The sequence below is a fragment of the Rhinolophus ferrumequinum genome, chromosome 4 (genome assembly GCF_004115265.2).
Source record: "Rhinolophus ferrumequinum isolate MPI-CBG mRhiFer1 chromosome 4, mRhiFer1_v1.p, whole genome shotgun sequence".
In the NCBI taxonomy this organism is placed as follows: domain Eukaryota; kingdom Metazoa; phylum Chordata; class Mammalia; order Chiroptera; family Rhinolophidae; genus Rhinolophus; species Rhinolophus ferrumequinum.
In genome coordinates this window covers 58,180,903-58,294,598 of record NC_046287.1, presented here as the reverse complement: position 1 = coordinate 58,294,598, position 113,696 = coordinate 58,180,903, and the positions used below count along the sequence as shown (strand labels likewise).

The following is a 113,696-nucleotide window of genomic DNA, read 5'->3' as shown; positions in this document are numbered from 1 at the left end:
ATCATCCACTTACTAGCCTGTGATTTTGCGATAAAGACTTTTCCTCTCCGTGCGTGCTTCAGTTTTCTTATGTGTAAAATGGAGACAATAATGATAATGCAGTATTGTCCAATTGGTAGGGTTGCCTTGAGGACTGAATGAGGAAATTCAAGTACATAGTTTAGACAGTGCATGGCACTTAGTAAGCTCTATAAAAGTAGCTATTATCATTTCAGGTTCCCTATAATACTTTTTCCTGCTTGAGTAAATATACCAACATACACACACAACTCCTTTGTCTTTTAACATAATGCCACAGATCTGAGAAGCTATTTATTATAAAAGACCTTATTCCAACGCCGAGTAGGTAGGAGATGAACAATAAACCTCAGGGCTGAGAGCCTCTCTCAATTTTTCTGCATCACTGGGGCTGACACGGGCAGTTTAGTGTTGCACTACTAGGTTTCGCCCCCACCCCTTTTTCTTTATTTTCTTAGGGGGGGAGAGGGAGCTGTCACTTCTAAGGAGTAAAGTTGTGATTTATCATTCTTGATGCTGAGCCAAAGAACCTCCAGACCAGGGGAGCACAGCATGAGGCCAGGAGGCCAAAGCCAATTCTTGTAAACAGTCCTTAAATCAATCCTAGCGAGGGCGCGGGAAATTCCACCTAGTTAAAAATCTAGGAAGAGGGGTCAAGTTCACTACGGGAGGACTGGGGTGAGGAAATCCCCATCACCTCTGTCCTAGAAATCGCTTCAGGCCGGTTACTTAAAGAGAACTCTGGCGTATTAGGGTTTGTTTTCGGGCTGTTCTTTTATCTCCGGGGGCATAGCCTGCCTAATTTCGATTAGAATTGTCTAGAAGCCACATGCATCCATCCCGGAGTCACCTGAACGCGGGGTTCTCAGGGTACCGACCTGATTGCACCGCCACAGTCCGCGGGCACGGGGCGTGGCCTGGGCCAGCGGCCCTGTGGCCCCTTTAAGGGCCGGCCGCGGTCCACGTGGTCCGTGACGTCAGAGCAGGAAGTGTTTGAGGAAGTAGCGCTCGGCTGGCATGTTTAAGATTCCCGTATTTTAATGTCTGCGGGGTGTTACCAGAGCCCCCAGTTTTGTCGCCCCAGCCCCGGTTCCCCCGCCCCGTGTCCCCGCCGACAGGTGAGTCCTCGGGCGGGCGCGGGCCGCGGGGCGCCGGGGCCTCCGTGTCACCTGCCGACCCCTCGTCTCCTTCGCCCAGGCAGGCTCGTACCTCCCGCCTCCCTTGAGGCTCTTGAAAAAACTTCTGTCGAGTTTAAAAGTCGGGGGGTACTGGGCACGGAATTGTTTCTCTTGTGCCGTTGGAGTTGGGAGGCCCCACCAGCGGGGTGGTTCCAGGTGGATACTTGGAAGTGGGTGGCTTTGGGAGAGAGCTGTGATTCTTTCGGACTGTGTGAAGACACACGTGACCGTGGGACAACTCAGATAGATTCTCTCTCTGCCACCTTGGGCAGAATGGCAGGGCAGGTCTCCCCTTGCTGGAGTCCAGGCTGGAGAATCCCATTTCGAGGCAATGGGGCGTGGGGTATCATCTCCTTTGAGTGACTTCCCTCCCTGCTTGCTTACACAAGGTTGAGGTTGGGTTGGGAAAGATGAGAAAGCCAGAAGTTTGCTACCAAAACCAAAAAACAAACCAAACTGGTTTATGTACAAAATAAAAACCTCAGTTTCTCCTTTTTCTCTTCCACTGGAGCTCTATGGTATCGCTTACCTTCTCCATCTCATTGAATTCCATTTTTTCTTAACCATAACCTTTTGTCCCCCACCCCAAATTGCTTACAGAGTTAGCACAGCATCAGTATGAGCTGGTCACCTTCCTTGCCAACCCAGACATGTGGGGCCTGGGAAATGAAAGAACGGCTTGGAACAGGGGGATTTGGAAACGTCATCCGATGGCACAATCAGGTAGGGGCTCTGTGCTGATGGGAAGAGCCATGGGCCGCGCGGGTGGGGCGGGGAAGACAGGCTCTCCCCACCCCACCATTGCCTCTGCCTACCCCACAATGTGCAGTGTGCTGGCTGGGTGAATGGGTCTCACCTTTGGTCATGCGCTTCTTGGGAGAGAATGAGAAGGGGGAGCAGTGAAGGGGATTCAGGGCTGCTAAGCTGACTCTAGCTTAGTGGTCTCCGAGCTTTATTGATTATGCCACCTATTAAATAGTAAAAAAAATGTTCAGCTTCCAGCCTCAATTATATATATTTTAAGTTATGTATCTATGCTAACATTAGACTATCATGTACTAGTGTATTGTGTACTAATATATCACATGTTATAAAACATACAAAAATAGAAAAATTTAAAGGATGAGGGTAATGAAATATTTTTAAATGTTTAAAAAAATTTGTTTTACATTTTAAATATTTGCCAATTATGATGTCTTCCCAGTATTGTTTGCAATACTTCACAACACAAAATACACAGATACACGTGAAAGTGAGGATTATTCTTGAGGATATCGTATTTAATACAGATGAAAATCCGTATTTAAAATAATTTTTATAATTTTGAATTATTTGCACTGGTTTCTTTTTAGATCTGATTGGAGCCTCGTTGTTTTTACTCCTTACGTGTTAGACTTGAGTTTCTCACACTAGACGTGTTCTTCCATCTTCCTGTTTGCTTGTGCAGGTGTTACACATACTAAAATTCTCTGCAAGAATCTTTTTAAGCCACTTGTCCATTTTATGAGAGTTATTTTATTGGAATAATACAATCCATAATTTTACCTGAGTGGGGCACACATGACCTGCAATATGTCCCCATCGGCCCCTGTCCCCCTGCCTATGGAACGCCCATTTTCCTCAGGATACCTCGAGTACCAGAAGAGGCAAGTGACCTTCTGACAAATGACCTGAGGAGAGTGCCATACAGTTAATATCAGAAAAGCTTAGTTTCTTTTTAAGTCTTTGTGGATTGCAGTCTTGGATACCCTTGGGGTGCACATACCCAATTTGGAGACCACTGCTCTAGGGAACCCTCACTCACCAAAGAGCCAAAATTTGCTTCCTGACTCAAAACTCAGACCTACCGAAGTCCTTGAGGAAAGGCACCTGTTTGTTAGTTAAGAGCTGCTTAGCACCTTTTTGGACTGAAAGAATGGCAAATTGCACGCCATCCCGGGAATTTGACTGCGGTGAGCAGGGAGGGTCATCAAGGCTACTGGCCAGCCCGCACTGTACTCTGCCCTCCAGTAACATTCTCACACCCAACTGGTAGACTGGGGTTCCAGCAAACCTATACCTGGCGTACGGGGGCCTTAGAAACACCATTGGCTCAGAGTTATCCTGGTCAGAGTATAGCCAGGGGCCTAGCATTGCAACAGAAGAGGCAGATCATTCATTCCACAGCTCCACATATACCTGGGCTCGGCTGCTTCTAAGCAGGCAAGGGCTTCTAGAGTCCTGACCATGGCTAACTTCTTGCTGCAGCTGAACTAGAGCCATCCTGGTTTCCTTCCAAAAGAATTCTGTCCAAATGTGCCATCTCCTTGTCTGTCATCTTTAGTTCATAATGGCTGCCACCTGCCCTCTGGGTTTGGAAAACCATTGTCGGGTAGAATTCATTTCTGGCTGTATAGATTGGCCTAAGAATGTGTGTGTGTGTGTGTGTGTGTGTGTGTGTGTGTGTGTGTGTGGATTACTCTTCTAGAATTACTCATTTCAAGTTCCTTTCCTTGTTCAAAACTTTAAACTTATTTTTAAAAAGCCAAATGCCAAATTCCTCATCCTGCCGTTGGAGGCCCGTCAGAGTCTGGCCTCCTCCTATCTTTCTAGCATTGGCGCCCCGTGTTGGCTCCCAACAGGTGTGTCGGCTGAGCCCTCTCTTGGACAAGCCTCTCTTTCCTGGACAGCTTTATCTAAATTCTACCCATTCCTCTGGGATCAGCTCTCGACCATCTCATCCATAAACCTGTCATGACTCCTTCATTCCGTGGGAATTAGTTCCTCCATTGAATGCCTTGAGCTCCACTCATTTGGCGTGCCTCACATAATGCCTCTTTGTCTGTGTAGGAGTATGCCTTGTCAAGTCTCTGCGTTCCTGGTCAGCCAGGGCTCTGTCTGGCTTTGGATTTCTTTCGATTTCCCCATAACAACAGTCTTTATATTATACATGTGTGTGCACAAAATCATTCACTTAGTCAGTCCATAAATATTATCTATTATGGATGCAGTGGTGATTAAAACGCTTTTGGTTTTTGATAGAACCTTTTTGGAAAGGAGAGCCATTAATCAATAATTATAAATGTGAGCTCCCAGCTATGGTAAGCACAGCATGGGAGAGGGGCTCAGTGCAATGAGACCTCATACCAGGGTCAGGGAAGGCTTTCCCAGGGAAGTGGCACTCCTGAGGGATTGGTAGAACTTAGCTGGGCAGAGACGGTGGGAAGAGAGTTCCAGGCAGAGGGAGCGGCCTGTTTAGAGCACCCGTGGAGGGGTAGGTCATGACTAGTAGGGGGACTGAAGACAAGTGTGACAGGAAGGGAGGATAAAGGGGAGCCAGGTGCCAGGAAGGCTGAAGTGTAGAAGATGAGAGTCAGACCCTGCTGAGGAGGCTATTTTTTGGTACTAAGAGCAACGGGAAGCCGTTGAACGGGGTCCACTCTGCCTGCGGGGACAAATTGCAAGGGGCCCCAGCAGTGGTGTGGGAGCTGGGAAATCAGCTGTCTGAAAAAATGCTCTGATTGGTAGCAGTTACCAATTTCCACAGGGTAACTACTCTGACCATAGCTTATTGTAAACCGCTGATAGTTTAACAACCAGTTCTCCCTGAATTCCTCAATACTGAACAATCAACTCTGAGGAGCCGGTAGCAGGACACCACTGGCACTGCCCTGTCAGGGAGGGGTGCCAGTTACGAGGTTTTTGGAGTAGTTCAGGTGGGAGATTGGACTGGGCAGATGGTGGTGGAGATGGAGAGAAATGGGCAGATTTAAGAGCTCTTTTAGTGACAGGACTTAGGGGTGGACTAGAAAGTGGAAGGGCTGAGGGAGTTGGAGCCTTCGATTGTTGACAAGCACTCAGTAAACATTTGCTGATGAGCCTGGCTCAGTCCAGGAAGCTCTCACCATCCTCCTGGCTTCTCAGTTGGGTGCTTAGGGGAGGTTCTTGAATCGATGTTCAGGATCAGAGCATGAGCCAGGTGTTCTCTGGTGGATACCCCTCTCTTCAGAGCCTGTTGAAGAAAGCAGCTGAGATAGAGTGGTATCGATTATTTAACTCCAGTCAGTTATAATGATCAGACTTAACATAACCATGTATATTTCCCTAATACTCCACGTTTATCTTGTCTATAAAAGAGAGACTGTTTTTGCTTGATCATTGCATAAAGCAGAATTGCATGAAATTGCCTAAGCATTGGTATCCTCCGTCAGATAAGTGATGCCTAAGAATAGACCTGTCGTTTATTGAGAACCTACTACGTGTCAGCATTGGCTGAGGTATTTTATATGCTTTATCGCCAGTCTGCACAAGAACCCTAGGAGGCTTTCATTCCATTTTATAGTTGAGGAAACTGAAGCGCTGAGAAGTTAAGTCACTTACCCAAAGAGGCTTAGCTAGTAAGTGAAAGAGCTAGAATCTGAACCTCCATCTCTTTGAATCCCAGCCTCATGCTTTTTCCACTGTGGCTTGTTGCTTCTCCATGGTGGGGAATTTTAAAGTGGGGATATCCCAAGAACATTCTCAGTTCTTCACCATCAGTCTAAACCATTTCAAAGCACTAAGGGAAAAACCCTCCTTTGAAGGACAAAATACATGTCTTCCTTGTTTACCAGAGAACTCTAAAATGAATATTTCTCAGTGAGGAAGGACAGTGTAACAGTGACGTCACGATTGTTTCCCTGAGTTTTTTGGTTCTGTTACGAAGCATGGGCCTTGACAACCCTTGCTGCCTTGGTACTCCCTTAAATCTTTAGCTCAAGGTCACTACAGTCTAGATAGGCTGATATTTTCAGTAAGATCTTTGTTAAATACAAAGGAGGAAGAAAAGGAGATGACCTGAGTGACCTCAGTTTGCAGTACCTTTTGGGGGAAAAGGGGGGGAAAAATACATGACTTGCAATCACACAGCCCTGGATTCAAATCCTGGCTCTGCTATTGCCAGCTTCATGGGGCCACAACTTCCCCCATTGATTTTGAGGATGCTCAGATATTGATTCCCTCAGCTCTCAGCATGTCTGGGCCAGACATGGGGCAGCTGCCCTCTGGAAGCCTCTGGAAATGTCCTAGGGTACCTTGTAAATCTATTCTCTGAGTGCTTTGAAAGAGTCTGGGAAATACTGCCTTTGGTTCCAAAGGATACTTGTGAGGATAAGATGAAGTAATATGCTGGCTGTTATAAAGATAGCAAAGATGAGGTGTATTAATCATTCCCTCTATGAAGTAGTATTATCTTTTACTGGTCCCTACACTGGAGCAAACGAGGCTCACTTCAGCTTATCTGTGTGTTTTGAAGTCTTAAAGACTTTACTCAGTCAGTTCACTAGGAATTTATTGAGCACTGACCCAAGCTCCATCAGGGATCCATCAGGTCAAAAAAAGAGATGACCTTGTCCTTAATGTGCTTATGCTCTCTCTATTCAAGGATATTAAATGAATACTTAAGAATATATCAAGTAAATCTAAATATATGCATCAACTTGTATGGAAATAATAATGGCTTCTGTTTATCAAGAGTCATGTGCTAGGTGGTCTAGGTGCTTTATCCACATTATTTCTTGAATGTTCAGAGGAGAGGGAAGGCTTCTTGAGGAAATGGAACTTATGCAGGATCTTGAAAGGAGGTAGACTATACATTGTCTGATGGGAGAAGAGAAGGCACTTCAGATGGGTAGAGCAACATCTACATAAGGCTAGCGAAAGGAAATGATACTACTGTAATTTACTCATCTCAGTATGTGTCAGACACTCCAGCTCGTTTTAACTGACAACACCGGAAAGGGTAGAGGCATCTCTATCTTATGGATAAAGACCCAGAAGCTTAAGTAATGGGCTCAATGTCACACATTTACCAGGTGAAGGATGAGGGAGTTACACCATGACCTACTTTGCCCTTGAGCCCTGTGGGTGAGTTTGGAGGCCACTGTGTCCACTGAGTGTTTACACTGAAAGGAGTGGGTTGAAGTCAGAGCCCTCTCAGTGTAGACGGGTCAGTGCTGTTGAATCAGGGGTGAATATACAGCCAGACCCTGAACCTTTTGACTATCAGGCCTAGGTTCTGTCCCTAGGATCTCTCTGGGCCCAGCTTTGCACGTCCTTTCTGAAACATTCATCTTGGAGGGCAGGGCCTAAAAGGAAATGAGCAGGTTATTACTAATGGCTCCCTTATACCACAGTGGTCATGCCATGGTAACGAGAGTGGAATTTCTGTGCTAAGGATTTGAATGTACGTTTTGGCTACCTGTGTTTTCCCTAGTCATTAAAAGAAAGCTAACTTTGGGGAAGCTGGGCCAGCTCCTGTGTAGACTGGCCTTGCAGCTCACTTGTGCTCTAGCACCTCTCGGGAACTCTCAGAAGTCTGAGGATGTGTCTCACCGCCACCCCCCACCTCTCACCTCTCACCTTCTACACTTTCTAATACACTCACATTTATACATAAGTTTTCTATTTTCATGTACAAAAAGCAAAGAATAACGGAGAATGTAATTGATAATAATCAACTGCATGCAATATAGGTAACACTGTTGGCCCCTTTCTCCATTTTCTCAAAATACAAACCAATTTTAAATTTGGATCCATATGAAGAGTCCACTTAGTAGAAGTTGGATACTGAGATGGTTCGGGCCAAGTCTAGGTTTCCACAGAACTGAGCAGAGCCTCTAGGGTGTTCCAGGCCAAATACAGAAAGTCATCTACTGCTGTTTGAGTTTCACTACTGATGAAGAACAAACTCCCAGGGTTTCAAAACCAGTATTCATAGTCTATTTCTGTACTGAATTTTGCTTTCTAGAGCAGGTATGTTTTTAGCAACGGAAAATCATTGTTTGGGTTTGTATTTCAAATGAAAGATTATTCATGGCAAAGCTGGAATGTTTCAGAATATATCCTAGAGAGCCACTGTGTAAGAATAGTCTGTGTGTCTATTTTGTATGGGACATCCCCAGGCCGAGGAAGTTAGGATTTCCCCTTCAACTGTAGGACTAAGCTGAGTTGGCCACAAACAGATAGTCAGTTTTGGTCTCTATGCCCAGCTATTCCAGTGTTCTTATTGCTAAATTGACTCTTTAGTTTGAATATGGATATTGACGCCAATATGAAATCGTCAATCTTTAATGTCGGTCTTCAATATCAAAATCTATTCCTGGATTCTGGGTTGGGCCAGGTGACAGCTGTGTGTTAGGTCCAACGTTTGTACTGAGCAAAAGACTCCAATTATCTGTGGTTCTCCAATGTATAGGTAGACAGAGTGCCCAAAATACTTTCTCAGTCACTTAATAAATCTACCTTTGAGTTTGATTTATCTGTCAGTTTTAAGGAAGCATACTATTTGTAGTGGGCAGAATAATGGCCCCTCCCAAAGATGTCTACATCCTAATTCCCTGAACCTATGAATATATGAAGTTCCATGGCAAAGGGGAATTAAAGTTGTAGATGAAATTAAAGTTGCTGATCAGTTGACTTTAGATGGGAAATCATCCTGGATTATCTGGGTGGGCCCCATGTAATCACAAGGGTCCTCAAAAGTGGAAAATGGAAGGCAGAAGAGTCAACGTCAGAGTGATTCAATGTGACAAAGGCTCAGCTGGTCATTGCTGGCTTTGAGGATGGAGGGAGGGGCCCTGAACCAAGCAACAAAGCAGGCAGCCCCTAGAAGCTGGAAAGGGCAAAGAAATGGACTCCCCTAGAGCCTCCAGAAAGGAACATGGCCCTGCCGACATCTTGATTTTAGCCCAGTAAGACTCATGCTAGACTTCTGACCTCGAGAACTGTAAGGAAACACATTTGTTTTAAGCCACTAAGTTTGGCAATTTGTTACAGCAGCAGTAGAAAACTCACACACTATTCTGTGTATTAGAGTTAAAATACGTGCAGCTTTTAAAACATCTTGGTTTAAACTATCAGAGTCATTCTGAGGTAACAAACCATGAGTATCTTCTGGTAAACTGTTGTTTATAAGTCCATCAAAACATCACATGTTGAGTGGATGCTTTCAATACTGTTACCTCAGTTTACAGCTTGGCCTACCCGTCTTCTGTCATTTGTAGAACTCGGCATTCCACAGTCTGAGTTTCTATGGAGATTCCACCTGACTGGAAACAAGCATCTGTAACGGCCTGTCAGGGCCGCTATTTGACGAAGTTACCAGAGAACTGGGCAAAAGTGTTTGAATCTGACCACTAATGGGAAGTGAAACTTGAAACCAAATTCAAATCATTTGAGAACAGATAGAGGAATCCAGAAGTTCAGGATGTAGAGGGTATAACATTTTGTGAGATGTAGCACAGTCTGTACATTGATTGAAGAAATGGCATTCTTTTGACACGTTCCCTGACTCTTGAAAAGTATTAGATGGACTTCTGCCCAAATTCACTTGTACAGTTGTACTGATTGGTTCAGTATCAACAGGATTTGCAATTTTTGAGCACCTTCAGAGAGAGCATTGGAATCTAGACCAAAGATCAGGGTTCTAATAGCAAAGTAAGTGAATGATACTTAGGGCAGAACCTGATTGTCAGGCTGCACCAAGGAGTCTGCCGTCACAAAAGTAGGCGTGTGGCTACAGCATGGGTGAGCCTTGGAAACATGCGAAGTGAAAGATGCCATCCCAAAAGACCATATATTGTACGGTTCCATCGGTATGAAATGTATAGAACAGGCAAATCTATGGAGACAGAAAGTAGATTGGTGGTTGCCAAGGGCTAGAGGGGTTGGCAGGAAGATGGGGAGCTGCTGCTAGTGGGTGTGGAGTTTCTTGGGGGGATGATGGACATGTTCTAAAATTGTGTTTTGGTTGTGCTCCTCTGAATATACCCCAAACCATTAAATTGTATAGTTTAAAATTAATGAATTGTGTGGTATGTGAACTCCCTCTCAATAGAGCTGTTAAAAATAAAAAAAGCAGGCATGTGAGGTAACTGCGTGATGGAGAGCATAACCACAGCAATCTGGGGATTTGATGAAAGCAACTTTGGAGAGTATCTTACAGGTGTTGTAAGCATCTGTTTTCTGGCGTTGGAGCTGGAAGGGTCAGAAGATGCTTCCACCTTACTTCTGAAGCTGGTAGTTCTTGACCTTCAGTTTTAGGGATTGGGTTATCGAGCGGTGATTCAGTGGTCTTTATTAGACAGCACTGCTTGAGTTTGAAGATTCCCATCTTTCCTTTTCTTGCTGGGCGGGTCCTTGTTCCCGCAGGGATCATGGCTGGTTTGATACATGTGTGGCCGTGACGCAGTTCTGTTGCCTGAAGCACAGCCACGTGCACGCCGGGAAGCCCTGTCGCAGTCCTCCGTGTGTCTTTTTAAAGTCCCATTCAGTACCACATGAATTGCTACGCTTACAAGGCTTATGATGCTTTTCAGTATGTGTCATCATAAAATGAGAAAACGGCCTGACAGGGCCTCTGAGACATCCTTCAATTGGGCAACAGTAGGATTTTAGTCCCGTTTTGAAATCTTTTCTTACTGTTGGATCACTGGAGCCTCCTGCAGGCCGCGGCTCTTCCCCGGCTGCATGCTGAGTGTGGGGCTTTGGGGCGCGGTTCTTGGTGCAGCTGCATAGAATGCACAGCTTATTGGTGTAGGTCAGTTTGTTCCCTGATGGCAGGACCAGTTCCAGGCGGGGGCCACCAAAGCCACAGCCAGGGGCAGCTGCTGTCTCTCAGCCATCCTGGAGGCCCCCAGGGGCCTGAGGAGGTGGCAGCAGCGTAGCAGTGACCCTCTTGTGGCGGCCAGAGCATCCAAAGCTAGAGCTACTGTCCCTGCTGCTGCCAACGCTGTAGTCTCGGGGCCCTTTTACTCTGTCCCCCATGGCTCTCTGGTGCAGAGCACAGGCAAAAGGGAAGTGTTCATCGTCGGGACCCAGGCAGTCAGTTAATTATTCACAAAAGTTTTATTGATTGCCTTCTCTTCCATTCACGAAATCTCAATGGAGGGCATTGGGCTAGTTACTAGAATAGAGGTTAAAGTGCATGAGGATGAACAAACCTATAATTTAACAAAGAAAAGAGAAAATAACCCTAATGAACCTACAGAAAATGTCTTTAGTAGGTAAGGGCAATGGAAGAGTTACCTGTTTAGAGAGGAGGGCAAAAGCCCCTTGTGGTGGGAAGACTAGTGGCTGTGTACCTACGAGAGCATTAAAAGCACAGGACTGGGCCAGGTGGGCTAACCCCCTACAGTGTTAGAGGCTTGGGGTGGAGTTGTGGGGAATGGCTGGACAGGCAGGTTGGAGCCCAGCGTTGGAGGACTTTAAATGCCAGGAGTACCTGTGTAACATGGGTCTGCCTGCAGGAGTGTTATTGAACACCTGCTCGGGGCTGGACACTACTAGGGGCTCAGCTTCATGACAGTCCTGAAAGGTGGGTGTCTGGATTCCCATTTTACAGATGAAGAGACTGAGTCAGACCAAATGGTCTGCCCAAGGTCACAGCTAATAAATGGCTAAGTAGGAATTTAAATCAGCCTGTGCTCCCTCTACTATACGAGACTTGCATTCTCTCTGGAGAGACAAAACTCTCTCCGGAGACAGAAACATGAAGAAGAGAAACATGAAACATGAAGACAGTGTGGCATTAACTATTAGGTTGAACCATATGGAAGTGCCATTTGCGTAGGTCAGAATGGTCAAGATCGGCGATGTCATATGGTTCAACCTAGTGTGATAGTCGTCGGGGTTTAGAAGAATGAGCAATCTCTCGGGCAGGAATGGCCAGCAGACGTTTCGAGGAGGAGGTGGGACTGAGCAAGGCCTTGGTGGAGAGAGAAGGGCGTGCTGAGAGGAGGGGGTGGTGGCGCCCGACAGGCTGGCAGGTGACTTGGCATACCTATCAGTGGATACATATGCCAGCTCGGGAGCCCCGAGGTGATAGAGATCCACGTTTTGGACCCTGGGGAGACAATTTCAGATTTGACCTGTAGATTTCTCTGTGTGTTTGGCTGTTGGTTCTGCTAATCCTCCCTGTGTTGCTCTCGCTTCAGGACACAGGTGAGCAGATTGCTATCAAGCAGTGCCGGCAGGAGCTCAGCCCCCGGAATCGAGAGCGGTGGTGCTTGGAGATCCAGATCATGAGAAGGTGAGGCCCACTGAGTTGAGCCAATGTGACAGAGCTGCCATTGGGGTGGGGGGACCGAGGGGACTGCAGGAGCTGAGGGGCCATGGGGCACTGAAATGAAATCTGGGGAGAGCCAGCTAAACTTTGGGATCTGTAGCAATAGCCCTACCTGCTGCAAATCACAGTCCCCAGTCAGGATACCAGCCAGCCTGTCCAGGTAGAAGTTTCTACAGGAGTGGTGGTTAGTGTTCAACACTAGGCCTTCTCAAGGGCTTTTGGTCAATTTTATTTGTTATATTAAAGAGTTTAAAACAGCCACCCCAGTGAATTTTCCTTTGTTAGCAGAAATCCTTTCCCCCCTGTATCTCCAGTTCCAGGGGGGTATGTGACTCCACCGCTGTGAACTTGTTGCTGCCATTTATTCCCCCGGTGTGGTGACAGGGTCTGTCTCTCCCCAGGTGGATGCTGTCCACCCAGCTAGTAAGGTATTTAACAACGGTAATCGTGCAGGTAAACTAGAAAGCTGGTCAGCTTGGAAGACCTCACACAGGTGACCCCTCCACGAACCTCCTAAAAAGGGGAGGTGTCACCTTGTCTGCGAGCACCCACACACGTGCACACACACAGCACCCGTACTCGAGTGACATGAGATTGGAAGTCCCTCTACTTTCTCTGCTTTTAGAAGCAGTTTCGAAGTACAATGAGGACTTGCTATGGGGCACTCTAAGGAAAATTAAGTTACACAGGATGCACTCACAGAGTCCTTGAGTTCATGGTGCTGAAAGTAGAGCTGGGTGGATGCTAAGTGACCAGGCCCTGAGGTAAGTCACCAGTTCCTGACTCCCATCTTCCTATTTACTCCCCAGTGCCCTTGGCTCTTCCAGGCCTTTGTTGTCAGGAGAGCTTTGCTGAGACACAGACAGAGGGAGGAGTGGATTTGAGCCAAAGCTTGGGTTCCTCCCTCATTGGTTTCCCCCCTTTCTTAGGCTGAACCACCCCAATGTGGTGGCTGCCCGCGATGTCCCTGAGGGCATGCAGAACCTGGCTCCCAACGACTTGCCCCTGCTGGCCATGGAGTACTGCCAAGGAGGAGATCTCCGGAAGGTGAGGCTTCCCGGGGGCGGGGCCCGGCCTCCCTGGGTGAGAGCAGTGGGGCGACCTTTCACCGCTTCCATCATCAGGAAGTTCAGGGAGCCACAGTGACTTCAGCGCGATTACCTTTCCTTCTCAAATCCCCCCTTCCGTGTCCAGCGTGGGGTAATGGATATGGGGTGTGAACCACGACACTGAATCAGAAGGTCTTACGAGAAAATCAGGGAAGGGAACGCACAGCGATTACTAAAATGACAAGGAAGCGATCACTAGGTCTGAGTCCGGAGAAGGACTGGACGCATTCCAAAACAAACTTTTCCTCCCTCGGCATGTCCGGGCCACTTCAGTCTTTTATGTCAGCGTCACCGTTGTCCTTATTAGGGGGGATTTTCTCCCTCAGACGAGGCAGCAGTGCCCTCAGGGTCACAGAGTGGAGCAGGAACGGGGCTGGCTTAGTAATCAGGGCGCTGGGCTGGGGTTCCAGAGCTACCACTGACTCGCCTCTGGGCTCCACTTTCTTCCTTCTCACCATATTAACTTCCCTTTGCTAGAACATGCTCTTCAGAGTGGGTGATGGCAGCCCACCCTAGTTCAGGGACAGTGGTGTGTGTCCACCTCCCCGATGTTCTCTAAAACAGCGTCACACAACCTGTTTTGACACATTGCCTCATTCGATTTTCAACAACCCTGTGACGTTGGTAAAACAGGTGTGATTCCCATGTGAAGAGTAGATATCATGGCCCAGAGAGGTTAGGTGGATTACCCACCCTCACACAGCTGCAGTGGCAAAGCTTGGGTCACAGCCTGTAGGGACCCAACTGCAGGCCACCTCTCCGTCTGTGAAACTGAATATTGCCATACAGCACGAGGTAAACTAAGAGCTCTGACTTTGTGTTGAAAAAGAGGTTGCCCTGTTAGTGCACACCTCCCTCAGTTCTTCACCTTAGAAGTAGCTCCACGATACGGAGAGGGCGGACACTCAGGCATTTCTTCTGTCTTCACATGGCACATCATGTGCTGTTCTCAGTACTCTGGCCCCTTCCGTCTTCTCTTTCACAAGGAAACTTTCGATGAGGGTTGATTCGCCCCAGTGGCTTTTTCCCACCATGGGTGGTGGGTGTATCCTGGCAGTGTCACAGCAGGATGTGGACACAGTCGGTGGCATGACTCCAGGCAGGGCACTGATAACTGATGAGAAATGGGGAACTTGACAAGGTTCAGTTTTCCCCTTTATCTTCCTAACCTTTGACAATCATCCAGTTACTAACTGCAGTTATTTAAGGAGAGAAAGCCATGTTGTAGTAGAACAGATGGTTCTCAGAGGGCAGCGTGGGAGGTAGGTGGGATGTGACCAGATTACAGAGGGTTCAGGCTGGGCCGAGGACGTCAGACTTGATCGTGTAGGCAGCAAAGAGCCAGTCGGCCAGGGAAGAAGACACAAACTTCACATAATTGACCCGGTGTGGGTGCAGGATGACCTGGGGAGGCAGGAAGCAAGTGCACCCTAAGGGGCCCCTGCCCATGGTGTCACTGGGGCAGGGAGAGCCGGCCGGACGGTGCTGCCGCCCTCCTCTCTCAGGTCCTCTTTGTTATCCAACTGACACAGCCTGTCCTTCCCGCCTTAAAAAGTTCAAAATATATACCCTGAGCATGAGAGGCCAGCACATGAGTAAATGTAAAAGCCAGAACTGCTTGGAAGAGTGGTCTGTATGTGTGGCTCATTCGTGGATATAAATGTTCGTTATAAATGACGCTAAGCCTCAGTGGGGAAGCTTTTTTCTCCGTTGTCGTTACTCAAGGCCAACCTCCAGTAGCTGCTGAGCCCTCAGAGGGCGGGTTGAGAGGGGGCAGGAGAGCAAAGGGATTAAGTGTCTGGTCTTGAGCCTTAGATACACATGGCTTCATATTCCAGCTCGGCCCTGGAATGGCTGTGTGAGCAGACAAAGCGCTGACCGCCTCCAGTCTCAGGTTTCTCACGTACAAAATGGAAATGCCAGCAGTACTCCTCCGTGGCCGTGGGGAGGATGCAATGAGGCAGTGCAGGTAAAGCGGGTTTACTGAGCTAATCCGTGTGCTGGTTAGCCCGCTGCCCAGCATGTGCTCCTTACATACTCCCTCCTGTCACCATCAGCCCGCTGGTGCGGCCCTGGCGGCAAGTGGTCAGAAGGTGGTTTTCAGTGAGTGCTGTCCACCCTGCCCTCTGCGGGGCGCTCAGGAGTAGTGGGCCAGTTGTGGTCGAGCTTATTAGACTCTGGCCTGTGTCCCTCAGAACTTCAGCACAGGCAAGAATGCAAATCCTTTGTGTTAGAATGACTCAGACACCTCAGTGATACGTAAGGGAGCACTTCCCGGGCTTTTCCGTGCTGCCTCCTCCTCCTCTGCCTTGGGCCAGTTCCTGCCAGTCCTCCTGCCCGACTGCCTGTCAGCCCAGGTCCCCAAAGCCCCGGGCCGAGGTCAGCACTCGGATGACTTCAGCTGCTAAAAGACATTTGCACACTTACTGGTGGCTGATGACCAGTCAGTCTGATGCTTCTTTTCATCTTTTTGACAGTACCTGAACCAGTTTGAAAACTGCTGTGGCCTGCGCGAAGGAGCCATCCTCACCTTGCTGAGTGACATTGGTAAATCCCAGCCCTGGAAGTCAGGCCAAGCCCTCCAGGGAGAGTGTGTGGTGCCCCTGTGAGTCTGTGCATCACAGGGAGAGATATTTCGGTCCTCTGGGCTTTACAGAGGGTGGGGTTGAGGGGGCAGATGGAGTGGGGAGGTCAACAAGGGGCTAGTCAGGCAGGCGCTGAACTCAAATAGATTCCCCTTCCTTCCTGACTAAGCCCTGAAGTGAATTATGATGCATATAGAATAACAGATTTCCTTTCCCATTAAAAAGCTCCACTCCCTACTTTCCTGGAATGGCCAGCGATGGAGTAGGTTGTCACTGAATGGATTTCATCCCTTGGCAGCAAATTTTTCCACTTCCACATTGGCAGTTCTTTTGCCAACTGCAGGCGTAGGAAAAACTGCCCTTGTTTAATCCTTTGGTACTGTTGGTGTCCTCAGATGAAGGTATCTGTGGCACTCTCTGAGAAGGCCCGGCTGACTTCAGGGAGAAGACGAGTGACCTCAGACTGCAGAGGTCAGAAGCAATCCTCTAGACTCTGGTGCCTGCTCTGAGAGGGAACTTGGAGGGCAAACGCCACAGTCAGCACATGGCTCCAGCCTAGGGAAACAGACATTAGGAGTGAGAGAGGGGCTGCCCAGGCCTCCTTTTAAAAATAAAACAAACAAACAAAAAAAAACACAAAAAAAATCTCCAAGGTTTTTGGTACAAGTTGACAGTTTGAGATCTAAAGTTTAGAGTTATCCAGAATTTATCATTCAGTGTTGCCCTCAGATTTAGGGAATGATACCATTTTCATCCCTCTCTCACTGCAGCCTTTTTATAACTGTTTTTTTTTCTTTTTGTTTGCCAAAACTTTTTTTTTTTTTTTTTTTTTTTTTAGAAAAACATCACACAAATGTAATGAAAGAGTAGGACTGTGAAACCCACATACTCTTCACCTAGATTCGCCAGTTATTACCAATTTGCCACATTTGTAAAGCTGTGTTCTCTTAACGCTTGACCTGGAAGGATAGGTGGGCCTCAAGTCTCTTAAACACGTCGCCTTGCTGGTGTGGGTCTGCCTCTTCCTTACTCTGTGCCACTTTTGATAGTAGGTGGGCAAGAAGGAAATGAAGGGAGGAAAGTCAAGCAATGACATATTTAAGGTTAGGATCAAAGCAATGTGACAGAAAATTCCATCTCCCTCTATATCCTGTGTCTTTGTCCGTTGGATGGACTTCACAGTGAGGACAGGTTGACGTTGCACCAATTTTATATGACTTGAGTGGGCTGCCATTTCTGGCCAGACTGATTCCTTCATGCATTGGTCCATGTGGGTCTACTGAAAGGGTCCTGTGTGTCTACCTAGAGGGTCTAATCCATACGTCAGTAATCCCACCTGTTTCCTCCAGGTGGCTGGATGACTCGGTTAGGCGCAAGCTCTGAACAACAGGGTTGCTCATTCAGTTCCCACGTGGGCCAGTGGGCTACACCCTCCACAACTAGATTGAAGGACAATGACTTGGAGCTGATGGGCCCTGGGAGACACACTGTTCCCCAATATTCCCCAATTAAAAAAAAAAAAAAACACCTGTTTTCTCGATACCTTGCCACATTGCTTGTCCATTCACATTTTGCTGAGACAGTCACTTGATTGTGTCCTTTTCCCAGTGGCCATATCATTAATTTAATCTCTGTCAAGTTAGATTGAAGGTGGGTTAATAGATCTGGAAATATTCTTTTGCCCTTCATGGGCAACTTTTATTTTGTTTCTCCCTGGTTAGAGCTTCAAGTCATTTTTTAAAATGTTATTCTCTCAAATATTTTTTTTCATTATTTGTACATTGAGCAAATAGTTAAGAAAGTCTTTAAATTACTGGCTCAGGTACACATAACTGTTTACTTTTTCATATCACTTTTTACTTCCTCAAGTTGTTCTCGAGTGATATTAATAGAGCCGCTACTGGTTGCGTATTCTCTGGTCTGGGCACATTGTGTCTCTACTTACCATCGACTTGTGCGGTAGCTGTCATATTATCTATTATCTACTTAAGTTGTATATGTGTGTTTGAGTTATATGTAAATCAGAATAATGAAAACAAGGAAACTCCCAAGGGCTTATGTCTTTCAGTTCTCCTAGAGGTGGATAAATACTAAAATTCTTTAGGTCACTGATTCCCCATCTTTCTTCTCTGTGACCCCAAATTGAAATAATAAGGCCTTAAAGTACTAGTGCACTAGAAGTAAATTCTTGAAGGTGGGGACTTTAGTCATCGCTATATATCTTCAGCATCTGGAACAGTAGTACTTTATATAGCAGCTTCTCTATAAATATTTGTCAAATAAATGAAATACATCCCCAAGGAAATCAAAGTAAGTAAGGACCTATTTAAAAAAACAACAAAAACAGGTGTCCACATGTAGTTAACATTCTCAGGCCAAATACCAGCTCTTCCATTTATTGGCAGTGTGACCTTAGGCATGTTACTTAATTTTTAAGAACATAGGTTTTATTAGCTCTAAAGTGGGACCATTAGTCACCTTATTAGAATTGTTATGAGGATAAAATGAGATGTTGTGCCCAAAGCTCCTGGTACAATGCTCTGCTATTGGCAGAATGTACCATCAGCAAACATTAGTTCCTTTCTCATTTCCTTCCCTTTCTGGATTTGGATTTATATAGCATCCCTTTTGTAAAACCTCCGTCACCGTTATTTGCGTGTTGATCTGAGGTTGGGATCCACTGAGCCAGGCAGGTGGTTGTCTTATGAGACTTTCCCTTCCTGGAAATGGGTACCCCTCCTCAGACCCATTCTTATCTCAGCCACCTTTTGGATGCAGTCACATCCCCTCACTTTGTGGTCGCCGTAGAGGTGGCTGATAAGCTTGTATTATATTTTCATTCCCATTTCTGATTTGTGTATAAGACTCATCAGATTTATTTCTTGTGCAAGGATTTTGTCACCAAGCCAGATTTCAAAAGCTTTTCTTGGAGCTCATCTCACATAACTCTTTTGTATTCTGAAACATTTCCTGAGCATATTTTGTTCCAGTTTGTTTCAAGTGCTGGCCCCACGTTCCCTTTGGTTGCCACGGCCATTCTCTGCCAGGTTGACTTCAGATAAGCGGCAGAACCACACCCTTGGCCGCTGGATCCAGATTCATTGCCTTCTCTTCTGGCTTATACCTGTTTACCCCTAATCTCTTCTGTGCCACTAGCCTCCCAGAGATGCCTACTCAGAGCGGTACCAAGATAATAGACACAGGTAGGATTTTTCCAGTGAACCTTAAGTTGTCTAAGAAGATATCGCAGTGTACATATGAGGAAATAAGCAGATGCCTGGTGAGCACACGGGTGAGCCCTATTTCCTATGCCAGTACAGGCCTGTTAGATCATTGCTCTTATGCTGGTAAGAGATCCTGGGATACGTGCAGAGGCAGCTGAAAATTATTTGTCTTCCACCTAATGCGATCCTAAAATAGCTCCAGGAAGTTGTACCTAAGTGGACTCTATTGAAATAGTCTTGCTCATTATTCATTGGAAAACACTGGCGTGTGTTTCCTCCTGTTAGCTGAGGAGCAGACTCCTGGGCACTCAGATTAAGGTACAGATTGTTGCACTCTGGAGTCCCACGTCTCTGCTGTCCCAGGGGTGGGGACCTGCCCAGATCAAGGCCAGCTGGGTGGACCAGTGGGGCATTTGCCATGGTCTTATCAGATCATGTGTCTGAGTCGATCATTCTTGATTGTCCAGGTGGCCAGTTTACTGTGGTGACTGCCCATGCTGTCCCCGGATAGAGCAGAGAGGGTTTCAAAGAGAACACAGGGCTTTCGGGAAGAGAGCTCCTTTCTAGGAATCCGAAAATTGGGCTCTCTATTTAGTGTTTATCTAATTGTGGGTTTATAACAAAAGAGGATTGCCTGATCTCAGAAATTCAGATCATTGGTATATAAATTATGTTGGAAAGCATAAATCTGATTAATGAATATAATAATAACAAAAGAGACAACAACTGGCTTTCAGTCCTGGCTCCTCTTTTCCCAGCTCTGTCACCCTGGGCAAGGACCTTTTTGGTCCATGTATCTTTTCATCTCTTCTTTACGGAAAACTGGTAATTTTCTGAGCCTATGTGTCCTCAACTTTAAAACGAGGGATTTGGGCTAAGTGACCTTAGAGAAGGTCCCTTCTGACTCTGAATATTGCGTTGTCATTATCAGATAGCCGACTTTCAGAATGGTTGCCCTGGGATGTCTCTGACGTCCACGCCACTGTCCCGTCCTGACTGCTTTCCACAGTTTCTCTCACCTCTCCTTTAATGCATCATCTTTTTGCCCAGAACTCTGCTTGATGCATTCTTTTTATTCCTGTTCCATCCTAGTCATCCCTCTCTGCACCTGGACTGACCTCCCACTGCTTTCCAATCTTCTGTCTGCCAGGCCATTCTCATGACGTCTCTATCAGCTGTATCTCTAAAACCTGTGTAGTCAGCCCTCATCTCCATCCTCAACTCCATATCCACATCCATATAATATTTCTCCCAAAGTCACTTCCAAATTGAAATCCTAGACTTCTTCTTTAAGTCTTCCTGATACCCTCTTTCTTATGTCACAAGCCCCATCTTTCTGCCAGTTACCTGGACATGACCCCAGTTTGGAATCTCATTTCTTAAAAATCTGCCCCTCTTCCTGCTCCACACCCTCCCATTTAAAACGTCTTCAGATTCTTCCAGCTTTCCTTCGTGTTGTATATCCCATTTTCCCTTTCTGTTCCCACTGTCTCCACTAATTCAGTGTCACAGCAAATTACTGTAATGGCGTCATACCTCACCTTCTTATCCCCATTTTACTAATTTGTCTTTCATTGGAAAGGACGCTTTCCTCATAATCCATCATGAGATCCAGGCTGAACCTCTTCAGAACCTTGCATTTCCCCTGATCCACTGTAGCCAACTTCACATGTACACTTTTATACCCTCCTGCTAGCCTTTGCATATGCTCCTCCTTTTGGATGCTGCTCCTGCACCTCCCCCAAAACCCTAAGCCTTCTTATTTTGGGGGCTTACGTAGCTTTAGACTTGTCCCCTCCGTGAGGTCTGCCCTGACCCGTCACTAGCTGAGGTTCTCCCTCTCATGGGATTCTTTACCCCTTGTTGCCTCCTCCCCTCACTGGGTACTTGGCATCTCTGCTCTTGTTACGTGATCTCTCTGCCTGTGCCTGAAAATGAGGACTGATTTCTGGGCTTGGGGCCCATTGACCAGATTTTGTGTGGTACGTGAAGAAAACGCTTCAATTCCCTGGCACATTTTCCACAATACCTAGCAAATAGAAGACACTTTATAAGTGCTAATGAAATGAATGAGAGATTGATTTTGCACTTTATTCTTAGCACGTGGTGTGACTGCCTTACTACCTTGCTGGTTAGTCATAGGGACTGTTTTAGCCGAGAAACCTTAAGCTGGACTAAATCTCTCTCCACATGTCCACACTTGACCTTTCAATCTGTTTTGTTCGGAAAGCCCAGTGACACCAAAATGACTGGCACATAGTAGGCACACAATCAATTTTTATTGAGTGAACAAACATCCTGTTGCCCTTCTTACTCATTGGTGACTTAAATCACCAGTTGGTAACTGTCGTTTCTTTCTCTTCTAATCTCTGTGTCAGCTTTTTGGTCCATTTATCTTTCCATTTCTTCTTTATGGAATGTATCTCAAATAAAAATGTTGTTATGGGAGCTTAGCAATCTCTTTGAATTTGGAGTATAATAAGTAGCAATTCATGGATATAACCCTTATTAAACTGCTTTTCTACAAGGAAGTCTAGCTGGTCCTATCTGTTCCTTAATTTGTAGTTTTTGATATGAAAAAATATACAGGAGCTATGATTTGGGATTCCCGTTCATCGGTAAGAACTACAGGAGTGTCGCATTCTTCAGTTATGTATTTGTGTCTGCCTCATAAGCCCCGGGAAAGCTGGGCTTAGTGCCTGGCTGCTGCTCCTGACGAGGGTAACAGGAGGCTGTCTTTTTCCTGGGGCAGGTCCTTAACATGGGCCTCTCTGTGAGGTATCTGCCCTAGGGAGTGCTGCTGTGTCGTTTAAAGGCTCACACAGAGTAGGTGCTTCTTAAAATACTTTTCTGTAATTGGAATGTGAGAAATTAACTTTTAGGCTTTATGCTTTGTGGTGTGTTTTTTTTTTTTTGTATATACATGTGTATTATCACTATTGCTAGGGCTTTAGATTTTTTATAAATGTTCAGATGCAAAAGTTTTTCTTAATCTCAAATTCTCATTTTCCATCCAATTTAAATCAAATTAGGTTCTCTTGGCTTGAGATAATTTTGATTCATTTCATGATGCTTTTCAGGTACTATTTTGTAAAATGTAGCAGAGTCAGACCGAAGTAAGCTTTTAAAATTCTAATTCTATAAGGAGAGCTATTTAAGAAGTCTTACCTATCAGAGAGTTTTGACTGTTCCACTCAGTCCAAGAAACGGTGCATAACAATACACGTAAGATTCTTTAATTTCAGACTTTATTAAGTTGACAAGAGTATTTGAGAATAAATGACTGCCCCAAAATGAGGATTAAAAGTTTGTTGTATATAGTTGCTTAAGCATAAAAATAGACAACTATTAGTAGTAATTAGTGGATTAGTTATCAAATTGCTCTCCCATCTCACTAAAGAGTTGGTGACAACTCTTACTCAGCGTGACGAAGGGAATAGTGCTTCAGTCTAATCTGAGCACTCTTCTTCCTCACTGAGGGGCTGCTTGGGGCATCTCGCCTGCTCGTGCTCCAGGGGATTTGCATGGAGATGTTCACATCTAGCTTCAGAGGCCTTGTCTCAGGCTGGACGTGTAGGCTCGCTCAAAATGCAGTGAGCCTCAACTTTCATACATTCTGCTTCTGAACAGACTAACCCATACTTTTACGTATTATACCCTGACATTCTTGTCATAGACCCAAACAGGCTCTTTGTGAGTCAGTCAATAAACCTTCCGAGTTACTGCACGGTTGTGCGCCTTCCCTGGCAGCCACTAGTTCAAGTTCAACAGCAGTACCATCGCTATGTCCAAGGTTGTGTTTGGGCAGTTATTTCAGTGTTTTGCTATACTTTGATTCTTTGGTAAAAATGAGTAAAACAAAAATTGAAAGTGCCGGTAAGAAGGATTGGTCTTTAAAAGTTAGTACAGTGGAGAACAAGATGGAGTGGAATTTTTTAGGCATTGAAAGCAGCAAGTCTTCCACTCCATTTGGACAGTCAATGGACCTAAGCCAGTCTACTGTATTCAGTTATGAAAGAAATGAAAAATAAGGAACAAGTATAAAATGTTGTACCCATATGGTCAAAGGCTGGGTTTCAAAGGGCAGATGTAATTAGAGGCTTTGTCATATAATGTAATGTTCTGAGCCGGAACTGCCCTCATCAGATGTTAGTTGTTTAGCTGTCTCAGTTTGACTTTCAAATGTGTTTTCAGGAAACGTTCAGCATGAAAGTCTTCGTGTAGCGTGTGTGATCACTTGATTCCTGTGGAAGGCCTTTGTCCTCCTGCTCTGCAGAGCAGGCAGGAACGGCCGCCCTGGTCAGGGGGCTGCACACCTTCCTGGCTTGCCCACATTCTAAGTCTGGCTTGATGAGTTTATTTACCATTATTAAACTTCTCTTAGTGTTGTTATTGCATTTGCTTTCAACCATTTTTTTAATAACAAAAACCAGATCACGCCATTAACTTGGCAGTGCGTCATTGATGTCTCTCTGAGGCATATTATCTATATCTGGGTGATATTATCTATAAAGCTAAATGATTTTAAAACAGTTGCCTGTTACAATGTGAATCTACCGTAATTTGTTCAACCATTCCCTGCTTGATGACTCTCAGTTTGTTTCTGGCTGTTTCACTCAAAGCTATGCCATAAGCATCCTTATTTGTATGTTATGATGCTTTTGATTTTACAAACTAGACTACCAGAGGTGGAAATAATGGGTCAAGCAATATGTATGTTTTAAAACTTAATAGATTATTGCCGTACTTCTTTTCCAAAAAGGCACAGCAATTTTTACTCCTTCCAGTCATGTAGGGAAGGGCATTTTATTTCCCATCTAAAATTCTTGCTGGTTGAAGAGGTGAAGAAAGGTATTTCACTGTGCTTTGATTTGCACTTTTATGACTACTTGTGACCTTGAGCAGCTTTCTGCAGAATTGTTTGCCATTTGTGTTTCTTCTGTAAATTGCCCTTTTTCTCCCAGGTTGCTTTCTTATTGATTTATAAGAGCTTTTTTGTCTATTGGGTATATTTACTCTTTGGCATATGTGTTGCAGATATTTTTTCTCAGCCCTTTTGTCTTTTGACTTTGTGAATAGTATCTTTTGCCAAAAACTTTGAGAACCTTCTGTGTTATTTTTATCGCTTTTCTTTATGCCATATACTTTTCTTCACCTACCACTAATTTTTTTTTTTTTGCTAAATTTATCCCTTCGTATTCTAGAGTTTTTGTTGCTAATGTGAATGGGATCTTTATAGCTGACATAGAGAAAAGCTATTGGTTTGTATATACTTGTTTTAGTTCTAAATAACTTACTAAGTTCTTTCCATGTTTTAGTCTGTTGAGTTTTCTGGGCATATAGTCATCTCCAAATAAAGATAGTTTTATCTTCAAATAAAGATAATTTTATTCCTTTTTTTTTTTTTGTAGTACAGTTAGCTAGGACTTCTGTTAAAGTCATCAAACCTCTCTTACAAGCAAAAATCACATCCTGCTTAGAGTCAGCTGTAGATGGATCCCCACCCCTACCGCCACCCCCTCTCTCACCCCTGTGGCTCTGTGGCATGACCCTCTGTGTAACGTCATCATATTTCCTCTTCACAGCAAAAGTTGTGGGTATCAAATGACTTCAAAACCAGTCTTGTGCAGGCTCCTGCCTTCCCATCGAGATTCTGAGCTCTTTATAGTTAGGGATCACGTTCCTTATTTTATGCCTCTCACAGAACCGAGCAGAGAATTGGCACATGATAAATATATGCTGAACTGTCAGGTGTGTTCAGTGGGCTCCAATTCTCTTCTTTAGTTCTCCCCACTTTTGTTTTATTGGGGAATATTGGGGAACAGTGTGTTTCTCCAGGGCCCATCAGCTCTGAGTTGTTGTCCTTTAATCTAGTTGTGGAGGGCGCAGCTCAGCTCCAAGTCCAGTTGACCGTTTTCAATATTTAGTTGCAGGGGGCGCAGCCCACCATCCCATGTGGGAATCGAACTGGCAACCCCATTTTCAGAACTTGCACTCTAACCAACTGAGCCATCCGGCCCCCCCTTCCCACTTCTTCCCTGAGGCGAGTTCTTATGTAATTGGACTCTAGACCAGATAACCAAAGTGTTCTTTGCACAGAGGGCCCTTCTCTCTTACCCATCTGTAGAATTCAGATTTTTAAACCTCTACCCTGGAGAAGTTTCCCTCCTCAAACTTGATCAGCATCAGCATGATCTGGAGAGCTTGTTAAAATACAAACTGCAGGGTCACCTCTAACGTTTCTGATTCAGCAGGTCTGGGCTGGGACCCGAGAACATGGCATTTCTCACAAGTTTGGATGCTGCTGGTCCAGACAATGCCACTTAAGGACAACTGCTCTAGACTGTGGTTGGTGACCTCATAGATTCGAGGCTACAAGTTCTTTGCATGAAAAAGCCTGATTTTTGTGGTGATCCAAGTTCTCGCATAGTCAGATCCCCTTCCCTTCATCTGCTCAGGCCTTGTCCCTCCACCGTAAGGCTGTGCTGAAAGTCAGAATATGTCTCGGGGGCACACAACATTCATCATTCACAGCATAGGCGATTTTGAAATGAAAAGCATTTTTTGGGCATAATGAAAACTCGCTCCCCTTTCCACCCTCTCAGCCTCTGCACTTAGATACCTTCATGAAAACAGAATCATCCATCGGGATCTAAAGCCAGAAAACATCGTTCTGCAGCAAGGAGAGCAAAGAGTGAGTGACCCCCCTGGGACTTGGAAAGTCCTGGGATTGCCTTAGGGAAGCTGTTCTGGTGGATAAGGATCTAGCTCTGCATGTTTGTTTATATTTGGAGCTCTGCATGATTGTTTATATTTGCATTTGCTTGCGTTTGTATTTGCTTTGATTCTCTGGGAATGCTTTTTGATTTGAAACAAAATCCAACAGAAAGTTCTTGCTTGCAGATTGAGGCAAGTTTGAATGAATCACATTGTTAATTGCCCAAGATGCAGGAATCTGATAAGGAAAATAATGTTTGTCTTCCCACCTTCCCCCCACCCCCACCAACCTTTGGGACTAGCACTTCTTGGAAATAGACTTTTTGTTTTCCTTTGTTTGAGAGCATCCACTTTTGATGCTAACAGAGAAACCAGTGCTAAGTTTGTTCTAGATATGGCTGCGAAGAGGCGTTTGGCTCTGGCACCTGTGCGTGGAGCCTGGCCCAGCCTGCAGTTTCCCCAGAGCTCTCAGTGACCCTTTTCAGTGGCCCTCCTACACAGGTGTGGCGGTAACCTCCCCATGGGGCTTGGCACTGTGTTCTTTCATGGCCTTGTGTTTTCATCTGGGGTGATAAGCCACGGCTCAGCTGAGCGGAAGTAGTAACTCAACTCATAGGTCACTGAGTCTGTCCGAGACTGCTTCTGTCAGCATTCTCGGCTGGCCCAGGACCACCACAGAGCTCACCTTTGTTCCCGTTCACACGTTCTCATCATTGCTTCTAAGAGTTAAGAACGAAAGGTACTTACTGACAAGGGACTGACCTGGTCTCTCACATCATAAAGTCCAGGGTTAACGATCTTGAGGGCTGGTGCTTTAATGTTAGTCTCCCTCAGGTGATTGGTCCCAGAGCAAGGGAGAACATACGCCTTTTTCCAGCATTTTCACGGTGTATGTTTCCTTTTGTCCTCTGTCTACCACGTTCAGGGCATTCTGTGTATTTGGTGGTTCTGAGGAACTTAGGATTTCAGAAATATTCTCTGCTCTGTCAGCAAACAATCAGAATTTTTATAGGAGGATAGTGTATTCTCATAACTCTCAGGTTTCTCTTTTTTTTTTCCCAGTTAATACACAAAATTATTGACCTAGGATATGCCAAGGAACTGGATCAGGGCAGTCTCTGTACTTCCTTTGTGGGGACCCTGCAGTACCTGGTAAGAAACGGGGTTTACAAGATTGCTGGTGAGTCTCTCTCTGGTGGCCACATTCGTGGGCCCTTCTCTATACTGTATTTGCCTTCTCGCATCTAAGTCTTGCCAGCTCTTTGGACGGTTCCTAGATGCGTAAGAATTGTCGCATGAGGTCAGAGCCATAATTATCAGTTCAAGTCAACACAGAGTCCCTGTGGAAAGATACGGCCATCTTCTCTGATGTCAAAAGAGCTCTGCTAGTGTGCCCTTGTCCAGATCCCATTAACCTCTGCGCTTCAGTGTTTCATCTAAAAAAAACCTTTAGACTCATGCTGGTCTGTAGAGGCCACAGTTTCCATAAGGTGTCTCGGGGGCCATTGAGTACGAGATGAGAGGTCTGAGCTCCCACCCTTTCTTTATGTTACTTGGTCTGAATATTGGGGTTCTATGTGAGTCACTCATTCATTCGAGAAATACTGACTGAGTGTAGTCTGTGTGCCAGGCACTGTGCTAGGAGCTGGCGATGCAATGGGAAAGAAGACAAGCATGTCCCTAGCCTTTAGGAGCTTAGAGTTTAGCACGAAAGCAGGTATTACACAGGTACTTACACAAATAACTAAGACTTTATAGTTAGTTTCTATAAGTGCTGCCAAGTAGAAGTGCAGGGTGTTATAAAAATATATATTAGGAGGACCTGAAGGAAGAATAGGTGAAAAGGGGCTGGAGGTGTGGGGAGCGAGAGGAAATTCCAGGCAAAGAGAAGATAGTACATTAGGAGACCAGACAGTGTGGCTGGAACCTACAGAAGAAGGAAGAGAGTATCTTGAGTTGAAGCTGGAGAGACAGGTAGGGGAGAGATAATTCAGGGCTTTTTCAGCTGGGATAAAGATTTTGGACTTTATCCTAAAACCTCTGGAGAGACATTGAAGGATTTGAAGTTGGGGAGGTATCAGGTTTACCTTCTAAAAAGACCACTTTTGAAACAATGGGGAAAATGAATTTCACTGAACAAAAGTAAATGTGGGCAAATAGTAAGGAGGCTGTTGTGATGGGCAGTCCAGAGCTGGCGACAGACGTCGAGATTGGTGCAAGAAATGCTTAGCAAGAGACTCAGCAAGACCGGGTAATACAGTGGTACCTCGGTTTTTGAACGTAATCTGTTCCGGAAGACTGTTCGAGTTCTGAAACGTTCGAAAATAGCCAACAGCTAGGCCTCAGGATCTTGCACTCAGCAGAAGCCACGTCACATGTTCGACTTCCGAGGCGTGTTCGAAAACCGAAGCATTTACTTCCGGGTTTATGGCGTTCGTAAACCGAAATGTTCGTCAATGGAGACATTCGAAAACCAAGGTACTACTGTAGATTGCTTGTGGATGATAACAGCTAGGAAAATGTTGATTGAGTAAAGGAGTCTGCAGTTTAAAAAAGAAAAACAGTTGAAAGCCACTAAGCTAGATGAGCTCAAATATCCTATCTAGTTCTTAAATAAAAAGGAAAAGAAATTCTTTGAAGTTTTTCTGAGTGCATTTATACTTACTACTTATCCCACCGACTAAGGTAATGGGCTCCACCGATTTATCACCTGCTGTGTGGATTGGAGGTTTCAGAGTTGTGACTCATGGGGGGCTGTGATTCCGGTGCCTGTGTCTGTGTAACGTGAGCATGTAGGCCCAGGAGTATCTCCTGGGATCCTCATCAACTCAGCAGCAGTTAAATGGGAGACTCCATGCTCTGACCAGGATGCTCCGTCACATCGTTCACGTACAGAAGCTAAACCTTCTGTCCATAGCCAGACACCAAGAGGGACCTGACCATCCCCAGTTTTTCCTCTTAGTTTGGACTCCTTGGCCCTTCCATAGGCGTCACACTTCCAGCCAGGTAGCACACAGCCTTTGCTTGTGATGGTCCTTTCTGGAATGTCTCCTCGCAGACACTCATGTGAGGAGCCTTCTTCGGAGCTTGGCTCTTGTCCTACCTGTTCTTCGAAGCTTTCCTTGGTCACCCAGCTCTCTCTACTTGGGCAGCAGTCACGCATCTGGCTTTTTCCTTCCTGATTGTATATATTCCATCCCATTGTATGCCCACATGTCATAAACCACATCAGTTCAGGAGACTTGGTCAGCATTTAGTGTCTGTATGATGCATTTGGTGCGTACAGCCCAATGTCATTGTCCTTTGTTGTATGTAGCCTATCTTTCCATCTCTACACAGAGCTCAAGAGAAGGGTATGTGATGTACTCCGGTCTACCTAAAAGTACCACTCGTGGCCCTTGTGTCAGCATCATGAGTGAACAGGGTACAGAAAAATCCTAGATACCACCACCTAAACGTGGTCACCTCCTCACCCTTGAGTGGACGTGCCAGTGCCCCCTGGATGGAGCCAGGAGAGTGTGGGGCATGATTAGAAGGGCTGGTTGCCCTTCCTGTGGTGACTCCTCAGAAGAGGGAGAAGCTCAGGCGTGTCCCCACCATGCATCTTTTCAGGCCCCGGAACTGCTGGAGCAGCAGAAGTACACAGTGACCGTCGACTACTGGAGCTTTGGCACCTTGGCTTTCGAGTGCATCACGGGCTTCCGTCCTTTCCTCCCCAACTGGCAGCCTGTGCAATGGTGAGTGAGAGACCATGGCCCTGGGGCAGGGCCAGGAGGGTCTCCTGAAGGAAGAAGTGTGTCTTTCTGTCTTTGTCATGTCAGTTTACCTGTTCGCATCTCACTGAGCACTCCCAGGCTGGGTCTGGCACATCTGAGGTCTGTGTTACAAAAAGAAAGTCCTGTTGGGACCCTGTGTGTGGGCAGTCCAAGCTCCAAAAACCTAGAAAAGTGGAGCAGTTGTCAGGTATTAACATCTTTGAATATAATACTATATAAATGACACAAATAGCCCTATGTTCAGTAGCAATAAGTCAGTCCATTCACACAGGCTTTTGTGTAAATTTGTGCACTTACACTGAAAATACTTGTGTTTTAGTAAATAAATAAAAGATATGTACACATGACAAATGAGAAATATTTACATGAAAATCTATTGTTGTCTATACCTGAACATAAATTTGTTTTAAAAGCATAAGAAGATGGCTTAAAATGTGAACCAAATAAGTTACAAAAAAAGATTTTCTAATAAAAAACCAAAATATACAATTAAGTTTTAAAAAATTATGTTCTTTAACTTTTTTAATTATAAAAATAATGTGTTGTTCATTTTATATGTATAAAAGTTAATCACTGAATTACTGAAATTACTAAAAAGTTAATTATTGAAATGTATAATTAAAAAATTAACATTCCCCTAAATTAGTTAGATTTCATTCAGAGTTGTTTCTTGAGAGGCCACCCAGTAATTTAAACGATGCTACTTTTCAAATTTTTTTTTCAGTTTTTATTTTTTTGGGGCAGTAATTAGTTCATATGGTTCAAACTTCAAAAAGTATAACAGAGTATACAGCGTGACAAACCCCCCTAGTTTTCTTTCCCACAGGCATTCGATTGCATTGGTTTTTGGTGTGCTTCTACGGATGTTTTGCACATATCCAAGCACATTGGCATGTATTTGTTTGTTTGTTCATTTATGTATCTTTCCCCTTTTTTACATCAATGGTAGTATAATATGAACTCTGTTCTGTATGTGCTCTTAAAGCATTTTTACACTGTGAGAATTTCCTTCACATACCCCTGGAAACAATCACCATGACCATTTTTGTGTATCTCCAGGCTCTTCAATGTGTATGTTATACTTAAAAACACACACACAGACACATGCGCACACACACACAAATTGCATACTCTTATATAACCCGCCTTTTATACTTACTATTGAAAATGATTTATTTTATACCCTATTATTTGTTTGGTATTCCACTGAGTGGCCGTACTATAATTTATGTAACTCATCTCCCTTTGTTGGAAGTATGGGTAGTTTATAATTTTTACTTATTAAAATAACACCAAGAATAACATTCTTGTAGGAAAATCCTTGTATATCCACAATTATTTTTCCCTAGGATGAATTCCTAGAAGTGGAATGAACAGATCAAAGATTATGCATATTTTAAAGGTTGTTGATGTGTGTGAACAAAATGCTCAACAGAAAGGTTGTATAAATAATATTTCCACCAGGAACATACAAAGCTGTGCCTTTCACCACACCATTGCCAACACTGGCTGCTGTCACTTTTCTAAGTATCTTTCTAGAAGCAGTGAAAACAATGAACTTTTTCGAAAATAGGTATTTAAATCATGAGACTATTTATTGATAAGAATAAGATGTAGCTTTTGAAATCTGGTAGAAGAGTAGTTTTATGTGATGTGTTCAGTTCAGTCAACATTTATATACCAGATGTTAGAAAAGCAAAGATGAAATGAGGCAGGTCCCTGCCTTTGAGGAGTCAGGTAGAATGGCAAAGTATGCCCTCCTGTGGTGACTGATTTTAAACCTTTACAGATTCTAAATTTGGGGAAATTCACTCATTAATTTATAGTCACACCTCATAATGTAACCATCATAAAAATAATTTTACATATCTGTGCAGCTATAGTGTTTTTAACTAACCAAGGAATTAACTGCATTTCTTCAGTTCAGATGTTGAGTTTTTCCATTATTTGTAACAAGATGAGTTAAAATCCATTATAACTGGAAGAACAAGTGCCATTTGAAAATATATTCCTAATGGTTTGGCGTCTTCATAGAAATCTGTTGTCTCCAGAACCAGCATCCTAGAACTGCCCTCATTGGTGCTGGAAGGCCAGGTGACCACTCTCAAACGGACTTCTCTGATGCCCAGTAAGGAGCTGTTGAGTGGACTCATGTGTGAGAAGTGCCTGTTTCATCTGCTTTGTAAGGCTTAGACAGCTTTTAAAATTTTCACTCTCATCTCAGACAGCAGGTAGATAGTAATTTCAGGACAAATGCAATTTCAGCTTTAGAATTCTATTTTGCAATCTAGGACGTAAGCAATAAGCATTTTACTTACTGTGACCTTTTATTTTTATAATTTCACATTGACAGGCTAAGTTTTCTGTTAGAGGACCATCCCATTTGTATGTAATGACAGAGTGTTGGTGATGGTGACCTACAGGCACAGGTCCAGACAGAGCTGTGACCCACCAGCCTCTCCCACATGCCAGCTCTTCTGGGTTTCCCATGTGCTTCCCTTACCAATCAGAGTTGCACAGGTGAACACTTTTTATTTGAATTTCTTAGGTGTTTTTTGCAAAGGAAGGATTTGGACATTCAGACAGAGTCGAAAGAGCACCAGACTTTGGATGTGCGTCCCCGGTTCTATCACTCTCTAGTTGTGTAACCTTGGGCATATTACCTGATCTTCATTTCCTTACCATTGAATGGGGGACTAAAAACAGTGTCTGCCACATATGGGGTTATCATGGCAAAGGGGTACATGTTCAGTGTCAGAGTACTTGATTATCTAGAAAGCATTATTCAAATGATTACCCTTGTCACTGAGATTTGAAACCAGTCGGATTTAAAAATCTTTTTTCCTTTAAAAACTACTTCAGATGCATCAACAAGTTCTCTAAGTTGGGAAATGTAAAAGTTCACTTACCCTTAGAAATAATATTTAGCCATATACATTTAGAGGAAAGTGTATGTGTGTGTGCATGTGCTGTGCACATTTCCTGTACATGTGACAGGTGCGCCGTAATCATGGTTTGGAAGTCCTACTTTTATCCTCCATCAACACATGAGAGTTTTGAATTAGATAAAATGAAAGGTAGAGAAAATAATAAGGATAAGACAAGGAGGAGATAAAGTTTCAGCAAGCCATTCTGTCTGCAGGACTTGGCACAGAATGGTTGGTGACTACTCACTCATTCAGCCATGACTGTCCTTTCTTAAACTCTCAAAGATGCCATCTAGCAGGGTGGAAATGCACTGACTGTTATCCCAAAAGATTAAATAGTGACCTGGGGGGTATCCTGTACAGCTGTAAAGTGATATGTTGCAGCGTTAAGGGCTGTAATCAACAAGAATACCTGACTGCAGGCATTCCAAAGTCCGGCAGAAGAGTGAAATGGATATCGTCGTTTTTGAAGACTTGAATGGAGCAGTGAAGTTTTCAAGCTCTTTACCCTACCCCAATAATCTTAACAGGTAAGACACAGTGGCATTTCTCTTCTACATATGTTTCTTTTTTCGAAATAGATGTCTGAGGTGACATCCATAGGCTTCTTTTTTTTAATAACAAAAATTTATTTTCTCATATTTCTGGAGATCAGAAGTCCAAGATCAAGGTATTGGCAGCTTTGGTTTCTCCTGAATTCTCTTGCCTTGGCTTGCAGATGGCCACCTTCTCAATGTATCCCTCACATGGCCTTTCCTTTGTGTCATCCATAGGCTTTTAAATAGATTATCAGGTTATCATCCTATGACAAAGAACTTGACATACATAATCCACCTTTATCTTAAACTTAGAACAGATGCCCACCACTTACTCCCATCTGGAAATCATTTCTCTTCTAAATTCAAATAACAATTTATCGGTACCTCGTATTACCCTTAGTAGCTTCTACCTTGTATTACATTCGGTTTTCCATAGAGATGATCTCCTACTCAACTGTAAGCCTTTTAAGGGTAGGGAATTATATTTTATTTCTCTTTGCACTCCTCATGTAGCCCAATACTGTGTCAAAGCCAACAAATAAACCTTTGTAGTTTTAACAGCATTGCAATCTACTCTTAGAGCCAGAGTATGAACAGTTAAATAATAATAGAATTGGGTAATAGTACAGAAGAAAGTTACAAGGCAGCTTTTGTGTGTGCTGCAAGGCACACACAGTTGAGTAGCATGGATAATAATTACCATGAGTATTTGGAGGATGGGTAGAGATATTGTATGGACTAGAGCTATGTGGAATGACTTTGGATGAGCTAGAACTTTGTGGAAGGATCTGGAAAGATGTGCAGGAAATGGATAGATGAAGAGGAAGGAAGTTAAAAGGGAAAGGCTGAGGGGAGCAAAGGCACATTTTGGGAAGCGGTGAGTAGCCTCTGTTGGCCTCTGTGAGTGGCTATAGTGGAGGATGTAAAGAGGTCAGCTGACCCTGCTTACAGGAGGCCAGCTGTGGCGCGCGTGCAGTGCCAAGGGAAGGAGCGTGACTTTTGTCATGTGAACCCACCTGTTGCCTTTGAGGGGGGTGATTAACAAAATAAATCCAGCAGCATGGGGTCTAGATTGTGTGTGTGGATCACCTGGAGGTCGGCATGCCTGTAAAGTGCATTTAAAAAGCTTCACAGATCATTCTCCAACAGCCAGTTGGAGATCAGTCTGCTGATCCATCTGCTGAGAAATCCCTGATTGGTGGGCATGTTTTAGCAGATCAGGAGAGGTGATTAGCACCTGGATAATTTAGTTGGAAATGTTACTTTTTCTCTGAGTTTAATTCATTTTCCATCATCATTTATTGGCTGCCACCTGTGTGTATAATGGAGCAATGCATGTGAGGTGTGCACTTTGCACGTGGAGGCAGCCTGAGGTTGGCAGTGGAGGTGTCTTCTCCTGCACTGTGCTCCTCTCTTCTCAGCGTCCTGGCACAGCGGCTGGAGAAGTGGCTGCAGCTGATGCTAATGTGGCACCCCCGACAACGGGGCACCGATCCTGTGTACGGGCCGAATGGCTGCTTCAAGGCCCTGGATGACATCTTAAACTTAAAGGTGAGCATGGAGCCTTGAGACAGCAGGTCAGGTCCCCGTGGGACGCGGCAGTTCTTAGGGGAAAGAAATGCTCATTACGAATTAGGTCGTGGGCTGCCTGACCAGTGGGGAAACTGAGGTTGCTGTGAGAGCATACCTCGACCTAAGTGAGAGGATAGGACCCTGCGCTGATGATCGTTGGTTGTAAGGTCGTAGCTATGGACAAACAGGAATATTACAGACTGAAATGTATAAACCACAGCACTTGGACCCCCTTCCTCAAGCTAGGCCCTTGCTTTGTGTGGCTGGGAAATTTGAGGGTAGCAGAGGATCCAGGCAAAGAGATGGACATCTGTTTAGGGATGGGTTTTTCTCCAGTAACATCTGGGTTGTGTTGCAGCTGGTTCATATCTTGAACATGGTCACGGGCACCATTCACACCTACCCGGTGACAGAGGACGAGAGCCTGCAGAGCTTAAAGGACAGAATCCGGCAAGACACAGGAATCCCCGAGGAGGATCAGGAGCTGCTGCAAGAGGCAGGTCTGGCCTTGATCCCCGACAAGCCTGCCACTCAGTGTATTTCAGACGGCAAGGTGAGCCCTGGGCTTCTTACAGAATGCCGTTTTCCTCTGACTTTGCCTGCAAGGAAACTAATCATGCATTCAGATGTTAGCTCTCCTTTATCAATTCTGTCAGGAACACAGTGCGCACACTTACCTGTTTGTTTGGTGTTTTTCTCTAAGTTGAACTATAAGATCCCTTGCATGGCCTAATGTGACACACGAATCCAGACCTTGTTACTTCCAGACCACTTAGAGTGCCTTTTGTTTTGCCTTTTTTGCCAAAGCAATGCTTCATTCTTCTGAGTCAACCAAAACGTGTATGATGTACCTTTCACGTACAGAACTGTGCTGACAGCCGAAGCAAAGCGAGGCATGGTTCCTGCCCCCAAATAGCTAATAAAGTTAACACATGAGAGACAGTCATTGGAGAGGAAAGGAAATAGCAAACGTCTAAATTGTACGGTAAAGACAATCAGAGAACAAAATAGAATGTGATAAGTTGTAAGTAAGGTGTCCATTCAGATAATAAGTGCTAAAGGAACAGGAAAAGGAAGTAGAGGCCAGAGTCATTAAGAAAGACTCATGGCGGGGGCTGGGGGGGGTGGCTGTTTGTTAGAGTGTCGTGCTAATAACACCAAGGTTGCCGGTTTGATTCCCACATGGGCCACTGTGAGCTGCGCCCTCCTGAAAAAAAAAAGAAAGAAAGAAAGACTCATGGGTGCTCAGTACTCGCAGGGTAAAGATGATGCTATTCATGAAACGTGGGAAATGCTCTGAAATCTCTTCGTTATTAATTGGAAAGAGGAGGGGTTGGACCCACGAGAGCTCATTTTGTTCTTGTCCCTTTGCAGTTAAATGAGGGCCGCACATTGGACATGGATCTCGTTTTTCTCTTTGACAACAGTAAAATCGCCTATGAGACTCAGATCTCCCCACGGCCCCAACCTGAAAGTGTCAGCTGTATTCGTAAGAACATCATTGCTTTTTTTCTTCTTTTTTTAAATCACTTACGAAGCATGGGACGAGGCAGGAGCAAGAGATGTGGACCAGGGGCTGGTCCAAACCAAGGAGATCAGCTTACTCGGTGCTCGGGGCAGCCTCCTTTACTAGGGACCCGTGAGGAACAGCCCTGCTGAAAAAGAGCAAAGGAAGTTTTCAGTTAACTTCAGCCTCATAGATAGAACTTTAAACACAGGACAGAGAACACTGCCTGTGAGCTACTGAACTTGAATCAGATGACTATTTTATTTATTTTTGAAGTTTTATTTATAGTTTAATAATTAATACATGCACATGGTACCAAAAAAATCAAAAGGTACAAAAGGATATACAGTAGCTTCCAGAGAAATTGCTGCTATCAAATTCTTGGCTATACCTTCCATGGGTATTCTATGCATTTATAAATTATATGTGTATATAATTCTTTTTTCCCCTCAAACAAATGGTAGCATACAATACATACTGTTCTCTACCTGCCTTTTTCATTTAACAATGTATTACTATTTTGGAGCTTTTTCCCCTGTTGGTGCATGTAGAGCTGCCTAGTTTGTAAATGCCCGCATAGCATTCCATTGAGTGAGCGTTAGATAGACATGTTACTGCATCTCCCACTCCTGTTCCCACACACTCACACAGAATAAACTCACACAGATCAAGGGTCCAAGGGCTTAGAGATCTCCAGGCTTGTTGCTTATTTAATCTGCTTCCAGTACTGCTGGTTGAAGCTGCATTTTTAGAAAACTTCATACGACCTTAAATATTGTGAAATTTAGAGTTTCTATTGAAAATATGTGAGCCCGTACATGGACTGTCGCCACTTGGTTCACAGAGTTTTCTTCAAATTAACGGCCATTTGTTGACTGGTACATGCTTGTGCTGAAATGGGGTACAAAAAAATGGATGAGATAGTAACCAGGCATAGCACCCAAAAACCTTTTGTAATAGCATAGCAGTTATATAACTTGCACGAAGGTAAAGTGCAGTGTTGTTGCCAGGCAGGACGCGGTTCATCATCAGGGAGTTATTCTCTGACAATTGTGTGTGTCTCTGTTCCAGTCCAAGAGCCCAAGAGGAACCTGTCTTTCTTCCAGCTTCGGAAAGTGTGGGGCCAAGTCTGGCACAGCATCCAAACCCTGAAGGAGGACTGTAACCGGCTGCAGCAGGGACAGCGAGCTGCCATGTATTGTGCCAGGCGGTTTGGGGCTTAACTTATTTAAAATGGCTTGGTGGCTTTTGCCACAGAGAGGTGGCAGAGGCAGGGGCCCACAAGCAACTATTAGGAGAGGCAAGAGGGAGACACTGGTTTGGATGGGCAGGAAGTGGTCCGCTGAGCTGGATGGAGAAAGGCCCTTTTAGACCTGACAGGGTGAGTGAGGTCAGCCCATGGAGCAGGAGTGTAAATGGAGGGTTGGGCTGGTTGAACCAGGGGCAGAATTTGGAACGTGGAGGAGCTCATTGCAATTTGGGTCAGCAACACTCCCCTGATTGTCATGCCAGGGACTGACTGACTCTTTCCCCAGGTTATGACTAGTTTGGGTTACTGGCCCTTTGTGTAGTACTCAGCCTAGTTCCAATTTTGGTGCAGAACCACATGCATTGCTGAGGGCCAGAAAATTGTCTATGGTTATAAGTGGCTGCTCTTATAATAATAATTAGAACTGGGACCTGCCTTGGCATTTGAGGTGGTTTTGTTATTGTACAGGAAATGGTATTTGGATCCCAGAGATGCCCCAAGGCTCTATTTCTTGTGGTCCCTGCAGGATGAATCTTCTCCGGAATAACAGCTGCCTCTCCAAGATGAAGAATTCCATGGCTTCCATGTCTCAGCAGCTCAAGGCCAAGTTGGATTTCTTTAAGACCAGCATCCAGATTGACCTGGAGAAGTATAGTGAACAAACTGAGTTTGGGATCAGTGAGTGTACTCTTTGCAATGCGTTTTGAGAGCTCGTTCCATTCTTGTTTTCTCTTCCTGAGGTTTCTTTTGTTTTTTTTTATAATTGAGTTGCTTATTTCTGTTTTGGTTTTGTGGTGTTTTTCAATTTTTTTTCCCTACATTTTTTTTCCAGCATCAGATAAACTGCTGCTGGCCTGGAGGGAAATGGAACAGGCTGTGGAGCTCTGTGGGCGGGTAGGAGACTCATTTTAGGTTTATATCCTTACCAAGGGGGATGAGGCTTTTTCTTCCATTTTCCACTTTCCCTTCAAAGAGTAGGTCAGTCTTGCATGTCAGAATTCAAGTTTTTCTCACCATACTCTTTGACTTTACCTGGGACTTTCTGGAAAGAGGTTGGGAGAATAGCCAGTAAAGGGGGCCCCACTGTGGCAGGTTCAAGAGCCACACAGACAGACAGAGCTGGTCCAGATTTGAATAAGGAGCACAATGTGAAGTGTCCTTCAGGGGAAGCCTAGACCTCTTCCTGTTAGAAGGGGCCTTGGAAGAATGATTAGCACTTCATCTAGTCAAAGGTTTTTGCCGAATTTTGTTGGGACGTTAAATCCGTAGGGAAGAAGAGGTCTAGGCAGAGTCTTAGGACCATGTTTATCGAATGCCACTGAAAAATGTTAACTGTTAAGGCAAGGGAAGTGAACCTCACACAGACTGAACCTTGGGCTCTGAGGCTTTTCCTGGGCTTTTTCAACATTTTCCCCTGTGAACTTGGGCAAGGACCTTCACCTCTGTGTTTTAATGTCTGTTTCTACAAATCGGTACTGAATGGATGCTTAAAGGCAGCTATTATCTAGACAATACCTTATTTAACCAGAGATGGTGAGGGTTCCACCCATCTTGGTGCTCATGTACATAATCTATGAAATAAAGGAGTCCAGGCCTTCCCACATAGGTGGCAGTGGATGGGCAAAGTAAGACAAGGGAAAGAATATGCGGAGGGCATCTTCTGTATGCCCTGCACCATGCCAGATACTTACACAGGTTATCTTATTTAACCCCTAAAGTGGCACTATTAGAAGCCTGTTTTGTGGTGGAGGAAACTGCAGACAAGGGTTAAGTAACTTGCCCAAGGGTCACACGTCTAGAAAGTGGCAGCCTCAAGATGCAAAGCCAGGTCATTCTGACTTCAAAGTCCATATTCCTTGTAGCTAGTCAATCAGGAGTCTTTAGTGAGTTTGGAGGATTTTCCCTGAAAATCTTACATCTCAGAGTGCTGGTATTATGTCAGTTGACATTAGCACAGATTTTTCATCAGGAGAATGAAGTGAAACATCTGGTGGAACGGATGATGGCACTGCAGACGGACATCGTGGATTTGCAGAGGAGCCCGATGGGTCGGAAGCAGGGGGGTACTCTGGACGACTTGTGAGTACCAGCTGGCAGGGAACCACACGCTGTCCCCAACCTACACACAGCCCCAACCAGAGTTTCCATATGTGTGTGGGGTCCCATGTGGTTATTATGGAAGCTCTGTGAGGCCATTCTCTAGAGCATGCCCCCCAGTCAATCATCTCGGCATGGTCCAGAGATGAGCAAGGGCAAATCACTGTCACTCTGAGCTTGAGTTTCCATATGTATTGAGGGGCCAGCAAGACTGACCTCCCAGAGTTGTGAGGATCAGTTCAGATAATGCACAGAGCAGTAGTTCGTAAACTATAAAGGCTGTAATGCCAGGAGCTTTTCCCATGGTATCAAACGTCTCTGTTCGTCCAGCCCACCCTGACCCAGGGGTGGCTCAGAGAGCAGAAAGTAGAGCAGAGAAGAAGCCTGGCAACTCCTAGAAGCTTGGACCTGGAGACTTCATTTGAATCTTTATCAGGACTTTGGCCTAGGCTCCGGGAGGGGACGAAGCGCTCAGGCAGAGCTCCCTACCTGAAGGAAATCACACAGTCGCATGCAGCCCCTAAGTGCAGACAGGAGGCAGGCAGGCAAGCACATCAGCCTCTCAGGAGCTGTCTCATTTGGGCTCAGCAGTGTCTTCTGATGCTTTTACTAGGATTCTCAGGACGAGGAGCCCAAACGTCAGAAACCTGATTATTTGTACATTTTCTCGAGTCATTTAACCCTTTATTCCCCTCTAGTTTTCAAATGAAAGTCAGTTGTCTCACTCTGAACATGTCAGCCAGTCTCACTGTGTTAAGGAGAGAAAGGGATAGCAGTTTGTGTGCTTGCGGGCCTGAGTTTTCAAGGGGAAGCCATGTTCTCCAGGTTTGGGTCCAGTGATGGCTCCTGGAATCACTATTGTGGAAGCCAAATGGACAGGAATTCCAGGGACAGAGTGGAGACTCCTTTCCTTAAGATTCTCTCTCCTTACACCTTAGAGATGTTTGACTTTTGATAATGAGGGTGATCGTTCCCTTGCTGTAGGTTATCACCTATAATATCTCCAGGAATAATCATTTTCTCCAGTTAAGACATTGCCAGTCATGATTCTAGAAATCAGTAATTCTACTGGCAGGAAGTAGCTTATCAGTGCTTTAAATGTGCTTATTTGGCCTCAAATCTAGACATAGCTGCTTCTTTGTATATTTCAGAGAAGAGCAAGCGAGGGAGCTTTACAGGAGACTAAGGGAAAAACCAAGAGGTAAGTGGGGTTTTATGCCTGCCTTGGGTTCCTCGTTGTCTCAGGTGTGAGGCATTGGTACTCTCTGTCAGCCACCTGGAGGAACTGTGCAACTCCTTCCCTCTTTCCAGACCAACGAACTGAGGGTGACAGTCAGGAAATGGTACGGCTGCTACTTCAGGCAATCCAAGCCTTTGAGAAGAAAGTGCGAGTGATTTATACACAGCTCAGGTATAAGCCCCTACTTTCCTCCTTGAGATGCAGTGTGGAGAATCAGCGAGGCTGTGTGAGGCCGTTTCCTCACTCTGCTCTGATACACTTAAACCACCTGAAGAAAATGTATCTCCAGCCGTGGAATGGATTCATAATTGCCAGGGATTATGTTCGCCCACTTTCTCCAACCCAAAAGCCACTGGAGTTTGTCTTGTTTATCTTTCACAGTAAAACTGTGGTCTGCAAGCAGAAGGCTCTGGAATTGTTGCCCAAGGTGGAAGAGGTAGTAAGTTTAATGAATGAGGACGAGAAGACTGTTGTTCGTCTTCAGGAGAAGCGACAGAAGGAACTCTGGAATCTCCTGAAGATCGCTTGTGTGAGTGAGCCCCTGTACCAGGCCCACAGCCCTCAGTCGACCAGCCTCCCTGGGCCTTTTCACCTCTGTGCTGCTGTCACTGCCCTCCCAGAGAGACCACAAGCCCATTGATAGAGCACTCAGCTGCTGCTGTTCCGTCTTCACTTCTCTTCTCCATGAGTTAGAGTGAACAGGCAGGGGCAGAGCTAGGGCCTAGGCCTGCTGTTTTCATTTATGTATGTATTCATTTCCTGTGGCTACTGTAGTCAATTACCACAAAGTATTCTCTCACAGTTCTGGAGACCAGAGCCTGAGATCAAGGTGTGGACAGGGCCAGGCTCCCTCTGAAGGCTCGAGGGAAGAACCCCCTCCTTGCGTCTTCCAGCTTCCGGCGGCCCCAGGCGCTGCTTGGCTTATGGCAGCCTCACTCCAGTCTCAGACTCTGTCTTCACATGGCCTTCTTCTCTGTGTCTCTCTTCTGGGTGTCTCTTATAAGAACTCTTGTCCTTGCATTTTGGTCCCACCAGAATAGTCCAGGATGGTCTCATCTTGGGATCCTTAACTACGTTTGCAAAGACCGGTTTTCCAATAAGCTCGCATTCCCAGGTTCCTGGAGTTAGGAATGGACAGACGTGTTGGGGTCCTCCATTTAGTCCGGTACAGCGCATGTCAGCATGATGTGATGAATCCTCATCTGTGTCTGCTGCTTGGTATCAGAACTCACGCTTTCTGTGCCCACCGTCCTAATGGAGCTGTGATTTCATTGAATGTTGCTCACAAAGAAAACATAACACAGAAAAGAGAGCCCAGGACAGCGAAAGGAAAAGAGCCAGGCAAAAGCCATGGAAGCCAGAGCTGATGGAGAGTGGCCTCCACTGTGAAGACTGCAGAAAAGTTAAAGAAGTTGAAAAGAGAGCTACGTAGTCATCGATAGCCTTGAAGAGCAGAGAGGAGAATGGGAAGGAAGATAGTTGCTTAAGGTGGAAGCAGGATATATGGCTGGTGTTTATGATCATGGAGACTGGAGCATATTTGTAGGCCAAGTAGAGAAAGTGTAGGAGAAAGTGTACCAGGGAATTCACAATATCAGAGCCAAGAGGCAGTTGAGTCTCCACTCCTGAGAACAGTAGAAAGGTCAGCATCATGAGCATGAAAGGAAGGCTTGGCCTTGGGAAGGGTTGGGTGACATTTCCTCCTGGAAGTAAAGAGGAAAAGAGAAGGGGAGAGGTGACGAGGCAGAGAGGATTTAAGAGGGAGAGGAAAGTCGAAGTATTCATAGGATTTGTGAGCACTGACTATATGGCCAGCAGTGTGGTGAAAACTGGAGCTACGGGAAGGAAGAAAAGCCTGGCGCCTGACCCAAGGACCTCATAATCTGGTGAGGGGCACAGGCAGGAAATGAATGAGGACAGTTTAGGGCAGGAAGTAGGGTACAGCAGCTAGAGTAGCATGCGCTGTAGCATGAATGCAGAGGAAGAACCCCAGCTTCCACCGTAGAGGCGAGGGAACCACAGGCAGTGTTCACAGGGAGGTGCTGTTTCACCTGAAGAATGAGTAGGAGGCGGGTAGGTGGAGATGAGGACATTCCAGGACAAAGACGTTGCTCTGTCAAAAGGCTGGAATGGGGTATAATCAGGTTGGCGTGGTGTGGGGCTGGGGTGTCACTGGGATGGAACTGGAGAGAGAAACAAGGGCTAGCTAGCTTACGCAGGCCACACTGTGTTTTGAAGGCATAGAGGAAACATTGCAGGATTTGTTTTTGCCTTTCACCGTGAAGGAAGTTAAGCATGGCAATGGTGCGATCACATGAGGGGTTTAGAAAAATCACTCTGATGGCAGCTGAAGAACAGATGTGAGATTTTGGCAGACCTCACCACTGAGCGGGAGGGGCCACTCCGTGGGGGCTGGAGCTGAGTAGCCTCATCCGCCATCCTCACAGGACAGGTTGGTGGGAGGGAAAGGGAGCCGATCGTACAGGAGTGGTCTCCTGCCTCACGTGCAGACCCAGGCAGAAGGGGAGGAGGTGGATGACTGGGTCTCTCCATGGGCGACGATCTGCAGGGAAGCAGAAGGACAAAGAACAGGGCAACACTGAGTGCTTGAATGGCTGGATGAAGTTGCACCGTGACGTTCAGTGGGAGGGAGGATGTGGAGCCAGGATGGGCCCCACAGCTTCAGAGGCAAGAAGGATGCAGAGCTGCAGGCTGCAGTGAGGGTCAGGGCAGGGGTCAGTGAGCAGTAGGAGAGCTCAACAGAGGAGAGTGTGGTGGGGCTCAGCGAGGAGACGTGGCTTGAGGTGCTGAGAAGCTTGATTGTAGGTCATGTCTGTGGGCTGCAGGTGTGAGGAGGTGCAAGTAGCTGGAGCAAGAGCCATTGGCTTAGCATCTTGGCTTTAACGTGGAGTGGCTACTGCAGCCCGGGAGTCAGGATATCTTGGTTTTCTTCTCAACTGTCCCACAGATGGGTGATTCACAGTCACTGATAACCTTTTTGTGTGTTTCAGTCTCCTACTTGGAAAAGAGTAAAAACATCTCTCTTCCAATTTCCTTGTATGAGTTCATTAAACAATCAAACTAATGAAATACAGCCTACAAATACGGGCAATTCAAATCTCTTACATTTAGACTCTTTTATCAAAAAATACATCTATAAGTAAACATTTTTTAAACTAAAATGCAAACTCTCAGCTGTTGTCACGGATAGAGATGTTGACTGATATTCTCTAGGAATAACATCTGTCTTGTGGCCAATTGGCTCATAAGAAAATACCATAGTATGTGAAGGCAAAATTTGAATTATCCCTTTGCTCCAAAATTTTGTTGACTTTTTTTTTTTTTTTTTTTTTTTTTTTTTGGTTATGTTCTTTAGAGCAAGGTCCGTGGTCCTGTCAGTGGAAGCCCAGATAGCATGAATGCTTCTCGCCTTACTCACTCCGGTCAGCTGATGTCTCAGCCTCCCAATGCCCCCAACAGCTTACCTGAGTCAGGCAACAAAAGGTATGTCATTCGTTAACAGTGCCAAGTGGAATATTCAAGGGCACATCCGTAGGTCATGGGGTGGAAATGCGTGTTTATCTTTGATAGACCGTTTCATCTGTCTAATGGTTTTGTGCATGTTTTCCTTGGTGTTTGTTACATATGCTAGGCACTGCAGGGACGAATGTCTCATACCGTGCTTCCCAGAAAATAAGACCTAGCAGGACCATCAGCTCCAATGCATCTTTTGGAGCAAAAATTAATATAAGACCCAGTATTATATTACATTATATTATATTATATTATATTATATTATATTATATTATATTATATTATATTGTGTTATATTATAGCCAGTCTTATACTATACTATATTATATAAGACACAGTCTTATATTAAGATAAGACCGCGTCTTATATTAATTTTTGCTCCAAAGGATGCATTGGAGCTGATGGTCTGGCTAGGTCTTATTTTCGGGGAAACACGGTCGTCCCTTGTAACTTGCTAACTAGTTTCCTTGTCTGAGGGTTGGATTACTAATTGCTCAATGAGAATATTGAAAGTGCTAGTCAGTCACATGCTGCCATGTAGTCCAGCCATCATTATCTGTTCTTCAAAAGCAGACTCCCCGCAGGGAGAGCCCTGTTCATCCTTCCTGAGCTCTTGCCTCCTCCCTCTCACCCCACCACTCCTTTGAGTTACCAAGTTACTGTTTTCCTCCTGTTGCCTCTCATCACCTCCCACTCATCCCTTCCTTTCCCCTCCTGTCAGCTGGACGACTGCCATAGAGGTAGTGAACAGAACACTTCAGCCCTTTCTGGCAAGGCGTTTTGCCTCCCTGCTTCCTATCTATATTGCCTCCAACCCCTTACTGGTACAATTAGTCTTCACGTAATGCCGTTGGAAGGCATATCTTGGTCAGAAACTAGCAAGGGCTTCCCATTGCCTGGAGGATCCAGCCTGAGCCTTTGCAGGCATCACGGCCGCCTCACAGCGGCTCTCCGGGTGGATCCACTGTCCCCAGACAAAGTCCTTGCTCTGGCTCAGTTTATCTTCAAGTAGAGTCCAACCAGCAACATCAGCAGCATCTTGTTAGAAATGCAGATTCTGAATCAGAAGGTTCGGGGTGGGGCACAGTGGTCCATGTTTGATAAGTCCCAGCTGATTCTGATGCACACTTAAGTTCGAGAACCAGGCGTCTGGCCGACGCCCTTCCCCCCACCCCCAGCGGTCCTCCCATCTGGAGGGCACATCTGCTTCTCACCTCTTCCAAAGCCTTGAGTGCACGTGCACACGGGGACTGCTGTCTTCTTGACCACATGTGGGTTTTTTTTTTTTTTTTTTTTTTTTTGCTTCTAATTCAGTCCCATTCCCATTTAGTCAGCACCATCTATGTGTCAGGCCCTAGGCACTGAAGGTGGTTAAAATCAGTTCCTGTAGGCATATCTATAAACATAGAAAATAGATTAATGATTGCCTAGGACAGGTGGGGAACGGAAATGGAAAGTGGCTGACAATGGATGGAAGATTTCTTTTTGGGTGATGAAAATGTCCTAAGACTAGATTATTGTGATAGTTGCACAACTCTAAGTATACTGAAACAATCAAATTGTACACTTTAAATGGGTGAAATTTATGGTATATAAATTTAACTCAATAAAGCTGTTTTTAAAAGTACTGTTCCTGTGCTTGGGGAGTTCATAGGTTCTGCTGTTTTGGTACTTAATCATATGTGGCCTTAGGTTCTTAATTCTCTCCCCAACCTACAGTGAGTTCCTTGAGGATAGAAAACAGGTCTTGTGCCTCTTACATTGCCCTCTGGAGCTGGCATTGAGCCTTTAACCTAGTTAGTAGCCCTATAGATAATGCTAAGCAAAAAAGTGCCCCTGTGTTCCTTCTATCAGAGTATTGCCCTTTGCAAGGTGAGAGGAGTTCCAGGGCACTGTCTTCCTGGATTTGTCATACTCCTTCCAAGAATATTCTCAAAGCTCTAGAAAAATCATCCTGGGAGCACAGGTTGCAGATTGTCTCTCCACATCAGAGAGCTGAAGTTAGAAAACGACAGATGGCTTATTGTACTCTCCTCTATCTCACCAGGGCCTGTTCTTGATAAGGCACTGCATTTCTTATCAAAGAAAAGAGAGAGTGCGCAGACTAATGAAAACAGTTTCCAGAACTTGCTTTTCTGCAGATCTCAGAGAACTGTGGAAATCTGGTGAAATTGCTTGGTTTATATATATTTTTCCATTTCAAAAATTAAGAAATGGGTGACTTGGGAGATATCTTTAGATTTTGGTAGTTTGGAAAGAATTAATAAATTCAGCTATCTAGTTAAGTCTGAAAGAGCTCTTTCACTTTTAACTTTTTATTAAGCAGGGATCTATTTGCGTTTTCACATTGTGACCAGTAATATTTACGGATGGATTTGGGCTTCTGAAAAGTGCTTAACTAGATGAATGACGTCACTAGTCAATGACATGGTGTTTTAAGACAAGAACCAAAATAATTATTATTCAATTTTTAAAATCTTGCAAAAGCTTGTTAGCATGTTTTTAAACAGTAGTATTAATCTCTTAATAAATAACACCAGTTTCTAATAATTCGATCATTTTCTTTAGTGAAGAACTGATGGCTGAAGCACATACTCTCTGGAGCCAGCTAGAAAGTGCAATGCAAGACACCATGAAAGAACAGTACCAGAGTTTACAGGTAATAGCCTGTGTGAACCCCAGCTATCCCATGTCCTTTCTACAGCAGACGAGAAAAAGAAAATGGAAAGGCAATCTAGTGTTTCCTCGTTCTCAGTATACACAAGATTTTCTAGTACAGCTAGAAACAACGTGGGGGTTAGGGGCACCAACCCCCTGCAGAGTCAAAAATCCATGTCTAACTTTTGACTCCCCCCAGATTTAACAAGTAATAGCCTACTGTTGACCAGAAGCCTTACTGATAACATAAACAGTCGATTAACACATATTTTATATGTTATAGGTATTATATGCTGTATTCTTACAATAAAGTAAGCCAGAGAAAAGAAAATGTTATTAAGAAAATCATAAGGAAGAGAAAATACATTTACTATGTTTATTGAAAACACATCTAAGTGGACCTGCGCGTTTTTCACGGGTCACCTGTACATATTTATTATTATGCACTATAATAAGAACGCTAACGATTACTGAATGGGTACAAGTACTTTATGTGTATTATCTCATTTAAGCCTTACAACACTTGGTCCTTATGAAGAAGGTAACGTTATTCCCAGGCCTTCCCCTGCACCCCTGCAACCTTTTTACCATTGCTGAGCGTCTGTGTGTGGGTGGAGGGGGTGCTGAGCTGGACTTCAGGGATAAAGCAAGAACGTGTCATGGCCCCTCTTCTTAGGGACTCAGAGCTTAGTAGTAGGTAGAAGAAGTTTTAGGGAAGCTAACATGAAGAAGAACTAGTCAAGATAGTACATTAACACAAAGCTAACATTGCTGCGAGGATCCTAAGTCATTCCCTCAGATCTTTAACCTTTTCTTGCCAATGCAATCAATCACCTGCTAGCCTCCCCCTAACTTCTCAGTTTTCGGAAGAATCAGAAGGGATACCACTAATTGTAATGACCTTTTATTTATTCAAGTGGTATTCTCCAACACTTGGGCCTTTCTGTATCTTTTATTGCTGCCCTTCTTCCTCCTGGCACTGTATATTTTATCCTTTCACTGCTAATTTGCACTTCTGCCAGTGGAAAAGGAAGTCTTATCAGGCCATTTCATTTGGTGAGGTTAGAATTCGATAGCTGAGATTTGCTCTTGGTACCCCCTACCCACAGTGAGCATAAATAAATAAATGCTGTGAGCACAGGTAATACTAAAATTGCCTTTCCAGTTTCCACAGTCACAGAATCTCAGGGATTCCAAGCCAGTCCAAAGAAAAAATCCTGTACAGCGACAGAATATGTCACTTTAGCTCAAGGGTACCCTGCAATAACAAGACTTACTAATGAGAGGATTTAAATTTCCTTCTAAATTGTGCTGGTTGCCTCTGGAAAATATTTAAAAACAACCTGAGGTGTATTAGTGGCCACTGTATTTTTAACCTGCCTGTTGACTTTCAGTCTCTAGACTGGAGCTGGTTACAGACGGAGGAAGAAGAGCAGAATAGCCTGGAGCAGGCCTCGTGACTGTGTGTGTGGCCTGGACCTGTTGGGGCTCCTGGCCTGATGCTCTCGCACTGTGGCCCCTGCTGTAATGATGTCCCAGCGATCTTTGGCACCCAGATGCAGATCTTCTCACTTCCCCAGCCGTTGTGACATTCACTGTGGACCAAGGGTGTGGCCCTCCGTTGGCACTGCCAACAACTTGTCTGCACACTGGAAGCCTCCATCACAGAGGCTCAGCAAATGCTGATGCCAGGCACATGCGCGTACGGAGACCACGCCATGGCAGCTACTTTTCTCTGCTCTGAAAAAAATGCATAAAGTACAGTTGTCTCACAGACCACTGGGCAAATGTCTACCATGGATCTTCCAGGACAAAGTACAACCTGCACTTACTGCCAGCCTGTCCTCTCCCGACCCCTCCTCTTTTCCAGAGGCCCTGATCCACCTGCCCTCACAGCTGGTGTTTCACCGGATTTGGCTTTTCTCAAACAGACTTTTAAATCTGGACTTGGCACGGCCCCATCCTCTCTCTTCCTCTTTTTATTTTACTGCTGCTAAAAATTTCCTTTTACCTACACTTTGGTGGTTGTCCTCCCTTCGGCAAGGTTGTAGGTAAATGTTAAGTTCTGCCTGTGTGTAGTCCTTTCAGCCACAGAATGACTCATTAGAGCCAGGATGAAAGAGCAACTCCCTTCCTTTGGATCCCAAAGGTTACCAGGGAGTGAGTTGCCAAGAAGACGAAAAGGTTATCTGTCTACCACTAGCCTGCTGACCACAATGCCAACCTCCTGTCCTTGCTCATACCTGTGTGTGGTTGTCATGAGACAGGGAGTCCCTGCCTCTCATGTCATCTAGCAGTATTATTAAATTGACCTATTTTAAAAATAGTTTCTATATCTCGTAACATGACTCAAACACTTATACAAGATTCCATAATCCATTTTTATAATTCCTATGGTTAGGACTGACGAACTCAAAATCCAACCTAATGGGGAATTTTATAAACTGGAATAGTGCCTGGATAAAACAGTGCCATAGCACTAGCACTGCTTTGACTTACAGAATTTCACCTTTATATAATATACAGCAGGAAAGCAAAACAAGGTCAGATGATCACAAATAGGTATGTTTGGTTGGAGAAAAAAGTTGGAATACAGGAGTTTCACAAAGTGGCTTCCATGGAAATAGTGCAGAGGGTTTCATGGTTAAGTAAGTTTCGGAAATGCTTCATGGTCTAATTAGAGATCTCTTGGAGATCTACCTTGTACACTGGTACATAAAAGTATAGCAGGTCCTCAAGTAACATTATTTCGTTCAACCTCATTTCGCTACAGTGTTGATGAGATGCCCTAGGAACTTAACTTTTGTTTATATCAATGAGCCTGTGGTAAAATTAGTGTTGTTATTGTTGTTTTGCTTTAAATCACAGAACCTGTTGACCACATCTTGTTAGTATCATAATTTGTTAAAATGGTGACCAATCTTTGGTGACCAACTTCCCAGAACTTTCCTGGATTTAGCCCTTAAAGTTTTGTATCCCAGTAAAACTCTCAGTCACTCACTGCCAATCCAGGATGATTAGCCATCTTACATTACGATGTGTCCATATTCTGTGTAATTTGAAATATTTGACACTTCAGCAAAGTTGCAGTTGAGGATACTCATTCAACAAGTACTTTTTGAGCAACTCTAGGTGACAAAAATTAACTCCCTACTGTCGTGAGCTTACAGTTCACACAGGTGGGAGAAGAGTAGAGCAGGGAGTAGATAATAGGCAGGTTATTTCAAATTGTAAGTTTCAAATAGTTTCAATGCTATGAAAAAAATAAAACACAGTAATGGATAGAGAGTGCCTTAGTGCTGTTCGGGAATGTGACAAGGATGTGACTACTGGGCTAAGATTTGAGTGATGAGAGGAAGGCAGGCAAGCAAAGGCCTGAACAGTAAGAGACCTAAGGCAGGTACATGTGTGTACTAAATAATGATGTGTGTATACTAAACAAAGGGAAAAGTGGCAAGAAATGAAGGCGAATTCGTAGGGGATGGATCACATTAGGTCTTGTAGGCCATGGAAAAGAGTGTGGATTTTATTCTAAGTGCAACGAGAAGGTAGTTAAGCAAATGAATGACGTATTCTGAAACACATTTTTTTGTTTTTTAAATCACTCTTGTCCCATTTGGAGAATAGCCTGTAGGGGACAAGAGCAGAAGCAGGAAGCTCACTGAGGAGGCTGTGGCAGTAAGTGGGGAGCGAGATCATGGCAGATTGGACTAGGATAGAGATGGTGAGAGGCAATCCAGTTCAAATATGTATTCTGGAGACAGATCAGACGAGACTTGCTAACAGATTGGATGAGACTCCTAGGGTTTTGGCCTGATGGCAAGGTAGATTAAAGCGTCATTAACTGGGATGGAGAAAAGTTAAGGAGAAGCTAGTGGAGCAAGAATCAAGAGTTCTGTAGGACATTTTATCTTTGAGATGCTTATTATGGACAACTAGAGATATCCCTTAGGCAGTTTCATACATGGGACTAGAGCTTAAGGGATATCAGGACTAGAAATACAAATTTAGGAGCTTTTAAGCATTTACAAAGGTGAAACTGGACAAGATGGAAAAGTTGGCTAGAAGATCAAGGCCTGAGGGACTTTCCCATAGAGGTTGGAGGTTGGAGAGTGGAGGAGGAGCTGGAAACGAACACACAAAACAAAACAAAAAATAGAACAAAACAACACAACATACTTGAGAAGTTTGTGGCTAGTAAGGAAGAAGGGAAATGCAGAGCATGTGCTATCTTAGAAGCCAATTGAAAACAAATTATTTCAGTAAGAGAGTGATTAAAGGGATAAGGTGTTACCTGTTGGTCCAAGAAGGTGAGGAAAGAGAATTGATCATTTTCCTTGGATTTTCTGGCACTGATTTTTTTTTTTAATTTATTGGGGTGACAATTGTTAGTAAAATTACATAGATTTCAGGTGTACAATTCTGCATTATATCATCTATAAATCCCATTGTGTGTTCACCACCCGGAGTCAGTTCTCCTTCCATCACCATATATTTGATCCCCCTTACCCTCATCTCCCACCCACTGATTTTTTTTTAAGTTGACATATAATCATGTAAAAAATGATCCCACAATTCCCTAAAGTAACTTTCATTATTTAGAGGTGAATAATAACTTTTTTATTTAATGAGAGATGCTCATTCTTCAGAACAAAATAATATGAATACAGCCAGGACTAGAGATTGGATAGGAAAAAGGGAGAACAGAAAAAATCTAAGATGACTCATATATGTAAATAAAGGTGGAAATCAAGGAGTTAAGAAGCTGCAGGATAAAATTAAAAGGCAAGGGATAAGGGGAAAATACAAATATTTACAAAAATATACAATGTACAAAAAGGGTTAGTAGTAACATTTAAAAATTGAATAACAATTACTCCATTAGAAAAATGAACAAAGTATATAAATAGGAAATTCGCAAAAGAAATACAAATGTCCAGTAAACATAAGATGTACACTGATATTGTAAAAAAAAAACACCAAGTGCAGCCTAATCAAAGATACTAATTACAACTACAGCATTCCATAATTGAAAAATAATGGGAATTTAAAAAGAACTGCATTAGATCCCAAAATATTAACAGTGGTTAAGCTGGATGGTTAGATGATCACTGATTTTAATTTTCTCCTTTTCTCCTTTTATACATTTTTCAGATTTTTCTATAGCAACCATGTATCATTATGTAATAAGACCATGTAATAAGCTTTTAATTTTATTTACACACAAAGCAATTGCCTGGAATTGGCAGCTTAGTATGAACCCCAGGAGTTACTCTCGCAAAATAAAATATTTCTGATGTCACATTTTCATTTCTCAAGCAGAACTGTAAATTTCTTAGATATAGGTCATCACGTTGTAATGACAATTTCATTGCTCATTATCTAGGTTAAGCACTTCTCCCTCCCTAGTGGGTTTTTTCACTTTGGCTCATACCACAAAAGGCAAGGGAATAAAAAATAAAATATATTTTGACATTGGATGGCAGGCATATCTGCTAAAAAGTTTTGTATGGGAGGCTTTCCTATTGGCATATTTCATCCAAGACTCTTGCTGCACCCAGTACAGGAGAACGCCATTGTAGCGGCGTTCTATATTCATTATAGTGGACTGAACTATATATATACACATTTTAAGAAAGGAAATAAACTATTAAAATTATAATACTCAATATACACCGACAACAAAAGTTGAATACAAGTCACGTGTATACATTTTTTTGCACCGCAGTATTCTTACAGAAAGTTTTGACAGTAAGTATGACAGGCAGGTAATGCCTGATATCACATAGAAAATACGTCAAGCATTAATAACTATTATTCTGCATATATAATATGTACACAGAGTAGTCCTCATTATTCTATCTCCCACCCTACCACCTCATATAACCCACCATCTGAAGTTTTGATTTTAGAGTCAAATCGGACTCCTGTTTGTCCCGTGATAGGGGGAGGATTTCAGAAAAACGTACTGGGAAAATATATGTCTTAGGGTAAGAATCCAGATCTTCCCAAAGGAACCCCATTGGGATGTAATTCTGAGGTGTCCACCTTCCTCCAGCCAAATCCAAGTTTCAGGTCCCCTCCAGCGTTTCGGTTCCCTTTGCTCACAAGCCGAAGTAGCGCCGCCCTAGCCCCGCCCCTTGCACCGGCCCTAGTGACGTCACCACGCGCGCCGCGCGCCGCGCCTCCTGTCAGAGGCAGCCATTGTTCAGCGGGTTGCACTGGCTGTGCCGGGGCTGGGCTGGTCCTAACCCCGCTCTCCAAGTCTCTGCCCTCCTTTAAAGCTGGAAGAGGGGACCAGTTCCTGGCTCTGAGCACTCTGAGGTTCTCGGGTGCAGGCCACCATGAGCAAACGGAAGGCGCCACAGGAGACTCTCAACGGGGGAATCACCGACATGCTCACAGGTTAGCACCCAGCCGGGGCCGCTGGCTTTCTTTTTTCCTCCCACCCCATTGCCTTCCCTACCTTTTCTCCCGTCCCGACAGCCCAGTGAATGAGATCGGCCCCTCGCAGCATGTAGTCTGCCTTGCGGATTTTCTTTCCGCCCCGGTTGCCGGTGGCTGATTGTTAGTACTGCTAGGGACTCTTGTGTCACTGCTTGGGCTGCCTTTGGCCTGGCCCGTGTGGTGGTGGGGGTGGTGGTGGTGGTGGTGTCTGTCACTGTCCTTTAAGAGACTGTTACGTCCCCTTCTGGGAAACTCCGCTCTCGTTTGTTTACTCGTGGTTCTTGTTCACCCGAGCCTCTTACTGCCTTTCAGAACTCGCAAACTTTGAGAAGAACGTGAACCAGGCGATCCACAAGTACAATGCTTACAGGTGGGATGGTGCCGCCTTCTCTGGTAACATGCGTTCTGGGGTGTGTGGCAGTTAAAAGGGCTGAGGGGTCCAGTGGATATTTGTACCATCTACAAGAGGAGAAAAAAGCAAGAACTGAGGGTATTGACTCTGGTGGTATCTTACTGCAATATTTCCGGGAGAACTTGAGCAGAGCTCTGTAGGAACAATTCTGATCAATTTCCAGTTCTGACTGAAAATGGGCTGATACATATTTTTCCCATCATCAAATGTAAATTGAAAATACAGTTTAATTTTAAGCTATAATGAAAAACCGTGGATGAGGTTTGTGCTGTGAAATAGATGTGGTTCAACGAATCAGCTTTTTCCATCTGGTTGGTCTGTGGCTAATCATGTCACCTTTTGGGTCCCATCCAACCAGCTCATCTAACCAGTGGCCTTATCCTAGACATTATTATCACATCTACCTGCCTCTGATCCTTAGCCTATTAAACATGTCCAAATCCTTCAGCTCTTAAAAGCAAAAACAAAACAATCTTCTTAACTTCCCTCTAGCTAGCACCTCATTTCTTTCTTCCATTTTACAGTTAACTCTCTTAAATAATCTGTTCCTTTCCTGGACTTCCTCATCCCTAGTCATGCCTTATCTCATTGCAGTATAATGTATATCTTACTATTCCTCTGAAAATGCTCTCACCTACATCTCATCTTATTGGACTCTCATGACATTCACCATGAGCTCATTCCATTCAAGTCTTACCCTTGACTTCTGTGATGGCACAACCTTCTGTTCTTTCTCCTCTTTTATCTTACCTTTTAATGTTGATATTTCCCAGAGGTCCAACCTTAGCCCTCTTCTTTCACTTTCATACTTTCCCTGGCAATCTTACCATTCATGGTGGCTTTGTGTATTGGTATGTTAATGACTCTAAATCTGTATCTCACTGGGCTTTTCTCCAGATTTTTTAGGCCTATATTCCCTTTACCTCTACCTTTTCAAAACTAAACTCCCCCTGTCCCTTTCCACTCAGCATAATTCAAACATGATTACAGGCCCTCCTTTTTTTTTTTTTTTTTTTTTACCTCCTGTGACTTCTTATGTAAACTAATTATACTATGATCCACACATTTTAGTATCTAGAAATCAGAGAACTATTCAACCCTATAATTTGAGTCATAGCAGGCTTCAGACAGGTTTGTCTTGAAGGAGCACACCAGGGATAAGTGAGGGGAAGAACAATTTAGAGAAAGGAAACAAAATATTCCAAGACATTGAGACCTGAAGGGGTATAACATTTTCTAGGAAGGCATTAGTTCAGTTTGCTTAAGGGATATGGTCTGAGTGGGAAATAAGTTTGGAAAAGCAGGTAACACCCTGCATGCTCCTTCCTTCCTCTATATACATTTCTCTTGATTGTGGCCAAACTATTCTTTTCAAAATAGTTATGTGATCTTGTTATTCTTCCATATCAAATAATTAAATATTTCCTCTTTACCTTGATAAAGCCCAAATGCATTGTGACATACAAAAGGCTTTTCATGATCTAAGTCTTCCCTTTCAGGCTTTGCCCTATTGTGCCAATTATCTAGAACGACTTGCCTTTACTGAAACAATTCCCTCCACAAACTGACCTCAACCTGCCTTTCCAGACTCATCATCAGTGTTGTGCTAAAAGAGGAGGTGAAATCCAAGTCTAAAGGTTTATATGTGCTAGAATAAAATGAAAAACCAAGACTCCAAAGATTATCCAATATTTATGCTTTTGACTTAGATGTAGTATGGCTTTTTATCAGCATTAATGCTAAACTGCATTTAGTATTGAAATTAGACAGGATACCATCAGTCAGCTCTCAGGGTGTACCTAATTTGTCACCAGATTACTGAGCCAAATATATATGGAGATGGGCAAGAATTTTAGGTCACTGCCTGATGTGAAACTGAAATGGGAACAATGGGAAAAAAAAGAACTGGGAATAAGGACATAGAGGAATGCAGTTTTAAACAATGAATTTAAAAATAGCCTTCCATACTGTTCCTTAGTTGTAATAGCTGTAAAGCACTTGAATAAACTGCTAAATAAAGATAAATTCTGAAAAAAAAAAAAAGCCATCCGTAAGCCAATTGGGTGTCTACTGTGTTTCCCTGAAAATAAGACCTAGCCGGACAATCAGCTCTAATGCGTATTTTGGAGCAAGTATTAATATTCAGTATTCACTTATATAATATAAGACCAGGTATTATGTTATATTATGTTATACCCGGTCTTATAGTAAAATAGGACTGGGTCTTATATTATTTTTGCTCCAAAAGATGCATTAGAATTGATTGTCTGGCTAGGTCTTATTTTTGGGGAAACACAGTAGTAGTCTGAATACTACTAAGTAGCACATTTTTATGAAAGAGAGTTATGGATAATTTCTAAAAACTAGCTATTAAAAAGAAGGCCCAATGATACTTTTCCACTTAATCCCAGAAAGGAAAAGTTACTGGTTTCCTATCTTCCTGGTTTTACAAATACAGTTAAAATCATATTATCCTGAAATGTGAGGATTTTCAAGATGTACTTCTAAAAATTAGAGAGGTAGGTGATCTGTCAGCTCATCTGAGTTTTTTTTATGTTTTACATGAATATGGAAAATTAATTATCTTGGTGAAAGTTTAAGTGGCATATTTGCTTTTTTATGTGTACAGTTTAAGAAAAATTAATACTTCGCTGGATTTCTAATTGGTTTTCCTTTTTTTTTTTCTTGTAGAAAAGCAGCATCTGTGATAGCAAAGTACCCACATAAAATAAAGAGTGGAGCAGAAGCTAAGAAATTGGTAAGTTTAATGAGGAGGTTTATCAAAGAGTTCACACATGTACAAATTTGGTGGACTCCCACAAAATTAAATTTACCTCCTTGAATCTGCCTTGTCCCTCACAAGCAGATTTCTTGGAATAATATTTATTTCAAGCTCAAAGTGTTTTGATTGTGGGAGGAGGTGGATTAAAAAAACTTAAATATATATAATTACAATTTTGGTTCTCTACTTTCTCCGTATATACATGTACTCACTCCCATTTTCAGCTTGAGTATAGTTCTGAAGAGAGTATGGTGACAGAGTGGTACTAGCATGTCTGGACCCCAGCGACCTTTTTCTGATCCCCAGGTATAGGAATTTATGTGAGTTAGTGTTCCCAAAGAGATCTTACCTACTAATAAGCACATGATTAAACCCATTTGTATATTATGGCATTTAGCCCTATCCTCTGTAGTTTCCATAAAGCCCTGTATACTAGTTGTGTCACAATTTCTAGAGAGTCACATCTCTTGGTAATTTGTAATAATATTGCTAAGAATATCCTGGGAAAGTTTACCTATTCATAATCAGATTATTCTCTCTCATCTGAATCTCACTAATGTCTCTAAGTTCCTTAAACTTAAAGACCCCATCTTATTCATTTTTTCTTAAAGATGTCAAGCTGACATGGCTTTTGATTAGTCTGATCCATCTAGTTATCACCTTCTTCTGTTGTTCTTAACCCATTTGTGTTTCATAAAAGTCCTCTAGAATTTAGGTATTAATATTTGATTGTTCTTAATTTTCTCATGAGTGCCTTCAGAGAGTAAACTGTAACTGTTTTTATATCTTCATCTTTCAGAGTCTGAACATTACCATAAATCTTGTACTTAAGATTGAGTGACAGATTATCCACATTAGTCATGTACCACATCTTCGTCTTGAATTTATTACTCAATATGAATCATTCTATGGTGTATAGGTTTTAAATCCTTTATACCATAAATAGTTCTCAGCATCAGTATATCCTCCCCAAATAGGCTAGCCAAGCAAGTGATAAATACATTAGACTTTAATTCTGAATATCTCTATTGGTGAACTGACCTATTGTTTACCTCAGGAGCCACTTCTGCTTTCATTCTGTTCCCCTTTTTTCACCATTGAATTTCCTTTTTTATGTTGATTGCAAATATCCTACTCATTTATTAGAGGCAAACTTCTGTCAAGCTCTGATGCACTTCATCCCAAATCTGAGTTTATGGTATATCCCAGAAAGAACACAAAAGTACCCAAATTCCTTTTGCATAAGACTGGACTTAATATGAAAATCTCATTATTCCTTTTCACTATTGTTTTAAAACACACCTATTTTCTGGTGTATATGAGTTCTTGTCAATAATTCTAGAAATCTGAAATTCCTACAATGTATATTTTGCTTTTTATTCCTTAATATTAGGTATAGAAAATAGCCTGGCCTAAATTGCTTTAGGTCAGTATGAATCTTCTGACATAGGAAATGAGAAACCTAAGCAGTTTCCCTTTTCAAATCTATTCTACTTCCTAAATCTTACTCATTTCTATCTGGTGTTTGCTATTTTCAAAACTTGAATATGCATTCATTAGTCTTGAATCACTTATTAAATATTAAATAAATCAAGAATATAGAAGAGTGTAAAAAGAAAAAACAAACAAACAAACAAACCAAAAAGAATATAGAAGGGTGAACTTAGGGCTAAGAGAGAGTAGGAAATAATTGGCACATGTGTTATGCATGTTGAACATTTTAAGTATGAAAAAGTTCAACTTCGCTAAAAATCAGAATTGCAAATTAAAACAAGATGCCATATAGTGCCTATTAAACTATCAAGTATAATATGCCATGTGGATAAAGATGTGGAAAAACAAGACACTCATTTACTGCTGATCAAAGTGTTATCTACAGCCTCTCTGAAGGATATGTGGCAGAATGCTGGAAAATGTATATATCCTTTGTCTCCGCAATTCCACTTTGAGGAATTCATCCTAAGAAAACCAGTAGAGCTCTATGTATACAAAGATTCATTAGTTCATAACTTTTGAGCACCTATATGCCAGGTAGTCATCCAGGTGCTAGGACTAAAATTGAAAAGACAGTATCACTGCTCTCTCAGAGCTTATATTCTAGAGCAGTGCTGTCCAGTATAGTAACCACGAGCCACATTTGGCTAGTAAGCTCTTGAAGGTAGCTAATATGACTGAGCAAATGAATTTTTTATTTTAATTAATGTAAACTTAAATTGTCACATGGCTGGTGGCTGCCATTTTGGACAGTGCAGTTCTAGAGCAGTGGTTCTTTAGGTATGGTACCCAGACCAGCAGCATCAGCATCACCTGGGAGCTTGTTAGAAGTGCAGCCTTTTGGGTCAGAAATTCTAAGATAGCATTTGGCATTCCGAGTTTTTACATATTCCCCAGCTGATGCTGATGTATGCAAAAGCTTGAGAACCTCTGTTCTAGAGGAAGTTCATGACAGCATTGTTATCAAAAATTGGAAACCATCTAAATGTTCACCTGAAGGGTATTTATTAAGTAAATTACGGTATTTATACAATGATATACTATGCACCCATTAAAGATACTGTAATTGTATTTATTTGTAGACATGGAAATTTGTTCATGATGTATTTTTAAGTTGAAAAAAGCACTTTATAAAACAGTGTGATTCTGTTTTTGTAAGAAAATGTATGTATCTACATATATAGTAACTCTGCTTTTATAGATAAGCAGAAAATAAGTCAATATATAGAAGCTATAAGTGATAGGTTAGAGTTTAATTTTCGGAGTGATGAAATTAACAAGTGATTTAAAAAATATTTTTCTTTATACAACTCTATATTTTCTGATTTTTCTACAACCAAAGTTAATTTTAAAAATGCAAGAATCATTTAGAATTGTTTTATTAGTAAGGCTTCTCCTTTGTCAATCATTTAGGTATTTTATCTTTGGGAGAATATATTTTTACTGGGTCTCAATTTTCTGTGTCCTGTGTTTCAAAACTGGTTATGTAACAATCATTTGTTTTTCATTTCTCATTTTGTACTTTTTAGTGATTCAGTAAGAATTATATTTATGTGACTTTTATATTTTTAATTTTCTGTATAGCCTGGAGTAGGAACAAAAATTGCTGAAAAGATTGATGAGTTTTTAGCAACTGGAAAATTGCGTAAACTGGAAAAGGTAAAATTGTAACTTGTTTGCTTATTTGATAATAGTATCTACCTTTATGGCGACTATCGTAGAGCACCATTGAAAGGTGACTGGTGTCACTCTAATGAGACTCAGAAGGAAAAGAGAGGAAGGGAGTTTACAGCTTTAAGTATTGCATTTTAAAAAATGGAATATTAATTAAATGTGAATATTATTTCTATAAAATGTTCACTTATTTTATGTGGCATTTAAGAGACTGTTAGCATAAATGAAAGAATTAGCTCTTTATTTTCAGTACCATTCAGAAGGGAGATTATAAACTTTGACTTAAAGATGTTATCTTTTAGAATTTCTAAGCTTAAACTCTCCGAAGCATTTTTATGTTTCTGTTGCACTCTGATGATAGTAACTATATTACTTCTGGTCTTTTATGAATAAGTCTTTTTAAAGTTTTGGATAAATTAGAGATGAGATATCTTCAGTTGCTCTGTTATATACCTATAATATAACCCCTTAGGTTATATATGAATACTTCTGTATGGGTTATCCAGGCAAATGTAAATGGCTCTTGCAGTCTCTTGGCAGACTAGTGTATTTCCAATAAGATCATTTGAGTCCTCAAAGCATTCCTAAATTATTGTTATGCTTTTTTTTTCATTCAAGATTCGGCAGGATGATACGAGTTCGTCCATCAATTTCCTAACTCGAGTTACTGGCATTGGGTAAGAACTATTTTTTAAGCAGACACAATAGTAGTGTTGATTTCACTATTTACGTCAGCCAAATGAAAGTGTATGCTATTTCCCTTCAAAACCCTTTCCTTTCCACGTCTGTGCCTTTGCCCATGCAGCTTGCATGTCTGAGGCTGGTTCTCCATATGCTGCCTCTGCTGTAAAAGCCCCTTCCAAGGCAAATGTTACCTCCTTCATGAAACCATTTTGATTTCCCCAGTCAGAAATAATCTCTCCTTCCTCTAAACTCCACTAACACTTGCTCTGTGTACGTTTTATCACTCTCTCCAGATTATGCCTTTTTTGCTTCTCTGAGCGTGATATTTATCTTAAGTTGTTAAGCCTTTTTCCATAGCACCTAGCATAGTACCTTATGAATTTGAAACTAGCACTCAAGCGTTTTTTTAATGAAGGAATCTTTATCTTAAAATTTGGACTAGCATGAAAGAGGACTTCTTTGAAATGAAATATTAAGGCTGTAATGCTTTACCTACTCTAATCTTCATGGAATGAGGCTTCTTATTTTTTTTTTAGGTATATGACAGTCTTTCAAATTTAGGCAACAGTTTGATGAAAGTTTCTCTAAAATAGTTTAAATTTTTAAATCTAGTACAGTGAAAATGAGCTTGACTACTTGGGGACCCAAGACCATTATAAGATGTCAGTTAGAAGTTGTTTTAAAGAGCATGTGTTATATTATCCTCTTTTTCCGGGCCAGAAAGCTAAATACAGAAAATGAGATAACTATGGCAGAGTCAGAATTAGAACCCATGTTTTTTAATTCCCATTTTAGTTCTATTTCTTCTATGCCACATTGCTTCTTGACATGAATATCAGTTTTTGTACCACAAAGTTTCTGTACAAAGACTCTGTCATGCCAATCTCAGTTTAAATATCATCTCAGAGATCTTCCCTCACCATCCAGTCTAAAGTAGAACCCAGCCACTCTGTCGTATTACCCTATTTTAATTCATCTACCTGATAAATTAAAATTTTCTTGTTCGTTTATATATATATATATATCTATTATCTCTCTCTAGCCACTAGAATGTAAGTAAGACCAGGGTCCTTATTTGTCTTATTCCTGCTGTATTTTCAGCACCTACAAGAGTATCTGGCATATAATCGGCCTTCAGTAAATTTCACTGAATGAATGAACAATTTTCAAGTGCCTGTATGTTTGTTTTATGAATAAAATACGTGGGCACTATTGACACCTAGCTGTTTAGACATCTTTTTCATGCCCAAGTTCATGGTAGTCTTTCTAGATTGAAGCTTCAAGAATTCTTCTCTTTGAATGAAATGGAACATTACCAAAGTAACCATGCAACATTTTAGCAGGTCTTGTTTAGCTCAATAGTAGCTCTGTGTTTGACAAGAGAAGGCATAATTGGTTATTTGTTACAAGGATCCCAAGTTTCATTTGATATTGAGATAATGCTTTTCTTTCTTTGTAGTCCATCTGCTGCAAGGAAGTTTGTAGATGAAGGAATTAAAACATTAGAAGGTGAGTATATATAACTGGTCAATATTATTCCAGATTAAATATGGGCCTGAAGAACCATTTATGCTCTCACAAACTAGAACTTGAAAAACCCTGTCTCAATTAGTACATACAAATGATAAGATTTCTTTTTACCTCTACAGTAAAGAATAGATATAAAGAGTAGTTTATATTCCCATCTTAAACATATTTATGTTTGTAACTCAGAAGAAAATGAAGAGTAAGAAGTGGCTCTTCGGCTTTAAGGCAATGATTTCATTTGTGGATTTTTAGATGATTTAAATTGCCTTTGTTTCTTTAATAAAATTTTAAACAACAAAGCCCTACACATTCATCTTAAAAGCCAAGTCATATATATTGAGAAAGATGCTTAAGAGGTTTGTAATGCTTATTATATGAATTTTTGCTTTCAAAGAAGTGATAAAAATAGACCCTAAGTAATTATGAAACACTTTTCTTAAACTTAACATAACAATCCTTTAAATATAATTTATTTCTTCATATATTTCAAGGGTATATTATATTTTTATATATATATATATGTGTGTATATATATATATATATATAGAGAGAGAGAGAGAGAGAGAGAGAGAGAGAGAGAGAGATGGATTCCTTATAGTAGTACATCTGTGGCATTTGGGGTTTAATATTTGTGGTTTCAGCTACTTGCAAGCAACCCAAATGGTTAGGTGGACAGGTTTTAGAGACTGACTTGGATTTAAATCCAGTCTCCACCACTTTATTAGAATGAATGACTATGGCGCTTCACTTCTCATCTATAAAATGGTATCATAATTTCTGCTTCATACGATTTAATGAAGTAATGTATGTAATGCATTTAGCAGAGTGCTTGGTTCCTAGAAGTACTGAAAAATAATAAGTGACGCTTAAGAGGCATGATTAATTAGTAATTACTAAGAATATGTGTGAGCCACGTGGCTAGAGAATGAACTCTACCACGTCTCAGAGTTTGTGCTTTTCTGCTTGTGGCATATATAGTTTATCTGAGTGAAATATTGAATAAAGAGGTCAAAAATTTGTTTCTCAAAAGTATTTTTTGCATCCTTGGGAGTGTCAAGGATCACATTATTTCACGGTTCACAGACATACAATAACTTGATATATCTACAAGTATATATAACAAATTCAATATTCCTGTTTCATTTTTACTCATGTACTTTAGTGTTTTCTATGTACACACAACTATGAGAAATATTAAGTGCTCCATGTATAATAAAGTTGCTTATTTTTCTCCATTTTATATTTCCAGAGAGAATTTATAAGGATGATTATAGGAATTGCTTTTGAAGCACACTTACCTTGCTGTTTCTTTAACAAGGCTTACTCCTGTACTCATGCCCAATAAAAGAGCAACTTCCAAATGGAACTAAGTCACTTTTAGGTTTAAGATACGGTGTTATGATATGACATCTTTTTAAATTAAAAAATGAGGAGAGTACCTCTCCTTTCAATAGTATTTTTAGCACAGTGCCTGTGCAAATCGGTACTCAATAAATACTAACTGAAGGATTGAATGAACAAATGAACAATATGAATGAATTTACTTATAATACATTCAGAAGCTGTGGTTACTGTTGCTATTAACCATAAATTAAGCAATATAGATTTTTATAAGGCTGCATTTTGCTATAGTCAGTGAAATTTGTTATGATATTGGTATGTTTACTATTCCATATAACTATAATTGAAATTTTGATTCCGTAAACAAAATGATCATGAAATAACTGCTAGGTTTTATTACATTGATTTGAAGAGTCACTTTTATCTAATTCTTAATATCTGAAATTTTTTTTCATTGTCTTTTCAAAGTCATTTCAGTATATTTTCCAGGTAGTTCTTTGTAAAAAGGATTACTGAATTTAGCATTTTTTCCAGAAATGTTTAAATTAGCACTTTAATTTTTTTAATCTTCTATACAGATCTCAGAAAAAATGAAGATAAATTGAACCATCATCAGCGAATTGGGCTGAAGTAAGATAGCAAATTTTCTTTTGAACCTTGAGATGTAAAAGTAAAAGTTTTATAGCCATTTTTTCCATACATCATAATAAAAGTTAGCTGAACACAACCATTTTGTTTTCTATTCAGAAATGCTAAGATTTGTTGTAAACTCCTATAAAGAATCTGCTTATATTTATAGGTTTTGTTATTGCCTTCCAGTTGGTTTGCCTGTCTTCAGTATTTCCCTCATTCTCTTGACTTTAGGAGGAAACTTCCTCTGAAAACACAGCCTGAGTGCATCAGTCAGTCAGCGGGTGTTGATTTTATGTTTACATTGTACAAAGTGCTGTCCTGGGTATGGGGTAAGGATGGAAACAGGCTCAGTGTAGCCCTTAAGAAGTTTAGAGTCTACCTAAGAAGGTAGGACATGAACATGAAACACTAAATTTAAATAAAAAGAAAACAAAGAAGAAAACTTCAAACACCTAAATAACAGTAAAGGAATAGCTCGTAGGTCTGTTGTATATCAGCATCGGCTATTATTGTGTATGCCAAAATAATCTGGAACCCCCTTTCTAATCGATTATTTAAAATATGTAGTGCATAAGCTATGTACCTGCATAAGCATGTATCTCCTCTAGTCTTACATAGTCTTGTTGGTGATTCAGTCCTGTTGATACCTTACCATAATATTTTTAAACTTATACTGCCTTTCCAAAACTTTGAGCCAGTAAGAGACCAGGGAGTATAGTTCTCTCTTTCTTTGCTTTTATATAGTAAATAGAAATCTTCTGAAGATCTTGGTTGTTGTGAGAATTGGTTTTGACAGGTGCTTTATTCTCAGATATTATTTCATACTGAGATAATATTTTTATAACAGTGTTATTGAAGTAGAAGTCATATACCACCATAAAATTCACCCGTTTAAAGTATACAATTCAGTTGGCTTTAGTATACTCACAGAGTTGTACAACCATCCCTACAGTCAATTTTAGAACATTTCTGTTATCCCAAAAAGAGCCCATACCCATTGGCAATCACTCCTCATTTCACTCCACCCCTACCCCCCAGCTCCTGGCAACCACTAATCTACTTTCTGTCTTTACAGATTTGTGTATTCTGGACATTTCATATAAATGAAATTATACAATACGCGGTCTTTTGTGACTGGCTTCTTTCACTTAGCATAATGTTGTCTGTATTCATCCATGTAGGATGCTACTAGGATAATATTTTAAAATACGATAATTTTGCTAGATTTAAGAACAATAAACTATAACCCCTTGACTTGCCAATAGGGAGCAGTCTAATTTGGAAAGGTACTAGCTTAAATATATTTATTTACTCTTGGTATATGAATGTGAAGTTTATAAATAAGTTTAATGGATATCTGGAATATCACAAAGGATGACACTTTAGGATTTTGATCCAAGTTAAAAATAAACCTCCCACCCCCACCCCATTTTACTGTTGTCTTCTTAATAAATTTTAATCTTGATTTTTGAATGATCTAGTGTAAGGACACTTGATATGGTAGGCAATTTAATTTTTAAGAAGATTTAAATGTCACAAAAATCTTTTGTCTATTTATTCTGTCTTTATAGATATTTTGAGGACTTTGAGAAAAGAATTCCTCGTGAAGAGATGTTACAAATGCAAGTAAGAGTGTGCTAAATTGTATTCTTTGATTAGAATTGAGACTTTCACTTGGTGAAGAGCCATTTTTAGAATAATGACTTAATTTTTCTTCTATTAGGATATTGTACTAAATGAAGTTAAAAAAGTGGATTCTGAGTACATTGCTACAGTCTGTGGCAGTTTCAGACGAGGTAACATACTTACTAATCTTAGGTTTTTCATATCTTGATGTTAAAATTGCCTAATATATATGAAAAACATGGATTAAAAAGATATAATTTGTATTACTTTATAGATTTATTAAGATCCGGTAGTTTTAGCTAGATTTATTTGTATGTAGATGGAGACATGTATGGAAAATTAGGAAATTCATACTGAATTTATTACAGAATGATAATTTAATGGCTAATTTTAATAAAAATTTATAAAATAATTCTAGGTATGTTAAAATACTAATAGTGGTTAGATGCTAGTGAAGCTATGGGTAGTTTTTTTTGTTTGTTTTAGTTTTTGTATTTTCTCAGTTTAATATAATGGATCTAAGAATAATATCTCAGAAGCACCAGTTCAAAATCAATTCTCACAACAACAAGGTTCTGTGGCTCTCCATTTACTATGTGAATATGAGCAAAGCGAGAATCACATAATCATGGTCCCTCACTGGCTCAAAATTTTGGAAGGGTAATATAACTTTAAAAATATTAGTTTTAAAAATTGGAGTAGAAAAGAAGCAAACAAAAAAAATTGGAATAGAAAAACTTTATTTAAAAATTTTAGAATAGATATCTGACTGCATCTCTGGCCACCTCTGGAGTTTTGCTTAGGAAGTAGGTGATGGGCTACAGAAGTTATCTGGGTAGCTGCTGTAAGAATCTAGAGTTGAGGAGAGGAACGAACTAAATCCATAACTGCTGATAAGTAGAAAGAACATTGGATAGGGCCAAAAGACCTGGGTTCTCAGACCAATCTATCACTATGTGATTTTTTTTAATCTTTACTAAATTTATTGGGATGACTTTGAATAGTAAAATTATATAGGTTTCATTATTTCCATAATACATCATCTATTGCACGGTGTGTTCAGCACCAACAGTCAGTTCTTCCATCACCATATATTTGACCCCCATTACCGTCTTCTACCAGCCCCCTCCTCACCTTTACCTTCTGGTAAACACTGAACTATTGTCTGTATCTATGAGTTTTTGTTTCTTTGTTTGTCTTGTTTGTTGCTTTCAGTTTTATATACCACATATGAGTGAAGGCATATGGGTTTTCGACTTTTTCTGTCTGATTTATTTTGCTTAGCATGATAATCTCAAGATCCATCTGTTGTTTTAAATGGCACTATTTCATCTTTTCTTGTAGCTGAGTAATATTCCATTGTATATATGTACCAGATCTTCTTTATCGAAGGACACTTTTGTTGTTTCCCATTAGCCACTGTGAATGATGCTACAATGAACATAGGTGTACATTTATCTTTATGGATAAATGTTTTCAGATTTTTGGGGGTAGATACCCGGGGTCATATGGTAATTCTATTCTAATTTTTTGAGGAACTTCCATACTGTTTTCCATAGGTATCATACCATTTTACATTCCCATCAGCAGTGTGTGAAGGTTCTTTTTCTCCACAGCCTCTCCAACACTTATTATTACTTGGCTTGTTGATAATAGCCATTCTAACAGATGTAAGGTGGTATCTCATTGTGGTTTTGATTTGTATTTCCTTAATAGCTAGTATCACTATATGATTTTAAGTTAAGTTTGTCTCTTCACATCCTATTTTCCATTTGCAAAATGAGAGGACTAAAATTAACTGGTTGTTCAAGTCTGTCTGTGCACCAGATATACCTAGGAAGTTTTAAAAAAAAATATACACATTGCTGTACCCTGCTACAAACCTACTAAATAAGACTCTCCTTGGGTGGGGCCTCGGAATCTATATTTTCAAAACATAGACCGTCATGCACAGCAAGCCACATGCATGAATATGACAGCCTTTCTGGATATGACAACCTTTCTGGATTTCTATATTTTTATTTTATTTTTACTTTTATTATTGAGTAGGTTATATGGTTACGTGCTTTCATATAAAAATGATATACAGGGAGAAGGCTCTCTTCTATCCGGTACTTGTTGACTCTCTTCCCTCCCTCCTTACTGTTCCATTAATAACCACTTTCTTATGTTTTCTTTCCATGTTTCTGCATGTAAATGTGAATGTACATTCTTGGTTTCCTTCTTTCTTCTCTTTCACAAAGGTAATAGTAGGTTGGTGCAAAAGTAATTGCAGTTTAAAAAGTTAAAAATAATTGCAAAAACCGCAATTACTTTTGCACCAACCTAATATAATACACAGTACTGTGTACCTTACTCTTTTCATGAAAAATACATCCTGGAGATCTTTCCACATCAGTATATAGAAAGCTTCTTATTTTTTATAGCTGCATAACATTCGATCACGTGGATGTGCCATAGTTTATCTAGTCCTCGATTAATGGCCCCTCGGATTGTTTCTTGTTTACTTTTTGCTCAAATAATTTGTTTTTGTTTTTTAAATAGATAGAGTAATACATTTCTGGTGGTAGGTAGATGGTGGAAGACATTCAGCTTTTAGAAGAAAGAAATGAGAAGAAAAGAAGACAATAAATTTTTTTGTTAAAATAATTTCCATGAATGTGCTGGGATCAGCACAGATTCAATCTAGTCTTCTTTATGTTTAAGTATCTGGTTAAAGATTATTGATGTATTGATCACAATCCAGAGACACTGCAAGATCTTCAGTGACCAACAGTATATTTTTTATATATTATACTTATAAAAATGAAAAGAGAGGCAATAAACAATTATTTTATTGTGTGCCTGCTGTGTGCCAGGTTCTATTCCAGATGCTTTTACATAAGTTCTTAGTTGAACAGTGGCCTGCATAGTAGTTTTTAGTAGTTTGCACACAAGGAAATTGAGGTCTAGAGGAATATAGTCTTCATGTACAATACTGAAAAAAGAAGACATTTAACATAGAAAAAAATCATTCTAAATGAAGACAAAATTTCATGGTGTTATAGTAAAAGAAAGGTTTAATTAGCTATATATAATCTGCCTGAAGTTAGATGGTTTTAGAGTGGAGATCAAAATGAAAGCCTAAGTCATTATAAGGTGCTGTGTTCTTATCCGTGATACCATAATAGTAGTTTTTACCAGTTTTCATTAAATAAGTTCAATCACAAGAATTGAAATATTTTCTGATTAAACTTTACACACAGCATGTTGTTTGAGATTTTTAGATATATAATATTTATAGATGTATTTTAAAGCTATTTTTAAATGTTTTTACTCATTATAAAATACTTAGCTGCATTTTTAATACGTTAAATTAACCAATTGTGTGCAATTTCTAATTCCAATTACTGTTCTTATACTGGATTCTGCTGTTTTCATCAATTTACCTGAATAGTTGGACTGAAAATTGAAATCTTTTAACTAATTATAAATATGAAGCACAGTGAAATAGAAAGATAGACTGTGAGAAGTAAGGCTCTTCTATGTGTGTCATCACCTTGGTTCTGTGTTTGCCCAATAGACAAATTTACCTGAAGAATTCCATACATCTTCTCTGTTGTCATAGGGGCAGAGTCCAGCGGTGACATGGACGTTCTCCTGACGCATCCAAGCTTTACCTCTGAGTCAACCAAACAGGTACCTCAGAATTTATAATCAATGGGATCAGTCTTACATAGCAGTGAGTATCATTTTCTAAATGATAGTTTGGTATTTTCAGGATTTTTTTTTAATCTTTATAAAAAGTCAATTGAAATGTTTCATACTGATTGAATTCTGTGAAAGGCACAATAATTTTTTGAAAGGGATACGTGTTTTCCCACAAGGAATTGGGAGGACGGTCTAACATTTGAAAGAAATGAAATTTAGTAAAACATTTCCAGAATTACTGTCTATCATAGATATTTTAGTTATTTAATATGATGTTTAGGTTTTCATTGAAGGAATATTTTCTATTAAAAATATTATATTGTGAAACTACCTCACAAAGGTAAACGTTTTTGATTTTGGAATATATACCTTTTAAAGATGAAACAGTTAACTTTTTGATTTAATGAAACAGATAAACTCAAATGATGGTTTTTTTGGGTGTGTCATGATATTGGTGAAAGACGGTGGTATCTAAAAATAAGTTTCATTTAATAAGTTGAATTTTCTGTTAGAAGAAATATGTACCTACTCAGAACATAGGACAAGTAGGCATTTCTCTACAGATAATCGGAAAACTCATTTTAAAAATGTTTTCTTGCCATAACAGAGTAATTGTTCTTTTTCTTATTCCCTAATTATGATTCTACAGCCAAAGCTGTTACATCGTGTTGTGGAGCAGTTACAAAAGGTCCATTTTATTACAGATACTCTGTCAAAAGGTGAAACAAAATTCATGGTAAGTACTCGCTTGAGTTAACACATCTGAAAAAAAAACCTTAAAAATTATTCAGTACTGACTCTAGGTGGTGAGCACACAATGTGATATATAGATGATGTATTACAGAATTGTACACTTGAAACCTGTGTAACTTTACTAACCATTGTCATCCCAATAAATTTTAATTAAAAAAAAAAGATTGTTCAGTAACTATTCTGGGTGTGTGACCTCACTGTAGCTTAATATTACAGTCTAAATATCCATGAGTCCTTAGAGAAAAAGAATTAGCAGGATGCTAATCTCAGAATATTTTAGTAAAGAATTTTTTTTTAAATTCCCCACTGGTAAATAATCTCTGCCATCGGAATAGATCACTAGACGTACTCTGCTATTTTTAAAATATCCATAATGACTTTGACATATAACTTTTTCCCTAAACTAGCAAGTGTTTTCATATTCTCTGACTCAGAATTCTTCAATGAGATTAGAATTATTTGAAGAGTATTAATCTATTATAACACCAAAGAAAGAAAAGGAATCAAAGTATGTGATAGAATGCACAGAGGAAGAAACATGTTATGTGGAATGATAAATAGGGGAGTTAATAGTGGGGGACACTTGCAGATATTTTCAAAGTGAAACCCATTGTGATGAACTGTCAAAACTGTCTTCCTAGGGAATTAAGATTCAAGACAAATGCCAAATGGATTATAAGCATATTAATAAATAGCCCTATGTAAAATCCAACAGGAAGGCAAATAGAAATCTAGGACTAAGGTAATAAAGGCTTTCCTTTATTCTACTGCTCACTTAAATACATCATTTGGATCTCTTTTCTCTGTGCCCCCTCCTTTTCACAAGTTAGATGACTGAAAGGAAAGAGACTGTGCTTTTGAAGAGTGGACATGCTAGAATTAGCAAATCTCAATAAATAAATTTGACAGTTTTAACTCAAAGTAGAAGATGTTTGAGATAATTGACATATCATCTTATTCAGCAAGTAGAATGGTGGTTGCCAGGGCCTGGGGGAAGGGGAGAGGGGGAAGTTGGTGTTTATGGGTACAGAATTTCATTTGAGGAAGATGAAAAAAGATCTGGAGTTGGATGGTGGTGATAGTTGCACAACAATGTGAGTATGCATAATACCACAGAACTGCACACTTAAAAATTGTTAAAATGGAAATTTTTTTGTTACATATATATAATCATGCAAAAAAATCACGTTCTTAAATCCAGCCTGGTGATTTTAATGAGCTGTGGAAGTGTATGGCCTAAGTTGGTCACACTTTATCAATGTTTTACTTTGGGGAAGGTAAAAATAAAAATTCTAGTCAGTCTTTGGGAACTAAATCTATGACCTGTTCTCCTGAACCTGTCAGATTTTGAGCTCTTTCTCTATGCCTATAGTATATACACACATGAGATCTTATTTAAAATAGGGTTTATATATGCTCCATGAGCACCCTTTTTAAATTTAGATTGATTTTTTAATTCACTCAAAATGAATGTGCATAAATTTTACATTTAAGAACATTGAATCAGATAAAATCCTAAAAATAATATGACCTAGACAAGTTGGATATTTGTTTCATAGTAAGAGGGTGTCATTGTATGCCTGGGCAAATTCTGGCCACCCCTTCTGGCTTAACGCTCCTCCAGTAGTCATCTCTGTGAGAGGCACTGGGGCTCCCTACTGGGGAAGTGCACCAACTGCTTTCAGAATTAGCAACCAGGAAGTTGTTTACACAATGCAATAGCAGAAGCATTTTTTTACAGTCTGAACAGTCTTTTGCTGATGCTCAAAGAGAGATCCAGAGGAAAAACCAACAGAGGCCGTAGTAACCAGCTAGCAAAAATACAAGGAAAAATTACAAGCTGATGGGCGGGGTGTAACCCGAAAAGGAAAGGTGGGTAGCCAAGTATGTGTGAACATAGAGTTACTGACACTGGTGTAATTGTGTTACCCTAGTAGCTACTCAATCAAGAAAAAGAGAAGACTTTTACCTAGGAAGTGCATGGGCAGCCAAATCCCAGTGACTGCTAAGAGTAGGCGGGTTTAGACATTATTGTATGTGATGTGAAAGAACAAAATGGTGAGAATGAGTGTCAATAGGACAAGAAGGTGTATTTAGTCAATTCACCAAATATGTATTAAGCACCTACTACATTCCAGGCATTGTTCTAGGAGGTTGGGATATATCAGTGAATTTAAGTAGAACTTATATTTGCGGAGTGAGAAGGGACTGATAGTTAACAATGAACAGAATAAACAGGTCAATTATATAGTATGTTATGTGAAGATAATAAGTACTATTTTTTAAAAAGAAAGGGGGAGCAGAGTATGGGGAGATGGGTGTGCAGGAGATAGTATTAAATAGTATTGTGTGGTCAGAGGCAGCCTCATTGAGAAGATGAGACTTGAGGAAAGACTTGAGGCAAGGGGTTTAGCCTAAGCACATACCTGGAGGTACAGTAGCCAGGCACGAGTTGGAGCAATGACCCTAAGTGCACGGACATTAGCGGAAATAGCCAAAGAAGATCTCTCAGTTTCTGAAAGGAAATTGGTTGCAAAGTGAATTCAGTTTATAAGGTAGAATAAACCATTCTCATTCCATATCCACTTTATTTCAAAACCTCTTGTTGCTATAACCACTGACTAAATAGTTTTATGAGACTGAGCGCTACCTACTGCGCTAATGAGTCACCTTAAATAGTTTTAAAGATATGACCATTTGTGTGTTTTTCAAGTTACCTTCAAAACATGAATTCCTTTAATAGTAATCAAACCTTAGGAAAGCCAGGGTTATTCCAAATCTTCTTGTAAAATTATGGTCTTTAGATAATTGAGCTATTCTTTCTGTGAATATAATAACATTTGGAAGGAAAAAACCAATTTCCTTTGCATTTAGATGCCTGTTTGCTTTATGTATGAAGAGTACCCTTCAAATTTTAGCATTTTGTGCAAGTTTGGCCTTGGATGATTTTCTGTGAAATATCTGCAGTAAGGATTCAAGGGACAATAGAAGATACCTTGACCACCCTGAGGAAATGAGAGAGGCTTTATTTCAGACACTTAGCATGAAGCTACCTGATTGAAATGCCAAACAAAACTAATCCACTAATCTAATAAAGAATTTACAATAATACAGAGAAATTCTTTGACATTAACACTTCAGAAAAGTCCAGGAAATAAAATTTGCCTTGAGGAAAGGAACAAAGCCATTAAATAAAATCCTATTACTGATGTGACAAATGGCGAGATCATTGCCTGTGGCATCCAAACACCCATATCCGCAAGGTAATACCTCATAGTAATTCCAGATGGAAGTCATCTCTGATCCATCTGAAGGTTGAGTTGGAACTTGTTAATGCCTAAGAAGGTAGGTTTCATATTTTGAAAATAAACGGGTTTCATTAATCTTTCAGTCATAGGACAGCTAAAGAAAATACCCATTGTGGATTTCAGATTTCTATGTTGTTGAGCAAAAAGTATGGCTTTTAGTGACATGTGTACCAATGAGACTACTTTTTAGGACCAGAAGCCTATCACTTGTGTATTTTTGTTAGAATGTGGCATTTGAAACTTTTATTTTGAAATTTGGTGATGTTTATAGCTCTTTTTACATATTTAGGGGTTGCTGACTAATCCAGAATTTTTGCCCATTTTTCTGGAAAAGGAAAAGTTAAAACAAAAAACAGACCTTGATAATATCTGTTTGAAAACTGTGTGGAAGTGTAATGAAAACTCACCTATAGAGAAGGAAGCAAATGATCCTCTAATTTTCTTTTAAAATTTTCTTATCTTTCATCTCTGTCTTCTAATTTCTGGGAGATTTCCTCAATTTCAAACTCTTGTACTTCTGCTGTCAGATTTTTTATTTTGATTTAAACCTTTTCCCTGAGTGTTCTTTTTCTGCCCATATTTCATGGACAGAACATCTACTCTTATCTGAGAGTATTACTGATAGCTGTTTTGTTATTTGTTTTCTGCTTCCTGACTTCCAAGTTGCTTTTTCCTGTTTACCTTGGTCTCCATCTTTCATGTTTGATAGTTTGCTTATTAGCTTGGTGTTTAGAATCACACAAACTCCAAATCCTCATAACTATAATCCCTGCCTGCTGTTACACACATAGTTCTTTAATTATCGTGAAGTGTAATAGGAAGGTAGTGATAACATATAGGCATAGAAAAGCCACTAAGTTAAAAGTACTCTGAATTCAAAAACTGCCTCCATGAAAGCAAAAATAACTTCACATTAATAACATTTGATTAAAATTAAGCCTGAAGTTTAAAACATCTTTAAGCACTCTTTTAAATATCCATTTTAGGGTGTTTGCCAGCTTCCCAGTAAAAATGATGAAAAGGAATATCCACACAGGAGAATTGATATCAGGTATTACTCAAAACTCGTTGCTGACCTATTAACTTTTCCCTTCTTTTCTCCTCCCCCCCCCCCCCCCCCCGGTATATCGTGGAATTCACATCAATGTCTAAAACCCCTTTTCATTCTGAAATGCCGTATGTTCTGGCTATAGACAATGTTTAGCCTTAAAATATGTAAATAATGACTGTCTACAGGAACTAATTTATTTTCTCTATATTTGCATCTCATCATGATGCCTTCCACAGCTCAAAAGTAGTTTCCTGCCTGGGGAAAGTTAGTTGTAAATAAGTGATACTGCTTTTCATTTCTCCACACCTCTTGTAGAGCAGAGTTTACGAAAACTAAGTTGCAAGGTTGGAGTAATTTGAATAGTCTACCTAATGATAATTTCTTGTCCAGGTTATTAGGCCACATAGATTTATTATAGGCATTTTGTTCTGTATTGATTTTAAGTCTTAGTTTTGCTAAATTTGAAATGTGTAGTAAAATATCTATCTTTTTTTTTTAGGTTGATACCCAAGGATCAATATTATTGTGGTGTTCTCTATTTCACGGGGAGTGATATTTTCAATAAGAATATGAGAGCTCATGCCCTAGAAAAGGGCTTCACAATCAATGAATATACAATCCGTCCCCTGGGAGTCACTGGTGAGTATTTGTGTCCATTAGAGAGAATCCCAGTCATCTGGAGAGAAAGTTATTTTCAAAGGTATTTTGATTTAGCAACTTTAGTTTCTCTAAAAAGCCTTTAAGTACCTATGCTAATTAATTGTAGTTTTCTCTGTATTGTTAGTCCCTCAGGCAACAAAAGGGGCTTTAATTTGTACATGCTCCCAGGCCCTCAGTTGAAAGCCCAGTGATGGCAAGAATTATTTCTAATCCTATCAGAATGGATTAGATCCTTTCTACTATGATGGTCAGTAAAACAAAATCTTATTGATCTATAGAGTTTTTATTTTTTTAAATGTATCTCCAAGACTTAGGAAGAACCCGGGTATCAGTGCTTTTAGTGCCAGGCCCAACCTGGTAGCTTTGGCCCCATGCTTTGAAAGTTTAAAGAATAAGAATTGCTGAATCTCTGTCTTATGGATCTTGTTAACATTTCACAATATAGTCTGTTGTTTACTGTTGTCTGCTAGGAAAATGAAGATTTTTGTCATTTTGTCCTAATGTCCTAATGAAATAAAATAGGGCTTTTGTCGTTGATAGACTAGGGCAGTGCTTCTCATAGGTCAATGTGCATACAAACCACGTGGAGACTCATTAAATGCAGGTTCTAATTCAGTGGGCTTTGGAATACTCCCCAAGAGTCTGCATTTCTAGGAAGTTTCCAGGTGATGCCACTACTGCTAGTCCAAGGACCGCGGTTTGAGTTATAACTAACTACTAACTAGGGTATGTATTTCATATAATATATAGTGGCTACAATGGATATCTGGATAGATACAATGGATAGCACTGGTACATATGTGACAAACACAAGCTCATGTGGGAGGATAGGGGCAGTCAGTATCTTTTTTTTTAGTGGCTTGTTACCATTTTTTTTTCTTCTGAAAGTGAGTCCCATATATCTCTTGAATCCCAAAACTGGTTCGTAAGTCTCTTTTCTCTGTTTACTTTCAGGAGTTGCTGGAGAACCCCTGCCAGTGGATAGCGAGAAAGACATCTTTGACTACATCCAGTGGAAATACCGAGAACCCAAGGATCGAAGTGAATGAGGCCTATCCTTCTCCCAGGCACAGCCCAACAGGAGTCTTAATTTATTTCTTAACCTTTGCTATGTAAGGGTCTTTGGTGTTTTTAAATGGTTGTTTCTTCTTCATGCTTTAGCTTGCACTGTAGTCAATAAAATCTCTTGGACTGTTGTTAGGTGATCTTGTTCTTATTTTACTAGCAAATATGTCTAAATTTAGATTTATGTTCATGAGCACACTTTATTAAGAGTTTAGTAGAGAGAATTAAGAGGTGAGGTGATAGCAACTCTTTAATGGGAATTTTTATTTTCTCATTTTCTTCCCTTATATTATGAACCACATTACCCAGTACCTTTACTCCTATTTACTGATTACAAATTACTCAGTTAAGGTATACCCAGAGGCTAGCCTCTGGAAGATGGTTCAATATTTTTTAGAAACTAGAGAATTTCATAAATTTAGTTTTTTTCTTTGGTTGGCCCATATTCAATTTTGTAATCTATGCTTAAAACTTAAATAGATGAACAAGTATGTGGTTTACCACTTAAATGAAATCTGTAGCAACTGGTTGTAATCCATCAGAAGAGCTTCCCTAAGAAAAATCACTTCTAATTGTACCCATATGTACAAAATATGGCCTCTTAAACTTCAAACAAACAAAAATTTCACTTTTTTGCCCTACTTTTCCTGTAAGGTAAATTTTAAATTCAAATGGTAAAAATATATAACTAAAAACACTCATTGAAGCTCTAGCTTTGAAATATTAAAACTGTATAAATACAAAATATAAAAAGTTAACAAATTTTAAGTAAAGTTATTAAAAACAAAATATGTGAAAATATTTTGGACTATACAAAAAAGGACTGTACAGATGATATTACCTTTTGAATGTTATTTATTAACCAAATTATTTTGTAGTGAAATGCCATTTCCCTTCCAAGAAATGAAAGAAAACAAACAATAGGGTTTTTAAGAAAAAATAGTATTTGCTGTGATACTTTTCACTGGTAGGATATAAAAATTCATCAAACTGCAGATACCATCACTTTTTTTCCCCCAAGCTACTGTCAGTCACCAGAACTTCACCAGAAATTACTTAAAGATTTATTTAAATTAATTTAATCACTAGGTAAAAATTAATTTTTCTTGTTATAGAATCACATCACTTTTCTGCAGGAACAAAGCTGATTTCCATTCATCACAAGTTCTCTAGCCCAGTCTATTTCAGTTGCTATAAGATACATGTGTCTGGAAATATTTAAAAATTAATGTCTGCAATTTCTACTTGAATACAATAACGAGTCATCTTTATTTTGAAATATGTACAGCTTTTTAGATTTTTTGGCATACTCTTAACCGGGCATGTTGTCGATTGCCAGTCACTTGACTTCGACATACTAGTCCAGGACCACAGTCACACCGCTGGAAGATTTCTGGAGCTTGAGCAGTATCTTTATGCCCTCTCCTAGAACACACCTGTCCCTCCAGTAGGACTGGTTTACAAATTTTAGTCCAAAAATGACGAGCGCAGCAAAGTCCAGGTCCACAGTCAAAAGTTCTAAGGCAGCTTTCTCCCTCTTGTCCTGTAACAAGATGAACATGAGCTTTAGCAGTGAATGGGGAACGTGGCATGTGGAGGGAGTGCTATGGGGATGAATGCATGGGGTGTAGGACTGAGGGCCGCAAAGTGAAAACAGAAACAACAGGCAGGTCTCCTGGAGCTCGACTTTTATGCCAAAAGCAATAATGAAATGGAAATTTCAGCCCTACGTAACAGAACAAATTTTTGTATAAAGTTAAAACATTTATCAAAGAAAGATGGGATTTCCAGTCTTGAGAAATGAAATAAGTATCACTCATCAATGTTTTCTTAAATGGCATTTATACTGACAAAGCGAGACCATTACTTACGAAGGGCCCAGTGAACCTGAAGACAGAAACAAGAATGGCCAGTTCACCACCTTCAAACTTTCTAGCTATTTTATGACGATTGGAATTTGAGACTGCAATTTGTTAAAAAGCATCTTAGTGAAGTTTGTATTTTTCCCAAGAATGAAAAGTGAATGTGCTTACGTTCGTCTCTATTTTGTATTCTGAGGATCTAAAAAGGGAAACTGCCACTTGTTAAATTACAGACTGTAAAAAGATGTGTATGTAAAATACAATTAAACAATGAAAGGTTTTCTTGCTAACCAGTCCATAATTATAGCTATTCCCCTGTCCTCTTGGCCTGCTGACTACCTTACGCTACTCCCTGCCCAATCTCATAGTTGCTTAGGGGGAGAGATTAGAAACAGGACACGCTCCCTATGTGGTTTTGGTGGAGAGGAGCCAAGTCAGTTTCAGCCTATCCTTAAGAGCCTTAGAGGAGGAAAAAAAAATTTTAAAGTATTCAGAAGCTGCTCTTACCTTTACTGCCTTGTGATTTCTTAACATTTGGCTTCCTTTTGTGTTTTTTCCCCTGAATTGGATGCTCAGTTGTTCCTTTTATGTCGATGTCATCGTGGTCATCAATCTGACTTTCCAATATTGGGGTTGCATCTTCCATTGTAGTACAAACATCTGAGAGAAAACCAGGTGTAGTTATTAACTTCAAGGATTAGAACCAAAGACATGCTAATTATCATACTATTATATCGCTTGGCGGTACTGCTGCCTCCAGTTTATATATAATTTTCTAGATTTCTGGGACACGTGCACTAAATATTTACATGCTCATATGGCAAAGAAGGTAGTTAAGTAATTAATGGAATCCAAGTGAAAACAGAAGAATTTGAAAGATTCCAACTTGTACCCTCCCTTTAAAATCATCTCCAAATTGCTGTCAAGAGTTGTTGCCAGGAAATAACACTATTTTGTTGCATCAAGAAAAGTGAGTTGTATGAATTTACTTCAAGCATGGATCCAGGAAACCTTCAGAAATGCTTATCTTGGAATATTCTAGTCTCTGAGATTCAGATGCTGGCTTCAGTTTTGGAGCAAAGCGGTCCTGCAGGGATGGATGATAGTTTACCATTCATGCAGAGCGTTCCTGGACAGCACATGGCATTACGCTGGCACCTCCTCCGTAATCCACGACATGTAGCACAGAACGGCTTCTCATTTTGGGGTTTGAGGCAGAATTTTCTGGTATTGCAGTCATTGTCAGACAAGCACTGTGAGCCCTGTGAAGAGAAAGTGTTGTCACAGGGCTAGGGACTTCAACACCACGTAAGATGACTTTTGATTCAAGGCAGGAAGTAAAGGAAGCAAAGTCAGAGCTGAACTGTGAATGCTGTGGCAAACCTTGGGCAGCATCCTAACTTTTCAATATGATTGGGTTTCTCACAAAGGGGAGAATCACCAATGAAGAGAGAGACCCATGTGCAGCCAAGATAACTGGTGTCTGAAAAATTGTCCTACTTTTAAAACTCAAAATTTAATTCTGATGCTTTGTGGAAATGGAAGAAAATGTTTTCTCATGTGTGCCTTACAGATGATTGAGATTTTTGATATATAGCTATGAACTCTACAAGCTATGCTACAGTTTAAATATAAATATCAGGTTGGTGTTTGTGGCATTCCTATTCAATTCTATATTCTAATGATTCACATCAACTGCACCCATTTGCCAAAAAGCACTGTGGTGAGCCTTACCCAAGTGAACTGTCCTTTTTGATTTTTTAATGATGCCGCATTTGCACCGAGAAACAGACATCAAAGACGAATTTGTCTCATCTACAGTTGATATTTTTTCATGTATATGTAAAAGGATCCCTAGAAACAATTCTCTGAAGTGAGATGGTGACAAAACAATGCACCTTGGCACAAAACAACGCCCCAATGTCCTGGCTGTGTGGCCGTGGTTAAATTCTTCAACCTCCGAGTTTCATTTTCATCGTCGTAATTAGGAGGTGTGATGCCTATCTCAAGTTGTGAGGAAGGTTAAATGAACTATTACGCATAAAAGATCTGGCACGCGGCAGAGCTTTCTAAATGTTACTTTCCTTCCAAATTTATAGGCAAATTTATAGCTGAGTGCCCTGAAAAGCCACTTTGCTTATTTAACATGTTAATACCTAAGGCCATTGGATTCTACCTGGGTGTCTTCCCAACTCCTAAATTAATCCAATTTACCTTCCAGGTAAGGTATTTCAGCCGGGAATCTGAAGGACTCACTTAAACCCAAATCCAGCACCGCCAACCAGGAGCGCACAGCGTCCCCTCCTCCCTAGCTGCGTTTTACCTTCTGAGCCCCTTGCACGTCGGCAGAGCTCTTGATGTTGTTGAAGTCCAGAACCAGGGCTCCCAGAGGAGCGCAGAACCAGCTGAGCCCCAGCAAGACCACCACCGCCATCCTTCAATCGCCCGGTGTCCTAGACCGTCTCAGTCCTCTCCTCCGGGGCTGGGCTGCTCGAAACCCACCACCCACCACAGAGCTTTTGCCACAAAGAAACCTTAGCAAGTTGCCTGCGACTCCTTCCTCTGAGAGAAGCAAATCTACGTCTGAGTAAGGTGTGCGAAGTAGGAGGAGCGAGGTCTGACCAGTGGTTCTTTCTGAAACTATTTATAACCAGATATGCCCCCTCATTTCTCTCTTCCTCCCTCCTGCTTCATTTCCTTCCTTCTTACCCCACACAGGCTTCAACAAATCCCTTCAAATCTGTTTGATCAATAGTTCAAAACAAGGACTCAATAGAAGGAGAGAAGAGGCAGGGCCACAGCGGCTTCTCCTCCAGGGGTTGGATCCCTCTTAATTATTGCATATCAAAGTTAGTTCAAAGGGCTAGCGGAGAGCAGGATGTCTGTATCAAAGGCAAACTCTGATAATCACCTGCATTTCCTACCTTCAATAATCCTTTGGGGGTGGAGGGAGTCTGTTCTAAGATCTGTTTTCACAGCTAATTGTGCTCAAAGAAAGGATGAATCATATTGGCCAATGTGCTATGGAGGATGCCAAAAACTAATGAGTTACAAAATATACTCAAAAGCTTTAAACTGTGTTTCAGATAGTGAAGACAGATAGAAACGAGAGAAAATGCCTTCTGATTTGGTCTGGCATCCAGATGTAAAAAAAAGTAGCTTAAAAGCTGTGAACATAATAGCACCTGTTCCGACTAAATGTCAATTGGAAAATAATTCTCCTTAAATGAAAATTGTACTGTTTGAAGTTAGGGTTACTTATTAGGAAAATGATGAGATTTATTAAAAACCCTTTTTTTGATGACGGGGACACCGAAAGTCCATTTTATACAGATTTATATAATTCAATAGGAAGCTTTGGATCCATTTTATGAGCAAAGCATATCATTTGTGTTACATTATACGTTAAATTGACTCGTGCAGAACAGGTCTCCAAGTCTAGCTGATTTCAAATGGGATTTCATGTGTTTTCAACTTTCCTAATTTGAATTTTTAAAAACTTCTGCTTCATCCCTTTTTGTCTTATTTTTCCCCCCGACCCAGACTGCTAGAGAAGTCAAGTAATTTAGATGAGGGCTTATCATTGAATTAAGTACTTTAAGGGTAAAACAACCTAGATCTGGGTCAAAAAATTTCTGTTTTTCCTCCTTTCTTTGTTTTCATTGTTCTCAGTGTAGACTCGTCCTAGCACCTCGGCTGTGAGGTGCTGTGTAAAATCTAACAACGCCTCTTTTCTATGGCATAAATGGCAATCTTAGCCTTCCTGGGTCTTCCTCCAGGAGAGCCTAACCGCAGTTTATTGAAATGTGTGTATCTCGACAGTCTGTAAAATGGGAACGTTCTCTCTCTTGAGCACTGCCCAGTGCCATTCAGCAGCTGATGCTGGTGTCGTGGGGCCTCCGTTACTGGGCTCTTTTCCTCGTGGAGGTGCTGCCCATCTAGTAGGTGCAATGCAAGCTACTTCTTCTGCAAGTACCACTTTTTTTCTCTTAAACCTACAACATCAAACACCCTTTGATAGATAGCATGACACACCTGGTGACTAGGTGTGTTACAGAACTGATTTTGAAGTTGGACAATTATGACCAAGGATAAAGGAGAGAGCCCCAGGGTTCACTCTCTGCTTCCTGTTACCTAACAGAAGAGAGACTATCAGGGCACAATGGGCTCTGTAATATACACAGACCAAAGGACTGGTGGGAAATCCTGTAACACAGCACAAACATTCACTGAGCATTTTGTATGTCGCAGGACCTATGGTTAGATGTTGGGAATAAAGGACAAAACACAGTCCTTGCCCCTGAGGAGCTAGTGTCCAGTCAGAAGACATGTAGTTAGGGATGATTTCATTATATTATGACAGCACTAAGATAAAGGGATAATTGCAGGGCTGGAGGATTACAGAGGAGGGTGATAGACCTTCTGGAGAAATAAAGGAATGCATCTATCGAGGAGGTAATGTTTGGGCTGGGTTTTGTGGGATGAGTAGGAGTTTCCTAGGTTGAGAGGCAGGGGGTGGTTTCACCCCAGGCTCAGCATGTGAAGCGTGTGCAGGGGCAGAGAGGTGCTTTTCGGTTCTAGGGAGAGAGTCAGTGTGGCTGGGGCAGATGATGGAGAAGGAGATGAGGCTAGACTGCGAAGAACCTGACATACCACAAAAAGAAAATTGGATTTTATTTTATATGCAGTAGAAAGTCATTCGAGGTATTTGAGCTTGAAAATGACCTAATTTGCTTTTTAGGAAAGTCAGTGCTGGTGGCAGAGTGGAGCTCGGGTTGTACTGGATGAAAGGGGGCGCTGGGCGATCACTTATTCTCAGTTGCGCTTATTCCCGATGAGGAGGAGGTTGAATGTAAAGGAGTGACACAGTAACACCAAGAACCACGCAAAGGATGCAGTTCTGAAGTTGATCCCTTTCATTTGGGGTTGGGAGTGAGTGAGAGGCTGAGCTAACTCTAACATTTCTAATTTCGCAGGCTGAGTGCATGCTGATGGCACTGGAGATGGGGAAATCAGGATGAAAACACGGTAGGGGAGGCAGGATGACCACTGGCGGTGAGAAAAGCATCAAGTCCTTGCTGGATATCTAACATCCAGATAGAAGATTAACCGCCATGTCTTCCAGGACCAATGGTCTCCTTTTTGCCTTCTGCAGACAGAGGCAGATACAGACAGCAGACGCTGGAGGGTTACAACAAGGCATCATATGAGACCAAATGGCAGACTTCTCTGTCTCCATCTCTGTCTGTCTGTCTGTCTGTCTCAGCATGGAAAGAGTACAGGCTGTGGAGTCAGGCTGACTCGTCTGAGCACCAGGCTGGCTTCTCCTATATACTCTGACGCCCGCACTCCTCTGTGCATCTATCATATAAAACTCTATTGCAGTTGTCTATGTTTTTGTCTCTACAACTAGATGATAAGCTCTCTGAGGGCAGAGCTTACTCTTCTTCGAATCCTCATGCTTTGAGTGTCTAGCACATAATAGAAGCTCCATAAATTTTTCTACATGAGGGATCAATGCACAAATAAATGGATTTATAGTAACTCGGTGACTTTGGTTAAGTTACCCCCCCTGTCTAGGCTACAATCTGCAATCTCATCTATAAAGCTGGCAGTACCACCCTTATAATAACTGTATTTTAAGGGTTCAGTGTGTAAATACGTGTACAGAACCTATTATGGTAACTGGCACTCTTAAAACTCTAAATAAATGTCTCTAATCCATTTTCCAGGCCACAACCTTCCATCATCACATAAAACTTTACTGCCTAGCATAACGCACGGCCCTTCCATGGCAGGCTCTCAATGGTAGATGTTTGTTTAATCCAATTTATCAACCGGAAGCCTCATTTTGCAATAAGGCTATTTGTGTCTTCTAAAAAGCCAGAGCAATTTTGAGAAAAGTAAGTATGGGGAAAATGACTTTTGGTATATTTTCAAATCTGCCAGGGCTGCTTGCTGATGCGAATCACAGTACTCCTTAGCTGGGTGCCAACAACTGAAATGCGATGCCCAATGGCCTCATTCATCGTCCACCAGAAGGCGGCATCGCAATTATTTGGGGATTAGGGACGATGGGGCAGTGGCAAGAGGATGGCAGGGACAAGGAAAGGGGAGAGGAAGGCTTTGAAATGTTTCTGCTTCAAAGGCATTTTTCTCTGCTTTTCGGTCAGGGCGCCAGAGTTCACAATGCAGATTGCAGCCACAGAGCACTTGCAGAGCCCAGCCTGTCCGCACGCCCCCTGGAGCAGCGCGCTGGGCTGTGGCTGTCCTCCGTCAGCCACAGAACAAAGGGAACCCTCACGTGCAGTTTTGGCCCAGATGCTGCCATTTTGATGGCCCCTGGCAAGGATTACAGGTTCACTGAAAATCTCAAGATGATCCTCTTAGTTCCACGTGAGCACCTGGGCCAAAGGAACACAAAAATCCAGCACTACTGACTGAACTTAGAGGAAATGAAAAATCCACCCTCCCCACCCCACCCCGCCCAAAATCCCAAGGGCCCCAGTTTCGGCACTGTAGGTCTGAAGCCACTCTCTGGGTGATTCATGACCTGGGGAAGAAATGCAGGTTGCTGTGTGAGAGCTGACACCTGTATCCTCCCGAAGGACAGCTGTGATTGTTCAAGTCAAAGAAGAGTGTCAGAACCCATGATTGATATTCGCTTAGGAAGGGAAACTTTTATTTGTTATGGCTCCTGTGTCGAAACCAGTTTGATTTCCTTAAATTTTGCTTTTCTTAAAAAAAAAAATCAAAGTAACTGAAACAAGCAGGTCTTTGGCAGAATCTCACAGGAAATGTTCAATAAATAAAAGATGAGAAGGGACATGCTGATGAGAGTAGACAAAGATTACAGGATGTAATCACAAAGCTGATGTAAATGTTACCATTTAGTTACCTGAGGTCAGAAGGTAAAGCAAACCACGTGCAACGGCCGAGGAGTAGAGTATGTCAGATGTCTTGCAACGAAGCGTGGGGGCAGCATTCAGAGACAGCACGGGTGGGAGACAGGGAAACTGGGTTCCAGCCTCTTCCACTGACTGTGGGGCCCTGGAGAGCTGTCACCTCTCAGCTTCAGTTCCGTGTGACCTTGAAGGACTCTTACAGACCAGTTTTCTGGGAGTTTACGATGGGGTCGCCCCAGCCACCGTGCTGCGCAGCTCCAGGAGGCACCATTCAGACAGTAGCCTATGTGAATGGCCCCTCTTCGGAGTTGTGTGACATGGTGGGGTTGGGGACCTCCGTTTTGCAGCAGCGACAGCCTTAGAGTTCTCCTGACTGCACACCAGCCATCCAGCTAGGAACAGTACCAGGAATCCCTGAACCTGCCTGCTTCAAGGATATGCTCTGCCTTCTTTTTGCTTAAAAAATTTAAATGATGTTGTGTATGATTTCATAAATCCCAAATGCCTTGGCCATCTTACCCTATTTCTGGGCACTCTCCATACTGGTTTTAGTATGTTTGGGCTGATAGAACAAAAATACCACAGACTAGGTGGCTTCTAAACAACTGAATGGATTTCGCCGTCCTAGAAGCTTAAAGTCTGTGATCTGGGTGCCCTCATGGTCAGTTTCTGTGTCTGGTGAAAGCCTGCTTGCTGGTTCATAAAAGAACTCACTGTCTCCTCACCTGGTAGAAGGGGCAATGGGGCCTCTTTCTCTCTGGGGTCACTTTCATAAGGACACTAACCTCAAGGTCACTTTCATTAGGACCTAATCACTTCCCAAAGTGATAATAATACCACACTGGGGAGTAGGTTTCAACACATGAATTTTGGGAAGACACAAGCATTCAGACCACAGCAATACTCTTCGTCTTCTGTTCCAAGCAGTTGCTGACATACTCATGTTTCACAAAACACAGGGGCCAGGATCGAGGGAGTATGATAATAGATGCTACTACGAAAAGTCAAGAAAAGATTAAAAACAAGCTGAGTATGTCTCAATACACGTTAGTTGGAAAACACAGCAACGTCTTCATTGGTCACTGAAGGAGTCAATATGTTGAGAAAAGGATGTTTGTGTATTTGAGTGGACTTGAGTCAGTATTGTCCTGACTTTTACTGTAAGTCTTTTTATCAAGTCCACTATGTGTGCCAGCAGAATTCTACTGATCATGTACGTAAAGTTTCGGTGTTTGGTTTTTTTTTTAACTGAATTATATTTATGTTTCTAGAGTTGTTTACAACTGACTCCTTGAAGCCCTCTCAGCCTTTTTTGGTTCCATGAAATTCTCTCACGTGAAGCAACAATTTGGAAAGCAAGGTATTTCCACAGAATTCACTTTGCTTTATTCTCTTTACTGACTGTAATATAATAGTAAATACAATGCAGGGAGGTGGAGGGCATTAGGAGGAGGACAGAAACCTATAAAATTGAGTGGAGCTCAATCTCCATTCTTCTTTTTCATGAAATCCATTGTCTGTATTTTACACCTATAGACCCCATAATCTTTTTCATCATTTGAGTCTTTCTCTTTTGCCTCCTTTCTCTTCATTCTCTTATTTTCTCAGCATCCCCATAACTAACCCCATTTATTCTCCCCTCTTTTCCCGTAATTCAAATGCCCTGTCAAATTTAATGGTGTTGTGGTGGCATTCAGAGCCCGAAGGGTATGGTAAGCTGATGGTCAGGTCTGCCTCTTTCCCCCAGTGGTAGCCATCTAAGTTGGGGCGGTTAACTCTACCACATAGGTTTGTGATCCAAATGTCTCCTAGATACCGGTCCTGGGCCCTTCTGTGGTGTCTGGTAAGTGGGAGGCTGGAAGAATTGTGGAAGGAGAGTGAGAAATACATTCCACTGCGACACTGTGTCTGATTTGGGGTGCAGAGAGTGGACGTGAGTAGGTGATCCAGAAAGTCTGTTTCAGGGAAGGACTAACAACAGGGAACGCTACCAGCCTGCAGCCTCTTCCCAGGACAAAACAGTTTCCACCACTGTTGGTCTGGACCCTAAGATGCAGACTAAACTAGATCTGATTCTTTTTCCTCAAGAGTAGAGGGTGCATCCCACGGCATTAGGAGACCCCAATCCTGCCTGGAGTCCCAAGTCTGAAGAAGCAAAGTTTTCAAAATGAATGGCTATCATGACTATAGTTCACAGTACTGTATTGTGTGCTTGAAAGTTGCTATGAGAGTAGAGCTTTCATATTCTCACCATAATAACAAAGTAGTAAGTATGGGAGGTAAAAGATGTGATAACTAACCTGACTAAACATTGGTAAACATTTTGGGAAACACATATGTATCAAATCATCAGATTGTACACCTTGAACTTACACAATATTGTATGTCAATTATATATCAATAAAGCTGGAAAAAGAATTGTCACCCATGAGCTCTGTACACATGAGCTCTGGCATCCCCTACGAGGGGAGAGGCTGCTTGCCTTGAATTTCCCTTATTCCCCACAGGGGCCCACGCAGGTCTCACATCCCTCCTTATTAGAGCTCCCACAGCCCCATCCACTCCCCCTTCCGGGTGAGTCTTCATCCGGTGACTCCATTTTCCTGGCTGTTATATCTGACTCACTGGGTGTGATCTAGCCATCTCTGTCCCAGGCTCCTACTCTGAGTGTATCCGTGGTGTGCTTCAAGTTTCCTTAGAACTTTAGCCACAGGAATCTAGATGTGTCTGGAGCCCTCTGGGTGGGCTCCATTTGACCAGGACTTCACTTCTGAGAGTCTCTCTTTTAACAACGAAGACACTGAGACTCAGAAAGTACAAGTGATCTGCCCAAGGTCCCACAGCTAGTTGCAGACCTAGGATTTGAACATAAGTTTTCTGGTTCCAAACTTTAATCTTTCCTCTATACTACACTATACAGCTCATAATGGAAGTCCAGTTCCAAACATATTAAGTTGCTTGAAATATAGCTATATATTCACCAAGAAAATCATAGGGAACACTGCCTGTTGCTATTTTCGAATTATATATGATTGTAGGGGTATGTCACCTTTTTTTCTTAACTTATCTATCCTTTATGTAAGTGTGATTATAGTGCTTCACTAGCAAGTGGCTAAGATGAAGTAATTTGCAGACTGTGTGTCAGCCAGGCTGTACCCTAATCTACATGTGGTACGTTGACAAAATTGGTTTCCTCATAAAAACAACTTGTAAATATTTGAGGCCTTTTTGACATTCAAGTTAAACTCTGACTTTGGTAGGGAAGCCCCCAGACTCACCGTCCATTCCCATAGGATTCATAACTGTGTTCATAACCTTGTGAAAAACTTGGATGAGGCTGTGGGGAGCAAGGGGAGACCAGGGACCATGGCCCTGTCTCTGAATCCCAAGCCCAGCACCCACCAGCAGCTTTGGCTTTCCTGTTATCTTGTTTCCTTCTGCCCCCTTGTGGTCGAGAGTGAAGTGAGCGCTCAGAAGGCCCGTTGCAAATTCCAGGTACTATATTCCAGAAGCATTTCCCAATTTTTGGTGGAAATTCCCCATGGAACAGCACTCTCCTTCTCGTAAATCTAGGAAGTTTCCCATCTTATGAAAGTGAGCTTACTTTTGCTAAGATATATGTATTTCACAATTTTACAAATTGGAAAATACAGAAAAGCGTGAACAAAATAAGACTAACATATCCTCTGTCCTGCCAGAGGTAGTAACTATCAAATTTTGTTAAATTTTCTTAATCCTTTTCTATGAAGACACACAGAGAGAGAGAGAAAGAGAGAGAGAGAGAGAGAGAGAGAGAGAGAGAGAGAGAAAGAGAGAGAGAGAGAGAGAGAGAGAGCATTTATTTGTTTAATGTGCAACATAATTAATCTAACACCAGCTCCAGAGCTGATGCCTACGTCTCTCCATGTGTGCCTGCTCTATCCAATCCCTCTGTCTGCTGCCCCACCAAAGGTGAACACTGATGTTTATAGTTATAATTGTCTTGCTTCTTCTTAAAATAAAATTATAACACACACATCCCACACACTGCATTATACTGTACTTATGCTTGTTTTCTTCTTTTTTTCACTGAACCTTTCCCCCAGATCATCAAATATTATCAGAACATGTGACTGTACCATAACTCAGAATATGGGTTTATTATAGTTTATTTAATGAATCCCCTGAATGTTGGCCATGTTGGTTGTTTCGAATTTTTAGCTACTCTAAATCATTCAAGCTATTCAAGATAAATCTTGCATAAATCTGTGATGATTGCCTTGAGATGGACTATTACTTAGAATGGATTATTACTTAGACATGGAATTTCAGGGTATGATGTTTTAAGTCTTTGGTCACTCTGTCCCTCTGCACTGGAAGCCATTCTCCTCTTGTCCACCCGAGTCATTCCAAGACATCACGTTTCAAAGAAGCCTTCAGTCTCCTCCCTAGATACAGTTAGGTGTTTTCGCTGCTGGGTCCCTGTTCTCTGCTGCCTGCTTGTAGAACCACAAGCACATGGCTCATACTTCCTCTTCTTCAAAGATGCCTTCAACCACTCAGGAACTAGGAGATCCTCACCCTTCAGAATCTTGGAGTCCTTGAAAACAAGCAACTGGACCCTTTTTCTTTAAAGAATTGGGAGTTAACACTGCATCCTTCAGAATCTTGATTTTTCTTACATCTAAGCTAATTGAGCTACCAATTCTTCACAGTGGGGCTTCTGTTCCCAGTTGTTTTTTCATTTCTGAGGGTAAAAGTATATAACCTTCTGAGATTGTCTCTACAGCAGGTGACCTGTATTGGGAACTTGCTCACTAGGTGACTTCATCTTCGTGGGCCACTGGACCCACACGGCACTGACACTTTGGGGTTTTTCCTCATACTTCGGCTCTGAGCATGGTGCCCTGTACATAGCAAGCACTTAGCAAGTGTCTCACAAATGAAGGAGTCCAAAGTCCCTCCCCTGCTCCAAAATTCTGGTTCTAGATTTTATAGAAGAATGCCATGTTATTAGGATTTGGACTGAGAATGTCTTTTCTACATTTTCCAAGAATTTAGATTTCAGTGTAGGTGGGGAAATAAGAACTGGCTGTAGTTTCTGTTGTGCGGGGCGGCCTGCAGGGTCTCTGGTCCCGCTCCCCTCATAAGAACGCAGGATATGGTGAGGCCAAAAAGGAACACCCACGGAACCATAGGTAGGGGAGTCATACCACTATAGTCTTGCTGGCAGCTGGGTTGGAGAAACAGGAAGCAGGAGCCACACTGTCTGCAACCTGCTGTCCACTTCTCTGCAATCTGCAACCCGCACTCCGCCGTGCTAACTGCAATCCGCCGCTTGCTGGCTCAGCCACCATCTTCTTGCTAGCCCCCATTTTCTGCTAGCGTAGCCACAGCTGTTATATTAGTGGCCAATGGCTCACTGGTTACAGCTGACGGCCAACTAGCCACAGCTAATGGCCAGCCACTCACAGCTGATGGCCATTTACTACCTGAGTCTGCACTTTTCTATGTGAGGCCGAGAGCCTGGAAACTGCTCTCTGGGGCTCTGTCCCCAAAGTTTCGAAGTGGCCAAGACCAGAATCAAGATATGGACATTGAATGTTAACATGGATTTAGCTAAACTGACAAGGCCAAAGGGACAGGAAGCAAAGGAAGGACTTCCTCTGCAGCAACTGTTTTCCTTACAGTTTCTTTCATCACCTTCCTGCATCAGGTGTAGAGAGAAAGGAAGTCTCATTACATGACCTGGGACTGGTGTTGTCAGGTCTTTTCAGAAGAAAGATCTTTGGGTAACAGAAGCAGAAGGAAGGACTGTTGCCAAATTGCCATTCAAAGTGCCCTTTACAGCCTTTAATGGCCTGCTGTATCCGACAAAAGCCAGCTCTGTGCCAAAGTACAAGCTGGAGTTGTGGCTCTAATATTCATATATGTGGTGACAGAGCCAGGAGTGCAGTTTCCAGGCTCTCGGCCTCACGTGGAAAGGTGCTCACTCGGGTAGTAAATGGCCATCAACTGTGGCTAGTTGGCCGTCAGCTGTAACCAGTGAGCCATTGGCCACTAATATAACTGAAGTGGCTACGCTAGCAGCAAATGGGGCTGAAAGAAGATGGTGGCTGAGCTAGCAAGTGGCGGAGTGTGGATTGCAGATTTCAGAGAAGCGGATTGCTAGCAAGTGAGATTGTTTGGCAAAGACAAGTGGATGGCGGGTTGCAGATAGTGTGGCTCCTGCCTCCTGTGTCTCCAACCCAGCCGCCAGCGAGACTAGAGTGGTATGACTCCCCTACCTATGGCTCCGTGGGTGTTCCTTTTTGAGCTCACCATGTCCTGGGTTCTTAGGTGGGGAGCGGGAGCAGGCCACAGAGACCCCGCAGGCCACCCCGAACGACATATACATATGAATAAGTATAGGTTTTTCCTGTTGTGGGGGCAGAGCCAGGAGAGCAGTTTCCAGGCTCTCAGCCTCATGTGCAAAGGTGCTGGCTCAGGTAGTAAATGGCCATAGACTGTGATTGGATGGCCACCAGCTGTGGCTAGTTGGCTGTCAGCTGTAACCAGTGAGCCATTGGCCACTAATATAACTGCCGTGGCTACACTAGCAGAAAATGGGGGTGAAAGAAGATGGTGGCTGAGCTAGCAAGCGCAGATTGCAGTTAGTGAGGTTGGTTGGCAGAGAGAAGTGGGCGGTAGGTTGTGGATCGTGTGGCTCCTGCTTCCTGTGTCTCCAACCCAACCGCCAGCGAGACTATAGTGGTATGACTCCCCCTATCTAGGCCTCCGTGGGTGTTCCTTTTTGGCCTCACCATATCCTGCGTTCTCATGTAGGGAGCGGGACCAGAGGCCCCGCATGACACCCTGCATGACACCTGTATAGCTTTTAAACTCATAGCATATTAATTTTCATCTGTGTTATTAGCTAGTGAACATTTTCCATGTGTCAGGTAGATTATGTGCCGTGGATACATTATTTCATTTAATATCCACTACAATCCTCTGAAATAGATCTTCATTCTGTTTCACAGATGTAGACACTGAGACATAGAGGGGTTAAGCTGCTTGCCTAAGACCACAGAGTTGGGAGATCGGAGATACAAATCCAGCCTCTTTTGACTCCAGACCTCACTTTATTTAGCCTACTTACACTGCTTTGCTTATGACATTCACCATATTCTGCCTCCTTTGGCAGGCATTTGTCCAAGTCCTGCATTATGAGTCCTTTGGGAGCATTTATCTTCTCTTATTAGCCTGAAATGCCTTACAGACAACAGGCAAACAGTGATATTTGCCTATTGAATGAAGCAGTAACCAGGTATCGTGGACTGAACATCACAGACTTGGTGTGTGTGTGTGGGGTGGGGGCAGGGGGTTGTTCCCAACTTTTCATTTTGAAAATTTTAAACTTACAGGAAAGTTTCAAGAATAATGCAATAATGAAACACCCATATATCTTCTACCTGGATTCACCAATTGTTAACTTTTTTTTTTTTTAAACTTACCTTTTTTTTTTTTAAGATTTTTTGTTTTGGGGTGGAGGGGTACAGGACTTTATTGGGGAACAGTGTATACTTCCAGGACTTTTTTCCAAGTCAAGTTGTTGTCCTTTTAATCTTAGTTGTGGAGGGTACCGTTCAGCTTCAAGTTGTTGTCCTTTCAGTCTTAGTTGTGGAGGGCGCAGCTCAGCTCCAGGTCCAGTTGCCATTGCTAGTTGCAGGGGGCGCAGCCCACCATCCCTTGTGGGAGTCGAACTGGCAACCTTCTGGTTGAGAGGATGCACCCCAACCAACTGAGCCATCTGGGAGGCAGCTCAGCTCAAGGTGCCGTGTTCAATCTTAGTTGCAGGGGGCAGAGCTCACCATCCCTTGCGGGAGTTGAGGAATTGAACCAGCAACCTTGTGGTTGAGAGCCCACTGGCCCATGTGGGAATCGAACCGGCAGCCTTCGGAGTTAGGAGCATGGAGCTCTAACTGCCGAAGCCACCCGGCCGGCCCCCAATTGTTAACATTTTGCACATTTACTTTTTTCTCTTTTTTCCTTGACCATTTGAGTTAGTTGCAGACACATGCTATTTCACTGCTAAATATTTTAGCATGTTTCTCCTAAAAACAATGTCCTGTCTGCATAATCAAGATATTACAATTATTGCCCTCAGAAAATTTTACATTGTAACAATGCTAATATAGTCTACATTCAGATTTTCTCAATTTGTCCTAATAATGTTTTCCAATAGCTGTTTTTTTCTTTTCTCTCTTTTTTTTTTTGGACCCAGGATACAATTTGGGACCACATTGCTTTTGGTACTATGTTTGTATCTCCTTTAATCTAGAACAGTTTACTAGTCTTTTTCTTAGTCTTTCATGAAATACAGGTTTTTGGAGACTGGGCAGTTGTTGTGCAGAAAGTCCCTCAATGTTTGTCTGTTTCCTCATGATTAGAGACAAATTACACATTTTTGACAAGAATAATTATCATTGTGTCCTCTGTGAATCACATCAGGGGAGCACGTGATGTCAGTCTGATTTGTTTGATGTGAAGGTACCCTTTTCTCTTTAGTAAGTAATCTGTGGGGTGATACTTGGAATATCCTCAACTGTCCTGCATCCACTTATAATTTTTGTCTGAGTCAACTATTGCTGGTTCTAAAGTGTTTATTTTCTATTATTTCTTCTATGTTTATTAGTTGGTATTCTTCTCTGAAGAAGAGCTTTCCCTCCTCTATATCTTTCCCTTTGAATTATAACCTACCGCTACCTGTGAGATCTGGAAAAGTGACGTCACGTACTCCCTGAGAACCCATGTTTTCTCATCCTTAAGATGACCCAAGGATCACATTTTTGAATTTTTAGTCAGTCGGAGACTTTCCCATAAAGATCTGCAAGGCATCTGCCAGAGAAAGAAACAGCCTGGCTCTGACATGCCAGGCCATAGCCTCCGTCCTCAGGAATCCCACGTGTCCTCCAGCCGCCTTCTCCGCAGCCCCTCTCATAACAACAGTAACTCCGGGCGTTCTCGCGAGAGCAAGCCCCTTTACGGACAAAGGTGCGAGCCTTCAGGCTTCCCGGGTCTCACGTCAACCCCCGCCGCAGCCACCTGCGCGCTGGGCCCTGCCGCGCACGCGCGCGCGCGTCCAGAGCCAGACAGTTGGTGGTGTTGCTACGCCCCAGCTGTTCCTCTCTGCACGCAGCTCCGCGGCGCGCGACCCCGGTGTGACACCACGGCGCAAACGCGGTGCGGGGGTAGGCAGGGGCGCGCAGGCGCCGCGGGGGGAGTGAGGCCGCGCAGGCGCGGACGGCGTTGGTTGAAGAAGACCTTCAGCGTTGCCCTGGCGGAGCGGAGATCGGCTCTCTGGGTGGAGGTGAGAAGAACCGAGGCCGCGGGCCGTGCCGGGGTTGAGGGGTAGGTGGGCCGCTGCCGAGCCCGGACCCGACGAGAGGCGAGTCTAACGGAGGGGTTGGGAGGGAGAGAGCAGCCTCAACGGGGCGCGGGCCGGGCCGCGGAGGGTAGAGGGGACCTTGCTCCCCTGGCCACCTTAGGTGATGGAGCCGCAACGCCGGCAGGGACAGGCGCCGAGCCGAGTGCCTACTCGCGACCTTCCCTCCGCCTGGTGTGCCCACGGGACTTTGTTTCCAGGCGTCATGCCCAGAAAGGAGGTTGGTTTCTAAGGAAGTTGGATCCTCGAACCCCAAACCTACTCTCCGCCCCCAGCTGCCTCTCTGGAATTGTTGTCCAGCATCAGGGAAGCCCTTTATTCACTCCTTACCGCCAAAGGGAGGATGCTATATGTGCAACTTAAAATAGAGAAACTAGGAACAAAACGGGCTATTTACCGGCTTTGTAGTTACTGTGTAAAGCAGTATTATCTCCGCCACCTCCGTGTAATGCAACCTCGATACGTTGTGCATGTCTACAAAGAAGTGCGTTTTGTAGAGCTAATAGAAATATGTGATAATAGCTTTATTCTCGAATAACATGAGGTCTCTGTGGCTTCTCGATTTTTGCTTGATCATGCCTGCCGTGCATTTCCCATCAGAATCGTGGTCCTGGAAAAGTAAGCTTGGACTAGGCAGAGTTGAGGTCAGTTAGTTAACTAAAAATCAGCTGCACGACTTTTTCAAATTGGCAGTGGTTTTGAAAAAGAAAGCAATGCTAAAAGATTGCGATGAGTCCCTAGATGGAAGGTTCTAAATATTTAGGTGTACCTTTTGTCAGTAGATGAAAAACCGGGCTGTAAAGCTTTAACATTTCTATTTGAATGTGTAGTGCCTGCTTTTCTGTACTTCCCAAATTGTAGACTACTGACAGAATTCCAACAGATACCAACATCAGTTGTGATCATAAAGAGTAATTAGATTGCAGTTGACAGTGAGTAAAAAAAATAAATTTGATCATTTGAATACAAGGAACTGAATTGTAAAATAATTGCTCTGGAAGTGAACTCTGAAACCTTGGGGCTTAGAACAAAGTTTTATTATGGTAGGAGTCAGTACATTTATCCCGAGCCTTTCATCTTTACTCAATCCTTGTAACTTTACGTGTATATATTTTTATAGGACGCTTGTTCTCTTAACATAATGTCTGTTATATCTGACAAGTTTAGGTTAAGAAACAAATTTTAAATGAATTCACAATTCAGAAGTGCAACTTAAGTGTATGTTATGTCCAGATATGGTATAGGCAGAAACTTAGCAGAAGATTACATTAAGGACGAGGGTAAATATAAATAAATATTAGTTTGATATTAGTAGATAGTTCAGGCATAGTACTTGCAAGGGCTAACTGGTGCTCTGGATTTTTCTGATATAGTTGGGTAATGGGGCTGCTTGAAGTGGTTCTACAATTGGTTACACATGGCTTTTGAGACTGCTGCAGGAAAAGATTTCCTGTTATACAAAGAGGGCAAAGGAATGGTATGTTCTGCATTGCTTGTAGAACTTCTGGGAATTTCGATGTGAGGGTCATATTGGCAGTGGGAAAGCTGGGTAAATATTAATTAGATAAGATGAAAAGTGAAGGCACCTTGGGATTTTGAAGGCTTTAACTTGAGAGAGTACACCAATTTTTGGTAGGCAGATTACTGCACGTAGAATTGATCCTATTTCTGGTTAATGGGTAAGAGTATAGCACTTTTTAAAGAAGAGCTTTGAGAGGGCATATTCTGGATGAATACATTTCAATTAGTATGGTAATTCTTATTTTAAGAGCTGAATTTGTAGTGGCAAAATGTTAACCTTGAAGATTTTTAATGCATCTATTTTCACAATTCCTCGACAAATTTACCTTGTTGCTTTATATAGCTCTCTGGATTTATAACAGCCCAAGAAATATTTTTCTAATGTAAATGTTCCTTTTTTTTTTTTTTTAGTAAAAAGTCAAATTAACCCATTTCTTCTCCAGCCTGTGAGAAATTTATTTTCTTTGAAATCTAATCAGAAAGATGACCTCTGTGAATCTCATGAAAAAACCCTTTTATTCTCCAGTGTTCTGGAAAGCTCTTTTTAAAGGAGCAGAATGCCTTCTCAACTTTGCTTGCGTTAGGGTATAAACATTAATGATGCAAAGAGAAAACCATATATCTCTTCTCAGAGCACTAAACCGTAGAAGGACTACACGTAAACAAATACTAAATGGTTATTTTTATTCCACTGTCCCTGTTTTTCTTTATAAGATATGTGTAACACACCGACTTACTGTGACCTAGGAAAGGCTGCCAAGGATGTCTTCAACAAAGGATATGGTGAGTATGCGATTGTAAATGTCCAGATTGTGCTAAGGGTTAGTATTGAATGCTACTACCCTGTGCTAGTAAAATGAGGTTAAGTCAACAATAATATACCTCACAAGATTTAAGGGGTAACTTAATAGGTTGTTAGACTTCTTTCTTTAGAGGTAGAGTCCCACTGGCATTAAAAGCAACCATATACATATACACACACACACACACATGTATATACGCATATACATATACATATGTATATGCGTATATATATGTGTATATATATATTAACTATGTGTGATATATATATATATATCACAGTTATATATATATATATATATATATATATATATATATATATATCATAGTTAATATAATCTGTAAGACCAAATAATATAAATCTGTAATATGTGTTCCCTGGGGACATTTAAAGTAGGGGTACATATTTCCTTCTCCAAATAATGGCAACGTTTTCATGAGAGTAAAGCACAATTTGACTTCTTTGGGGTAGCATATATTCTTTGGTCCCAAGTAGACATTTATTTTTAGTTTTTAAAGATTAGCGATTAAACTTTCTGTTTTTTGTGTTGTAAACATTTTGTTTTTTTTAAGAGTAATGTTAATTGTATATTTTAAGCTTGTATATATATCTTCATAGTATTTTCTAATAATTTTGGTTCTTAGAATAGTACATATTTCTTTCATTCATTTGTTCTTTAGCTTATATTTTAAAAATACATCTTTATTATTTTGAGGGGCTTAAAATTATACTTCAGTTATTTCATTATAGTTCAGTTTCTCATGGAACTCTTACTTAATGAGAATACTGTATATTTTCCATATGGAAGGTACTATGGACTAATTTCATAATTTCTAAGTTGCAAAAACTGGAGTGAACGTCACATTTTGTACGTTTCTGTGTTTTTTGTGTCTAGGGTTTGGCATGGTCAAAATAGATCTGAGAACCAAGTCATGTAGTGGTGTGGTAAGTACCTAATATGTTTGCAATAGATGCAGCATAATTAACTTAAAGGAACCTATTTAAAAATCAATGTTTAGTGTGGTTATGTGAAATAGCATACTTTTGGCACTGTGCTCTCTTCCCTACAGCTTTGTTCCACTCTTCCAATTTCAGTGAGAATCCTCTACTCAGCCACTTAAGCCCATAGGCACTCAGGTTGAATTTTGGGGAAGCCCCTTTGTTTTTGTCATAATAAGACTATTCTGAGGGGTGGCCGGTTGGTTCAGTTGGTTAGAGCACGAGCTCATAACAACAAGGTTGCTGGTTCGATCCCCACATGGGCCACTGTGAGCTGCGCTCTCCACAACAAAATTGAAACAACTGCTTACTTGACTTGGAACTGATGGGTCCTGGAAAAACACACTTAAAATGAATAAAAAGTTTTTTTTTAAAAAAAGAAGACTATTCTGAGTCTGACTCAGAAGATATAGAATATGTTATATGTATATTTTTTTAATCCATGAAATATTATTATACTTTCATGAATATGTATATGGGCACTAAAAACTTTATTTCCATTGTGTTGGGTTCATACAAGTTTTATTGCCTTTTAACAAGAATAAGTTAATTTTAGCCTCTGTCCTTTCATAATCAATTGAAGCAAATGTAGAAATAAAATGCATGTAGGTTAGTTTGTAGTTTTTATTGATGTTCATAAAGTCTTTTTTCCTGGAAGTTAAGAATGTAGTAAAGGATGTGGCATATTTTCAAAGCATCATTAATCAGAGCTTTTATTCAGTAAGTCTCAGCAACTAGATTAACTTTACATTCACCTCGTTCTCTGATTTTGCTTTGTTGGCCACATCTGTTTTTGATATTTACCTGTTCAAACCAGTACAAATTTTATTTCTAGATACAATGATTTAATTAGAAGGGCAAGAGGTATGTAGAATTCTAATACTGTCTCATATTTTGTATAATCCTGGTTTGTCACTGTTATTCTTTCCCTGGGTTTTCTAGTGGTAAATAAATAACATATGCAACTACCCTACTAGGATGGGCATATTGTTGTATGGTTTTGTTAAAATAGAAAAATTATACTCATTTTGAGTAGGGTTTCAGAATTTGCTCAAGTTAGATTTGTGTTGCAAAACCCATCAACTAAAATTTTATCTCCCTTTCACGCTGCTGTGGTGTGGACTATTAATTCAGATGGTAAGAAAAACAGCATGTTTGTGTGCTTGTTTTTATGGCTGCTTTTGGTCTCTGGTACTGATTTAGGATGAATTGCACCCATTGCTCCAAATTTTTTAGATAATATCTTGATGTTTTTATCGTATACCATTGATTTAACAATAACATTTTAAAGATTGTTTTGTTGCTTTCTAGCATTTAATGTAGAGTTGTTCATGTTATATGCATGTTGTAAATGTAATTTGCCCTTTTTGATCTAATTATGAAATAAGACAAAAACTGAAGCAGTTATGATGCTGGAACTCAACTTAGAAAAATTCTAGCATTCTCTTTGAAATTTGTATCTCTAATATTTTAGACTTTAATAGAGCTTCAAACTAAGAAATGACGATAACAAGGAAGAAAAGTACACTATTTTACCTTAATTTTGTGCACTAAAATTAAGCTTCATATTTGCTATACTGCAAGTTTATGAAAGGTGAATGTAAAAAATAATACACTGGGTAGTTGGATCTACTAAAAGAAAATGATGGTCAATTAAATAATTGTGTGAACTGTTAAACATGACTAGCATTTTATCATTTTTTACTAAGGCCCTGTCCTAAATGTGCAGCATGATATTCTCTTTGAAAACTTTCTGTGTGGTGGTGATAAACAGATCGTAGTTTCCCAGTTGTTTCATCAGCCTGTAGAACCAGAGTGAGGGAGCAGGGTATTTGGTAAAGGGAGGACTCATATTGCAGGCAGTGAAACACAACTGGTCGGGGTTGGCAGCATTTCAGAAATGTTCTTTAAAACAGAGCCAATCAGAATGTGCTTTTCTTTACAGTTCATAGATTGTCAGTGACAGGTGCTGACTGTTTGCTTCTCCCTAGAAGGAGATCTATTTCGAATTGCTTGTCATATGATTGAAATGACGCCTGACACCTAAGGAGGGAGGAAGATCTATTTTAAGGCACTCATAGCAATAATGATAGAAAGTTTAAAAAAGTAGATAGGCGGAGAAGGGAGAAAGAAGTATAAATTAAAACATTCAGTTTTGTTGTAAAAAATGGATAGATACTTTCAAATGTTAAAACTGTTTATGCTGAAAGTTTTACAGATAGTTTTGTGGACAAAAGTAATAAAAATTTCATAACAATGTGAATGTAGTTAATGCCACTGAACTGTACACTTAAAAATGGTTAAAATGGTAAATTTTATATTAAGTGTTTTTTATCACAATAAAAATAAATTTTTAAAAAATGCAATAAAGGTCTAAAAGAGGGAAGGGAGGCTAGTGTTTGCACTGTTTTGGGATTTTTCTTTTTAAGGACTTTAAAATTAGCTTGAAAGATGATAGAGAACTGATCATCCTTTTTTAGACCCTGAAAGGAAAATGTTTAAGAATCTGTATAGTTTTATCCTTTTAGTAAAGGGATTTTCAGTTAAGATTTTTTTTTTTTTGAAGGATAGAATTTAAGATTCCATTTAGTTAGAGAGTATAGGAAACAAGAAATATTGATGAGAGAGGTGAGATGGAAAGATCTAAAACTGGTTAAGATATTGAGAAATTAGAAAGAAGGAAAACAGGAAATAAGTTGCTGTACAGTAGGGCTGTGGTAAAAAGTTAATTGTATTCGTGCCTGATACATTGAACACTGCTTTCTGAAATGAGTATTTTCTATTTGATGAGCTGCTTTTAAGCTAATTATTTTTTATTTTTTATCAGGAATTTTCTACTTCTGGTCATGCTTACACTGATACAGGGAAAGCATCAGGCAACCTAGAGACCAAATATAAGGTCTGTAACTATGGACTTACCTTCACCCAAAAATGGAACACAGACAATACTCTTGGAACAGAAATCTCATGGGAGAACAAGGTAAGAGAAAGCATTAGAAGTTATTTGTAGGGTAAATTTATCTTGTGAGTAAGATGATAAACGCCAAATATAATCTGAATGAGATCTTACAACCTATCCAGTAGCCATATTTTTTCGCTGCATGTGGCCTTGTTTGGTATGTCTTACGTTTCTAGCAAGGCTTTGTGAGTACATAATTACCACTTTATATCTTTGTTCTGAACTCTTCTATTTATTCTGTTATATAGCTGAGCCTTTCTTGGCTAGACAAAACTATTTGCAGTGATTTTATTTAATTTTGTTTTATAATCATTGCAAAATTGGCTCCACAGAAAAATGTTTTTAAAATTCTGTGTTTTCAAAGAGAAAATCTATCAAATATTTGTCAAGGGCCTGTTATATACAGGGCACTATTTTTGAGGTATGTCTATATGCACATTACCACATATAGGTAATATATATGTATGGCTGAATAAATTACTTAAGCTGGCTTGTTAAATATCAGGTTGTTTTATTACAGTAATTTCAAGAGAGTATCAAGATTATTTTTTGCATTGGGATTTTGTTGTTTTGTGCTGTGCTTTATATTATTGGCTGGAAGAGGATTTGATCTTTATATTTTAACCTGTTTTTTGGTGAGAGAATCATGATGAAGCCTGGGGTGAGGGAAGAGAGGTAAAAAGGGACAGGGAAAAATGAAGAGATCATTTATTAAATTTAATATTTGGCTTTCTTTAATGACTTCCTTTTTTTGTTAGGAAGTTAGAGAAAACTTTAGAATTGATTTCTTGAGTCAAAATAAGAATTGAAAGTTACTAATTATTAATTTTAAATCTTTATTTTTCAGTTGGCTGAAGGGTTGAAGCTGACTCTTGATACCATATTTGTACCGAACACAGGGTAATTATCTAAATCCCATTTTCTGAAATGTCTTTATAGCCTGTAGCGATAGAGAGGTTTAGAATAAGGAGTTGCAATGAAAAGTTTAGATACAGGAAGAGCTTGGGAGGTTGCTGTTAGGAATACTAGAGACCTTGTGTGTGCAGTAAAGAGAAAGGAAGACTCCCTTGAGGCAGGATAAAATTTTGATTTGTAAATTGAACAGATGAACAAAAATATAAATCTAATTCCAAAGAGGCACATGGTAGAAAAAGTTTAAGAACTAGCAGTGTTTGAAATTAGATACTTCTTAAGCTATTCTAAAGATCCATGGATGTGATATTTTGCTGAGAAGTTAGTTTCTTAAGAAAACAGTAATATTCTGGCTGTAGAACACCGTGATGAGTAGTTCTGCTATTGACCTGTTTTCTTAGCCTTTATAAATCCCCCCACTTTTCTGCTTCAATTTCTAAATCTAAAAAATGGGGATTGTGTTGTTTCTTATCTGCCTATCATGGGCCAAGGCTTTCAGAAGGGCAGAGATGTGAGATAAAGGCAAAGAAGCATTTCTTCTCAGCTGAAGCAACAGCTGTGTCCTTCCTGCCACATACTGTAGCAATCTTCAGGACACATATTCTCTCTTGTAAGAGTCCTGATTGAAGTAAACAAGGATGATTAAGAACTAATTTCAGTATTGTCCTTCAAAAATGCACACTTCTCTTTCATCCATTTAACGTTGTCCATGGAGAAAACACCCTACAGAAAATAAATATGCTTACTAAAGGGCTGTACCCTTTAAGAAAAAAAGTACAGTTCTCTCCATGGTAGGTTAATAACTTAGAAGTGAAGTGGGTCGGGTGTTGTTATCTTTCGTATAGCATTTGGGCATTGGAACATTTAAAAAAATTGGCTTCTCGTAATAGATATGTATTCAGATTATTAATTTGGTACTGAAATACCCTTATTCCTTTTTATGCTTTTGTTCATACCTTCAAGGAATTAATCATGAAGTACCTATCATTTGAATTTATAGTGAGGAATACATAAAAATAGTACATATATTTCTAATCGTAACAAAATTATGTTTTTAGAGCTAAGTTGTTTGAAACATTTTTACTATATATATGCCATCTACCAAAATGATATTTACACTGGGGCACAGAGGGGATCTTACTGTAAAGATTCCTGGACAGAAACTCATGTTGTTTTCATTGTTATTTTTGTTTGTTTTTCACAGAAAGAAGAGTGGGAAATTGAAGGCCTCTTACAAACGGGATTGTTTCAGTCTTGGCAGTAATGTTGATATAGATTTTTCTGGACCAACCATCTATGGCTGGGCTGTGTTAGCCTTTGAAGGTTGGCTTGCTGGTTATCAGATGAGTTTTGACACAGCCAAATCCAAACTGTCACAGAATAATTTCGCCCTGGGTTATAAGGCTGCAGACTTCCAGCTGCACACTCATGTGTGAGTGTTTATAATCATTCCTCCTTTAGTGTCAGTGCGGTCATCCAAAAATTCGGTAACCGTTAATATGTCGAGAAGGTTACAAGTGATGGCACTTGCATTTCATATGCCTTGGTGGACATCCAGCGTCACTGTACTGTTTTCATAGCAAAACATTGCCAGCGGTTAGTGCACTTGGGGCATTGTGCTATGCTGCTGGTAGTTACTGGCTTCTTAGACTGTACTCCAAACTTTACGAAGCTGTAGAATCTGTAGAAGCAGCAGTGGGATGGAGAGAACCCAGGGCATGGGTCACCTCCTGGTAGAAAGGATCCTTTGGCGGCATTCCTGCTTCCTCTCCTCTGGTGCCCTACTCAGCTTGGCAATATCTGGAAGCAGGTCTGTTTGGATCATGAAGAATAGCTGCCTAATTGAGCTGAGCATCCTGGAGCATCCTCAGTAATTCTCTGGAGGTTTACAGATACCCTTTGTCAGAACCCAGCCACCTCTACTGCATTCACAGATCCTCAGATCCTCAGCAATTCTGGATTCAGTTGTGTAGGCTGCACCCTGGTGGGGAAATGAATTTGAACTTTTAAATTGCATTTTACATCTCGGGCTGCCAGCACTTCTATTATACCAGGAAGAGAAAGCAAAGGACAAGCTGTGTGCGTTTGAAGTGTTGTAGGTTGCTCTTCACTAGATATTCTAATTCACTTACGATGACTAAAAGTCAAGCAGTGATATAGACAGTGGCATTAAAATTGATGAAACAGTATCATCATGAAAACTCAGGGACTAACTTCTGGGATGCTTTGAAGCATTTATTGAGGTAGTTCTCTGGAGCAATGCACCCTAAGTTTTGTAGGGTGGGTGCTTTCTATCTCTAGGACTCTGTTTTAAATAAAATCCCCAATTGGCTTTCTTCCTGTACTTGTACCACTATATACATTTTTTGTGGAATCTTTATTGAACTCAACTTTCAGAATTTTAAATACTGAACATCTTAAAGAGACCTATAGGTCATATTTACCAGAGGGGTCTGCCTTTGCATAATTTAATTGTGTCTAAGAAATTTACATCACATGGAGGAGCCACGTAAATAAATCAAGTGTTAACTGCACTTTAATTAGGTGGTTAAATTACATAACTGGATTTAGCTCCTTGTTTTGCTTGGTAATTTATGCAAGAAGTTTGCTAAGATCTATAGTTGCAAAATGAGATCTTTATTTAGATAGTCTTAGAATTTGTTTCCATATCATAACAATGGTACAAACTAGATATTTATGACTTTTACCATGAAAACAGGAATGATGGCACTGAATTTGGAGGGTCTATCTACCAGAAGGTTAACGAGAAGATTGAAACGTCAATAAACCTTGCTTGGACAGCTGGCAGTAACAACACCCGTTTTGGCATCGCTGCTAAATACAAGCTGGATTGTAGAACTTCTCTCTCTGTAAGAATGTGCTAGCAGATTGTGTCTTAGATTGCGCTTAGAGTTTCATCTAAGTTGTTAATGAACGTTATGATACAGTTGTAGTTTGCATGTGTTTTGTTAACTTGAATGAGCTAGTCATTGTGTATGAAAGAGCATTATACCTCAAGTCCGGAAATGTGGGTTCTAGTCCTAGTTCTTCCTGTATTTGGCTACTGTCTGACCTTCTCAAGTCATTTTTTCTCATTGGCCTCAAAATTTTCTTCATAGATTCGTGGGATTTGATTACTATTCCTGTTGGTTTTAGTAATTCTTATTAATAATGACACTAATTGAGCTCTTAAATTTCAGGTACTGTGCTAAGGGCTTTACGTGTATTATCTCATTTAATCCTCACAACTACTATAGGTGGTGAGTAGTATCCTCATCCCCATTCTACAAATGAGGGAACTGAGGCTTAGAGAGGTCAGGTAACTTGCCCAAGGTCACACAATAAGTGGCAGTGCCAAGATTTGAACCCAGATATGTCTCTTTCCAGAGTTCAAGCTTTAACCACTGTTGGGTCGTAAACTGGTATCTCAAAGAATTCAGTACACGGGTATTTGGCTGCACAGTGTTTTAAAAATATTTGCTTGAGGCCGTTAAGCATGCATTCTCAAGGACCCTGCTGTCCATATCAGTCCTCTTAATTTCTTACAAGGTTTATCTCTTTATTAATTAAATTTTCAGTTTCAGTTATTCTAGATGGGCCGTAAGGTGCTTTAGCTTTGGAAATCTGATGCATGAAGTGGTGGCTGTACTGGACTTACATGTTATAAAATTGATTGTTTTCTTTCTGTTTCTATTTCATCTTCTCATCTTAGGCTAAAGTAAATAATGCCAGCCTGATTGGACTGGGTTATACTCAGACTCTTCGACCAGGTAAGTAAAAGAATAACAGGGTTCGGGTGGAAGGTGACAGAGCAATAATGAAAATAACCTACGGAAACACCTACAATCACTGTAGGTTACTTCACACCATTTTGAAACACTTGGTTCATATCAAGTAGAACACATTAAGTACTTTTGCTTAAAAAAAATTATGTATTTCTAGCTATAACTTGGTTACTCTGGGTTTGTGAGTTTGGTTCATCATTCATTGTTCTTAACTCTGAACTCCAAGTAAAGTTTGCCATGATTATGCTTTACTCATTACAAATCAGATGATTATAGATAACCCCTTGTCAAGTTAGTGATAGCTTGTAACTCTTACACCCAGCTGTAATCCATTTCATTGAGTCCATCGTTTCTAAAAAAAATGCAGATCTGATTGTAATACTTGTTACAAGTGACTGTGCTGTTTTCTTCTTCCTAGGAGTCAAACTGACCCTATCAGCTTTAGTCGATGGAAAGAATTTCAATGCAGGCGGTCACAAGGTTGGGTTGGGATTTGAACTAGAAGCTTAAGATGGTTTTGAATAAAGCATCAGCTTTGTCCCTGAAGGTGAAGAGGAATGAACCCACTATGTTTTGGCCTTAAAATTCTTCTCTGAAATTTCAAAAGTGTGAACTTTTTATTCTTCCAAAGAATTGTAGTCCTCCCCACACTGAAGTTGCAAGTCCATCCTAAGGGAGGTGCTTGAAGGCATGCCTGGAAGTTGTCATGTTTGTGCCACATTTCAGTTCCACAGTATCGTTTTAAATGCGTTCCTCAGCAACAGTGTAGTGTCATGTTATAAAGGAAATGACCTGATCTTCCAGTTTGTACATCACGTCCTGCATGTCCCACTCCACTTTTTCATAACCTGTTAATATATTGGTCTCTGTGCTGTAGTGGAATCTTTGGTTTTGCATCAGAGTAAAATAAAATAAACCCATCACATTTGAACATAATTGCTCATCTGACTTGCTAGTGGTGGTTTTTTTACATTTGGTGTGATTTGCTTTGAAAAATACTCTCAGGTGGGATGTATGCCTTAAGTGGTATGTCTGCAGTATCTGTGCTGTTGCCGGTCCCTTCCGCTCTTACTGCTCCTCTGCAGTCAGACCGAGAAGTGAAACGGAGTTTTGTTCTGCTGGGCAGAAGCACATCTCTTGAGGTACTTCCCACTGCAGTGTGATAGTCTATCAGACTGGTAGTTTTGTGAAGCTGCTGAGAAAGAGTGAAGGTGTGAGTGGGCAAAAGACGAGCAAAGGAAAGAGTACAATTAGAAATACTACAGGGAAGCGAGTGGTAGGAGGCCAGAGCTGGAGGAGGACGCATCTATGGCTCCTCCCAGGCCTCGGGAAAATGTTGGTGACTAGGTCTAGAAAAATAAGCACCAAAGAATTAAAATACCAGTTTAGAAAAAAATGAAGAACACTATGATATCTTCACCGCTGACTGGTAAATCACTTTTCTTTGTAAAAGTAGAACTCCTTTTGGGGAAAAAAAAAAAAAAAAAAAAAAAATTTAAACATACCGTGTTTCCCCGAAAATAAGACCTAGCCAGACAATCAGCTCGAATGTGTGTTTTGGAGCAAAAATTAATGTAAGACCCAGTATTATAGTAAAATAAGACTGTATTATAGTAAAATAAGACTGGGTCTTATATTAGTTTTTGCTTCAAAAGACGCATTAGAGCTGATTGTCCAGCTAGGTCTTATTTTTGGGGAAACACAGTAGATGCTGGTTGCAACAAATTCAGTCAGTTTAGAAGTAAATAAAAATGAAAATTTCCACTCACCCCTCTCGCCAGACTTTCTTCTGTTACTACTAACAGTTTGATAAATATCCTTGCAGATATTTTTTCAGTATCTTTTAGAGATTAGAAATATATCTATGATACTTAAATGTACACCTTGTTTATATTTTTAAATTTAACAGATAGAGCCCTCTTTCTCTTTGTTCATGTAGAGCCTTATGTTTTTTATGCTTTAGTATAAATGTGACATTATTTAGCTATTCTGTTTTGCTGTATTCAGTTTTTTACTTTACAGTGCTGCATTGAGTATCTTTGTCCATTTCTTTTTGCCCACTTCTGTGAGTATTTCCAAGGCGGCACTGCCAATAGCTTTCTGTGATGATGAAAATGGTCTGTCTGCACCCTCCCGTGTGGTAGTCACCAGCCCCAGGTAGCTGTGAGCACCTGAAATGTAACCGGGGCAATGGAAGAACTCAGTTTTTAGTTCTGTTTCATTTTGATTAGTTTAAACTTAAATAGGCACATGTGGCGAGTGGCTGTTGGAGGAGACAGCGCAGCGCTCTAGGATAGATGGAGAAGGGTGACTGCTGAGTCACGGTGTGCACAGTGACGTCGTACAAAGTTGCCTTTCAGAAATTTTGTTCCAATTTGTATTTGTGCCAATGGTGGATAAGAACGCCCATTTCCCCACGTTCTCAGTAACATGGAATGTTAGCAAACTTTAGAATTTTTATCGGTTTTAGAGATGAAGAGTGGTATCTTGTTTTAATTTGAATTTCCCTAATTGCCAGTGAAATGGAGCTGTTTTCATGTTTACTGATCGTTTATAATTATCTGATTTACCTGTTCAAATTCCTTGCTCAGTTTCCAAAACAACTAGACACGGTTGGTTTTTTAAAAAAATTTCTGTGCTGCAAGGATTTCCCCCTACCACCATGAAAGATTATCGTCACTAGAACCCAAATTCTAACCACCACCACTTATGTCCAAAAATAATCTGATGCCAATCACTCTGATAAAATTTTCTTGTCTTTGTGGGTTGAACCACCATTACAGGAGATAGTATAATAGAGAAGGAAAGCAGAGAGAGGCGGGTAAGCACCAAATTCATTGTCAGCGAGTCCCAAGTCACTGACCACGGCTGGGATACCAGTGGTTCTTACTTGCCACCCTTAGAGAAGTTCCCCACGTAGATTGTTTAGAGTACTGGTGTCGCCTGTGATAAGAAACTAATAGGCAGGTTTTTATTAAATTTTATAATAGCAGATTAAAGTTAACACGTCATACTTTGTTAATTACTGCAAGAGACGTGGAGGACATCACGATGTATTACTAATCCATCATTATACTCTGAGCACCACTGCCCAAGGGACAGAGGGGGACAATAAATATCCCAGAGTTTCATTAAGTTAGTAAATGTCCGTCCTTCAGAGCTCTGCCAACTTGGCGAAGCATCAGGTTCTAGAACCTTGGACAGCAGGAGCCGAAGCTATTTCTGGGCCACCCTACAGCACGCACGCGCACACACGAGATCGCTGTTTTCTGCACACGAAGGCTAGCCTTCCCTATGAGACTAGAGCCTGATTACACATGCTTTATTTCCTCTTTGATTAGTCCCCTCTGGTTGTTTCCCTTTAGAAACCTTTTTCTTTTGCCCTCCACTTGTATGTTGACATTCAGGTTCTAGTCTCAACCTTCTCTAACTCTGCACCCTGGTGATTTTTTTGTAAGGAGCTTTTCCAGATGACAGCTGCCTGTCCTTAGAGATCCTGATATGCCTCAGGGGCCTTCTCAGAATAAGGTGGTCTGATAGCACCATTCTTCCTCGCTCAGATTTTAAACGAATTGTCAATTAGGACCATCTTTACCATTGAAGGCTCCTTACATTCTTGCTCAGGGTCAGTGACAGCAATGTGTGACCAGGGCGGCCTCCCCGCCTGCCCAGCGTGGGTGGTATGGAGGGAGGAGAGGGGACATCTTGTGCTCTGAGGTCAGTCTCCCCACCAAGAGGAAGGCAGAGGAACTGACTTATCTGCCCATTTCCTTTCCCCCAAATGTACCAATCAGATGTACTCCTTTCCTCTGGTGGAGGGACTAAAAGGGACAGAGGCCCGAGTATGATGCTGAAGGTGGTCCAGTCACATGGAAGGAGATACTTAAGAACGGGGCGCAGTTTTCATAGTTTGTGTGCTGTTTTTTTTTTTGGATGTAAGTTTTATTTTCATTTCCCTTGACATCTGCTGAACTGTGGAGCCAGGCTCCGTTGGTAGAGCTGTGTGGTGCCTTGTATCTGTCTGCCTCCTGCAGTTCTGTTTACCATCTCCAGAAGGCTCAGCTTCTTGAGAAGCTGAAGGTATATTTAGAAGGGTATGTTCCCAGGATGAGAGCGATTTGGAGCCCAGGCTGGTGACATCAAATACACTGAATTTATCCCTTGGTCTATTCTGTTCTGGCTTCAGAGAAGTAAGAGTTTCTAGCGAGGTTGGTGCCGTTTGGTGTGGTTTCTGTACCTTGAACTCCCTCGTCTTAGCTTGTCCTGGTCATGTTTCTGTTCTATGGGCTCATCAGGTTCTCTTTTTTCCTCTGGACATGTAATCTAGTTCTTCGACTTTGAAACCACATTTGGACTGTTGAGTCTGGAATCCCCATTTCCTTAGCAGGTTGCTCTCTGGAATCAATCCCAGGATAAGGGTTGTTGGTGACGGCTGTGATGACAGTGTGCAACTGGGAGAAGGTGTAGCTGGTAGAACACCATCTACTCCACTACGTGTGAGCCTTCTCTTCAGGGTGATCTTGGCCTTAGCTTGCTTCTAAGTCCTTTGCAGGTTCTGCTCTTTTCTGAACTCAGTGCCTAGCTTTTCGATTCTGAAACCAAATCTGGATCCTAGGCTCTTTGATATTGATTTCTAAAGCAAGCTTTTGTTTGGTAGGGTAACCTGGGTAAGGTTTTTGATTGAATGCTTTGATGAGGATTTTGAACTGGTCTGTGAATTTGGTGGACTTCGTCTATGATTCCTTGCTTGGAGCGTTGTCTTGGGCCATGTTGGACCAGAGTCCTGAAGCTTTCAACCAGGAAACCAGTAGGTGTGCTTTTAAGCCATAGCTGATCTCTACCTCCTGCCAGAGATCCGGCTTGTCACCTAGGAAATACATCCAAACCTTAAGGTAGGGGTGAGTGGCGGATGTGCTTCAACATCTCTTCCTGGTGATGCTCATACACCCATTCTGCTCGGCCTTTGAATACCACTCCTGTTGTGCTGGGGAGCTACCTCCTAAAGCTCACTGACTACTCCCAGAGTGTATCCCCGTCTAAGAAGGTTCGCGGCTGCCAGCTGCCCGTCAGGACGGCAGGCCTCTTGGATATTCTGCAGGCACCTAACACCAATGCTCTCACTGTCGACTTTGCGCTTGGAGTCTCAGCCAGATGTCTGCCTCTCTTGTGAAAGCTTCCTCGACGATCTCCTGAAGCCACTTACCGGCCTCCCCTCGGGCTGCTCCCACTTTGTGGAAACATCCTTATGGTAGCAGCAGTCACACTGATTGCAGTTTTGTTTATTCATCTCCCCTCCTGCCTAGGAACTCCCAGAGGCCTATCTTTTTGTCTTCCTACCTTCAGTGGCCTTCCAATGATAGGCACCCAGTGGAAGTGTGAATGAATGAAAATGGGCCGGCCATCCGGCAGGATGGCACAGTTTGGCTTCCGGCTCATGGGGATTTCTGCGTACAGATGAAGGTTCTCCTTTGGCAAGTACTGTAGTTCCCTATGGCCATCAAAGCAGCACAGATGATTCCTGGCATTTCTAGCAACCCTTTGAATTATGACATAATATTCTGTGAGGTGACTTCACTGCTGCAATTGAAAAGGGTTCTGGAAAGACGGTCATTAATTGCAATTACACTTGACCCCACTGGGGGCCGCTGTGGTCACTGCCAGCAGAAGATGACGGTCCCGCTATTGGGTCTCTCCCTTCTGCCTTTGAGGTCAGCCTGTCCTTCCTTTTGTCCTCTTCACTCCCTTCCCCAACGCCTACCTACCTATAGTTTGGAATCTTTACATGTAGGATTTGGTTTAACCTGTAAATATTAAGCCTTGGGGAAAGGCAAGGAAATTCTCCATCTTACTCTGGCCCAGATCCCTTTTGCTCTGTTGAAGGTTTTTGTTCTAGCCAGTGGAAATGGGGAACAGTTGGTCACCCTTGTGTCTGAAAGCCCTTACTTAAAATCATATTTAATTCCTCATGTTTCCTTTATAAAAACAGAATAAATCTCATCCTTTCTTCCTAGGCTTCCTTTCCAAGTTCTTAGCCCCCTAACAGTGTTCCTTCCTTCTCTGAGTCCCCCTCGCAGGCCTCCATACAGCTCAGTCCCCTGAGCTGTGTAGAGACCACAGTGTGGACACAGCCTGACAGCTGCTGCACAGGAAGGGCCTGCGATCAGGTCAGGGAGCCTGGCGCCTGCTCTGCCCCCGTCACCATTTGGCTGCCTAAACTTTCCTCCTTCTGTGCCTTAGTTCCCCGGGGCCTGGCCAGCTCCAGGTGTCGCAAAAGATGGTAGGGATGATGGAGCGGAGGTGACTTTTTTTGTTTCAGAATATGCTTCAGAGTTGTTTATTGTCCTTTCAGTAATAAAGGATGATGCACTATAAAAATACTTAATATTTTTAATATGGGCTGACAATGTAAGGACAAGGCGACATTTCCCCTTTATGAGAATTGAACCATATTCTGCAGGTCTCACCAACAACCTTTTTGTTTTCCACCCCCACCAAACATGCAGAGAACCCATTCTCCAGTTTCTTTTTAGTCCCTTGCTCTTTTGTCTCATTCATCTATCTGTCTTATTTTGTTTCTGTTCTTCATCATCTGATTTAATGTTCTCCTTCAGGCAATCCTCCTGAAGGGGGGAGGTCATCCATGAAAAGTGAGGTCGTGAGTAACCATTCATCGAGGAGGAAACAGTACTTGTCTGTGGCGCGCTACTCTGGGCCGGGCCTGGAATGGTCCCTTTCCGTACGCCGTCCCCCAGAATCCCTTGCAGCCCCTGCTATGGTCTCACTGTCCTCCTGCAAGGAAACTGGAGCTCATAGGGTTAAGTGGCTGAAATCTGAGCCCAGTTCCACCAGACGCCCAGAATCACCCTGTCAGGAGCACTGGGCAAATCTGGTCTCCCTCAGAGGAGCAGAGGTACCTCATTTTGAGGAAACACTGCTGCATCTCCTTGTAGCGCCCTTTCTCCTGCCTGCCTCGCTTTGTATATGTGTAAGCTCATTGATGCCACAGAGCTATACATGTCACCATTTGCTGAACGATGGAGTGGTTTTTAATTTTTATTCTACAGGGGAGCATTTAAGATCTTGCTCCCTAGCATAAGTTGTCAGTTTGGCTCAAACTCATTAAAAATTAAAAAAATTTTTTTTTTTACTCTACAGCTTAGTCTGAGGAGACAGGAGTACTTATTTAAAAAATTATCTTGTTGAAAATAAGTATTTCTACATATTTGCTCTAAAGGTCAGCCCTTTCGGAAAGGTATAAAAGGAAGTTTAAAAGAACTGTCTCTGAGCTGAAGCGCCTTCTGACAGCCTGTGCTCCACGCGCAGACTTGGCCGCGGGGAGAGGAGTGGCGTGGCAAGCCAGCATCCGGAGCACTCCTTGTGGCTCCAGACAGCTCTTGTACGTAACAGGGTGATCTCTGGTGACAAAATCACAGGAAGATGCCAGGGACACAGGAGTTAACCGTGTCCAGGAGTGTTTGCATTTTTAGAGGACGAGGTTGATTAACTCAGGAGACTCCCAGGCGGCCTGGGCAGGGGTGCCCTCTACTAGCATCCCCTCCCCCCGGGGCTGCCCCGTCCTCTGCCTGAAATCACCCACCTGCCTCTGGGGAAGGCGGAGCATCTCTGCAGTGGACAAGGCTTCTCTACAGGTTGCTGCCACACAGTTGGGTGCTGAGTCATTCAAAGTCTCGGTGTGGGTGTGACCTTTGTCCCACTTTGCTTCCTGGGCCTCTGGCTCTGCTACCCGGCTGCTGGAGCTGTGCTGGAGCTGTGCCGGGGCTGAGATAGCCGCCCTCCTCCCAGGACAGCTTGCAAAAACTGGTACTCTGTCAGGCTGTTATTTTTCTTATAAATAAGTGTAGGAGGAAACTGAACTTATTGAATCTATGGTTTTATCAAAAGCAAAATGAAGGGCCTAAAGTGCCATTTTAAATATTGGAAAGGGCAAATTTCTTTGTGAAGATGAGGAACTTTTTACACCTGGCCACTTTTGCTCCTCTCTTATCATCCTGGCTCCAGAAGGAACTGGAGCTTGTGGCTCATGCTGTAGAGGCTGAAGGAGTTTCCATTTGAAGCTCTAAATTGGTGTGTTTTTGTTTTGTTTTTGGTTGCTTAAGCCAAGAAGAAAGGCTGTTCATTTCCCTCCTAGGTCTTTAGCCCTGAAGTCCTGCCGGCCTCAGAGTGACATGGGAACGGCTGGGCACCGCGGTGTGCTACGCCCTTTCGCAGCGTTCCCACCCGGGGACCAACCCTCTCGTCTGTTCATTACTGAGGGATCAGCGTGTGTATGTCAGCGGGGGGGATTTCCGGATGCTGAGCTGTGCGTCATTCTTATGTGTATTTGCTGCACAAACATGTCGTAGTAGTGAAATAAGGGGAAAAAAC

The 113,696-nt window shown here is 41.5% G+C and overlaps 4 protein-coding genes and 1 pseudogene across 13 annotated transcripts; 3 read left to right on the top strand and 2 right to left on the bottom strand.

The window, feature by feature from the left end:
- The first annotated feature begins 999 nt into the window (after positions 1 to 999).
- IKBKB (inhibitor of nuclear factor kappa B kinase subunit beta) lies at positions 1,000 to 51,407 on the top strand. 2 transcript variants are annotated; one of them, XM_033104470.1, is made up of 22 exons: positions 1,000 to 1,136; positions 1,797 to 1,919; positions 12,149 to 12,243; positions 13,209 to 13,326; positions 15,866 to 15,935; positions 25,803 to 25,891; positions 26,977 to 27,066; positions 29,527 to 29,651; positions 33,040 to 33,147; positions 34,578 to 34,707; positions 35,087 to 35,281; positions 36,103 to 36,217; positions 37,307 to 37,430; positions 38,011 to 38,162; positions 38,317 to 38,378; positions 39,442 to 39,563; positions 40,733 to 40,782; positions 40,893 to 40,992; positions 41,203 to 41,350; positions 44,198 to 44,325; positions 46,924 to 47,014; positions 48,408 to 51,407. In XM_033104470.1, the coding sequence occupies exons 2-22, from the start codon at positions 1,815 to 1,817 to the stop codon at positions 48,471 to 48,473; spliced, it is 2,283 nt and encodes a 760-aa protein (XP_032960361.1). In that variant the 5' UTR covers positions 1,000 to 1,136; positions 1,797 to 1,814; the 3' UTR covers positions 48,474 to 51,407. The 2 variants fall into 2 exon arrangements, with proteins under 2 accessions (XP_032960361.1, XP_032960362.1); XM_033104471.1 differs by lacking the exon at positions 1,000 to 1,136 and having other exon boundaries at positions 1,803 to 1,919; positions 39,454 to 39,563; positions 48,408 to 48,493.
- Positions 51,408 to 53,182: 1,775 nt separating this feature from the next.
- On the top strand, positions 53,183 to 80,370 carry POLB (DNA polymerase beta). 2 transcript variants are annotated; one of them, XR_004422907.1, is made up of 15 exons: positions 53,202 to 53,418; positions 53,773 to 53,830; positions 56,564 to 56,630; positions 59,733 to 59,807; positions 60,441 to 60,499; positions 61,966 to 62,015; positions 63,953 to 64,004; positions 65,579 to 65,633; positions 65,731 to 65,803; positions 69,241 to 69,311; positions 69,973 to 70,059; positions 74,371 to 74,435; positions 74,935 to 75,074; positions 76,050 to 76,207; positions 80,244 to 80,370. XR_004422907.1 is itself a non-coding variant. In XM_033105032.1 (14 exons), the coding sequence occupies exons 1-14, from the start codon at positions 53,358 to 53,360 to the stop codon at positions 76,142 to 76,144; spliced, it is 1,008 nt and encodes a 335-aa protein (XP_032960923.1). In that variant the 5' UTR covers positions 53,183 to 53,357; the 3' UTR covers positions 76,145 to 76,291. The 2 variants fall into 2 exon arrangements, 1 of the variants encoding a protein (XP_032960923.1); XM_033105032.1 differs by lacking the exon at positions 80,244 to 80,370 and having other exon boundaries at positions 53,183 to 53,418; positions 76,050 to 76,291.
- DKK4 (dickkopf WNT signaling pathway inhibitor 4) lies at positions 77,179 to 81,202 on the bottom strand. The gene is made up of 4 exons (XM_033105033.1): positions 80,346 to 81,202; positions 79,134 to 79,284; positions 78,530 to 78,682; positions 77,179 to 77,703 (listed from the first exon to the last, which is right to left on the bottom strand). The coding sequence occupies exons 1-4, from the start codon at positions 80,454 to 80,456 to the stop codon at positions 77,453 to 77,455; spliced, it is 666 nt and encodes a 221-aa protein (XP_032960924.1). The 5' UTR covers positions 80,457 to 81,202; the 3' UTR covers positions 77,179 to 77,452.
- A 12,772-nt stretch (positions 81,203 to 93,974) lies between these two features.
- Positions 93,975 to 106,285, top strand: VDAC3 (voltage dependent anion channel 3). Of its 8 annotated transcripts, none has more exons than XM_033104930.1 (10): positions 93,975 to 94,258; positions 96,569 to 96,637; positions 97,552 to 97,601; positions 98,790 to 98,792; positions 100,483 to 100,635; positions 101,462 to 101,514; positions 102,731 to 102,958; positions 104,246 to 104,396; positions 105,239 to 105,296; positions 105,730 to 106,285. In XM_033104930.1, the coding sequence occupies exons 2-10, from the start codon at positions 96,571 to 96,573 to the stop codon at positions 105,819 to 105,821; spliced, it is 855 nt and encodes a 284-aa protein (XP_032960821.1). In that variant the 5' UTR covers positions 93,975 to 94,258; positions 96,569 to 96,570; the 3' UTR covers positions 105,822 to 106,285. The 8 variants fall into 8 exon arrangements, with proteins under 8 accessions (XP_032960821.1, XP_032960827.1, XP_032960823.1 ...); XM_033104932.1 differs by lacking the exon at positions 93,975 to 94,258 and adding an exon at positions 94,318 to 94,336; XM_033104935.1 differs by lacking the exon at positions 93,975 to 94,258 and adding an exon at positions 94,535 to 94,553.
- A 1,738-nt stretch (positions 106,286 to 108,023) lies between these two features.
- LOC117021173 (double homeobox protein A-like) lies at positions 108,024 to 110,598 on the bottom strand (annotated as a pseudogene).
- Positions 110,599 to 113,696: the final 3,098 nt, after the last annotated feature.

What these genes read in the sequence shown, in the direction of transcription:
- DKK4 (XM_033105033.1), bottom strand. Translation starts at nt 80,456, where the DNA reads ATGGCGGTGGTGGTCTTGCTGGGGCTCAGCTGGTTCTGCGCTCCTCTG. An exon ending in AGGAACGCTCTGCATGAATG is followed by an intron (nt 78,683 to 79,133) that starts GTAAACTATCAT and finishes GTTTTCTCTCAG; the next exon opens with ATGTTTGTACTACAATGGAA. An exon ending in GAAATCACAAGGCAGTAAAG is followed by an intron (nt 77,704 to 78,529) that starts GTAAGAGCAGCT and finishes ATCTTGTTACAG; the next exon opens with GACAAGAGGGAGAAAGCTGC.
- POLB (XM_033105032.1), top strand. Translation starts at nt 53,358, where the DNA reads ATGAGCAAACGGAAGGCGCCACAGGAGACTCTCAACGGGGGAATCACC. An exon ending in CATCAGCGAATTGGGCTGAA is followed by an intron (nt 64,005 to 65,578) that starts GTAAGATAGCAA and finishes CTGTCTTTATAG; the next exon opens with ATATTTTGAGGACTTTGAGA. An exon ending in CCTCTGAGTCAACCAAACAG is followed by an intron (nt 69,312 to 69,972) that starts GTACCTCAGAAT and finishes ATGATTCTACAG; the next exon opens with CCAAAGCTGTTACATCGTGT.
- VDAC3 (XM_033104930.1), top strand. Translation starts at nt 96,571, where the DNA reads ATGTGTAACACACCGACTTACTGTGACCTAGGAAAGGCTGCCAAGGAT. An exon ending in TGTCTTCAACAAAGGATATG is followed by an intron (nt 96,638 to 97,551) that starts GTGAGTATGCGA and finishes TTTTGTGTCTAG; the next exon opens with GGTTTGGCATGGTCAAAATA. An exon ending in ATTGTAGAACTTCTCTCTCT is followed by an intron (nt 104,397 to 105,238) that starts GTAAGAATGTGC and finishes TTCTCATCTTAG; the next exon opens with GCTAAAGTAAATAATGCCAG.
- IKBKB (XM_033104470.1), top strand. Translation starts at nt 1,815, where the DNA reads ATGAGCTGGTCACCTTCCTTGCCAACCCAGACATGTGGGGCCTGGGAA. An exon ending in AACTGGCAGCCTGTGCAATG is followed by an intron (nt 29,652 to 33,039) that starts GTGAGTGAGAGA and finishes ACCTGACTGCAG; the next exon opens with GCATTCCAAAGTCCGGCAGA. An exon ending in GGGGGTACTCTGGACGACTT is followed by an intron (nt 39,564 to 40,732) that starts GTGAGTACCAGC and finishes TGTATATTTCAG; the next exon opens with AGAAGAGCAAGCGAGGGAGC.